At 36.9% G+C, this 128,710-nt stretch overlaps 7 protein-coding genes and 2 pseudogenes across 7 annotated transcripts; 4 read left to right on the top strand and 5 right to left on the bottom strand.

The window, feature by feature from the left end:
* Positions 1–7,620: 7,620 nt before the first annotated feature.
* On the top strand, positions 7,621–10,545 carry LOC110613265 (fatty acyl-CoA reductase 3). The gene is made up of 10 exons (XM_021754310.2): positions 7,621–7,780; positions 7,870–7,973; positions 8,203–8,408; positions 8,477–8,577; positions 8,687–8,879; positions 9,175–9,336; positions 9,476–9,557; positions 9,664–9,936; positions 10,041–10,168; positions 10,263–10,545. The coding sequence occupies exons 1-10, from the start codon at positions 7,690–7,692 to the stop codon at positions 10,414–10,416; spliced, it is 1,494 nt and encodes a 497-aa protein (XP_021610002.1). The 5' UTR covers positions 7,621–7,689; the 3' UTR covers positions 10,417–10,545.
* Positions 10,546–39,648: 29,103 nt separating this feature from the next.
* On the bottom strand, positions 39,649–41,486 carry LOC110613611 (annotated as a pseudogene).
* Positions 41,487–42,023: 537 nt separating this feature from the next.
* Positions 42,024–43,003, bottom strand: LOC110613612 (annotated as a pseudogene).
* Positions 43,004–47,559: 4,556 nt separating this feature from the next.
* Positions 47,560–49,481, bottom strand: LOC110613283 (cytochrome P450 94C1). Its single transcript, XM_021754334.2, has one exon. It carries the CDS (start codon positions 49,404–49,406, stop codon positions 47,880–47,882), a length of 1,527 nt encoding a protein of 508 aa, XP_021610026.1. The 5' UTR covers positions 49,407–49,481; the 3' UTR covers positions 47,560–47,879.
* Positions 49,482–59,004: 9,523 nt separating this feature from the next.
* Positions 59,005–62,095, top strand: LOC110613613 (subtilisin-like protease SBT4.15). Its single transcript, XM_021754836.1, has 11 exons — positions 59,005–59,097; positions 59,169–59,278; positions 59,361–59,458; positions 59,541–59,684; positions 59,762–59,867; positions 59,959–60,463; positions 60,533–60,624; positions 60,705–60,920; positions 61,028–61,133; positions 61,247–61,460; positions 61,533–62,095. The coding sequence occupies exons 1-11, from the start codon at positions 59,005–59,007 to the stop codon at positions 62,093–62,095; spliced, it is 2,247 nt and encodes a 748-aa protein (XP_021610528.1).
* Positions 62,096–62,933: 838 nt separating this feature from the next.
* LOC122723542 lies at positions 62,934–70,528 on the top strand. Its single transcript, XM_043956034.1, has 3 exons — positions 62,934–63,120; positions 70,218–70,348; positions 70,444–70,528. Exons 1-3 carry the CDS (start codon positions 62,995–62,997, stop codon positions 70,526–70,528), a joined length of 342 nt encoding a protein of 113 aa, XP_043811969.1. The 5' UTR covers positions 62,934–62,994.
* Positions 70,529–78,327: 7,799 nt separating this feature from the next.
* On the bottom strand, positions 78,328–80,825 carry LOC110608182. The gene is made up of 2 exons (XM_021747395.2): positions 79,947–80,825; positions 78,328–79,876 (listed from the first exon to the last, which is right to left on the bottom strand). The coding sequence occupies exons 1-2, from the start codon at positions 80,823–80,825 to the stop codon at positions 78,620–78,622; spliced, it is 2,136 nt and encodes a 711-aa protein (XP_021603087.2). The 3' UTR covers positions 78,328–78,619.
* A 7,092-nt stretch (positions 80,826–87,917) lies between these two features.
* Positions 87,918–89,784, top strand: LOC110613281 (UPF0481 protein At3g47200). The gene has a single exon (XM_021754333.2). The coding sequence runs from the start codon at positions 88,084–88,086 to the stop codon at positions 89,608–89,610; it is 1,527 nt and encodes a 508-aa protein (XP_021610025.1). The 5' UTR covers positions 87,918–88,083; the 3' UTR covers positions 89,611–89,784.
* Positions 89,785–91,525: 1,741 nt separating this feature from the next.
* On the bottom strand, positions 91,526–118,765 carry LOC110612855 (DNA polymerase epsilon catalytic subunit A). The gene is made up of 49 exons (XM_021753681.2): positions 118,487–118,765; positions 118,236–118,301; positions 118,082–118,141; positions 117,877–117,972; positions 117,436–117,596; positions 117,157–117,245; positions 116,827–117,044; positions 115,299–115,385; positions 115,077–115,211; positions 113,549–113,671; positions 112,691–112,774; positions 112,321–112,485; positions 112,050–112,226; positions 111,116–111,229; positions 110,939–111,043; positions 110,324–110,442; positions 110,074–110,215; positions 109,907–110,001; positions 109,560–109,665; positions 109,379–109,458; positions 109,096–109,272; positions 108,846–108,933; positions 108,622–108,702; positions 108,384–108,527; positions 104,068–104,163; positions 103,667–103,867; positions 102,262–102,316; positions 102,037–102,179; positions 101,496–101,947; positions 100,756–100,903; positions 100,483–100,680; positions 100,312–100,386; positions 99,429–99,619; positions 99,123–99,306; positions 98,965–99,029; positions 98,110–98,242; positions 97,879–97,980; positions 97,704–97,787; positions 97,460–97,534; positions 97,188–97,247; positions 96,806–97,068; positions 96,677–96,725; positions 96,242–96,402; positions 96,096–96,162; positions 94,666–94,806; positions 94,354–94,524; positions 94,041–94,253; positions 92,887–92,993; positions 91,526–92,440 (listed from the first exon to the last, which is right to left on the bottom strand). Exons 1-49 carry the CDS (start codon positions 118,646–118,648, stop codon positions 92,080–92,082), a joined length of 6,669 nt encoding a protein of 2,222 aa, XP_021609373.1. The 5' UTR covers positions 118,649–118,765; the 3' UTR covers positions 91,526–92,079.
* Positions 118,766–128,710: the final 9,945 nt, after the last annotated feature.

Raw genomic sequence — 128,710 nt, forward strand, 5'->3', positions numbered from 1 at the left:
AGATTTGGGTGCAGTAAAGTAGATTCTAGGGATAAGGATTTTCCAGGATAGGTCTGCTGGAATTATATATTTATCCTAAGAGTAATACATTGAAAAGGTATTGTCTAGGTTTAGAGTTGATGATACTATGTCCAGGAGCACGCTTTTAGCTAACCATCTCAAATTGTCAAAGGAGCAATCACTTAAGACAGTTATTGTAATACCCGGCTAGACTCCGGTATCGGAATTCCTACCGTCCGGTGGAATCTCGGATGTTGGAAACCTCTAGAAGGGTAAAATCATGTTTTTATAAAATATTTTCATGTATTTTTATGGTTTTAAGTAAGAAAGAAATTGAGTTTTGAATGAAAATGACCATAGAGGAAAATCCAGGTTCGGCCGCCAAACCTCATGTTCGACCGCCGAACATGGTGGAGTTTGGAGTCACCTTTGGCTTCCGAAGGTGGTCTGGCCAGCCACCTGTAAAAGGCCCCATGGCCGAAAATGGGCGAGTTTTCTTCCCTATTTTCGATCAACGGTGAGTCCATGCTCTCCCATGGTTGGTTTTGATGATTTTCCTCAAATCTTTCAAGTTTTAACGAGTTTTAACTTGGTTTTGAAGATTTTTGGAGCTAAGATCAAGATTTGAAGCTTGGAGACCCCGGAGCTTTCTTCCTCCATTTCTCCAAGTTTAGGTCGCCTCCCCTCTCGATCTTCAAGAGGTAAGAGTAGATCTTTAGCTCATTCCATGTTTTAAACAAGTTTTATGAGGTTTATGGGGTAGAAATGCATGTTTAGGTTAGTTGATTGTTGTTAGGGTTAATGTTGAGTTTATGGATAATGTATGTTGTATGAGTTGCTATATGTGTTGTTGTTGGGGTTTAGGAGAGTGTGAGACCCCTATATGCTTGTTTGCATGAGTATGCATGTTATAGAATAGCTAAATGCATGTTTGAAAGGTTAGGGAGGCAAAATGTGCATGAGGAGGCTGAGTTCTGCCACTTTGGAAGAACTCAGGTTCGGCAGCCGAAGGCCCTTTCGTCCGTCGAACCTGCCTGTGGAGGCAAGCTTTTGGCTGCCGAACCCTGCCCCCGAAAGTTGGACTTTCGGCTCTGGAGGGGAGTTTTGGCCGCTGAAGGTGCCGCCGAACATGCATGAGTTTCGTCTCTAGAAGGGACTTTCGGCCGCCGAAAGTGGCTGAGTTTCGGCTCTGAAGTGACTTTCGGCCGTCGAACCTGCCGTCGAAAGTGCCCTATTCAGCCTTCCTTTGCATGTTTTCTATGATTGTTTTAAGGTGTTTTAGGGGGTTTTTGGGGGGATGTTTAGAGTCATGTTAGTGTATGTTTGGTCTCTCATTTGAGTCCACCTGTGTAGGTTCGGACCCGAGGAACTGAGGACCCCAGCAGTAAGATAGCTGCTTCAGAGTCTTTTCAGAGCTAGCCTGAGGTGAGTAGAATGACTCTTTATATTGCAAAGTAAATAAATAAATTTTGAGCATGTTCATACATCACGAATGCTATGAGATATATTAGGTTGTTTGCATTAGAATTCACGAATATGTTGCATTGCATAATATGATGTTGATGTGGGTGAACATTGGATGATCCATTAGCCCTCGTATGGAATGATATGATATGATGATGATACGGTATGAAAGTCCAGGAAGACCCATTCTATGTCCCTGGCACTATGTAAGAGAAAGTCCAGGAAGACCCATTCTACGTCCCTGGCACATTGGAATGTTATGATATGTTATGTAAGGGAAAGACCATGACCCATTCTACGTTCTGGCACTATTGGATATGTAGAGGGCTATTGGTGACAAGTTCATCCTTAAGGTGATTTGTTTATGATGTGATGCATTTCATGAAGCATGAATTTTAATATAATGTTTTACTATTCTGCTCACTGGGCTCTAGTAGCTCACCCCATTCCCTTAACCCCCAAGTTTGCAGGTGCGGGCTAGACCAGGAAGTCACCAGGAATAGAAGTTTATATATGTAATAGTTAGTTGTGGACATGAAAATACTGTAATGTAAAGTATAGTTCAGTGATGTAATGTAATGATGTATATTGAGGTTTAATATTGTGCTTGACCCTAGTATGTATAGTTTATCCCCTTGATACATGATCTATGTAATGTTTTTAATGATATTTATGTAAACCAAGCTTAATGTATGATATGTTACCCCATTGGAGCATTTGATGAGGGCTCCATTGTGGGGTTGTATGATTATGAGTTTATGTATGCTCAGGTTAAGCTTGGTGAATGAAAGAAAAAGTTTAAAGTTTTTATGTATATGTTTGATCATATATGGGATTTAACAGGTATACAAGATATATGTTAGGCTTGCTACGGGTCCCGGCAACCTTAAGTCGATCTGGATCCTAGCGCCGGTAGCGGTCCGGTTTCCGGGTCGTTACAGTTATGGAGCATGATCACATGGTAAAAGTTTCTTATGCTTTTGCAGTTGAGAGTTTGATGTATCATGTAGTTTGCACTAGATTTGATATAGCATATATAGTGGGAGCTGTGAGCAGATATATGTCAGATTTAAGGAAAGAGCATTGAAAAGTTGTAAGTAGCTTCTGAGATACTTGAAAGGAACGGCTAGTACATCACTTTGTTATGAGAATGACAATATAGTATTAGAGGGTTTTGTTAATGCTAATCTTAGTGGAGATGTGGATACAAGCAAGAACACATCTGAGTATGTCTATACTATAGTTGGAACAACAGTGAGCTGAATGTCTAAACTTTAGAAGTCTATTTCTATATCAACTACAGAAGATGAATATGTTGCGATTGCTGAAACTGGTAAGGAAATGATATGATTGACTAATCACTTGGAAGAGTGGGGCAAGAAACAACTTGACAATGTTCTTTTCATTGATAGTCAGAGTACCATACAGTTGGTGAAAAACCTAGTGTATCACTTCAGAACAAAACACATTTAGTGTAGATACCATTTTATTTGTAGTCTAGTGGAAGAAGGTGAGATGTGCTTGAATTGAAGGTACTAAGAATCCAACATACATGTTAACTAAAGGTGTTGATGCTGGGAAGTTGAGGCTATGCAAAGTCTCAGTTGATCTTCTACAGTAGTATAAAAGATATTTGCAGCTAAGTGTTTTTGTTGGATACATTGGCATGAAAAATAAAGATGGTTCGATTAACTGGATTAGTCTCCAATCGAGAGAATTGTTAAGATATGAAGTCTAGTGATATATTATGAACTATATATCATATCTATTGTCGTGAACTATTTTATTGTTTTTGTATTTTTTCTGAATTTATAAATAAGTAATATTTTCTTAGTGTATTATGTTCGAAAAAATTCACAGACAAATAAAAAAACTCTAGCTACTGTAGATATAACCAAATTGATAAACCAAGTTAAATTTGTGTGTTAGATTTCTTTTTTTACTTATGTTTTGGATTTAGGATGGTTTAATTCTCAACATATAAAATTTAAATATTTTATACATTCGATTCTTAAAATTAGACTTAAATTTAAAGAAAAAAATTCAAATGATTTTTTATTTTAATTTTTCTTAAAATATTTTTTTAAAAATAAAAAATATTAATTTTTTAAATAAAAAATTGATAAAATAAATAAATTAAATTAAATTTTTACAGAATTCTTAATTCTAAACAAAGATATAAAAATTTCAAATTTAACAAAAAAGGAGAATTTATCTCAATACTAGATTTGTTCTCAATATAAAAGGTCTCAAATGTTTACAATGAAGTTTCTACCTCAAACATTTTATTAATTATTTAATTATTTGGTCAACAATTTAAACTTGAAACCAATAATAAATTAAAAAAAAAAAGTAGACAAACAAATCGTATGGCATACAAAAGAGAAGCTAATAGGTAGTTATTATATGGCAAATTTAATCATGGTTTTCCTCTTAAACAAGCAAACTTAGTAGGTTAACTATGAATAATTTTCATGCAAGGACAAACAAACAATTTTAAATCAAACATTCAATCATTCAAATTTCAAACCCATGTATGGATCTTGTAGCAGAAAGCTTTTTCTTTTATAAAATCCCAAGGATCTCTTCAATAATAATTTTAAAGGGCGAGTTTAATGTTTTAATTCAAATTTAAATACTAATAATTAAAAATTGCGTGGTTGAATTATACAAAATTATTTTTTATAAAATTTTACTAATTATTATTATTATCAAAATTACTAAAATATTTATCGGCTAATAAAATATTTAGGCTAAAATGCACTTAAAAGAAAATTATTATCAAGTCCTTGTATTTTATAAAAATCTACTTAATTTATCTTTATTTTAAAATTATTCAATTAAAATATTTTTGTATAAAATCAAATTATTTATTCACCCTGTCAAAGTAACTGTTAATCGATTTATTTTAGTGTTATCAAAGTGAGTAAATAGTAATAATATTTAAAATTATAAGATTAGATAATATATGTTGATTACCACCGAGTTTTATCTATTCTGAGTAAGGCCGAACTTAAGAAAATAATATTGGTCCAAAAACCCATGAAGACTTCCTCTCTGGTTGATCGGTCCAACGTATCAAGTCTTGGCCTAGACATGTGAAGCAGGCAGGGTCGGTCGCAAGCCCAATGCCAGTGAAAAATGATTCAGTCTAGTAATGTGACGTGAAGGAGAGCAGCTGCCCCAGTCACTTCGTAGCCGTAGCCGCATACGCGACGGAGGGAATTAAATGGCCGTTTGGCGTGGAGAGAGATCTGACAAGTTCATATATATGAACTTGAGTAACAAAGACAGATGAAACTATAGAAAAGAGGCTATTAGACGTCACTAGCAAACAAAAAAAAAGAAATAAAAGGAAAGGGATGTGTTCTTCTCCGTCTAAGTTTGAATTCATACTATAAACTCTATTTTCTAAATCTTATAACATCATACACAGTTAAAATTATATAAACTAAATAATATAAATATTCATGACAATAAATTTTTTTTATCGAAAACAATTAAAGAATTTGATTTTATAAAATATATTAATCTTTTAATTAAGTAATTTTAAAATAAGGTTGAGTTAGTAAATTTTTTTAATAATATAAGGACTTTATAGTAATTATCCTACAATAAAACTGGTGGACCTACTTTAATCTACTCATTTTTTTTTTCTTATATATAAAAAAAAGAAAGTTTGTATTCATAGGCCTGTTCAAATTAAGGATGGGATATAGTTGGATTCATATTGAATGATTTAGAATTGTTGTGGGCGACCATCCCACCCAAAAACAAAAGGGATAGTTCACCTAATTCTATTACTAAACAATAACCAAAGAATAATCTTTTACCCATAAATAATATAATAATCACAACATGCCCAAAACTTGTATGTTAAGAAAATTAACCCATGCATGTTCGCCCAATTACAACATCATGTTTATTCAGGAATTCTAAGATCAAATTCAATCCACATGCATATTAAAATCTAAGTAATTTATTTATCTAATAAAAACTCAATTCACATACGTATTTATCTACAAAAATCTAAGTAACGTATTTCTCTATTTGGGTATCCTACCTTCATTTCCAACTAATCAAACCAAAATCCTAATAATAGAGGATTGGATTTACCCTCTTCTTCCCCTAAATTATTAATAATTAATTATTATCTTAAATTAAAATGTCATAAAATTTAACAAATATTAATGTTTTCACCTGTTAAAACTTGGAATTCAAATATGCAGAGGAAGGTAGGTAACCAGTAAACTCCTAACATGGCACGTTCAGAAGTTCCGAAAGTCAAAATCCATTTTATTTTATTTTCATCCCTTTCTCTGTAAGAATTCAACAAGGAAAAACAAAGCCAACTGGATTTTTGAGATTCTAAAGTGTTATTTCATCCCTTTCAAAGCAGCACCAGTACATAATCTAATTTGACGCTCGATTTTCTCTCATTCCAATTAAGTCATGTTTGGAAAAGAATTGCTTTTGTCTTGTTGACTTCCACAATCGAACAACTGGATTTGCACAGGACAAATTGGGAGGGGCACGATGGTGGCTAGGGGTGATCATTCGGTCGGTTCGGTTTAAAATCAAATCGAATTGAATAAACTAAAAACTGAAATTTTAGTATTTATAAAAATCGAATCGAATCGATTTTAGTCAGAAACCGAATCGAACCGAACCGGTCTGATTCGGTTCGATTCGGTTCGGTTTGATCGATTTCATTTTTAATAATTTTTTAATTTTTTTACACTTTATTTTTAATATTTTAAAATTTAATTAAAATATTTTAATTTTAATATGATTTAAATTCTCTATATTATTGAAAAAACATATTATTATCACTAATCGGTTCGGTTCGGTTTTTTTGATTTTTTTTCTGATCAAAATCGAACCAAACTGAAATAACCGAAATTTCTGAAATTAAAAATCGAATCGAATCGAAATGTATAAAAAATCGAACCAAAATTTTAAATCAATTCGATTCGATCGATTTTTTCAGTTTAAATCGATTACTGCTCACCTAATGGTGGCTGCACAGCCAAGAATTAGATTTTTAATTAAATCGGTTTGATTTATTATTAATATAATATAAATAAAAAAATAAAATTAATTCAAAACAAATAAATTTAAAAAATAGTAGTGATAAAAATAGCTTATATAATAATAATTTTGAAATTTTGAAATAAGTAGTTAATGAATTTTAATTTAATTATTTTTGTGGTATTTAATTATTTATAAATTCATTTAAAATAAACTCAACCCAACTATTAAGTATTAAGAAATTAATAGAAAGGTCATAATTAGAGAGAGGCGTTGAAATCACATTATTTTCAGATTATGAGATGGTAAATTAGGTTAGACCCTGATCAACAACATGTTACCAAATATATTTCCTGATATTTAATATTATTTCTTTATTTAATATATTATTAAAATTTTAAATTCAAAATCTTAACAAAAAGAATTTTAATATTATTCAAATAAAGATAGTTTCAAATAAATAAAAAGCTGACATATTGCAGTGTCTAGTTATACGTAGGCCAGATGGAATTTTAATATATTTCATGAAAATAATTTTTTTAAAAATTAGCATATATAGGATCTGTTTAATATTTTTATAGATCAGCTGTTCAGAAAAATATTTACTTAAAATAGAAAATATTTAAAAAATAATTTAAAATTATTTTTAATATAAAATTAAATGCATGTCCCTTATTATACCATAACATTCAAACCTTTGACAAGGAATAGCCTATCAACATTGTACGAAGGACACATGAAGAATATAATTCTTTTAGAAAAAAATTTTCTAAAAATAAATATATACTCAGCAGATTTTTTTCATAATATTTATAAATTCAATTTATAAATTAAAAAAAAAAAAGCCAGAGGACCAATATTTTATTTAATGTTTATAAGTACTGAACTTATAAATTAGTTTAATAAAATAAATTATTATATCACATTTATTTAATTTTAAAATTTGACTATATATTATTTTTAATAATTTTAATTAAATACGTAATTATACTTAAAATTTTAAATCTTTATAAGGTTTAAAATAGGTTTAGTAAAAGAATTAATAAGCAACTACCAACAGAAAAAAGATGATTAATTATTGCTACTATCGTGTGCGTCACTTCATATATAATTTTCCCATCATAGCTGTTCCACCTTTCAATTAACACAAACACACCTCTCTCTCTTTCTCTCTCTCTCTCTCTCTCTCTGTGGATGTGTTCAAAAATGGAGTTCGGAAGTGTATTGCAATTTCTTGAAAACAAGAATATTTTGGTCACTGGTGCAACTGGGTTTTTAGCAAAGAGTACGTATCTCATCTCCCTCTTTCTTTCTGAATATTTAAGGTTTTATTATTAACGTTGTCTTTTTTTGCTTTTTTGTCTGTGGATGCAGTTTTTGTGGAGAAGATATTAAGAGAGCAACCAAATGTGAAGAAGTTGTATCTTCTTCTAAGAGCTGCAGATGCTAAGTCTGCCTCTCAAAGATTACACAATGAGGTAATATTCAAGAAGAAAGAATGTATAGTCTCAAGATTTTTGCATTGAAAATTAAAAAAAAAAAAAGAAAATATCTTCCACATCCTCTATTTTTTTTCTTCTTTTTTCCCTTTCAACAGACAAAATTTAGGCTGAAATTACGTTCAAAAAACATGTAATTGGTTTTTCTTTTTATTATAATTTATATTTTTAATAAGTTTTTATTCATACTTTTTTTTTTTTTTTACAGGTTATAGGAAAGGACTTGTTTAGACTAGTAAAAGAAAAGTGGGGAGCAAATATGAATTCTTTCATCTCTGAAAAAATAGTTCTTGTCCCTGGAGATATATCTTATGGTGATGAGCTTGGAGTAAAAGATTCCCATTTGAAGGAGGAGATGTGGAGAGAATTGGATGTAATTGTTAATTTAGCAGCTACAACCAACTTTGATGAAAGGTAATTAATTAATTAATTTTAATTAAGTGATTTTCTTCTAATTAATTAATAATTTGATATGCATGCAGATATGATCTTGCCCTTGGTGTCAACACATTGGGAGCTAAGCATGTCTTATGCTTTGCCAAAAAATGTATTAAACTCAAAGTTCTTGTCCACGTATCAACTGGTCAGTAAATACCATCTTTTTTTTTAAAAAATATATATAATTAACAAAAATTAATTAATTAATTTGATATATATAAAAAAATAAATTAATAATGCATATTTTACTTCAGCATATGTTTCTGGGGAGAAGGCAGGATTGATACTAGAGACACCTTATAAAATGGGTAAGACACTTAATGGCGTCTCTGGATTAGACATTGATGAAGAAAAGAAACTTATCGATGAAAAATTAAATGAACTGCAAGCTCAAGGAGCCACTGATGAAGCTATCAAAGAGGCCATGAAAGATATGGGCATTCAAAGGTTCCATTTCTTAACATTGTTTTTGTTCTCTCTTTAAACCCTTCATTAAAAATAATAAAGAGAATTTCCTATTTAATTTCTCTCTTTTTATATATATATATATATATATATATATATATATTTAAATAGAATTAATTACAAGGTGATAAAATTTGGCAGAGGTAGGTGAACAGACATATAAACACATTTGACAGTGACCTTACTGGTTTAATTGATTGAGATATATTTATAATTAATATTGCATAAATATTCCTTAAATAATTAATACTTATTTGATTGAAAATGAATGTGTTAGGGCAAAGGTCTATGGATGGCCCAACACATATGTATTTACGAAAGCAATGGGAGAGATGGTTGTAGGACACTTGAAGGGTAACTTGTCTGTAGTTATCTTACGTCCCACCATTGTAACCAGTACTTATAAAGAGCCTTTCCCTGGTTGGGTTGAAGGAGTTAGGTATGTTTCAGTAATTTTGCTTATAATTATTATGATGAGAAAAATATATATTCTATTTGATTCTTGAGAAAATTTATGAACAGTAATATGAATCATGATGCTGATGAAGATGATGGTGGGTTTTTGTTTTTGGTTGCAGAACAATTGATGGTTTGGCAGTTGGTTATGGAAAAGGAAGATTGACTTGCTTTCTTGGTGACATTAATGGAATTGTTGATGTGGTGAGTTTTTAAATTAAATTTGTGATTTAAGACAGTTTTAAAATAAAAATTAAGCTGTTGAGTTTTAAAAATAATTTACTCGTTTTTTGTAACTCAATCTGTGCAGATACCAGCTGATATGGTGGTGAATGCAATAATAGTATCAATGGTGGCTCATGTAAATGAATTATCAGATGAATCAATAATCTACCAAGTGGGTTCCTCAGTAAGACATCCTGTTAGGTATACTAATCTTCAAGATTATGGTTTAACTTACTTTACCAACAAACCTTGGATTGGTAAGGATGGCAAACCTGTCAAGGTCGGAAGAGTTAAGGTCTTAGATAGCATGAATAGCTTCCGCCGATACATGGCGTTGCGCTATTTACTACTGCTAAAGGTTCGTTTCAAATTCAAGACCTCATATTTTTATTAAGAAATCATATATGATCTTGAAAAATAATCGTTTTTCTTAATAATAATTCGAACAATAATATTTTGCAGGGACTAGAATTGGCAAATGTAGCATTTTGCCATTATTTTGATGGCATGTATAGTGATCTCAATAGGAAGATCAAATTTGTGATGAGATTGGTGGAGCTTTACAAGCCATACTTGTTCTTCCAGGGAGTGTAAGTTTATTACTTCACTATGTCTTGATCAATAATTAATTAATTAATTAGATAATTTTATTATTATTATTATTATTATTTTTTTTTTTTACAGATTTGATGACATGAACACAGAAAAATTGCGAATGGCAGCTAGAGAGAACAATATAGAGACAGATATGTTCTACTTCGATCCAAAATCCATTGAGTGGGATGATTATTTTATTAATATTCACATCCCTGGTGTGGTAAAATATGTTTTTAAATGATTATTTTACTTGAAAAAATTAGAATTTACATATAATTAAAGTTGTTTGTTATGCAAGATATTAAATTGTATTTGCATTCATTTCAAAAATGTGTATTTAATTTTTTAGAAAAATTAGAATATATGATCATTTCGTTGCTTTCTGCAAGACTAATATGTGTATATAGTGTATCGTATTTTTATCATAGACTGTGATAAAATTTACAATGAAATTTATTTTTTTTGAAAGTAAATCTACTGATAGTATTAATAAAATTTCATCAAATAAATAGAGATATCATTCCATACACAGAGATGATTATACTTAATAGATTTTTTAGTCAAAATATAAGTAGTTAGAGTAGTATTACGACGAATCCATCTAACAAATATTAGTTTTAGAGTCTAACAAAGATTTACAATCATTCAAAATCAAACTCTTGCATAAGATAATTTGGCAAATATGCTCCAAGTCCATGTCTAAATCCCAGATAATTTGGCAAAAAGCTCCTCATTCTTTCTTATCTCTCGAACATAAATCATTAAAATCTTCCGAAAAAAGTCACAGAAAAGAGTTTCTACGATATAAAGTTCGAATAAGTTTCCAAAACTGACGTCGTCGTTGCGATTCCGAAAACTCATAATAACTAGTAAACCTTTATTGAATATCACCTTCCGAAACAATAGAATCAATAAAATTTGAAAAAAAAAACCAACTACAGAAATAGACATATAACTCTTCCACATTAACGAAAAATCTCATCCCAATCCTTATCTATTGACTGAGAAGCAACCATCAAAATATAAAAAGTTACGAAAAATTCTATATGAGAACTAAGCGTTTTTGTTTTCATAAAAAATAAAATGTATTAGATTGTATGTGAGAAATATCACCACTATACATAAATAATAAGTGACGATCAGAATATTTCTGAAACTCTCAATAAGGATAACAATATTTTATTCTTTATCGATAGTCAATTGACGCAGATTGTCTTTCATGGAAAAGGGGAAATAAGAAGATAAGTTTAAAAAAGAGAAAAATGTGAGATTATCGAGTCACAAAAGAACCACATAGGAAAATTTGCATCGAAAGTAATTTTTAATAATAATTTAAAAGTAATTGCGAAGTAAGAGACTGCACATTTACAATGAAATTTATAACAATTAATAATTAAAATAAAAATTTATAATTTAATTATCGAGTATTATCATTATTTATAAATATTTTTTATATTTTTAAAAATTTATTAAAATATCATTAATCTTTACTTTCATTAATGGTTTAGCCTTTTTATCTAATTTTTTTATTTTTACCATTAAAAAATCACAAAATAACTAAATTATTCTTGTTAATTAATTCTATCTTCTTCCTCAAGTCGCCAAACCTTTCTTGCAATTTTAACAAGACTGTAGCAACCCCACCCCACATCCAAAAGGAATGTTAGCCGTCCAACCATTCTCTCTACCAAACTGATGCTCACCGAACTCTTTCTCTCTAACAATGTATGTCAATAGCCTCAACATATCAAATTACATCTTTTTTTCCGATTCGCACATCAACACCACCACCACATCATATTGCGATATCTCTTTCATTTTCTCTAAATTGTGCATCAACAACTCCACCACACCAGATTGCGACAGTTCCTTCATTTTTCTTTAAATTTATACGTTTAGTTCTGTATTTAATTTGTTTTTAAATTGAATGTTGTATGTATAGATTAGACCTCGATATGAGGCTTTGTCTCGGTCGACAGAAATCTGCTCAATGTCGATATTGCGGATGGATATACATTGGCATATTCATGGGTTGCTATCGATTGAGATAGTGGGCAAGCTTGGAGATTTGAACTCATGAACAACTATTGCTCTCTTCTTTCCTTTTAGTAGTGGGTAGGGCTGTTTGTCGGTTCTTGTTGCAATCAATCTCTCCTTTGCTTCAAATCAATTTAAACTCTTACTTCCGTATACAGCTCTTAATAAGCAAGTAACTTGAATTATAGGTTTGGTTTTGGTGATTGAATTTTAAACAAGTTTCTTATATTTAAATTTTTTTATTGATTATAGTTGTTTGATTCTATATATTATTTTTTTTTATTTGAGATTTTATTGATATTTTTGAATTTGAAAACTGATATTACTTTTGGATTTATAAATTTAATTAAATTGTTATTGAAGTTAAAGTTAAGAAATAATATTAGTTTAAGTTGGCAAGTGCGGATCCACCATACAAAAGAAAGTTTTGAGTTTTAATTTAGAATTCTCTTATCATCAGAAGAAAGAAGGGGTAGTTTAGTTTAAGATTTTAAAAATTTCCTCACCGTTTATCACAGATTTAACGGAAAAAAAGTTGAAATTAGATAAAAAAAAATTATTTTGTTAACGAAAAAAATAATGACATCTTAATAAATTTTTAAAAATGAAAAAATTGATTTGTAAATAATGGTAATATTTATATACTAAATAATAAATATTTTTAATTAAAATTATAATATTAAATAATTTTTTCAGCACCGAATAACTATTTTATGATTCTGAATTCGTCCTCACACTGATGCACTAAAGGATTTATAAGAACATTAATGAATGATTCCACATGGATACATGGAATATATATATATATATATATATAATTACAAATCAAAAGTATTTTCTAATTAAAATAAATCAACTAATAAGTTTCTTTTTTTTTAAAAAATTATTTTTAATTTTTTTAGGCACATAAAAAAGAAAAGATTTATTAAGAAACAACTGTTAAATCAAATCTATTTCCACTTCGCATTGCATGAATAAACCTTATAACAAAACTTATCTTATTAAGAAGAGATTTACAGTCAAGAGCGATTAAACCAAAGCTTAATAAATCTTGAAAATGCAGGCCATTAAGAGCTTGAATCACTTGTAAACTATCAGACTCCATCTCCACATTCTGCCATTGTTTTCCTTTAACCCAGCTAAGCACCTCCCTTATGCCTACCATCTGTCTCTCTTGGGTTCAAAACACCTTGCATAAATTCAACTTTACAACCCAGAAAAGCTTTTGATTAATGATCACGAGCAATAAAACCAATACTTGTACCTGAGTTGGCTATTAAAGAAATATCTAAAAATTAATTTAAAAAATATAAGGGTTTTTTATATATAACTACAATATTAAAAGTTCAATTCACATAAAATATGAAACTTATTTCTAAATATTATAATTATTTAGAGATCAATTTATAAAACTAAAACCATTTATTTCAAAATATACTTAGGAATTAAATTATAAAATATAAGAATTTAGGATTAATTTTAAGATTTTATCTCTAAATAATTATAAAATATAAGGATCAATTTGAAAAATTATACGGACTTTATTGTAAATTTAATAAAACTTTAAGGGCTATATTGATTTAGATTAAAAATATATATTAAAAGGTATTTTAATCATTTTCATTCAAGTGAACAGTAGGTTAACTGATAAGTTGATGCTAAATACTAATTTGTAACTTTTTTAAATGTCAAAAATTAAATCATAAGATTTTAAATATATAGAAATTAAAATAGATATCTCATTAAATTATAAGATTTTAAATATATAGAAATTAAAATAGATATCTCATTAAATCATAGGAATTAAACTGTAATTTAATCATGTTATTATTACTTTTTTATCAACAAAATGCTTTGCAAACCACTTACAAGAAGGAAAAACACAAGAACATGAAAATATAAGCTAAAAAACTCTTTACTACGCACTTATTTGGCAATAACATTTGAGATAGAATTTAGTATTTTGATGAATGTTAAGAAATTTGTAACGACCCGAAAATCGGACCACTACCGGCGCTAGGATCCAGATCGGCTTAAGGCCGCCGGGACCCGTAGCAAGTCTGACATAACCTGTAAACCTGTTTAATCCCATACATGATCAACAATATACATAAAAATTAAAACTTTTCTTTCATACATTTTCTCATACACCAAACTCAACCTGTACATGCACTAAACATAAACATAACCATAACCTTGACCCCTCTGTGAGATCTCATCAATGCCCCCAATGGGTGGCATAACATGTGTTGAGTTGGTTTACATCTGCATCATAAAAGATCTAGGATCATGCATTAAAAGGGATACCTTACACATAGGTCAAGCACAACCTATAATCCTCAATATCATTACATTACATAACTATTCATAACTTTACATTATCTTACAATTTATCATGTCCACTTTCTATCTATTACAAACATATGACTTTACTCTTCTTGACTTCTCTGTCTAGCCTGTACCTGCAATCCTAGGGGATGAGGGAAAAGGGGTGAGCTACTAGAGCCCAGTGAGCAGAATAATGAAAAACAACATTTAAATTCTCATGCCATCATGTAATGCAACACATCACAACAAATCACATCTCGGATGGTATTGTCACCAATAGTCCTCTACATTCCAAAGTGCCGGGACGTAGAATGGGTCAACCGGTCTTTCTCTTAACATAACATAACATAGCATTCCAATGTGCCAGGGACGTAGAATGGGTATAACCTGGACTTTCTCTTACATCGTGCCAGGGACGTAGAATGGGTACAACCTGGACTTCCATACTGTATCATGCCGTAACATCATCATATCATATGAGGACTAAAGGATCATCCAATAACCGATCCACATCAACATCATAAATGCAATGCAACATATTCGTGAATTCTAATGCAAACAACCTAATTCATCACATGGCATTCATGATGCATGAACATGCTAAAAACTTTATAATTTATTTGCTTTAAATCGTAAAGGTTTATTCTACTCACCTCTGGCTGAAGCTCTACTGACTCAGAAGCAGCTGAACTCACTGCTGGGGTCCTCGGTTCCTCGGGTCCGAATCTACACAGGTGGACTCAAATGAGGGACCAAAACAACTAGAACATAACTCTAAAAATATCCCCCAAAAACCCCCTAAAACACCTCAAAACAATCATGCAAAAACATGCAAAGGAGGGCTGAACAGGGCACTTTCGGCGGCAGGTTCGGCAGCCGAAAGTCCCTCCAGAGCCGAAAGTCCCTCCAGAGCCGAAAGTCAGATAGGTTCGGCGGCACCTTCGGCGGCCGAAACTCTCAAACAGAGACGAAAGTCTACTTTCGGGGGCAGGCTTCGGCAGCCGAAAGGCTTGCCTCCCCAGCCATGTTCGGCGGCCGAAAGTCCTTCGGCTGCCGAACCTGGTTTCTGCCAAAGGGCAGAAACTTGGCTCCTCTATGCATATTTGCCTCCAAAACTTCCAATCATGCATAAACCTATTCTATAACACACATACTCAAGCATACAAGCTCCTAGGGGCTTCAAACCATATAAAACCCCATCTACAACACATCAAACAACACAAACCCAACATACATTGCCCATAAACCAACAAAACCCCAAAAACTCATAAAACCCTACACATACATTTCTACTCCAAGAATTAACTTAAAACTTGTTAAAAACATATAGTGAGCTCAAGATTGGCCCTTAACTCTTGAAGATCGAGAGAAAAAAGACCCTAGCTCGAAGATGGGAGAGATTTGAGTTCTTGAACCTCAAAGCTCCAAAACTTGCTTTAAACTCGAAAATCTTCAAAACAAGGTGAAAATTCATAAGAAAAACATGAAATCTCGAAGGGAGAAGCTCAAAACAGAGGAGGGGCGGTGGAGAACTCACCTTGGCCGAAAACGGGAAGAAAAGCTTGTCTGTTTCGGCCATGGGGTCCTTTTATAGGGTTGTCCTTACCACCTTTCGGCGGCCTAACGTGCCCCCACAGCGTATGCAAGTTCGGCGGCCGAATATGAGGTTCGGCGGCTGAACCTTGGCTTATTCAAACAAGGCTTTCGGAGGCCAAAAGTGCTCCCAAAACCTTCCCATGTTCGGCGGCCGAACATGACTTTCGGCGGCCGAACCTGGCAAAGTCTCCAAAGCCCTCCACACTCAAAACTTGGATTTATTTCTCTTAAAAACCATAAAACATTTTATGAAAACATGGTTTTACCCCTTCTAAAGGTTTCCGACATCCGAGATTCCACCGGACGGTAAGAATCCCGATACCGGAGTTTAGCCGGGTATTACAAAATTAATGAGTGAATTATAAAAAGTTATATATTTTAACTTTTAACTGAGCTCTAGTAAAATAATTAATATCTACTAAAATAGTTAGTATTGTCAAATATGGCTAATAAAAGGGGTTTTTTTTTATCTTTTGAAGGAAAAAAAATATTATTTTTTAAATTCTAATTCGAAAAAAATTATTTTTCAAATTAGGGTGAATTTACTTTTTACCGCGCTTTTGAAGCATAGTATCTTTCTTTTTTAATATATATATGCACTTTAAAATTTTTTTTTTTTAAATAAATGGATATAAAATGAAAAACAACAATTACTTTTTGTAAGTGACATATTTTGAGCATATTACATTCATAAAATAATAAATATTGAGATAAATTTACGATGCATAATATCATAGGTTAATTATTCTTCATCGGATACATAATTTAGATGATTCCTTATATTATTTATCTCAATTTCTGTAAATTCACGATTTAGCACTGCTGCTTGTTCTTTTATAAGTTTATACAAGTAAAACTTGTAACGATGAATCAACAATCGATTGTTTTCTTTTTGAATTCTACATTTCTTCATATGTTCCCGTATTATTCATTGTCATGTTAAGAGAATGATATTTCATAATAGAAGCGCTTAAAAACTGCAAATCGATAACAAGTTTGTTTGATTCGTCAACTCTAAAAGTTCACTCTCTTTTCAAACCAGCATAATACTCTCTACGATCTCTATGCTTCTCATTCTTGCAGTCATCATTAAAGTTGAAAGCAACCACACTTGACCCTCTTTATTAAATGATGAATTTCCAGCTATACTTATATGAAAACACAAAGATAATGAATCCTTCATACTGTAACAATATATAACATGAATACCATTGCATGCGATTATTTTTCCAAACTTGCAAGTGAATTGTTCTGCAAAGTTGCATGTGACCTGTTTTGTACCATTACAATTATGACATCTACCTCGACTTTGCATGTGAACTACTATGCAAACAGTGGATGTGACCCATAACTGCAAAAATTATATGTGAACTATGCTGACATTGCATTTTGAAGCATATGCTAACATTGGATGTGACTCATATTTATAAAAGTTGCATGTGAACTCTTTTCCTAACATTGCACATGGCCACTACTATAAACTTGCATGTGATACATAATTTTTATTTTTATTATATGATGATATTAATTACAAATTTATGACTTATTTATTCAATTTTTTTGCAGCTATGTCAAATAGACAAAGTTATCATAATTACATTAGTCAAGGACCTCATGATTAGTCATTACTAATCCAACAACAGTCTCATAGATCGCAGTCTATTTGAGATGAGAAAATACCCAATGAGCTACTATATTGTAGACGATATGTGAGTGTATTAAAGCAAGGCTTCTACTCTCATATCGAAGCATATCTGGGACTCAGTAGATTTTACGGCGCTGTCAAATTAGGCTTCTTTTCGCTGGATCACCATTTAATAACAACATTGGTTGAGAGATAATATCTAGAGATACACACATTTATGATGCCAATATGAGAGTTTATAATTACTCTCCAAGATGTAAGTGTTATTTAAGAGCTATCTTTAGATGGAGATGCTATTGTCAGTAACTTTATAATAAATTGGATGTTGCATTGTCAAGAGCTTTTAAGTCTCAAACCTCCTGCTAACATAATACATGCTAGCTCTTTACTATTAAGTTAGTTAGTAGAAAATTTTAATGAGCTCCCAGAAAGTACTGATAAAGAAGTGGTTCAGAGACATGCTTGTGTTTATATTTTAAGAATTATTAGAGGTTCTCTTTTCACTGATAGATATCATTGTAGGGTTAACATAATATTTTTGCCTCTTATTGCCAATTTACATTGAGTCGATATGTATAGTTGGGGTGCAGCATGTTTTACTTAATTATATAGGAAACTTTATTGGGCCACAGATCCAAGAGTATCTCAATTAAGTGGAGCCCTCCACATTCCCCAAATATGGGTATGGACACAATTTATTTCAATTGCACTATTTACAAATATACGAGATTCGCATAATTGTGCCTCACTTGGAAGTCGATTAGTATTTTACTGTTCATATCACATTATTTTATCTTAATAATATGATGCATTTACGTTAAATTATTAAATATTAGTTTATAGGTAGAGTAATACATAACATATCACTCAAGTTGTGACACATATGTTAACAGAGATATATTATAAATTTGATAGAATGGGCGATCCAAAAATATAATATAAATATTGAGTGTGCATTGATTGATCTTTTCTTTTATGTTATTTTAATATTTTTTTTCAAATAGTATGGGAGTTATATTTTGATGAAGTCCTTACATCATTACCATTGTATTGTATACAATGGCATGACATTTGGTGAGCAGTGGTGCCCCTTATATGTTTCCATATAGTAGTATGACATTAACCAGATAGAGTCTTACACCAATTCGGCATGCAACAATTAAAACCAAATCCACTATGCCGGCCAGCCAATCTTCATAACCCATCATTACTATCATTTGATAGTAATTGGATTACAATTCATACGCGTTGGATTACCATATAGGAAGATAGATAACAGAGATTAGTTGAAGCAGTACTATTAGATGGGCAACTTTATTATCATTTAGAATAATTTGAATAGTATAGGAAAATATCTCGTCGATAGATTCACATCATGGTGCAGCTATTGGCACAATGGAAATATTTAATTATTTAATATATTTTCATATGTTTTATGTTTATTTAAAATATTAGTGTAATACCCGGCTAGACTCCGGTATTGGAATTCCTACCGTCCGGTGGAATCTCGGATGTCGGAAGTGTAATACCCGGCTCGAGTCCGGCATCGGAATTCCTGTAGTCCGGTGGAATTTCGGGTGTCAGAACCCTCGAGAAGGGTAATGCATATGTTTTCCAAGGTATTTTCACTTGTTTTCATGTTTTGAAGTGTTAAAAGCATGAAGTTTTGAAAGAAAAGCAACAAGAGAGAAATGCGAAGGTTCGGCCGCCGAAGGTCACTTTCGGCCGCCGAACATTGCATGGTTGCGGCTTCACGTTCGGCTGCCGAAGGTGGTCTGGCCAGCCACCTATAAAAGGGCCAAAGGTCGGTGGAAGGAGGTTATTTCTCCTCCACTTGCAGCCAGAGGTGAGTTTCAGCCTCTCCCACGTTGACTTTCATGTTTTCCATGATTTTCATCAAATCTTTCAAGAGTTTTAAGAGTTTTGGTGACTTATGAAGGTTTTGAGCAAAAGAACCAAGTTTTGAAGCTTGGAGCTTTGGAAGAGCTTTTCTTCATATCTCCACGTTAGGATCCTTCATCCTCACGTTGTGTAAGAGGTAAGTGAAGATCCTGAGCTTCTTTGATGATTTTGAAAGGTTTTATGAAGTTTGTATGGGTAGTATGCATGTTTAGGTTTAGGTGAGGTTTTTGGTGATTTGTGGTGTTCAAACATGTTTAAGTGTTATGTGCTATGTTTGTTTGGGGTTTTAGGGTAGTTTTAGACCCCTTTGTGCATATATATGTGTATATGCTAGTTGGGAGTAGTTGATATGCATGTTTGTAGGTTTTTGGGCAAAGTTTGCATGAAACAGAGCAGGGTTCTGCCCTTCGGGCAAAACCAGGTTCGGCCGCCGAAGGAAGGTTCGGCCGCCGAACCCCTTGTGGAGGCAGTTCGGCTGCCAAAGGTTGCCCCCGAAAGCTAGGCTTTCGGTTTAGACAGAGACTTTCGGCCGCCGAAAGAGGAAGTTCGGCCGCCGAAAGTGTGTGAGTTTCGTCTCTGGACGAGACCTTCGGCCGCCGAAGGTGCCGCCGAATATGCATGAGTTTCGTCTCTGGAGTGGGGTTTCGGCCGCCGAACCTGCCGCCGAAAGTGCCCTGTCCAGCTTTCTTTATGTGATTGTTTTAGGATTGGTTAGAGGGGTTTTGGGGAGTTTCTTAGAGATGTTCTTAAGTGCGTTTAGTCCCTCATTTGAGTCCACCTGTGTAGGTACGGACCAGAGGAATCAGGGAGGTCAGCAGTGAGTCCAGTGTCAGAACCTGCAGAGTCAGTTCAGAGCTAACCAGAGGTGAGTGGAATTTAACTTAATGTTTTAATATGACAACTGAATATTTTATCATGCTTCATGCATCATGAATATGCTATAGGGTGAGTGCATTAGTGTACACAAAGATGATGCATTGCATTTATCCTTGTACTTGGCATGGCTCCTTGTACATTGCTTATGTGAGACGGCACGGACTTCGTAAGGATTCATTAGCCCTCAGAGGAAAGACCTGGAGCAGCCCTACGGGGACCAGGCACACAAAGACCTGGAACAGCCCTACGGGGACCAGGCACATGGTACTCCGGTACCCCAGATGAGATAGAGGGAGTTTTGATCCGTCCGGCCGAGGTGATGTGATTATGTGTTGCATTCCATGAGAGCATGTTTTATCACCTGTTATTTTATTACTATTCTACTCACTGGGCTATCGTAGCTCATCCCTCTCCCCTAACTCCAGTTGTGCAGGTTCCGAGGTCAGAGAGAACTCAGCAGGGTACAGGAAGAGTACAGAGTCTTGTAATAGCTAGTGTGGACATGTAAATGTATAGAGATAGTGATCTGTACAGTGTATAGCATAGTGCTTGACTTATAAGAGTTGTAATCCCTTTGTGGAATCACATGATCAGTTTATGTATGTTTCTTTATTGTTGTATGTTTATGAGCAAAACCAGGCTTAACATTATGAGTTTGATCCGCCTAGAGCCATGAGGAGCTCTAGTAGGGATGAGTAGAGAACAGAAAGAGTGCATGCACAGGTTAAGCCTTGGAATGAAGAAAAGTTTTATGTTTGTGCAGAAAATGTATGATCATGTATGGGATTTCACAGGTATACAGACAGGATAGCAGGCTTACTACGGGTCCCGGCGACCTTAAGTCGATCTGGATCCTAGTGCCGGTGGCAGTTCGGTATCCGGGCTGTTACAGATTGGTATCAGAGCCCTAGGTTCACATGGTCGGACCTATAGAGAGAGTTGGGCTCATAGAGAGGTTTAGCAGGTCAAGCACCATAGGAAACACATGTCCACGAGGATAGGATGTTCTGCTGATGTGCAATGCCTTGAGTTATGCATGTGCATGTTTTTGATGTGTTGCTGATGTGTTAGGTGATTTGTTGTTTTCCAGAGAGTGAAGATGCGAGGAACTCGTCGATCCGCGAGATTGACTGGAGTCCCACCTGTAAGTGAGGGTACAGCTGCTCGTCCACCTGCCTTGCCAAGGGCAAGATCTCACAGGTCAAGCAGGGAAGGAACGTCACGAGACCCGAGAAGGTCTTCTGACGAGAGCAGGAGAGGAGTAAGCAGAGGGGGAAGGTCAGTAGAAGAAAGAGGTGGGATGGAAGAGGATCAGAGTAGAGATGTAAGCATGGGTGTAGGAAGGTCAGAAGAAGGTATGGGGGAGTCCCAGGGAGGCGTTCAGGCCTCGGGGTTTGGCTATCCACCCTGTCCTCAGGGCCCAGAGTATCCGATGGGAGGCACGTCGGATTACTCCAGTTTTGCCCCATATCCACCCTACATGCCATATATGCCCTATCCTTCCTTCTATCCACCATATCACATGTATCCACCCCCACCTGTTCATCCAAGTTCAGTACAACCTGAAGTGAGGGAACCAGTTCCACCACCACCTCCTGAACCAGTAGCCCCTGTTGTGGAAGCACAGCAACCCAGTTCTTCAGGGGGAAGTAAGGTGAAGATGACCGAGTACTTAAAGTTGGATGCTCCTAAATTCAATCCAGGAGATGATCCCTTTGAGTATCTCAGTGCAGTCAGAATGATAACAAGTGAGTTGGGAGCAGATGACGGTAGAGCCATTGAGATGGCAGGGTTCACGTTAAAGTGCAAGAAAGCTAGAGAATGGTTCAAGAACTATGTGGACCCGAAACTTGAGAATATGACATGGGAAGAGTTCGCCAACGACTTTGCTGGATGGGCGTTTCCTGACAGTTCCAGGGAACTAAAGGTTGTGGAGTTTGAGCAGTTGCGACAGACGGAGGAGATGAGTGTTGATGCATATACAGATAAGTTCCTGGAATTGTTGCCATATGTCGGTCAGGCATATGATACAGATCAGAAAAAGGCAAAGAGATATGCCATAAGGCTTCATCCCAGGTATTTCTCTTTGATTCTTCATGCGGAGAAGGAAAGTTTTCACTCTATTGTGGATGCTGCTAGAAAGATGGAGGCCAGTGCCATAAGTCAAGGTGTAGTCAAGGCACAGTCTTCTGGTGTTAAACCAGGTTCCTCCTCACAGAGTACAGCAAGTGCAAGTAAGAAGAGATGGGAGAAATTTAGAGGGAAGAGAGGCAAGTTTTGGACCAGGCTTAAGTCGGGTCTGGGAATGAGTAGTGGCTCCAGTTCTGGTGCAGATTTTCCAGTGTGCAAGAGGTGTGGCAAACAACATAGAGGAGCTTGTCAGTTGGGATCCACAGCCTGCTATAGATGTGGGCAGGAGGGACATTATGCACGAGAATGTCCTCAGGCGACTTTAGTTGCACCATCCCAGCAGATGAGTACGGGCAGTGTAGTACAGCCAGTAGCTTCAGCCATACCACCAAGCAGTGGCAGAGGAAGAGGAAGAGGGGCAGCCTCTTCATCAGGGATGGGTTCCCGAGGTGCAGGTCCGTCAGCCCCAGCACGGATTTTCACCCTGACTCAGCAGGAGGCAGACACGTCGAACATGGTGGTGTCAGGTAATCTCATCATTGGGTGTTTAGAGGTGTATGCTTTAATGGACCCCGGTGCTTCTCACTCTTTCATTTCTTCTAGAGCTGCAGAGAGGTTGGGTCTGATGGTGTCTGAGTTAGAGTGTCCTCTATGGGTCAGTGGACCCAAATGTGATCCATCTTTGGCAGAGTCAGTCTGTCGGTTCAGTCCAGTGTGCATAGAGGGTAGATACCTTCCAGCTGACCTGGTAGTTCTAGAGTTGACAGATTTTGATGTCATTCTAGGGATGGACTGGTTATCTACGTATGATGCTACCCTGAACTGTAGAGACAAGGTAGTCAGTGTCAGAGACCAGGATGGGTCAGAGTGTGTCTTCAGAGGAGACAGGAGAGGGACACCTAGGGGTTTGATATCAGCCCTCCAGGCTCGTAGGATGTTAAGGAAGGGGTGTCAGGGGTTCCTAGCTTATGTGAGAGAGCTAGACAGTCAGGTTAGGGAACCATCCTCAGTACCAGTTGTTAGAGACTTCCCAGATTTGTTTCCTGAAGAGCTTCCAGGACTACCACCGGATAGGGAAATAGAGTTCGAGATTGAGTTGATGCCCAATGCCATACCGATCTCTATTCCTCCCTACAGGATGGCACCAGCAGAGTTGCGAGAGTTGAAAGACCAGTTACAGGATTTGGTAGCTAAGGGTTTCATCCGCCCGAGTACCTCACCCTGGGGTGCTCCAGTATTATTTGTCAGAAAGAAGGATGGACCTCTTAGACTTTGTGTCGACTACAGACAGTTGAACAAAGTCACTATCAAAAACAAGTATCCGTTACCCAGGATCGATGATCTATTCGACCAGCTGGCAGGAGCAGGTTGTTTTTCTAAAATAGATCTGAGATCCGGATACCATCAGTTGAAGATCAGGGAAGGAGATGTATCCAAGACTGCTTTCAGAACCAGATATGGGCATTATGAGTTCCTTGTAATGCCGTTCGGGTTGACTAACGCCCCTGCAGCATTCATGGATCTCATGAACCGGGTTTTCAGGGAGTACTTGGATCGTTTTGTGATCGTCTTTATTGATGATATCTTGGTGTACTCCAGGAATGCAGAGGACCATGCCCAGCATCTGTGGATAGTGCTACAAACCTTGAGAGAGCATGGCTTGTATGCCAAGTTCTCCAAGTGCGAGTTCTGGCTAAGGAGCATTTCCTTTTTGGGACATGTTGTATCAGAGGAAGGTATAGCAGTAGATCCCAAAAAGGTAGAGGCAGTAGCCAATTGGCCTACACCCACTACAGTAACAGAAATCAAGAGTTTTCTGGGTTTGGCAGGCTACTATCGGAGGTTTGTTCAGGACTTCTCGAAGATAGCTGCTCCTATGACCAGACTGACCAGAAAGAATCAGAAGTTCATATGGTCAGAGGAATGTGAGGAGAGTTTTGCAGAGTTGAAGAGACGGTTAACTTCAGCACCGGTGTTAGCTCTGCCGATTAGTGATGAAGATTTCACAGTGTTCTGTGATGCATCCCGAGTGGGATTAGGTTGTGTGTTGATGCAGAATGACAGAGTGATAGCTTATGCTTCTAGACAGCTAAAGAAGCACGAGCTGAACTATCCGACACACGATCTTGAGATGGCAGCTGTTATCTTTGCACTTAAGATGTGGAGGCATTACCTCTATGGGGTAAAGTGTGAGATCTATACGGATCATAAGAGCCTGCAGCACATCTTAAGTCAGAGAGAGTTAAACTTGAGGCAGAGACGGTGGGTAGAATTGCTCAGTGATTACGATTGTAAGATCCAGTATCATCCGGGCAAGGCTAATGTTGTAGCTGATGCCTTAAGCCGAAAGTCACTTGGCAGTCTATCCCACATTGCAGTAGAGAGAAGACCGGTGGTGAAGGATTTCTACAAGCTTGTGGAAGAAGGGTTACAGTTGCAGTTATCTGGTACAGGTGCTTTGCTCGCACAAATGAGAGTGACACCAGTGTTTCTAGAGCAAGTGGCTCTGAAACAGCACGAAGACCCCGAATTAGTGAAGATTGCCAGGACTGTTCAGTCGGGCAACAGTGCAGAGTTCAGATTTGATGATGAGGGGATTCTTCGGCACGGTAAGAGGTTATGTGTACCAGATGATAGCAGTTTGAAGGCAGACATTATGAGAGAAGCTCATAATGCGCGGTATAGCATTCACCCGGGAGCCACCAAGATGTATCAAGATCTGAGAAGGGTGTATTGGTGGCCAGCAATGAAGAGAGAAGTGGCACAGTTCGTGTCAGCCTGCGAGACATGTCAAAGGGTGAAGCTAGAGCACCAGAAGCCGGCTGGAATGCTGAACCCACTGCCGATTCCAGAATGGAAATGGGAGAACATAGCTATGGATTTTGTAGTGGGGTTACCGGCGACGTCTAACAGACTATACTCCATATGGGTGATTGTGGATAGACTCACTAAATCTGCTCACTTCATTCCAGTCAGGAGTAACTACTCTGTGGACAAGTTGGCGCAGGTATATGTAGACGAGATAGTAAGGTTGCATGGAATTCCAGTGTCGATAGTATCAGATCGAGGACCTCAGTTCACCTCCAGGTTTTGGCGGAGTCTGCAAAATGAAATGGGCACAAGATTGGATTTCAGTACTGCTTTCCATCCACAGACAGACGGTCAGTCAGAGAGGACCATCCAGACCATTGAAGATATGCTGAGAATGTGTGTGTTAGACTTTGGCGGTTCTTGGAGGCAGCATCTACCTCTGGTGGAGTTTGCCTACAACAACAGCCATCATGCTAGCATAGGAATGGCTCCTTATGAAGCTCTGTATGGGAGGAAGTGCCGAACACCTGTTTGCTGGGAAGAGGTAGGAGAGAAAACTCTGGCAGGGCCAGAGTTAGTTGAGATAACCAGCAAGTTAGTACCTATCATCAGAGAGAGGATCAGAACAGCTGTAAGCAGACAGAAAAGCTATGCAGACATCCGGAGGACGCAGATAGAGTTCCAGGAGGGGGATATGGTATTGCTTAAGGTGTCTCCGATGAAGGGAGTGGTTCGGTTTGGAAAGAAGGGTAAACTGGCCCCACGGTACATTGGTCCCTTTGAGATCTTGCAGAAGATCGGGCCTGTGTCGTATAAGCTAGATTTACCAGCTTCTATGGAACGAATTCACCCGGTATTCCATGTTTCTATGTTGAGAAGGTTTGTGTCAGATCCAGAGAAGGTTCTTAGTGAACCGGAGGTGGAAATCTTAAGTGATCTCACCTATGTAGAACAGCCCGTGCGGATCCTTGACACCCAGATCAGGAAGCTGAGAAACAAGGAGATACCAATGGTGAAAGTTCTGTGGATCCACCACAATCTAGAAGAGTGCACTTGGGAGACTCGGGAGTCCATGCTCCAGCAATACCCATATCTGTTTTAAGGTTCGTTTTTCCCCTTTTCTATGTGTTTATGTTGTGTTAGGGACATTCGGGGACGAATGTTCTTAAGGGGGGGAGAATGTAATACCCGGCTCGAGTCCGGCATCGGAATTCTTGTAGTCCGGTGGAATTTCGGGTGTCGGAACCCTCGAGAAGGGTAATGCATATGTTTTCCAAGGTATTTTCACTTGTTTTCATGTTTTGAAGTGTTAAAAGCATGAAGTTTTGAAAGAAAAGCAACAAGAGAGAAATGCGAAGGTTCGGCCGCCGAAGGTCACTTTCGGCCGCCGAAGGTCACTTTCGGCCGCCGAACATTGCATGGTTGCGGCTTCACGTTCGGCTGCCGAAGGTGGTCTGGCCAGCCACCTATAAAAGGGCCAAAGGTCGGTGGAAGGAGGTTATTTCTCCTCCACTTGCAGCCAGAGGTGAGTTTCAGCCTCTCCCACGTTGACTTTCATGTTTTCCATGATTTTCATCAAATCTTTCAAGAGTTTTAAGAGTTTTGGTGACTTATGAAGGTTTTGAGCAAAAGAACCAAGTTTTGAAGCTTGGAGCTTTGGAAGAGCTTTTCTTCATATCTCCACGTTAGGATCCTTCATCCTCACGTTGTGTAAAAGGTAAGTGAAGATCCTGAGCTTCTTTGATGATTTTGAAAGGTTTTATGAAGTTTGTATGGGTAGTATGCATGTTTAGGTTTAGGTGAGGTTTTTGGTGATTTGTGGTGTTCAAACATGTTTAAGTGTTATGTGCTATGTTTGTTTGGGGTTTTAGGGTAGTTTTAGACCCCTTTGTGCATATATATGTGTATATGCTAGTTGGGAGTAGTTGATATGCATGTTTGTAGGTTTTTGGGCAAAGTTTGCATGAAACAGAGCAGGGTTCTGCCCTTCGGGCAAAACCAGGTTCGGCCGCCGAAGGAAGGTTCGGCCGCCGAAGGAAGGTTCGGCCGCCGAACCCCTTGTGGAGGCAGTTCGGCTGCCAAAGGTTGCCCCCGAAAGCTAGGCTTTCGGTTTAGACAGAGACTTTCGGCCGCCGAAAGAGGAAGTTCGGCCGCCGAAAGTGTGTGAGTTTCGTCTCTGGACGAGACCTTCGGCCGCCGAAGGTGCCGCCGAACATGCATGAGTTTCGTCTCTGGAGTGGGGTTTCGGCCGCCGAACCTGCCGCCGAAAGTGCCCTGTCCAGCTTTCTTTATGTGATTGTTTTAGGATTGGTTAGAGGGGTTTTGGGGAGTTTCTTAGAGATGTTCTTAAGTGCGTTTAGTCCCTCATTTGAGTCCACCTGTGTAGGTACGGACCAGAGGAATCAGGGAGGTCAGCAGTGAGTCCAGTGTCAGAACCTGCAGAGTCAGTTCAGAGCTAACCAGAGGTGAGTGGAATTTAACTTAATGTTTTAATATGACAACTGAATATTTTATCATGCTTCATGCATCATGAATATGCTATAGGGTGAGTGCATTAGTGTACACAAAGATGATGCATTGCATTTATCCTTGTACTTGGCATGGCTCCTTGTACATTGCTTATGTGAGACGGCACGGACTTCGTGAGGATTCATTAGCCCTCAGAGGAAAGACCTGGAACAGCCCTACGGGGACCAGGCACACAAAGACCTGGAACAGCCCTACGGGGACCAGGCACATGGTACTCCGGTACCCCAGATGAGATAGAGGGAGTTTTGATCCGTCCGGCCGAGGTGATGTGATTATGTGTTGCATTCCATGAGAGCATGTTTTATCACCTGTTATTTTATTACTATTCTACTCACTGGGCTATCGTAGCTCATCCCTCTCCCCTAACTCCAATTGTGCAGGTTCCGAGGTCAGAGAGAACTCAGCAGGGTACAGGAAGAGTACAGAGTCTTGTAATAGCTAGTGTGGACATGTAAATGTATAGAGATAGTGATCTGTACAGTGTATAGCATAGTGCTTGACTTATAAGAGTTGTAATCCCTTTGTGGAATCACATGATCAGTTTATGTATGTTTCTTTATTGTTGTATGTTTATGAGCAAAACCAGGCTTAACATTATGAGTTTGATCCGCCTAGAGCCATGAGGAGCTCTAGTAGGGATGAGTAGAGAACAGAAAGAGTGCATGCACAGGTTAAGCCTTGGAATGAAGAAAAGTTTTATGTTTGTGCAGAAAATGTATGATCATGTATGGGATTTCACAGGTATACAGACAGGATAGCAGGCTTACTACGGGTCCCGGCGACCTTAAGTCGATCTGGATCCTAGTGCCGGTGGCAGTTCGGTATCCGGGCTGTTACAGGAAGTCTCTAGTAGGGTAAAACCATGTTTTTATAAAATGTTTTAATGTGTTTTATGTTTTAAGCATGAAAGAAAATGAGTTTTTGCATGAAAATAGCTTTGGAGGAAAGCTTAGGTTCGGCCGCCGAACATGGCATGCATGCGGAGGCACATTCGGCCCCCGAACGTGGTCTGGCCAGCCACTATAAAAGGGTCCCTTAGCCGAAAACGGGCGAGCTTTTTCCCCATTTTCGGCCAAGGTGAGTCTCCGCCGCCCCTCACCCATCTTTGACGTCTTTCCTCTAGATCTTTCAAGTTTTTCACTTATTTTAACTTTGTTTTGAATATTTGAGCTTTTGAGCAAAGTTTTGGAGCTTTGAGGTTCAAGAACTCAAATCTCTCCCAACCCCAAGTTTGGTCGCCTCTACTCTCGATCTTCAAGAGGTAAGAGTCGATCTCTAGCTTATATTATGTTTCAAGTAAGTTTTATGAAGTTCATGGGGGTAGAATGCATGTTTAGGTTATGGTTATGTTTATGGGTATAAATGTATGTTCTTGAGCAATGTGGATGCTTGATGTGTTGTAGATGGGGTTTATGATGGTTTGAGGCCCCCAGGAACATGTATGCTTGTGTTTGTGTGTTGTAGAATAGGTTTGATGCATGTTGGAAAGGTTTGGAGGCGAAATGTGCATAGGGAGCCAAGTTTCTGCCCTTCGGCAGAAACCAGGTTCGGCAGCCGAAGGACTTTCGGCCGCCGAACATGGCTGGGGAGGCAGCCTTTCGGCTGCCGAAGCTTGCCCCCGAAAGGAGACTTTCGTCTCTGTCTGGCAGTTTCGGCCGCCGAAGGTGCCGCCGAACCTGCCTGACTTTCGGCTCTGGAGGGACTTTCGGCCGCCAAACCTGCCGCCGAAAGTGCCCTGTCCAGGCCTCATTGGCATGATTTTGTATGGTTGTTTCATGATGTTTTAGGGGGTTTTTGGGGAGTAGTTTATAGTTATGTTCAGGTATGTTTGGTCCCTCATTTGAGTCCACCTGTGTAGGTTCGGACCCGAGGAACCGAGGACCCCAGCAGTGAGTTCAGCTGCTTCGGTGTTGTCAGAGTCAGCCAGAGGTGAGTGGAACTAAACTTAATCCTTTAAATTGAGAAATTAAATGTTTTATCATGTTTCATGCATCATGATTATGCAATAGGATGATTGCATTAGATTTCACGAATATGCCGCATTGCATCGATTGTTGTTGATGTGGGTGAATGTTGGATGACCCAATTAGTCCATGACAGGAAGACCAGGACCCCATTCTACGGCCTGGCACAGAGTAAGGAAAGACCAGGACCCCATTCTACGGCCTGACACGGTTATGGGACTCGAAGACCAGGAGCCCAGATGAGGCCCTGGGGCAATGGTAAGTAATGTATGTATGACAGGAAGACCAGGACCCCATGCTACGGCCTGGCACAGAGTTAGCTTGGACTAATTGGTGACAAGTTCACCCAACCCTTATGTGAATTGTCTGTGTTATGATGCATTTCATTGAAGCATAGTGTTAATATGTTTTATGGTTCTACTCACTGGGCTTTTAGCTCATCCCTCTCCCTTTTCCCCCAGGCTTGCAGGTACAGTATAGAGCAGGAGTCCGGATAGAGTAAAGAAGTCATGCTTATGTAATAGCTAGCAATGGACATGATCAAATTGTAATGTAATGTCTTAATCAGTATAGTTATGTAATGAGATGATGTATATGGATGTTAGTGGTGTGATTGACCATAGATAGTTGTTATCCCTTTTCAATTACATGATCGTAGAGATTTTTATGATGTTTATGTAAACCAACTCAGCATATGTTATGTCACCCATTGGGGGCACTGATGAGATCCCACAGAGGGATCAATGTTATGTTAATGTTTATGCACAGGTTGAGTTTGGTTGATGTTCATGGAAAGAAAAGTTTTAATTTTTATGTATGTTGTTGATCATGTATGGGATTAAGCAGGTTTTCAGGATGCATGTCAGGCTTGCTACGGGTCCCGGCGGCCTTAAGTCGACCCGGATCCTAGCCGGTAGCGGTCCGATTTTCGGGTCGTTACAGAATGGTATCAGAGCCCTAGGTTCATATGGTCGGACCTAGAGTGTCGGGCTCATAGGTGTTATAGAAGGTCAAGCACAATAGGAAAGATCATGTCCACTAGGATAGGATGTGGAGTCCTGTCTTACATAATGATGTGAAATGCCATGATTATATGCATGTGCATTAATGATATGTGATGTATGTGATGCGGGTTCATGTGTGCCCACATGAACCATATGATGCTAATGTTTATGTGATGTGCACTGTTTTTCAGAAAACAGGATGAGAGGAACTTGTCGATCTGCACGATTGACTGGAGTACCACCTGAAGATGAGGGCACGAGCGCCCGTCCTCCAGCATTGCCGAGGGCAATGTCTAGTAGGTCTAGCAGAGAAAGAGTAGCAAGAGACCCTAGAAGGTCTTTGGATCTGGGTAGAAGCAGATCAGTCAGAGGAACAGTTCAGGGAGGAGCGTCAGAGGACATGGGGGATGATATGGATGTAGAGCAGAGGAGGGATGGCAGTCTGGGAGTAAGCATGTCGGAGGAAGGTATGGGAGAATCCCAAGGAGGCACTCAGGCCTCGGGATTTGTTCAGCCACCTTACTACCCACCCTTCTCAACAAAACCCCGGGTATTCGATGGGAGGCACATCGGATTACCCTAGCTTCACTCCTTATCCCACACAGATGCCATACCCACCATACTACCCACCATACTCACAATACCCAATGTATCCACCCCCACCTTACTATCCAAATCCAGCAAACCCTACCTCAGAAAATGTTGCACCACCTCCACCACCTACAGAACCAGTAGCCCCAGTTACTCAACCTTCTAGACCTAGCTCAGCCAGTGGGAGCAAGGTCAGGATGACCGATTACATGAAACTGGGTGCCCCTCAGTATGAAAAAGGGGATGACCCATTTGTGTATCTTGAAAGGGTTAAAGTGATCACAGAGGAGATTGGGGCTGATGACAGCAGAGCCATTCAGATGGCCGGGTTCACGCTTAAGTGCAAGAAGGCACGAGAGTGGTTCAAGAATTATGTGAACCCGAGAGTGGACAGCATGTCCTGGGAAGAGTTTGCAAATGAGTTTACAGGTTGGGCTTTTCCCGATAGTTCAAGAGAATTGAAGATGATAGAGTTTGAACAGTTGAGGCAGACAGAGGATATGAGCGTAGAGGAGTACACCGACAGATTCTTGGAGCTGTTGCCTTTTGCTGGGCAGAGTTTGGACACAGATTCGAAAAGGTCAAGGAGGTATGTCATGAAACTTCATTCCAGGTATTCCTCCTTGATTCAGTCTGTGGACAGGGAGAGCTTCCATGCCATAGTAGATATGGCCAGAAAAATGGAGGCCAGTGCCATCGTTCAGGGGACAGTTTAGCAGACAGTGGCACAGCCTTCTGGTTCTAAAACTCCGGGTGGGGGAAGGTTAGATCCCTCTACCTTGAGTGCAGCAGCTTCAGGTAGTAAGAGATGGGGTAAACCCAAGGGTAAGAAGAATAAGTTCTGGAGTAAAGTCAAGTCCAGTCTGGGATTTGGGAGTGGCTCAAGCTCTGGTGCGGATAATGCAGTTTGTGCGAAGTGTGGTAGGCCACACAGGGGAGTATGTCGGTTTGGGCCGAACGCCTGTTTCAGATGTGGTCAGGAGGGGCATATGGCTCGAGAATGTCCAAGAGCAGTCCCGATGGCTCAGTCCCAGCAGACAGCTTCAGGCAGTGTAGCGCAGCCAGCGGCTCCAGCCATGACTCAGGCTAGTGGCAGAGGCAGAGGGAGAGGGGCAGCCTCTTCTTCAGCGGGTTTCAGAGGTGAAGGTCCATCAGCTCCAGCACGGATCTTCACAATGACACAGCAGGAGGCAGATGCATCTAACACCGTAGTGGCAGGTAACTTAATCATTGGTTGTTCAGATGTGTATGCCTTGATGGACCCTGGTGCATCTCATTCTTTTATTGCTCCGAGAGCCGTGGGGAGGTTAGGTCTGATGACTTCTGGGTTAGAGTGTCCTCTCTGGGTCAGTGGACCCAAGTGTGATCCATCAGTGGCAGAGTCAGTCTGCTAGTGTAGTCCTGTGTTTGTTGAGGGGAGATGCTTGTCCGCCGACCTAGTGGTTCTAGATTTGACAGATTTTGACGTCATTCTAGGGATGGACTGGTTATCTACCCATGGTGCTACCTTGGACTGCAGGGACAAGGTAGTCAGGTTCAGAGGTCAGGATGGGTCTGAGGTTGTCTTCAGAGGAGACAGGAGGGGTACACCTAGAGGTCTGATATCAGCTCTTCAGGCTCGTAGGTTGCTCAGGAGGGGATGTCAGGGGTATTTGGCTCATGTGAGAGAGCTTAGCAGTCAGGTTAGAGAGCCCGCCTTGGTGCCAGTGGTTAGAGAGTTCTTAGATGTGTTCCCAGACGAGCTGCCAGGTTTACCACCTGCTAGGGAGATAGAGTTCGAGATAGAACTGATGCCTGGAACCCGATCGATCTCTATCCCTCCCTACAGGATGGCGCCAGCAGAATTGAAAGAGTTGAAGGAGCAGTTGCAGGAGCTGGTAGACAAGGGCTTCATCCGACCGAGTACCTCACCCTGGGGTGCTCCAGTTTTGTTTGTGAGAAAGAAGGATGGATCCCTTAGGCTTTGTATCGACTACAGGCAGTTGAACAAAGTCACTACCAAGAACAAGTACCCATTGCCAAGGATCGACGATCTATTCGACCAGCTAGCAAGAGCGGGTTGTTTCTCCAAAATAGATCTGAGGTCTGAGTATCATTAGTTGAGGATCAGGGAAGAGGACGTGCCAAAGACAGCTTTCAGGACCAGATATGGGCATTTTGAGTTCCTTGTGATGCCGTTCGGGCTAACCAACGCCCCTGCAGCATTCATGGATCTCATGAATAGAGTGTTTAGCCAGTACCTGGATCACTTTGTTATTGTCTTCATAGATGATATCTTAGTGTATTCCAGGAATGCAGAGGAGCATGCCCATCATCTGAGGTTGGTTCTACAGACCTTGAGGGAACATGGCTTGTATGCCAAGTTCTCAAAGTGTGAGTTCTGGCTGAGGAGCATTTCGTTCTTGGGGCATGTAGTGTCAGAGAATGGGATAGAGATGGACCCCAAGAAGATAGAAACTGTGGCTAACTGGCCTAGACCCACTTCAGTGACGGAGATCAGGAGTTTCTTGGGTTTGGCAGGTTACTACAGGAGGTTCGTTCAGGACTTCTCGAAAATAGCAGCTCCTCTGACCAGGCTAACCAGGAAGAACCAGAAGTTTCTGTGGACTGACCAGTGCGAAGAGAGTTTTGAAGAGCTTAAGAAGAGGTTGACTTCAGCACCAGTTTTAGCTCTGCCATCTAGTGATGAGGACTTTACAGTTTTTTGTGATGCGTCCCGTGTGGGACTGGGTTGTGTACTGATGCAAAATGAGAGGGTGATTGCTTATGCTTCGGGGCAGCTAAAGAAGCATGAGTTGAATTACCCCACACATGACCTTGAGATGGCAGCAGTAATCTTTGCACTCAAGATGTGGAGGCACTACCTCTATGGGGTAAAATGTGAGATCTTTACAGATCATAAAAGCCTACAGTATATCCTGAGTCAAAGAGATTTGAACTTGAGACAAAGGAGATGGGTAGAGCTGCTGAGTGACTATGATTGCAAGATTCAGTATCATCCGGGTAAGGCGAATGTCGTGGCAGACGCCCTAAGCCGGAAGTCACTAGGTAGTCTATCCCACATCACGGCAGAGAGGAGACCAGTGGTGAAGGAGTTTTACAAGCTCATTGAGGAAGGTCTACAGTTGGAGTTGTGTCGTACATGTGCTTTAGTTGCTCAGATGAAAGTGACACATGTGTTTCTGGAGCAAGTGGCTCAGAAACAGCATGAGGACCCAGAGTTAGTGAAGATTGCCAGGACTGTTCAGTCAGGCAAAGACAGCGAGTTCAGATTCGACAACAAGGGGATCCTCCGCTATGGGAGTCGTTTATGTGTACCAGATGACATAGGGCTAAAAGGAGACATTATGAGAGAGGCTCATAATGCAAGATACAGCATTCACCCCGGAGCCACCAAAATGTATCAGGATCTGAAGAAAGTTTATTGGTGGCTAGCTATGAAGAGAGAAGTGGCATAGTTTGTGTCAGCCTGCGAAGTTTGTCAGAGGGTGAAGCTGGAACATCAGAAGTCGGCTGGAATGCTTAACCCGCTACCTATTCCAGAGTGGAAATGGGAGAATATAGCTATGGACTTCGTAGTGGGGTTACCGGCGACGTCCAACAGATTGGACTCCATATGGGTGATTGTGGACAGACTCACCAAATCTGCTCACTTCATCCCTGTCAGGAGTGGCTACTCTGTGGACAAGTTGGCGCAGGTGTATGTTGATGAGATCGTCAGACTGCATGGGGTTCCTGTTTCTATAGTGTCAGATAGAGGACCCCAGTTTACCTCCAGGTTTTGGCGGAGTCTGCAGGATGCCATGGGTACCAGGTTGGATTTCAGTACTGCCTTCCATCCACAGACAGACGGACAGTCAGAGAGGACCATCCAGACCATAGAAGATATGCTGAGAATGTGTGTGCTAGACTTTGGCGATTCTTGGAGGCAGCATCTACCTTTGGTGGAGTTTGCCTACAACAACAGCCATCATGCTAGCATCGGGATGGCTCCATATGAAGCTTTATATGGAAGGAAGTGCAGGTCACCTGTTTGCTGGGAAGAAGTTGGAGAAAAGGCCTTGGCAGGGCCTGAGTTAGTAGAGATCACCAGCAGGGTGGTACCCTTAATCAGAGAAAGAATCAAGACTGCTGCAAGCAGACAGAAGAGTTATGCAGACATCCGCAGAAGGCAAGTAGAGTTTCAGGAGGGGGATCTGGTATTGCTTAAGGTGTCTCCAATGAAGGGAGTGGTTCGGTTCGGGAAGAAGGGTAAGCTGGCTCCGCGGTACATCGGACCCTTTGAAGTCTTGCAAAAGATTGGGAATGTATCGTACAAGCTAGATTTGCCTGCTTCTATGGCAAGAATCCATCCGGTTTTCCATGTTTCAATGTTGAGGAAATTTGTGTCAGATCCGGGCAAGGTTCTTAGTGAGCCTGATGTGGAGATCCAAGAGGATCTCACCTATGTTGAGCAGCCGGTACGGATCCTAGACACCCAGATCAGAAAGCTAAGAAACAAGGAAATCCCGATGGTGAAGGTCCTGTGGAACCACCACAATATGGAAGAATGCACTTGGGAGACACGGGAGTCTATGCTCCGGCAATATCCTCATCTCTTTTAAGGTTAGTCTCTATGTGTTTTATGTTGTATGCCTTGCATGTGCTAGTTGAGGAACATTCGGGGACGAATGTTCTTAAGGGGGGGAGAATGTAATACCCGGCTAGACTCCGGTATCGGAATTCCTACCGTCCGGTGGAATCTCGGATGTCGGAAGTCTCTAGTAGGGTAAAACCATGTTTTTATAAAATGTTTTAATGTGTTTTATGTTTTAAGCATGAAAGAAAATGAGTTTTTGCATGAAAATAGCTTTGGAGGAAAGCTCAGGTTCGGCCGCCGAACCTAAATTTCGGCCGCCGAACATGCATGCGTTGCGGGTGTGCTTTAGGCCCCCGAAAGCATAAGTGAGGGAAGTCCAGGTTCGGCCGCTAAACCTCAAGTTCGGCCGCCGAACCTCAAGTTCGGCCGCCGAACCTCAAGTTTGGCCGCCGAACATGGCATGCATGCGGAGGCACATTCGGCCCCCGAACGTGGTCTGGCCAGCCACTATAAAAGGGTCCCTTAGCCGAAAACGGGCGAGCTTTTTCCCCATTTTCGGCCAAGGTGAGTCTCTGCCGCCCCTCACCCATCTTTGACGTCTTTCCTCTAGATCTTTCAAGTTTTTCACTTGTTTTAACTTTGTTTTGAAGATTTGAGCTTTTGAGCAAAGTTTTGGAGCTTTGAGGTTCAAGAACTCAAATCTCTCCCAACCCCAAGTTTGGTCGCCTCTACTCTCGATCTTCAAGAGGTAAGAGTCGATCTCTAGCTTATATTATGTTTCAAGTAAGTTTTATGAAGTTCATGGGGGTAGAATGCATGTTTAGGTTATGGTTATGTTTATGGGTATAAATGTATGTTCTTGAGCAATGTGGATGCTTGATGTGTTGTAGATGGGGTTTATGATGGTTTGAGGCCCCTAGGAACATGTATGCTTGTGTTTGTGTGTTGTAGAATAGGTTTGATGCATGTTGGAAAGGTTTGGAGGCGAAATGTGCATAGGGAGCCAAGTTTCTGCCCTTCGGCAAAAACCAGGTTCGGCAGCCGAAGGACTTTCGGCCGCCGAACATGGCTGGGGAGGCAGCCTTTCGGCTGCCGAAGCTTGCCCCTGAAAGGAGACTTTCGTCTCTGTCTGGCAGTTTCGGCCGCCGAAGGTGCCGCCGAACATGCATGAGTTTTGTCTCTGTCTGGGAGTTTCGGCCGCCGAAGGTGCCGCCGAACCTGCCTGACTTTCGGCTCTGGAGGGACTTTCGGCCGCCGAACTTGCCGCCGAAAGTGCCCTGTCCAGGCCTCATTGGCATGATTTTGTATGGTTGTTTCATGATGTTTTAGGGGGTTTTTGGGGAGTAGTTTATAGTTATGTTCAGGTATGTTTGGTCCCTCATTTGAGTCCACCTGTGTAGGTTCGGACCCGAGGAACCGAGGACCCCAGCAGTGAGTTCAGCTGCTTCGGTGTTGTCAGAGTCAGCCAGAGGTGAGTGGAACTAAACTTAATCCTTTAAATTGAGAAATTAAATGTTTTATCATGTTTCATGCATCATGATTATGCAATAGGATGATTGCATTAGATTTCACGAATATGCCGCATTGCATCGATTGTTGTTGATGTGGGTGAATGTTGGATGACCCAATTAGTCCATGACAGGAAGACCAGGACCCCATTCTACGGCCTGGCACGGTTATGGGACTCGAAGACCAGGAGCCCAGATGAGGCCCTGGGGCAATGGTAAGTAATGTATGTATGACAGGAAGACCAGGACCCCATGCTACGGCCTGACACAGAGTTAGCTTGGACTAATTGGTGACAAGTTCACCCAACCCTTATGTGAATTGTCTGTGTTATGATGCATTTCATTGAAGTATAGTGTTAATATGTTTTATGGTTCTACTCACTGGGCTTTTAGCTCATTCCTCTCCCTTTTCCCCCAGGCTTGCAGGTACAGTATAGAGCAGAAGTCCGGATAGAGTAAAGAAGTCATGCTTATGTAATAGCTAGCAATGGACATGATCAAATTGTAATGTAATGTCTTAATCAGTATAGTTATGTAATGAGATGATGTATATGGATGTTAGTGGTGTGCTTGACCATAGATAGTTGTTATCCCTTTTCAATTACATGATCGTAGAGATTTTTATGATGTTTATGTAAACCAACTCAGCATATGTTATGTCACCCATTGGGGGCACTGATGAGATCCCACAGAGGGATCAATGTTATGTTAATGTTTATGCACAGGTTGAGTTTGGTTGATGTTCATGGAAAGAAAAGTTTTAATTTTTATGTATGTTGTTGATCATGTATGGGATTAAGCAGGTTTTCAGGGTGCATGTCAGGCTTGCTACGGGTCCCGGCGGCCTTAAGTCGACCCGGATCCTAGCGCCGGTAGCGGTCCGATTTTCGGGTCGTTACAATTAGTGTTTTAATAATATTATGCAAACAAGAGGACAGTGATGCTAGTGATCCAAGTATGAATTTAGGTTAAAGTGTTTTTTGGTAAGCTTAGTCTCACTTTGATTGATCCCTTTTCTTGTATCTTCGTTTCTTCTTGTCTTTTTCGAGCGTGTCTCCACTGTCCTACACCCTAACCTGATTGCTACTTTGACACAAATAGCCAGTTTGTGGATACGAGGTTCTGATTCCTTTCAGGTGGCTATTTAATTCCTTTTGGCCCTTTTGGAATAAGATCCCTATTATTTTAGACTTTACTCACATAAGGATGTTGATATCAATTGAGCCTAACTGTCCCAAACTCTTTTGAACCTTGCTAGTCCATGAAACTAGATCCTGATTGGTCTCGGTTTCCTTTAAGCGGTATGTTATGAGCCTTTGTTATGTTTGCACTAGGCCTCTTCAATATGGGCCACTGTGTGCCCATCGGTTTGGGGCCCTTTGTTATTAGAAAGTATCAAGAATATTCATATGATAAATCGATAATTTCTTAGTCCGAGCACAGATGTTATTAAACGACAGATAACAACTATGTTTTATGCTATGAAGGGAGAGAAACGAATCATAGAGATACCTCCTACACAGCCTACTCCTCGAGCACAACCTATATCAGATGATCCTGACGAATTTGTTGACCTACCGAGGAGACCTAGGCAACTCACACCAAAAATTCAATGCTGATACACATACTACTCTCCCGGTAAATATCACAGTTCCGGCACCTGTTTCATTTCATACTCATCGACCATTTGGTGAGGTTAGACAATCATCAGCATGACTAAGTGCTCTACAAGACAGTGGATCAAAATACACTTCTTGGATGCCTGGTAGTTTTATGTTATTACCTCAAATTACCTCAACGCAGTGGTCCTTTTAGCAACCTGCTATTCAAGATTATCCATATCATATGCAAACCCTCGGACGTGCTATTTTTAATACTTTTGCCCGACATGCCAATTCTATTAATGTTTTTTGTGTTAGATATTCTGTGATATTCATTTATCTAGTCTAGGAGCACAATAATTTTCAAACATTTTATACGGTACACGTCGGGATGACTGACCCTGCTTCTAGCTCCATTAACGCCACCGGAATTTACCCAAACAAGTACCAGCAGTAGCCTAGCAAACGGTAAGAATTCGGACCCCTGCACGGCTGTTTTAATTCCCAATTGGGTTGGTATCATTCCTGTCAATTTGTTGTTCTCTAGTGACAATGCAGATAGCTTTGGCATCAAGGCCAAAAACGTGGGTAGAAATCCTTGAAGCTGGTTGTTGCTTAAATCGATGGCTATCAGTTCACTCTGACTGGTGGTCGAAGTAGCAATAGGTGTTGGTGATTCTATGGCTGTGAAGTAATTGAAAGAGAGTGAGCCGTTAAAGAGATGGGTGGTTAAAGAGAAGGGAAGGGGCGGAGCCGCTGAGTTTATTGTGACTCAGATCCACTACTTGTAAATAATCCTAAGTTTTTGAAGCTTTGTGGGATGTTTCCTTCCAAGCTATTGTTTCTCATGGAGATTTGAACCAAAGATGATGAAAATTGAGCTGGGACTTTACCGGATATGGCATTGTCACTAGCATTTAAAAAGCAGAGGCTTTTCAGAGAAGCCAACTCGGGAAACTCACCATTTAGCTTGTTCGATTGAATTTAGCCTTCTTAAGCTAATTAGACCATTGAAACTTGCAGGTATTATGTCTTCAAGAATGTTATCGAGACATAGCTCCTCGAGGTTAGAGAGTGAGCCAAGCGACACAGGTATATGGTCGAAACATCAGTTTCTTTAAAGGCTAAGTCGACTCACACGAGTGAGATTGGAGAATGACTCGAGAATTTGGCCATGAAATTATTACTTGACAGGTCCGTAGTCTGCAATAAGGGAGGTTTCATGAAATGTTAACAAGGGAGTCAGAGTAACTAGCCTGATTAAGACTAATTTCGGTGACTCTACTAGTGTCTCTACTAGTGTCGGAGATAACAAGGTCGCACTTGACCCACAGGTGAACTACTCAGGGTGTCATTGAGAATAAAATTAAATATTTTTTTTTTTCATTTTTGTAACAAAAAAAAGATGAAGAACTATTTTATTAAAGAGAAAAAAGTTAAGATATTTTAATAAATTTTTAAATATATAAGAATTAATTTATTAATAATTATATTATTTAAAAATTAAATAATAATTTTTTTACAAATTAAATTTTAATAATAATAGATATTATCTAATAATTTAATTTAATTTAATTTAATTTTTTACTAATAAATAACAAATTAATAATTTAATAATAAAAAAGCTCACTTTTTCATTTAATAATTTTTTAACCGTACAAATTCGATTGTATTGAAAAGTCTAAGGAGCAATAAAATATAGCCTAATAAGGGAGACCAACTCAATAAATGCCCTTACGAAATGGAAAAAAAAAAAAAAAAGAAAAAAATTCTAGAGGCCACCAAAACCCACAACTCTAAAGAACTCTAGAAGCCTAAATACAGTCTAAAAAAATCGGGAACACTCTTTGCACTGAAGCCTAAAATATGTTAAATATGATAATTTAAGTTTTATAGATTATTATTTTAATTTGATTGGTCAAATAATATTTATTAAGATTTTACATTGAAAAAATTCATAATTTTATGATTTTTATTTAAATTTTAAGTTACGTTAGTTTGTATAAATACTGATGTGATTAATAAAATCCTAAAATTTCAGTCTCAATTATATTTATTGTTTCTCCTCATTTAAAAGCTAACAATTTATATAGGTTTGCACTAAGATTTAGAGTCTCCACTTCTTCATCTCCTATTTAAAAAAATCAAAAAAAAAAAAATTTGAATTCATGTTTAATTTGAAAATAAAAATTGACAACTGCTCCATCCATGTGCGTCTATAAATAGACATGAAATCGTGGCCCTGCAATGGGCACATGATCGCAATCTCTCTAGTATCTATCTCCCTAATTTTGGTATTGCAAACTTGCAATGGAACTTGGAAGTATCCTTCAGTTTCTTGAGAACAAAACCATTCTTCTCACTGGTGTAACTGGGTTTCTTGCTAAGAGTATTCTCTCTCTATCTACTGCAAATTGAGCATTTATTTTTCGACTTATAGTATATACAGTAATTTTGTTGTTCTATATATATAAATTCAGCTTTTGTAGAGAAGATATTGAGGGTTCAACCAAATGTAAAGAAGCTTTATCTTCTATTAAGAGCTGCAGATGCTACTTCTGCTAGCTACCGCTTCCACAATGAGGTAATTTATATAAGGTCTTCCAAATGTTTGATCTTATATCTATTAGACTCCTTAGTTCCTTCTTATAAGATTTGTGAATTCAAAACTATATATATATATATATATATATATATATATGATCGAAATGAAGTGATTTTAATGGATGATAATCTATCTTAATTAATTACCTTTTGATGCCCACATCTTTCATGGCATGTTTAATTTCTGTTTCTGGAGCTCCCTCAGCTGTGAGTTCGTCTAAATTTGTATCTATCAGTTTCTTCTCATATTCAATATCTAGTCCAGAAACACCATTGAGTGTCTCTCCCAAGCGATGGGGTTTTTCTGGTATGATTCCTGACCTTTCTCCACAGACATAAGCTGAAAACACATTTGCCCATTGTGGATTCATAAGTAGTCAATATTATAGCATTAGAAATGCCAAACAAAAAGCAATTTGAGACTAACCAGTAGATATTTGGACAAATAACTCACTTTTAGGCAAGTTTTGGCAAAGCACATAGCATTCTTAGCTCCAATGGTGTTGGTGCCAAATGCGATATCCTATCTGCACCACAAGAGGATGAGGAGGAGGAATTAGAAGAAATGATTGAGTTTGTTGTTGGTTACCTTTCATAAAAGTTGGTAGTGGCTGCAGAATTAAGTACAATATCCAATTCATTCATCATATCTTCTCTCAAGGAAGAGTCTTTAATTCCCAAGTCCTCATAACAGACATCACCACAAACAACAGTAATCTTTTTGGCTATAATAGCATCAAAATTTGCACCCAGTGTTTCCTTTGCAACTCTAAACAAGTCCTTATAAGAAGGAACTAAGGAGTCTAATAGGTATAAGATCAAACATTTGGAAGACCTTATATAAATTACCTCATTGTGGAAGCGGTAGCTAGCAGAAGTAGCATCTGCAGCTCTTAATAGAAGATAAAGCTTCTTCACATATGGTTGAACCCTCAATATCTTCTCCACAAAAGCTGAATTTATATATATAGAACAACAAAATTACTGTATATACTATAAGTCGAAAAATAAATGCTCAATTTGCAGTAGGGAGTGAGAGAGTACTCTTAGCAAGAAACCCAGTTACGCCAGTGACAAGAATTGTCTTGTTTTCAAGAAACTGAAGGATACTTCCAAGTTCCATTGCAAATCTGCAATACAAATAATTCCTTATATGCAGGAGTTTTATTTATAAATATAAAATTGACATGTTTGAAACTTAAAGTGTTGAACATGTTAACTTCACGGTTATAACTTCACAGAATAAAATTTCTATATATTCTGAATTTGAAAATATTTTTAAGACAAATATAATTTTTATTTTTTTTTTTCATGATTTAAAAAAAACATCTGTAACGTTGTTTGTTGTTTTTTTTTTTTTTCAATATTGTAATTCTCATAACGAAGTGATGATCCAGTTGGTGATGCTATGCAATGAAAAATTAATGCATTACCGTGAAGAACTTGGAAGTTGTATCAAAAAGTGGTTCCATAATCTCTCACAGTGAGCATAGTCGAATGAAAATAATTTTAATAAATTATATTAAATATTTATATATAGATTTATATATTTATTATATAAATTTTAATTGATTATATAAATAGGATATAAATATTTAATTTAATCCTTTTATCTTCTCACTAATAATAATTTAATTTTTACATTTTTAAATATTTAATCGCTTCATTTTTTTTTTCTTAGAATTAGTGGTTCTTTCATATAATCTAATCATTAGTAAGCATTCAAATCCATCGTCCAAAGAAAAAGAAATTTTTTAAATGACTAAATTACCTTTCTTTATAATCTCTATTCCTTTCTCTCCATTCTCTATCCCTCCCCAATATTTCAATAGTAGTGAAATCCAAAAAAAATAAAAAAATTCACATTACCCATTACCTATACAAAATAAATACAAAAATTTTGAAGAAATTTTCAACCAACAATTCAAACAATAGAAATTAATTTTCAAACATCTATTGATACAAAATCTCATTTCAAGATATTACTCCGTTCGTGTCCATTTTTTTTTTATTATCTCAAAATTATTATTCATTTTTTTTATGAACTATAATAACATATAAATTAATTATTATAATTCTATTTAATTTTATTTTATTTTATTTTCAATAAATCTCCAAAACATCTCTTATTATTCAATAAAATTTAATATATTTAAAATGGATATAATTAAAAAATTAATAAAAAAATCAAATAACTTTTATATCATTTTTTATTTGATTTAGAATGATTAATCCAACTTTTAAATCCATTTAAATTTATTTTTTAAATGATCCAAAATGGTAAATTCAACTTATTTAATAATTTTTAGTCAAGATGTTATAAATTCTTATACTTTCATTTTTTATGACGGATGTAGGATTAGACAACTCATTAATAAATATATTACCAACAAAATAATATACTAATAATCTAGAAAAATTTTATAGTAAGGAGAATAATTAGCTAAGTTAGCAAAAGTACAAAACTAATTTGCAAGTCATTGAAAAATAATATAGAAATAATTAAGGCTAGCATCAGCAAAAGTAGTAGAAAATTTGAAAGTATTTCTTTTTTTTTATTATTATTATTGGATTTGTAACTAAGGCTCATTTAATTTCAGGAAAAGTTTTTTCATATTTTCTGACATTTAAAATAGTTAATGACAAATTTTCTTTTAGTGAAATAGAAGATTAAACTATCTTTTAAAGGAAAATTATTTTTTTAACAAAAAAAAATTATTTTCTTAATTTTAAAACATTTATTTGTACACATGGCCTAATTTGATCTGGTATTAAAAGTGTATCACTAACATGATAATTTTAAAAATTAAGTTCCATTCCCTCAATCTCACAATAAATAAAAAATTATTAACATCACTATACTTTCTATATATACATTTATTAACATCTTTTTTTTTAATATTGAAATCAAACCATTGAAAATAAGTTAGTTTTTAGTAACCTTTTTATAAATAATTATTTTCCATGAAAATTATTATTATTTTTCGGAAGGCGATGGCGATGGCCATGGCTATAAATAATCCAAAAGCAAAGCGGCATCGAGTAATCAAAAGTGATCCAATCCAATAAAGGACCTAAGTGAAATAGGGGATGGTGGGTTCAATGAAAAGGAACCATGACTATGCCTAACAGGCTACCGAGCCCTGCTTGCAAAGTTTTTTTTTGATGACTTACGCTGTGTTGAAAGAACATCTGCAGGATTCGATCGATTGTGTAAAGAAGTAGCAATGGAATTAGGGAAAGTATGTAATTTAGACTAACAAAAGATCATGCCATCTTTGGACCTCCACCCACTCGTTCATGCAAGCCGAGGAGTAGGAAAAATTGATAAAGTTCTTCAAAGCTCCTTCCCTTTATTTTAGATTGTAATTTATCTCATGGATTGGTCAAAATCCTAGCAGAATGCCTTACTGAAAGTAGACAAAGGTGTCTTCTATACATGCATGCATGACACTACAAATACAAAAAACAATTAGATCTTACTCAAACTCTCTAAATATTCTTACTCAAAGTTTTCTAACTTAGAAAAGGTAAAAAAAAATATCTATATCCATATACGAGTGGTGAGAGTGACCCATGACTAATAAGAGAAAAGGAAAACTGAGTCTCTGGCTAGGGAGAGGACTAGAGATGTCAATTGAAGAAACCTAACGCTACGCATAAAGATAGAAAAAAAAAAAAAAAAAAAAAAAGACATAAACCTAAGACAAAGGCGTTGGGTGTTTTTGTCCATACAAAGTGATATAATTAAAAATAATAATTCTAAGACATATAATAATTCTTATTTATGTTTAATAGAAATAAGGATAAAATTAAAAATATAATTAATAATCCTTAATTATTTGAAGTGACAAATAACTTCACATAAAATAATTAAAAAAAAAAAAAAAACAAGAAGGAAAGTAAAAGAAAAGGGAATGCTTTGCTTAAAGAGATGCCTAATTCTAAATTTAGTGTTTAACGAATTGGGATAATCTCTTATTTATAATGCAAATTTTACAAATCAAATCATATGTATAAGTGGGAAAGGAAATAAATAATAATAACCTGATGATAAGTTCATTCGAGAAATAATAATAGCCTGATGATAAGTGTATTCGAGTAAATTTGAGAGATCTCAGATTGAATTCTCACTCTCCATTTAAAAAAATAATAATAATAATAAATTTTTTATATTATAAAGATATTATAAAGATTAAATAACTATTTTTTGAAGAAATAAACATCATGTGATCATAGGCGGATGAACTAAACTAGGAGAAAGAAAAAAAAAATGCATTTAGTGATGATGGCCCACGTAGGATCCGATTAAGGAATTGTTCCTTAAACAGAACGTAACGTATAACATCCTAAATTAATTAAATAGTTATCATTATTAATTAAATGCAAAGAATAATTCATAATATTGGTATGATAATTTGATAAGTTTGAGCTCAAAGATGACACGTGTTGTATAAAGAAATTTAACAGTAATTTAAAATTACTATAAAAAAATATAATTTTTTATTATATATATAATAATATATTTAGAAGATTTATAATTTAATTCTTAAATATTATTATTATTAACAAGTCAGTCTCTATATTTTCAGAAACTTATTAAAACATTCTTATTTTTTATTTTTATCAACAAAATAGTAATTTCGTCTAAGTTAAAAATATAATAAATGACCAAATTACTCCCTTCTTTTCTCTTCCTCCTTCTTCTTCATCGATTCTTCCTCCTCTTCTTTGGTTCTTCTTTTTTTTATTTTTCTTTGATTCTACTTTGATTTTTCTTTTTATTCTTCTTTTTTAAGGAGGAGGGGTGATTTTTCTTCTTTTTTTTCATCATCATCATCTTGTTCATCTTCTTTTTCTCCTTCCTCATCATTTTCTTTTTTCTTTTTTGAGAAAAATGAGGAGAAAAAAGGATTATTTCGTTGACAGAAAAAAATAATAAGGACATTTTAATAGATGTGAGAAAAGATAGAAACTATTTCGTTAATAGAAAGAAATGATAAAGATGTTTTAATATATGTGAGAAAATATATGGATTATTTCATTAACAAAAAGAAAACGATAAGAACGTTTTAATAGATATGAAAAAAAATAAGAACGTTTTAATAAATTTTTGAAAATATAAGAAAGAACTATTTCGTTTACGGAAAGAAACGATGATGAAAGACTAAGAAAAAAAATGATAAAGATGTTTTAATAAATATGAGAAAAGACGGAAAGAAATGATAAGATGTTTCAATAAATATAAATAAAGATAAGAACTTTTTAATATATTTTAAAAAATTGTAAAAACTGACTTATTAATAATAATAATATTGAATGACTAAATAAAAAATTTTATTTGAGATCAAAATTTAAAATTTTATCACTTACTTTTTTAATTGAAAGAAAAAATAAAAATATTTCAATAAATTTTTGACAAAAAAAATAAAAATATTTTAATAAATTTTAATATTAATATTTCAATAAATTTTTTAAAAAAATATATATTTTAATAAATTTTAATATAAAGACCGACTTGTAAACGATCACAATACCTAAATCTCTTAATATATTTTAATAAATGATTTATCTTATAAAACTTTCACTTGATTCTTCAAACCGAAGAGAGTTTAATGCACTTCATTTAATTCTATATAAATGCGATAAAACAATTTAACAATTAAATGTACCCATTAATTAATATCAACTAAGCCAAACTGATCAAATTAATTAACTCCTTTTAATTAGGATCAACGTTCAACCAACCTCTGAACTGCATTCTATGCAATTGCAGCTTTCTTCCAATTTCCAAACCCTGTCACTCTCTCTCTGGCCTTGTGCCTCCATGGCTTCACGAGAGAATGAGATCATAAATTCGCCAACTTTCTTACAATTCAAACCACACAATAAATTCAAATAGCCTTTCAAGACAAAATTGCTGCTAATTAATAAACAGAAACCCTTGCTGCTTAATTTCTTTTAATAATAATTTGTACAGAAAAAGCTGCATGCATGCCTTAACAATGGCGGTGGGTTGTGGACGAAACTCGTTCTTTGATCGCAACTGGTAAGCCACCTTTCACAGTCGCAGTAAAACCCGGGGAAAATCTTGGTGCTTGATCCGGATCCAGGACCCGAACACTAAAGGATCTAATCACTGCAAGAGCTACGCTTTTCATCTCCACTAATGCCATTTCCTTCCCCAAACAAACCCTAAATCCAGCTTGAAAAACTGGGTATTTGTAAGGATTTTCTGCCACAAAAACCCCATTTTTTATCCACCTTTCTGGTTTGAATCCGATACAGTCCGGACCCCAAACCCGATCCATCCGACCCATTGCATATTGATGATATGTTACTCTAGTGCCTTTGCTTACAAATGTACCATCAGGCATTATATCATCTTCTTGAGCAAACTTAGAATCAAATTGCACAGGTGGGTAGAGTCTTAAGCTCTCGTGTATTGCTGCATTTAGATAATGCATGTCTCGCAATTGTTCATAGCTGGTGAGTTGCTGGTGACTCGGCCCCATGACTCGCTGTGACTCATCTCGAATTGCTGATTCAACTTCTGGGTGTTGAGATAAAAGCCACAAGAAACTTGTTAACCCTGAAGCAACCGTGTCACGACCTGCCAAAAGAAAGCTAATGACAATATCTCGAAGATACTTATCATCGTTGATTGAACACATGAATCTTGATAAAAGGTCTTTGTTATCGCTGAAGCCTTCTCTTCTCCGGTGATTGATCAACGATTGGGCGAGTTCATCCACCATCTTTATAGCCTCTGAGAGTTTCTTCTCGGAGCCTAAATTTAGCAACCTTTTCATCTTCCAAACAATTGGTGATGGTGCTAATGCTCTCTCTGCAGATAACTTTGAGGCAGTATCAAAAGCAAGAGCAAAATCTGAAATCGGCAAAGATAACTTAAGACATCCAGGGTCTAACCCGAAAGAAAATTTGCAAATATAATCGAAAGAAAAACTTCTGAACACATCTTGCAAATCTAAAGCCTCTTCTTTCTCAGCCATTGATGACAAAAGAGGAAACAATCTTTCTCGGATCTCACTCATAATGAGCTCAAAAGCATACATCCTTATGGACACACTACCAAGCTCTAAACTCGCCATTTTCCTTTGGAACCTCCAAGAATCGCCATCAACATTGAAAATACCTCTACCCAGAAGATCACCCAAGAGACCAGAGAAAGGTTTCCCCTTTGGGTAGTTGTCAAAATTTGTTTTGAGAATGTATTCAACGTTTTCTGGATTGGAAGTGATGATATTGCCAAGAACATGAAGATGAATCGTACCAGTGGGTGATTTTTTAAGAAGATGAGTGTACCAATCACAGAGATTAGGAAAATCTTTACTCCAAGAACCGGTGAGATAGCTCTTGCATGCCTCACAGTTGCACCAAGGCTTTCGCCTCAACACATAGATGATCAAAGAGAAGAAGGAAAACAATAAAGTAAAGCCAAAGAAAAGCAGAGAAAAAACACTGGGAACGGAACTCAACCATGGGGAAGAAGCATTCAACTCCATTGATGATGAAGAGAATTGAAAAGGTTGAAGAAAAATCAAAGAGAAAGGAAAGGAAAATTAAGGCGGTGAGTATCGATACGGAAGCTGCATTATATACAAATGGAGATATTAATAATGTGTTTTTTTTAATTAATTAATTAATTTATTTTAATATTATAATTACGGGAAGTAGTAAATAGCTGTTGACACCGAGCGGAGAGATTAAAGTGCATGAATTACACGTGCCGAAATTTCAGTAAATGTCTCCATCATGTCTTATTGCAACAGCCACTCAAACACGTGCTCTTTCTCGTCTCTCTCTCCTCGCCTACTTGGCCCGACAAGCTGTGTCAGTCGTGTCTGTTTTCATACTCCGCCACTTTATAGTCTTGATGTCGGCTTCCAGACGGCGTAGCCATTTATGTTCCATTTTATTTTTAGGGTGGAGCCATTAAAAAAGTGACTAAAGAAAACTACTATAAATATTTATTTATTTAAAGAGTAGTTGAATACTTTTTATTTTATTAATTGAAAAATATTTATTATATTAATTATTATTTTTTATAATTAGTTATTATAAAATTTTTTATTATACTTATTAATTATTAATCAAAAATATTTATTATAAAATTTTAAATGAAAATAAGATATTAAATTACCTTTTATATTTCTAGAAATAACATATTTTGTCATCACCCGTTCAAAATTTATTAGCTTCATTAAATTCATTAATTAAGAGAACAAAATTCTCCTGTTTTTTGAAATTTTAAATGTATTTTGTATCTTGTATTTAAACTCAAAGCCACTTAAGGTTAATGCTTACCCACCCTTCACCCACTTTTGTCGTATTGTGGCATGGCCGTTACATTTAAAATTATAAAATTAAATATTATTTTCCTACTTTCATTTTATTTTATATTTAATTATAAATACTATTATATATTTACAGACTTAATTTACTGATAAATTTACTTGAACAAATATAAAAATTTAAGATTTTACTATTTCAATTTTTATTTTAAAAAAAATTGTAACACTATTATGGCATGAATTCACTGGTCTGAAAAAAATAATAATAATTAACTGCACACATTGTTATTAGAATTTAAATAATTTGAATAGAATTATTAACTAATTAATAACATATGCAAAGTGATAGATTTGGTGATCTATCTTAATAACTAATTAGTTAATTATTCGGTTTGAAATTGATAGCATAATAGAAGTTTGATCACTTTTTCAAAATAAATTTAGTTAATTATTAATTATTAATTATTTTTATTTTATCAATTTAGTTGATAAGATTTTGAGATCTAAATAAAAATAGAGTTAAAGAGTGTCTAAACTTAATTTTGAGTAGGGCTGTAATCAAATCGAGTCGAGCCGATTAAAAAATAAATTTATAAGCTCGAATTTGATTTTGAATTCGACTTGAGTTTTATTTATAAATTCGAGCTCGATTCATAAAATAAATATTAAATTCGAGTTCGGTTCGAACTCGGTTTGAACTCAATTTGTAATAAGCTCGTTTATCACATTAACGAGTCAATTCAAATTCCATTTAAAAAGCTCGAATTTAAGTTTAAATTTGAGTTTGATTATATTATAAATAAATTCAATATAATTTAAATTTATTTAAATTATAAATGTAACATTCTCTGAATCCACAACAGTAGATATTGTCCGCTTCGGGTTCGAGGGCCTTTGCCCAGCCTTCCCCTTACGGTTTTGTTTCTGAGGGTTCACGCAAGTGTCCTTCCCTCAAAACGCGTCTACTGTGGTCGCTTGGGGCTTGCCTTTATAAGGCGTCCCCCCTCCTTACCTCTTTCCGATGTGGCAAGCCCCAAGAGACCACAGTAGACGCGTTTTGAGGGGAAGGACGCTTGCGTGAACCCTCAGAAACAAAACCGTAAGGGGAAGGCTGGGCAAAGGCCCTCGAACCCGAAGCGGATAATATCTACTATTGTGGGCCCAGAAGATATTACAATAAATAAATTTAAATTAAAAATAAAATTTAAATTATAAGATTATAAAGAGATTTTTAAATTAAATTTTTTAATTTAATTGAAATCTTTCGAACCTAAAATTGATAAAAAAAATATATATAGAAGGATTGTCCTTTTAATTTGTAGAAAAGTCAAATTCTCCGTATCCCTTCAACTTTCGATTCGATGTGGGATTGGTGTTGACAAAATCATGAGCTTGTTCGTGAGTATGCTCATGAGCTTATTCGCGAGTCTGCTCATGAGCTTGTTCGTGAGCTTATTCACAAGTTTGAAAACGAGCTGAGCTCGCGAGTCTAAACGAGTCTAAACGAGCCAAATACTGCTAAATTCAAGTTCAGCTTATTTATTAAACGAGGCTAAAAAGTGAGTTCGAGTTTTTATCGAGCCGAACCTCGAATAACTCACGAACAGTTTGGTTCATTTACATCCCTGAATTTGATAGTGATGTATTTTTCCTTTATTTTTTTTATTTTTCAGTGATGTATAACCATTACCCTGAATGTCATATGTTTCTATCATATAGATCCGTACATACGAGTGTATTTTCTTATTCATCTTGGTCATAAGGCCATTTAATTTCCCTTCGATGTACATGTTGATAGAGTCGTGGCGTAGTTGTGCTTACTCTCATACTTCCTATCACATCAAACGAGTTAAACTCTCTTTTGACAGGTCTAAATGTTCGGTTAATTCGATCTGCTTTGCCTGCGAATTGGAAGATGCGTGATGGGTCGGCCTGCCTAAAAAATTTTAATGAGTTTTTGGTTTATTTATTTTTTTCAGAACAACCTCAATAGATCAACCTCAATCTAAATAACTGAAATCTAAATAACTGAAATCTAATGGTAATCAATTTATACCCACATTTGCATTTAATTTAAAGTTTGATGGCTAATAAGTGGTTGGAAAATCTTAATCATGTTTAAGATTTTTATTAAAAAAATATTCAAGTTTAAATTGTTTTAAATCATAAAAAGACCCATTTCAAAAAAAAAATCATAAAAAGAAAATATTCATGGGAATTTGTCGGGCGAAAAAAAAACGCTAATTATGCAATTTATTTGATGAAATTATGGCAAATTAGGATTGCAGCGTAGTATGGGGTTGCGGCTTGTCGGCAGCATGTTTTTCTTTTTTTTTTTTCTTTTTTCCTTTCCCTCTTTTTATTATAAATGACAAAGAATATTCACAATTTTTTTAATGAAAATAAATATAATAACATTTTTAAAATTTTATTAAATATAATTTTATCTTAATAAAAATTTTGAATAATTTATAATTTAATAATAATAAGTTGGGCAAAGAAATCTTTTTATTTTATTACTTGTAAATTGAATGCTTATGTTTAACTAAATAGTTTTTTTTGTTCACATGGTTTTGAAATATAATTAAAATAATAAATTTTATTTAATTTCTTTCTATTATATACTCTAATCACTATTTCAATAAAAAAAAAGGAAATTAGTAAAATTATATATACATAAGTTGGAAAAAAGAACTCAAAAGGAAATACTTGCTGCCCTTGTGTGAATCTTGCTTTACTTCTTTTTAAGCTTTATTAGTTCTCCATTTTATAACCAAAAAAATAATAAAAATTTTAAAAAAAGAATGTTTTTCCACGTTTAAAATAAGGAAGGAAAATTAGTATATAGTTTGAAAATTAAAATATGAGAAAATAATTTTGTTAGGCCATTTTAACTAAGAATTATTAAATGATGAAGTACAGTGACCAACCATAAATGATTGTGGTCCTTATTATCCCACGTCTAACATTCCTTCATTAGTCAATCAATTTGCAAACCATGATTGATGTGATGTACACAATTCCATACTCTTTTCTTTTCATTCAATTTCAAATGGGTATATATATTTACATTTTAATTCTATCAAATTGAATTTCCCTTAACCAAAAAATTAAATAAAAATATTTCAATTTGATAAAATTAAAAAATATTATTCACTTCTTATAGTTTTTTAAGATTAATTATTTAATTTTTATATTTTTTAAAATATATTAAATACTTTATATTTTTTAATTCGTTAATTTTTTTTAAAATAAAAATTTAAAATTAAGAGAATAAAATATAAAATTTCTCATATTTATTATCGAATTAAATTTATAAATACATTTTAAATAGTTAATTATTAATTCATTTTCATTAATTATGAGACTAATAGTCGTTGCAAAAAAATATACGAATTAAATATTTTTTTGAAATTATGCATACTAATTAAATAAATAAAAATATTTTAATTATTTCATGAATACTATCCATTTAAATAAAATAAAAAATAAAATGTTATTAGTATTTATTTTCAAAATAAATAGTTCAAATAATTAGTTTTAATAAAACACGGACTAAAAATAATTCTTTTTTGAAAATGAATGATAAGACATGACTGTTTTAATCGTCACTTTAATGAGAAAAGGAACGATGAAACGTGGTCCGTACGACACCGTTTTACGCATGTAATAAACGTGGTCGTTTTACGCATGTAAATATCTTCCTTTCATCCGTACGGTTTCAGACTCAATGTGCCAAGGTGCTGGACTTGTTTAGTACTTATTTCCGTTTAAAATATCTTATTTTCTTAAAAATATGTATTCTTAAAAACATATTTTCAGTGTTTTCAAGTGTATGATATAAATATATTTAATTTTACGAAAAATAAAATATTTTTTTTTATTTTTTAACATTTAAAACACTTATTAATTAATAAAAAATATTTTTTTTCACAAAAAAAAATTAAGTCATCTTTTACGTTTTAAAAATTTTATTAACATATTTATATATAATTTTATTAATATATTTCATTTTTAAATTAAAATTAAATAAATTAACAAGAATTCTAATTCATGTTTTCAGAATAATAAGTTTATTCTAAGTCAAACTAAAATTTTAAAAAAATAATTTAAAAGGTGATTAAAAGAAATAAATTTATAACTTCTATTGCATTTAGTGAGTGTTTATCTTGGATTACAAGTCATTCAAACTAATCTACAAGCTTAAAAAATAAGATAATCTATTTATGTATAACACTTTGATCCTTATAAATAGTAAATTTATAAACTGTTTTGATAAAATAAGTTATTATATTACACTTTGATCCCGAAGTGATTACTCTCTAAATTTGTGTATCATTTTCAACGTTGGACAATTTCAATTGATTTTATCAAGTTGACGGGTTTTATTTCAAATTTAAGATTTTATTGGCTACAAGGTTTTTAATTTTTCGAAAGATAATAATATGCCGATAATTGTTGAAATTTTAGCTCTCCGTCACTATTTGCTCTTTGCGATGAAATTTTCGCCTTTTAATGGCTGCATTCTTATGGACTGTTTGCAAGTAATTCAATCTTTTCCATTTCCACATTTAGACATTTTTGAACTGGGTTTAATTTTGAATGATTATAAATCTTTATTAGACTCTAAAACTAATATTTCTGTTAGATTGGTTCATCATCATGCTATTTTATCTGCTTATACTTTGACTAGAGAATCTATTAGATATGGTCATTTCTCTGTTTAGAATAATATCTCTCTTTATTTGATGAGATTTTATTAATACAACTAATAGTTTTGCTTTAAAAAAAATGGTAATAGTATTTATAAATTATGTATTATCAAACACTTTAATTATTTATTTTCTACTTATAACTATTTTAATTAAATTTATTGTTGTTTGAAATTTTAAATTATAAAATTTAAATAACTTATAAATAATTAAGCAACACTTATAAATTAAGTAAAATACCCTCTTAATTAGAGAAATATAACTTAATTTTTTGGTATTTTTATTTGCATACCATGCGGACAGCTGACAAGTTTATGCTCTAATGGGTTATAACGTCAAATCTCAATTCAGACGAGTAAGAAACCATATGATGATTTTTTTTTTTGTCTGAAGTTAAAGCTTGCATTAGATCTCAGGTGGTCGAATACATATGACAGATCTAAAAAATATCAAATAACTATGTCCCATATAAGTGACTCATATTATAATTAACATATTTAGGCCAAAACTCAAATTTAAAGAAATAAATGTTAGCCTAATTTGAGTATAGAAAAAAAAGAGAGTACCGCTGCAATCAATCAACCTGACGTCTAGAATCTCCATTGGTCAAGGTTGACGTACAAAAGAGAATTGAGTCTGTAGAAAGAAGGATACAAAGATCTAAATACAAGAAGCACAATAATTCAAGGTAGATGGAGGGGCACAGAATCATGGAGATGCAACTTAGAGACTTTACAACACCAGCAAAGGAGACACTGAGGTAGTTCTTCGACGTTCCAATCGCGCCTTCCGAATTCTTGAGTCCTATGATCCCACCATTAGCCGACTTTTGCTGAAAATGACAGGAAGAATGGATCTTTTATTGCAAAGAATTTAGAAGTATAACAAGAAGCAAAATACAAACTAACAAAGAATAGAAAAAAAGCAGTGCTTGGAATCGCAAAGCACCAAAGAAAGAAAGATTTATTTATCGATTTTGATAGGTTCAGAAAGAGTCCCCTCAACAAGTATCTAACTCCACATGCAAACCGCTCATAGATGTCTCCTACCCAAAACAAGTTCAAGGAACACGAATCAACAAATCAGAAAGAGCCCCCACTATTCATACACCGGATTTGAAGCCAAACAAAACAAAAAGTATATATAATCCTCACCGAAAGAGAGAGAAAAAGATCCACATCGAGAGAGATGTCTTCCTCCGTCCGGAAAGGGCAGGATGGCGGCTAAAAAAATAGCTAAACCTTAGAAGGCAGAGGGAAAAATAGAGTGAGTTTCTCTTTCTCTACAAAATAGAGAGAGAGAGAGAGGGGAGGAAACCATATAATGATAACATGTGAAATTTTGAGAAACTTAATTACTAGTTGAATCTTATCAATTCATTTTCTGATTTATGTGGTAATGAGCTTTAATATTTTGTTTTGTTTAAATCAAAGAGTTTTGAAAAATAAAATTAAAAATATTTTAAAAGTAACTCACCACCTTGATTTTGGCGTATCAAAGAATTGATAAAAATAAACAACACCATTTATCAATAATTACTTTTTTTTAAAACAATTAGGTAAATTATCAATTTAATCCTATCATTTATAAATTTTTAATATTATACCCTAAATTTTAAAAATAATCCATTAAACTCTATATTCTAAATATTTTGATAACTATACTCTGTTGTCTATATAGCCATTAATGAACTAACGAAAAAAATCACGTCGCATGTCATATGTGTATGCCAATAATATAATATAATTGCAAAAAAAAGATTTTATACTTTTTAAATCATTGTAATTTTATTTTGCACTTTGAAAATAACCAATTAAACCATGTATTTGAGCATTTAATCAATTCTATTCCACTTTTAAGAAAATTTTTGTCATCAATGAAACTATGCTATATTTTTTAAAGAGTAAAATTAGAAAATTATTTTAGGATTTAACTAATATGACATGGTTATTTAGTTAAAGTTATGTACTTTTTGAATTTTTATCATGCTAAATACTATAAAGTTACCAGTAAAATAATGGGCAAAACTATTAAGGGTTAAAAAGTAATTGATAATTTTATAGAGTGAATTAAAATAACAAAATTTAAAAATAATATAATTTTGATATTAATTCAATCTAAAATGATTCTTTAAAATTTTACTTTTTAAAATAATTTTTAATTTATTTTCAGCCAATATTTAATATTTTATAGAAGTGATTTTAGAGAATAAGAGTTAAAAAATAAATTTAGGAGTTTAATGAGACTCATGTGGTATAATTATATGATATTTCTACTAATGACATAAATTTTTTTAAAAAATTAGAGTAGAATTAATTAAATATTTAAAGTACAGAATTAAATCAATAATTTTTTTTTCTCTAATAGACTTCGGCTATATTCAATAATAATTTTTTTTTATTCAGTAAAATACATTACAAAAAGTTATTTTTCACTACCAAAACACATATTAGAAAGTATTACTGAATAGGATCTTCAATTTACCAATAATTTGATTATTTTAATTTCCTAAGGGAAAAATGATTGAAGTTAGAGAAAAAAAATGATTGAAATCATCATGAAAAATTGATTTCAAGTCTTTCAAAATAATAAAAATATATAAATTACTATTATGGAAATATTATATGCAAAATAAAATTACTTTAATTTGTAACTAAATAAAAATTTAATGATTCCATTTAACAATGGGTTTGAAAGTTTCCCTCTATAATCCCTTTGTGCGTCGATACTCTCGCATTTTCCTTTTCCTTAAACCTAACTTCTTCTTTCTCCTTCTCCATGAACGATCTGCATCAATTGATTATCGATGAAAAATAAGATGTTGTTGTTCCTATTAAGAGATCCAGAGATATTCCGATCGTCAGTTATGATTTATGTATAGTAGGGATGTTTCCCATACAATTCAATCAATTTTCAGAATATGCAAACCTCTTTGACAGATTTATAACGGCAATCTTCGGACAGTTATTGTATTGAAGGATTTGGTTCCTAGTTACAAGCCGAACATTTTATTTTTGATGGAAATAAAAACTCTTAGTTCTCATATGAAATTTTTTCATAATTTTTTACATTTTGATGGCTCCTTCTCAGTCAATAGACAAGAATTAGGAGCAGACCTTTTGTTAACATGAAAGAGTTATAAATCTGTTTCTGTGATTGGCTTTTTTTCAAATTTTATTGATTTGGTTGTTTCGGAAGATAATATTCAATGGAGATTTACTAGTTATTATGGGTTTCCGGAATCGCAACGACAATATCAGTCATGAAACCTTATTCGAGCTTTATCTTGTAGAAGCTCTCTTCCGTGACTTTGTTCGGGAGACTTTAATGATTTATGCTCGAGAGATGAGAAAGAAGGAGGAGTATTTTTGCCAAATTATTTTATGTAGGAGTTTAGATAGGCACTTGAGAAGCATTTTTGCCAAATTATCTTATATAGGGATTTAATTTTAAATAATTGTAAATTTTTGTTAGACTCTAAAATGATATTTCTGTTAGATGGGTTCGTCATAATGCTATTCTAACGGTTCATACTTAGACATAATCGTCTTTATTTGATAGAATTTTATTAATACAATTACTGGTTTTACTTAAAAAAAATAATGGGGTTTGAATTTTGAAAATAACAAATTTAATAAATCTCAAAATTTGACAAGTAAAATAAATTGAAAAATAATTTTTAAAATGCAGTAAATTGTTGAGAAATTAGAAAAAATTGAATTCTTAGGACAGTGTTGATTATATTTGAAAAATTAAAATACAAGTAAAATAATTTATTATTTACCTATAAGGGCAATTATGTGTTTACTATAATGTCTACTGCATTTGTCAAAATAAATAATATTATTTTCGTAAATCCACATTTTTCTCCAATAGAATCTTCTTGATTTGATTCTTCTTGATTTGTTGCAGAATGTATCTCCACTGATATCTCATATCAAGTTTTCATATATCTTTTGAACAAATTAATCTGTTTCCCTATCAAAAAACAAACTGAGAATTCAAAACTTTTAGGTAAAAAAATCAAAGACACACCTATATATATGTAACTATCTTTTTTCTTTGAGACAATCATTGAGAAAGATTCAATCAAGAAAATGAAGAAACAAGCAATTCTCTTTAATTTCTTCCTTCTAGTTGCATTACTTCATGGGTCATCATTTGTTCATGGCTCTGACAAAGAAAGAAAGGTTTGAAAATTTCATCATTCTTTTTAATTTAATCAATTCCTTTGTTCATCTCACTTGGATTTTCACTGCAGGCCTACATTGTGTACATGGGAGATTTAAAAAAATCACAGAAAACTGCTGATGGATATCATATCACTGCAGCTGATCGCCATCACAAAATGCTTTCATCTGTAATTGGAGAGTAAGTGTAACAACAATCAAGCAGTTGCTTTTCAGGATTTTGGATTTTGCATTCATTCTTGATCTTGAATCTTCTCTTTCAGTGAGGATTTAGCTAGAAAGTCTATAATACATAGCTATGTAAAGTCTTTTGATGCTTTTGCCGCTTACCTCTTGCCAGTGGAAGCTGAGAGACTGAAAGGTGAGTATATATGAAGGAGCAAATTAATCACATTTTCTTACAAGAATAGTCTCTAATAAAATTGTTTGTGTTTGTTTTACAGAACATGAAAATGTGGTCTCAGTGTTTCAGAATACTTATCGAAATCTTCATACCACAAGATCATGGGATTTTCTAGGAATGCCTCTGTCTTTGAGGAGAAATATCCAAAGAGAAAGTGATACTATTGTGGGTATGATAGATACAGGTAATAACTAATTTGAATCTTTCAGATTTCCTTTTTCTAGTACTGTTGTACTTATGTCTGATGATGTTTGTCTCCAGGGATTTATATCGATGCTCCAAGCTTTAATGACAAAGGCTATGGACCACCTCCATCAAGATGGAAAGGTGCATGCCAAATTGGAGGCAACTTCACTGGCTGCAACAAGTAAATCTTTCAAATACTTGCTAAGCTAACAATATTTATTTTTGGGTGTTGAAAATTCTGATTGATAAACGATGAGGCTTCAATCCTGCAGCAAGGTAATTGGAGCAAGGGCGTATAACAAAGGGGAAGAAGACACCGTTGACCTGACTCCAGCAGACATGGTCGGACATGGCACGCACACTGCCTCCACCGTAGCCGGTGTCCCAGTAAAAGGTGCAAGCCTATACGGCCTGGGCCAAGGCGTAGCGCGTGGTGGAGTTCCATCAGCTCGACTTGCAATTTATAAAGCCTGCTCCACCGAGAGCTGCAGTGACATGAACTTGTTGGCTGCATTTGAGGATGCTATTGATGATGGGGTTGATATCATATCAATTTCCATTGGAGGCGGAACGATGAATTACTTCACTGATCCCATTGCAATTGGATCATATTCTGCAATGAGGAAGGGAATCCTGACAAGTTGTTCAGCAGGAAACTCAGGTCCATACTTGGGCACAGTTGAAAATTCAGCTCCCTGGGTTCTTACTGTTGGTGCTGGTAGCTTGGATAGGCAGTTCAGAACTCCTGTTATTACCGGAAATGGCATGGAAATTTCTGTAAGTTTTGCAAGTTCTGAAAACTTCAAATTTCAGCTTGTAATCGACTAATGCATTGAACAAAAACAGGGAATTTCTGTAAACACATTCACTCCTGAAGCAAGATCATATCCTCTTACAGACTCATTAAAAGCAACAAATGCCACAGGAGATGAAGCAGGGTAATACTATATATTATATTCTATTCTTGCTATAAATATAATGAGTTGGGTCTTCTGAATGATTAAGACATGGATTTCAGGTTATGTTTTACTTCAACATTAAACGAAGACAAAGTTAAGGGAAAGATTGTGCTGTGTTACGGAGGAGTTCCTGATGATGTAAAGGAATTAGGAGGCACTGGAACAATCTTGGTGGATGATGTTATGACAGACACAGGATTCACCTATGGCAGTCCTGTCACAGTGCTTGATAGCAACCAAGCAAATAAGATTGAGAAATATATCAACTCAACCAAGTAAACTAAATTATTGCAATGTCTTTTAACTATCAATATTTGTTTATACGGGAAATACTTGCCTGACCTAGTTGCAGTGTTTAATGAACTTATTGATTAAATTGCAGGAATCCTACTGCTCTTATATTAAAGTCAACAAGTGTCCAAATTGATGCTCCTTCTGTTGCTACTTTCTCATCTAGAGGACCAGGCCTCAGTACAACACTTCTGAAGGTAGGAATCGATTAGGACTAGGTTTAAGCAGTATTCGGTTCAAACATTCTACATAGTGTTAAACAAAGTTTAAGATGGCTTATGTTGTTTTTGTCTTTTTTCTTGTAATACAGCCAGATGTTATTGCACCTGGAATTGACATCCTAGCTGCTTACACTAAACTGAAATCTGTAACTGGTTCAGACGAAGATAATCGGTTTGTAGTATACAATATTTTTTCTGGAACATCAATGTCTTGTCCTCATGCAAGTGCTGCGGCTGCTTATATCAAAACATTCCACCCTACTTGGTCTCCGGCCGCCATCAGATCCGCCCTCATGACCACTGGTTAGTGAACTAAAATTACCCATCTCATGTTCTGGTTCATTTTCTAATGGTTCCTTCTACAAATGGTTTCAGCAAGTGAAGTTAAAATCAAGAACAGAAGAAAAGAATGGGCATATGGGTCAGGGCAAATCGACCCAACAAAGGCACTGGAACCTGGTTTGGTCTATGATATGTCAGAAAGAGACTACATAAGATTCTTGTGCAGTGAAGGATATTCTGGTCTAGCTCTAACAATAGTCACAGGAGACCACGTTAAGTGTTCAAGTATTCCTTACTCTAAAGGGCAAAGCCATGATGCAGTGAACTATCCATCCATGCATATATTTGTTAAGGATTCTAATGCTACAATTTCAGCCATTTTTCATAGAATAGTTACCAACGTAGGACCTGCAAATTCTACGTACAAGGCAGCGGTGAAGGCTCCAGAAGGTTATAAGATCACTGTGAAACCTGATACGCTGGTGTTTAACAGAGTGCATGAGAAGAAAACATTTAGATTGAAGGTTGAAGGGCCGCCACCTTTTGATAAGGATGATAATCTGGTTATTTTGTCAGCTTCATTGGAATGGAGTGACTCAAAACACAAGGTTAGGAGCCCCATTGTTATTTCTTCACAGAGAACCGACATGGAGTGATCTTTTCATTTTTTTTTTTTTTTTTTTTTTTTTGTTTTGGTCGGTAAAACGTAGTTCATTAGATTGGATGGTTTAATAAAACTAAGAACTTTGTAATTTTGCTTCTAGGTTTTTGTCTCTTGTTATTGAAATTGGAAGCACTTTGTGCAGTATTCTTTTTAAAGGTGGGTGCAAAAGTGGGATTTAATTTTGAATTAAATTAATTAAAATATAAAAAAAAGAAAGACATTAAGTTAATTAAAATCAATCGAAGTCTATTTTTTATTTATGATTAAATATTTTTTAAGTGTAAATATAAAAATTTTGATAGTAAATATATTTAAATAAATTTGAAATATTATAAATTTTATTTTTTCAATCCTCATTTTAAAAAAATTATTTTATATGTGATAAAATTAGATATTTTCTTTAAAAATTTAAAAATATAATAATTAAAAATAAAATCTGAAATTTACTAAAATACATGTACAATCAAATTAAATATATGAATACATGCATTATTAGTATTTATAATTTTTTAAAACTAATCATTGTATATTTTAAAATAAAATTGAATGCAATTGTTTATGAAAAAATAAATTTATATAATACTTTTCACATTTATCTATTTATAACAATATTTAAGAATTAAATAAGAAATTTTATTTAAAATTAAATTAAATTTAAAAAAAAATCTCATTTTTTATTTACTTTTAAAGAAAATTTTTTTTTATTAATAAAAAAATAAAATATTTTAATAAATTTTTAAAAATACATAACCAATTTATTAATAATAGCAATATTGATATGCATGGAAATCTTCTCATATTTACTTACTCCTACAGATTCTAATGGCATGAGCTACAGTTTTCCATATCCTTTGACTTCTCTGTTAAATTTCCTCGCGGAAAATTTTTCCTATGGATAAAGTAAAACTCCGAAGGCAGGACTGCGCAGCTTGGGAGATACTCGTGTTTCAGTTCATTACTATGGTTTCTGTGGATGTTTCAGACAACGAAATGGCGTTGCTCGGTCGCAAACTACTTGTAATCTATGCTCTCACTCATAGAGATTAACTTTACTTCTCTTTCAATTTACATGCATACGCATACTCATAATCCATTTGATTCGTGTTCTCTTTGTAGATCATTGCTTGGGTTTAAAGAAACTAACTTTACAGTTTATATTATGCTACGTGCTGGGTTTCTGATAAAACTCACAAAAACTATACAGGAAGAGTGAAATTGCGTGTAGGCTCTACATTTATTGCTGTTTGGTTCGAAAAAAAAAATTGTAGATTGCTCATGTGGGAAAACCCTTTTGAGGATTTGTCATTATGGAAATTTAATTTTTCATAATGATCACAAAAGAGTGGCTGATTTAAGAGGAGATATAGATGTGTTCTTTCTTTAGTTACAATATGATATTTGCGTGCGAATGTTTTATTTCTTTTCTGAGTTTAGCTCTCATTGGTTACGCAATGGCTTATGTGATGAATATTGGATCACGCCCACAAATACTAAGGTTTGTTTTTAGTGGAAAAGTAAGTTTCAAATTGATCACCGTTGATGACTATGTATGAAGTGTGATTGGAATTCAGTGGCTTCTGAAAGTGAACCATTTTGGTATTGAGTCATTGTTGAGCAGCTCTTTGATTATCACTGTCAAATGCATACAATTCAGCAAATGGCAGTTTTGATGTGTCAAGATATCAGTTCTAGCAGTTTTTTTTGGCGCAATTACGGCTCAATTCTACTTTTTTCAGCTTTCTTAATGATCGAGTAAAGGTCAGTACATCAGTGGCTAATCACTTCATATGCTCACATCAATAAAGGGTAAACGCTTGTCAAGATATTTTATCTTAGTTTTTATTTAAAAAATTACAGACAAGAACAGTCATGAACAGTCATGGTTGTTGTCCTACTCCTACTTTAACATTAATTCACCTACTTAAATGAATTGTACTATTAACGTTTTTGGACACACATGAACATGACTGCATCCATGGTCCTAGATTCTGGCAAGATGCCGGTTATAGAGCTTATTTATGCTAAGTGGTTGGTAAACAAGTCCAGGACATGGTTTTGATAAAAAGGCCACATCTGCATATGCTTGGCCATATCTAGTTTTGTCTACCTATTTACCAAAATCTGGACCAGACGTTTCAATTTGTGGATATTTCATATCAAACAATCTTTCACAAGGGATTTATTGCCATTTCTATTCCATGTCTTCATGAATCAAAGGTAACTGGATACATTGTTCTGCACCCTGTTTGGGAACTTTTTAGGGGGGAAGGAAAATCAGAGGTGGAAAAAGAAAAATTCCATTGGTTATTTTTCTTGCACTTGTTTGGATAGGTGGAAAATAAAAAAGAGAGAAATGAAAATATATTTATCTTCCCTTGTTCAGAAAGACATAGAGTGGAAAGGAAAAGAAATTTATGCTTCCACAAGTTTACCATTATGTCCTTCATTTTTTTGCTCATTTTATTGTATATATAGAGGTCGTCTATATGGTCTAAATTAAATTATATTTCTTTCTTATTTTCTCTGCAAATTGGAGAGAAAATACCTAATGGAAATTGCAAAATAAATGTTATTTTCCTCTTTTTTCTTCTCCCTTCCCAAACTAAGGAAAGTGAAAATATCTCATTATTCCTCAAGCTATTTTCTTTCCCTCCTACTTTGCAGATATCTGAACAGTGTAGGTTTTTCTTAGATTCTTTCACCAGGATTGTTTTTAGTGCCATTCTTGGTCTTCCTGTATGAAGAAATTTTAGTATTGATCGATGTCCACCACACCAACATCCACAATAACTGATGCACTATCAAAGAGCATTTCAACAATTGAAAGTTCACAATTTATTATTTTTTTTATCCTTTAATTTTGGTAGAAACAATTGATTGCTTTTCTAACTCCTAAATTTTGATCTCTCTTTGTGATTGTTAATTCGTGAAACTTCAAAACTTTTTTTTTGCCTATCATCTTAACAATTAGAATTTATTGCTGTCCACATAACAATAAACTACAAACATTGAGGATATTAGGAGCCGTTTTTCCTTGAGCATTAGAGTTGTTTCTGCTCTAGACATCATCTTTTTATGTTACTAATATTTTCTTTAATATATATATATGGAAGAATTTTTTTATTGGTTTTATTATTAGAGCATCAATTTGTTCAGTAAATAATCATTTAGAGTGTAATTTGATGTCGATCATCAAATTTTAAGGCTAGCTTCATACTGATGTGATTAATGAAAAGGGTTTTGCAATTTTTCTTGATAAGACATGGCAATATGGGGTATACAATGAGACATAGCACATTTAATAGTTGTTTTTTGAGTCATATCACTTTTATTTGAATATCTAGTTGAACCAGATTATGTTGTTCGTAAAATCATTTATCTAAAGATAACTCTAATAATGGAGTTCATTTTTGGCATGTTTATAATGATATTATATCTAGTAAATGAAACCAGCCTTATATGGAAAATGGTTTTTTCTAATTATGAAATGGGGACCCACTTGACAGGTTAAATAGTTCTGGTTATTGCCACATTTCAGTCACCTGTGTTTACCATATGAATTTCAAAAAAGTTGAATTAAGGGACCTACAATATTCCTTCATTGTGCCATGCAAGCATGAAATGGGGCCTACATGATATGGTGTAGAACAAGTGGAAGTGCCTTTCCCTGCCAAAATTGTTCCTTTATTAATTCAATTTTAAAATGGGATATGTGACGGTCCACTGCTTCCAGCTGCCTGCTTGCGGATTTGCGGCGCAAATCCATCCCACATCGGAAAATTGAAAGAAAATTGATTTATATATAATAGCTAGCACAGAACTATTAAATAACTTGGGTTAATCATTTTGGGCCAAGTGGAAAGTGGGTTCAAAAGTTATTTGGGCCAGTTTGGGCCCGGCTGTTTCAATTGGTATCAGAGCCACCCTGGGTCAGAAAAATTGTGCGGAGCTAGTAGACCTGCGAGAAAAGGACTACCCGTGAGAGACGAGGTGGAGCCACCCGAGGTACTAGCGAACCACAATACCTAAGGGTCCGGTTCTGGTTAGCAATTGTAATGGATTCAGTTGCGATGAGGACGTCGCAAAATTTAGCGATCCTTTAGCGGGATCGAGTGTGACGGTCAGCTGCTTCCAGCTGCCTACTTGCGGATTTGCGCCGCAAATCCGTCCCACATCGGAAAATTGAAAGAAAATTGATTTATATATAATAGCTAGCACAGAACTATTAAATAACTTGGATTAACCATTTTGGACCAAGTGGAAAGTGGGTCCAAAAGTTATTTGGGCCAGTTTGGGCCCGGCTGTTTCAGGATAAATCTAATCTTATTTCTATCATTTGTTTCTCAGGAGAATGTAAATTTTCACAATTTCTCTTTGGTCTAGATTTTGCAATTAAAATATTTTGACATAATTGCAATGCCTTCAGATGCAACTTTGCTGACATTGGGTGTTGTTGTGCTAACTTTCGTGTTTCAATTATGATGCGTTGTTCATAGCCTTCCACCAGGAAAGCTATTCCTTGATAAATAATATTTTCTTTGTCATTTCTTATCACAAAAGATGTTACTTGTCTGAGCAGAAGATATGATGTGTATTAAATTTCTGTAGGAAGATTTTTTTAGAACGGTGCTCTTGTTGTGTCAACAGTTACTTTAAGCAAATTTAACAATGTGTGTTGATCAAGTGTTTCCTTGTCATCCATTGGGAGGAATGGTATTCATATTTCTCTATTTTTGTTCCTAACTAGATCCATTTATATATGATATTAGAATTCATGATTAGGAAGAGGATAAGAATGCTTTGTCTGCAACGTGTCAGTGGCTGTGGCATAAATGTTAATTTGTAAAATGTAGGTGTTAAATCTGTAGGGTTCATGCTAAACTCGTGACGTGTTATCCATTTTGTCTTTACGTGTCTTACCAAAGTGTGTCTCATGCAAATTTATTCACTTCTCCTTGTACGTGTCTTAAAATTTTCTTTCAATTCCAGTTGCCTTTGGTTCTGTTACTGTTTTTATCAGAAAATGGCTTTGTCTATTGTTAAACCACTGCTTGACCAATATTTGAAGTCAATATTTGATGAGGTGACTGATTATACACTGGTTTTCTTTGTTCTTAAGGAGATTTAGTTTTCTATGCCTTCTTGTGCGCCACTTTGCTGTTAAGGATGCTATTGTTACGTGTTGAATGAGTTCAGGAGGTTTTGGTTGAAGTTGTTGTTGTGCTTTATTTTTATATGGTATTTGATATTGATATTGATTTTTAACTGCGTAGACACATCTAGCTTAAACATAATTTGCAATTATAATAGGGTTTGGTTTGAGCTTGGATTGTTAAAACTACGTTGTTTTAATGCTTGTGGTTGTTATTTTGTATTGAACATCTAAACTATGTCGTTTTGTCTGAACTGAGTTGTCTGTATGCACGTGCTGTGCATGTGGGTCTGTCTGGTATAAATAGGAAGCGATGCTTCCAGAACAGCTTGTAACGTCTATCCTGATTTTAAATAAAAGCTCTCGTTTTCTCTCTCTCTTTTCTGATTCTGCACATGGTATCTTCTGAGCTTGAGCCTTATTTAATAAGGCAAGAGATTCTGAGTTGTCATTCATTGCCCCCAGAATCTCCCTTTGAGACTCAAATTTTACAACCATTGAGTAGGTCTTGTTTACTGTTGGTAAAGGGTCCATCCCCAATACCTGATCTCTCACAGACCCAAAGGCCTCATTCAAGCCCATTAGGAATTGCATGAGCCTATTCCTGTTTGTTATTTCAGCTATGTCCCTAGAGGCACCACAGGTGCATGTTGGAAGAGGTTCGACTGACCCAAGCTCATCTTATGGATCTGAGGCACATTTCATGGACTTTGCAGGTAAGTCTACTGTCTATAACACTTGCAATGCACAAATGCAAACTGACTCTAATTGGATCCTAGACACTGGAGCCACAAATTATATGTGTTTAAACAGCAATCTGTTCACCACTTTACATCCACTACACAAGCACATCTGTGTGTGCTTTCCAAATGGGAAAACAACTCAGGTTACTCAATCTGGAAAGCTAAATCTCTTTGGCAAATTGATCTTAGATGATGTTCTTTACATTCCACACTTTCAATATAACTTGATTTTTGTTGGTCAATTAATGAATAGCCATGGCTACTGTATAGTAATGTGGAAGGATTATTGCCTTATACAGGACCCACTGAATAAGAAGGTGGTGGCCATAGGCAAGAAACAAAGAGGCCTCTTCAGGCTGAACCAAATGAGTTTTTCTCATTCTGATGTAAGGAATTGTTTGTTTGAAATCATGAACTCTAATGCTGATCTTCACAGCTTTGTAAATAGCACTTTCTCCCAAATGGATTTGAATAAAGAACATTTCATGCAATTTGAACAGACACATAAGCATGTAGTGACCATGAATGACATGCATGATAGACTAGGGCATGCATCAGTAGGTAAGCTCAAACATGTTAAAGGCATAAACATCAGTAATGAGGCTATGAGATGCTGTCCTGTTTGCCTCTTAGCTAAACAAGCCAGATTACCTTTTCCCAGAAGCCACACCTTAGCCTCAAAACCTTTTGAATTGATTCACATTGACATATGGGGGCCATATAAGACCAGCTCTATCACTGGAGCTAAGTTCTTCCTCACCATTGTCGATGACTATAGTAGGGCTGTATGGACCTTTATGATGCACTTAAAAGGTCAGGCTTTTAGCTTGACTAGATACTTTATATACATGGTAGAAAATCAGTTTAATACTACCATCAAAGTTATTAGAAGTGACAATGGAAGGGAGTTTCTAAGCCATAATTATAGCTCTCTGCTTATGAGCAAGGGAATTTAAGCACCAAAGATCTTGCCCCTACACTCTACAACAGAATGGAGTTGTAGAAAGGAAACACAGACACATACTTGACACTGCTAGAGCTTTGAAAATACAATCACAAGTCCCTATTCAATTTTGGTCAGAATGCATTTTAACTGCAACCTAACTAATTAACAGAATGCCTATGGAGCATTTTGGTTGGTCCACGCCTTATGAGAGGCTCTATGGGACCTCACCTGACTATTATCACTTGAGAAAGTTTGGTTGCTTATGTTTTGCTACTTTTGTGGGAACTCAGAAGGACAAATTTCAAGAAAGAGTCATTAAAGCTGTGATGATAGGCTATGCCAGCACACACAAAGCCTATAAGCTCTATAACATCAGTGATAAAACCTTCTTTATTAGTAGGGATGTTATCTTCCATGAAAATATCTTTCCCTTCCAACATAGCAATCTGATTGAAAACTATGTGATTTCTATTCCTGTGATTGAGAATGATTGCCCTGTTGTTGAATCCTGTCCATCTGGTCACACCAGTGATGACCTATAGAAATGTCCTTCAATTAGAAGGACACAAAGGCATAAACAAGCCCCTATCTGGATGCAAGACTATGTTAATTCCCAGCAAATATCCTTTCTGACCTTCCATCCCTTACATCAATCTTACATTTGCAATGTCAACAAGGTTTCTGAACCTTGTACTTACACTCAAGCATCTAAGGATGCACATTGGGTTGAAGCCATGAAGCAAGAGCTTCAGGCCCTGAAAAATAACAACACTTGGGTGCTCACTAATTTACCTAGGGGTAAGAAAGCAATAGGCTGTAAATGGGTATATAAAGTGAAATTTAAGCCCAACGGGGATTTATATTACCTCACCATGTCACTACTGAAGAACAGTTGGCTGACTTATTCACCAAGGCCTTACCAGCCTCCCGCCATGGCACATTAACCCGCAAGTTGAATCTTTTGCATCTCCCAGCTTCAACTTGAGGAGGGGGTGTTAAAACTACGTCGTTTTAATGCTTGTGGTTGTTATTTTGTATTGAACATCTAAACTGTGTCGTTTTGTCTGAACTGAGTTGTCTGTATGCACGTGCTGTGCATGTGGGTCTGTCTGGTATAAATAGGAAGCGATGCTTCCAGAACAGCTTGTAACGTCATTTTTATCCTGATTTTAAATAAAAGCTCTCGTTTTCTCTCTCTCTTTTCTGCTTCTGCACATGGATGACATGCAGAGCTCTTAAGTTCAGTGTTACATTTTAATGTCATTTCTTTCAGGAGATTGTGAATGATCAGTTTTATCATATTCAAACTTCAAAAACTGTGGAAGAACCTGATAGTGCTGTGCATTTGATCAATAGATACTGCTTGGATGTGGAAGCAATCTTATCGGAGCTTGCACACAACACGTACCATCTTACTCGAAACTCAAATTTACTCAGTTATGGCAATTAAGTTTATTATATACTTTGAATTATTTGATTACTCTTTTTTATTTTTGCAGGGATCTTCCATCTTACTTGGCGGTGGATCTGATGGCGAAGAATGTGCTGTTACAATATATATTTTATCAGCCATGTGTTTTCTAGAATAAACTTGAAGAACTAGTGGCTTGTTTAGGACAGAAGACTGAGTATTAGAAGAAACACCACCATCCGACTGCACATAAGAAGTGAAACTAGAGGAAAACTCACTATCTGATGTGAGTTTATAGATGAGTTACTCATCTTCCTTCCCCTATTCTGTAGAGATGGGCTGCGAAGAAAAATTGTGTTTTCTCCAAAAAGATCATATCAATTGAGACTAAATATCTATTACGATTAGAAAAATAACATTGATGTCATTCTAAAGGCAAGAATATCCCAAAAAGACATTTCAAGGCTTTGGGATTCAGTTTGGTAATATAAGGTCTTATATCATGAATGCAGTAAGTATTACCAATCACCCATTTTTCCAATAGAAACAATGGCTTGTTAGGAAAGAACAGTTCTGCATAAAGTAAATTCAATTCATTTTAGAATAACATCCACAAAAGTGAGAAAATATCTTAATCTAAATTGATAACCGCTGGATTTCTTAACCCCGAACCAGGGCCTCGACCATAGCCAAAAGCCCATCAAGCAGAGGCCCACATACACATGTGAGACAAGCCTGACCCGTATGCCTTCAAAGGCCGGGCTCACCCATCTCCTTCATTCAGGCCGGCCCAACCCGCGCCAAGCAAGCCCTCTCCTCTTGGGCTCAGCATCTGGTCCGACTCTCAGCCCAGCCCAATGTCAGACCCAACTCAGACAGCCTGGCAGATCCATACGGATGTACGCATGGGGAGAATCAGAGGCCGTTACGCATGGAGCAGGCGGCTGATACCCTCGTACACCCAAATCCGCATGCCAGAGACGCGTGTCCCAATCACAGAGAGGCCTTTACACGTCACCATGAGCCAAGCAGAAAAGATAAAAGGGGAGCACCGTCCCCAGGCAAAGGAGGAGGTTGGAAGAGGAGTCTGAGAAAGTTGTATCAACCATTGTCTTGTAATACAAAACCCTTGTAAAACCCTATTCCATTGGATCTCAGATCATCAATTGGCGCCGTCTGTGGGAAACGAAGGAGATCTTTTCATCACCGGCGTTTCCACTTTCAAAACCCACTGAGATCCACGATGGCAAACCACCAAGAAGGTAATCTTAACCTTCCTAATGACATGAGCTCTGCTCAAGAAGGGCAGCAGTTCTCTTTTTCTGGCCCAACAACGATGAATAACCAAACACTTGTTCCCCCTAATCCCTCGCCAAGCTTGGCAGGGAATGCTCCCCCTATGACCCTGTCCAACCAGGACATTCAAACCATGGCTCTCCAGTTACAAACCACTGCTCACTGGTTGGGGCAGATAATGCAACAGAGGGGTCTTAGCACCCCAGTGAATGCACTCCCAGTAGTGGAGGAACCCAGAACCAATGAGCCCCGACCCATCTCCGACCATCTTCGAACTAACAGTCATGATACCGGGGAAGACGAAGAACCACAGGCCCGAACCTATGCGAGGAGAGTCAAAGAAATGATAGACAACGAGGAGGTGGATAACTGTGTTGCTGAAACAACCGCCGAGACCGGAACGGAAGCGGAGGAGGAAGAGGAATGCAGTTCGGAAGACGAGAAGATGAACAAAAAGTTAGAAAAGTTGAAAGAACAGCTCTTAGCCGAGCTAGGTAAGAAAGATCAAAGCCTAACCTCCTTACCTACTTCTTCTCCTTTCTCCAAGATGGTACAGCAAGAGACTGTCCCCAAGAAGTTCATGATGCCATCAACAGCAGCCTATGACGGAGCTGGCAACCCGAGGGAGCACGTCATGAACTATAAGACGTTCATGGAGTTGCAGACTTTATCAGATGCCTTAATGTGTAAGGTATTCCCTACAACACTCTCGGGACCAGCACGAGCATGGTTCAATAGTCTGGAGGCCGGAAGCATCAAAAGTTTTGGAGACCTCGCTACTCGCTTCATTAGCCGGTTTATAGCTAGGGTACCAGCAGATAGAAAGACGAGCTACCTGGAAACCGTGAGGCAGAAGGCAGGGGAATCACTTAGAGAATACGTTGCCCGTTTCAACACGGAGGCCCTACAGATTCCCGAGCTAGACGAAGGGAGGGCAGTAGAGGCCATGCAGAAGGGGACAATCTCTGCCGAGTTCTTCGGCTCTTTAAGCAGGAAACCTCCGACCTCACTGGCCGAGTTAATGAAGAGAGCGGAGAAATACATAAGGCAGGATGATGCCTTAGTGACGAGCAGATTTGCCAAAGGGACGGCAGCAAAAGACAAAGCCCCGGAGGAGAAAAGGCCGGAGAGACATGAGAAGAAGCATGGGAAGAGGCATGAGCCGTATAAGCAGGCCTGGGAGAGAAGGGACCAAAGGCCTCCTCCCCATCCGCGGGTTCCTGAGCCAAGAACGCTCCCGCCTTGGGTCCCTGAAAAGCCGACCCCTCTCAACGCCTCCAGAGCCGAAGTGCTCATGGCAGTTCAGGATAAGGAATTCCTCCAGTGGCCAAAGCCCATGAGGTCGGAGGCGGATCAAAGAAACCCTGACAAGTATTGCCAGTATCACCGGACGCATGGTCATGATACAAATAACTGTTTTCAGTTGATTGCGGAAATTGAGAGGCTGATAAAAAGGGGGCATCTCAAAAACTTTGTGAAAAAACCGGAAGGGCAGAGGCCTCAGGCCGGACCGGCAACCCAGATGCCGAGGAGAACAGGAGCCGGGCCAGTGAATGATGGATCCAGCGGGACCATCAATATGATTGTTGGAGGAACAGGAGGGCGGATGAACCGTCGAGGAAAGAAAAGAAACCGAGAAGGGGAGACCAGCAGCGGCGAAGTCATGCAGATCATGGAGCATTCTCCCACGACCATCACTTTCTCTCCAGAGGATGCACAGGGTATTCAGATGCCCCATGATGATGCGTTAGTCATTGAGGCTGTCATCAATAACTTTCGGGTGAAGAAAGTCCTGATAGATGATGGGAGTAAAGTTAACCTGTTGCCATATCGGGTTTTCCAGCAGATGGGAATTCCCGAAGAACAGCTGGTCCGAGACCGATCCCCAATCAAAGGGATTGGAGGAGCGCCGGTGCTCGTTGAGGGCAAGGTGAAACTGGCTGTCACCTTAGGAGAAGCACCTAGAACTCGCACTCACTACGAGATATTTGTGGTGGTTAAACTCCCATTGTGCTACAACGTGATTCTGGGGAGGCCGGCGTTGTTCGATTTCGAGGCTGTCACTAGCATCCGGTATCTGGCACTCAAATTCCCAACAGAGAAAGGAGTGGGAATAGTTAAGGGCTGCCAAGAAGAAGCAAGGGCTGTATACTTGGCCACAGTGGCAGAGCCGAGCTCAACTGAAGAAGAACTTGACTCGGAAGTCCTGGAGGTCAGGGATGAGAACAAGGAAGCTCGGACAGAGCCAGTTGGAGAACTGGAGACTTTCTCCTTGTCAGAAGCAGAAGCGAGCAAAATCTTCAGCCTCAACGCCAACCTCACCCAAGGACAGAAAAATGAAGTAATGGCTTTAATCCGGAGTCACGCACCGACCTTCGCATGGAAGCCCTCAGACATGCCAGGAATTGACCCTAAGGTAATGACGCACCGGCTGAATGTCCTCCCTGAAGCTAAACTAGTGAAGCAAAAGAAGAGAGTAGTGGGAAGGGAAAAACAACAGGCTACCCGGGAGGAAGTACAAAAACTAGAGGAAGCAGGTTTTGTTAGGGAGGTAATGTATCCGCAATGGCTGGCAAATCCTGTGTTGGTCAAAAAAGCCAATGGCAAATACAGGATGTGCATAGATTTTACCGACCTAAATAAGGCCTGTCCTAAAGATTGTTATCCCCTTCCCGATATTAATAAAATGGTCGACTCAACGGCCGGCTTTGATTACATGTCTTCTTTGGATGCTATGTCTGGTTATCATCAAATCCCGATGGAAAGCTCGGATGAGGAAAAAACCTCATTTATAACCGAAGATGGGACTTACTGCTACAGAGCTATGCCCTTCGGGTTGAGAAACGCCGGGGCAACTTATCAAAGATTGATGAATAAGATCTTTAAAAACCAGATTGGCAGAAACGTGGAGGTGTATGTGGATGACATGGTGGTCAAGAGTTCAACTTTCCAGCAACACGTTGCCGATTTAAGGGAGGTATTTGGGGTACTGGATCAATATAGAATGAAGTTGAATCCAGTGAAATGCGCTTTCTTTATCAGGGGAGGAAAGTTCCTGGGGTATATGGTGAGTGGAAAGGGCATTGAGCCTAATCCGGAGAAGGTGGAAGCTATACTAAGTATGTCGGAGCCGACCTGTGTAAGGGACGTACAAAGATTAACCGGGAGAGTAGTGGCGCTCAACCGATTCATGTCGAGGTCGGCAGAGAAGTGCTTGCCATTCTTCAAGAAGTTAAGAAAGGTGCCGAACTTTGAATGGACAGAAGACTGCCAAAGAGCCTTCACAGAGTTGAAGAAATATCTTAGCTCGCCCCACGTGCTCAGTAGTCCCTTAAAAGGAGAAGAACTCCTGATATACTTGGCGGCCTCAGAGCAAGCGATCAGCGCGGTTTTGGTAAGAGTGGAAGAGGGGGAACAGAAACCTGTTTTTTATGTCAGCAAGGTGCTCAGAGATGCTGAAATCAGATACTCGAATGTCGAAAAGATAGCCTACGCCCTGTTGCTAGCAGTCCGGAAATTTAAAGTTTACCTGGAGGGTCATCAAGGAGTTGTAATGACAGATCAACCCTTAAAGAAGATACTACACAGACCGGAAACTTCAGGACGGATGTTGGCATGGTCCGTGGAAATCAGCCCTTATTGTCTGGAGTATCGACCTCGGACAACGATAAAATCTCAAGCGCTGGCTTACTTTATAGCGGAGTGCACATTTAACAAGGAGAAAGGAGAATCAGCCTCAAGCATGCCGAAGAAAGGGGAAGAGAGAGAACTTTCTCAAGAGTTTAGCTGGAAGTTATATGTGGATGGAGCATCAGGCGCTGAGGGCAGCGGCGCTGGGATAATGCTTAAGGGGCCGGAGGACTTCAAAGTGTGTTATGCCTTGCGACTAGAATTCAAAGCTTCTAATAACGTGGCTGAGTACGAAGCCCTGGTGAATGGGATGTTAGTAGCTTCAGAGATAGGGGTAACCAATCTCGAGGTAAATAGCGATTCTCAGCTAGTGATCAATCAAGTGATGGGAGTGTATCAGGCCAGGGACCCCATCATGCAAAGCTACCTTGATAAAGTAAAAGCTTTAGAAGCCGAGTTCACAAGTCGAGGAATCAACATCAAGTTTCAAAGAATACCTCGAGAAGAAAACGAGGAGGCAGACCTGCTGAGTCGGTTGTCCAAAGTAGAGCTAGAGCAGCTCCCCGATGACGTGTACATACAGCACGTTCATACCCCTGCTTTCGAAAAGGCTAGCACGGTACTGCAGGTAGAACTGAGCTCGAACTGGATGACCCCATATCTAAGGTACCTGGAGAAGGGCGAGCTCCCCGAGGATAAAGACGAAGCCAGAAAAACAGTAGCTCGAGCCGCCAACTATCAGGTAATAAGGGGAACCCTGTATAGAAAAGGGAAATCCAGCCCGTGGCTCCGATGTGTGAGTCCGGAAGAAGCCACAAAGGTAATGGAAGAGATTCACAAAGGTCTGTGTGGAGCCCACGAGGGAGCAGGGACATTAGCCAGCAAGATATTCAGGCAGGGATACTACTGGCCCACGGTCAAAAAAGAAGCAGAAGAGTTTGTCCGGAGATGTGACGTGTGCCAAAGATTTGCTAACGCCATTAGGACCCCTGCCACTCCTCAGGCAAGCATATCCAGCCCATGGCCTTTCTCACAATGGGGAATCGACATCCTGGGACCCTTCCCCAAGACTACGGGGCAGAGAAAATTTGTAGTGGTGGCTGTGGAATACTTCTCCAAATGGCCAGAGGCAGAAGCAATCGCCACCATCACTGCTCGCAAAATGATAGATTTCGTGTGGGGGCATATCATCTGCAGATTTGGCATACCCAGAGTGCTTATCTCAGACAACGGTAGACAATTTGACTGCAGCACTTTCAAAGCCTTCACGACGAACATAGGAATATGGCATAAGTTTTCCTCCGTAGCTCATCCCCAGACCAATGGTCAGACAGAAGTTACCAACAGAGCTATCCTCCAAGGATTAAAGAAACGGCTAGATGGAGCAAAGGAGAATTGGGCAGAAGAACTCAATAGCATCCTATGGGCACTTCGAACCACTCCCAGAGCACCCACCAAGGAAACTCCGTTTGCACTTGCCTACGGCACAGAGGCTGTAGTCCCAGTCGAATTGCAGGTGCCCACTCATCGGGTCCAATTCGTCAGTAAAGACACTAATGGGGACAAATTGAGAAGCAACCTGGATGCTCTGGAAGAAGTTAGAGAAGAAGCTCAAGTCCGGACTGCTGCTTATCAACAACGAGCAGCGAGATATTATAATCAAAAGGTCAGAGAAAGAAGCTTGAAGGTAGGCGACCTGACCTTAAGAAACCTAGAAGCTACGGGGAAAAGAGCAGCTGCAGGGAAATTAGCACCGACCTGGGAGGGACCTTTCAGAGTGACGAAAGTGGTCAAACCAGGGGTATACCGAATAGAAGATATGCAAGGAAATCCTGAACCTCACGCTTGGAATATCCAGCATCTAAAGAGGTATTTTCCCTGAAATATTTTGTAAAGAAAAAACGTTGTATTCTTTAAATAGTACATTTGTTTACAACGTGTGACTGTCCTTGTGAATAATATTCCAAAAGAAGACCGGGATCCCCAAGATCTCCCGGGTAACCAAACAAAGACCGGGATCCCCAAGATCTCCCGGATAAAATAACAAAGACCGGGATCCCCAAGATCTCCCGGATCAAGATCTCCCGGATAAAATAAAGAAGACCGGGATCCCCAAGATCTCCCGGGTAACCAAACAAAGACCGGGATCCCCAAGATCTCCCGGATAAAATAACAAAGACCGGGATCCCCAAGATCTCCCGGATAAAATAAAGAAGACCGGGATCCCCAAGATCTCCCGGGTAACCAAACAAAGACCGGGATCCCCAAGATCTCCCGGATAAAATAACAAAGACCGGGATCCCCAAGATCTCCCGGATAAAATAAAGAAGACCGGGATCCCCAAGATCTCCCGGGTAACCAAACAAAGACCGGGATCCCCAAGATCTCCCGGATAAAATAACAAAGACCGGGATCCCCTAGATCTCCCGGATAAAATAAAGAAGACCGGGATCCCCAAGATCTCCCGGGTAACCAAACAAAGACCGGGATCCCCAAGATCTCCCGGATAAAATAACAAAGACCGGGATCCCCTAGATCTCCCGGATAAAATAAAGAAGACCGGGATCCCCAAGATCTCCCGGGTAACCAAACAAAGACCGGGATCCCCAAGATCTCCCGGATAAAATAACAAAGACCGGGATCCCCAAGATCTCCCGGATAAAATAAAGAAGACCGGGATCCCCAAGATCTCCCGGGTAACCAAACAAAGACCAGGATCCCCTAGAACTCCCGGAAAAAAGCGAGAGGCCGCCGGTGGGGCCCCAAGATCACCCCGGAGCAAAAAACAGACAGGATCTCGTAAGATCTCCTGCAAACAAAAATGGTCGGTGAAGGACTTAAGAGCCTCCCAAAAAAAAAAAAAAAAAAAAAAAAAAAAAAACTCAGGTTCCGACCTCGAGGAAAAGCTCGGGGCACCTCAGCAAGTAAACGACGACCTCAAAATAGAGGCCAAGTAGAAATAAGGAACCAAGAGTTACCAGTAAAAAACATGTTCCGACCTCATAAAGAGGCAGGGGACACGACGGCAAAAGGGTGTCGAACTCAAAATGCATGCTAATGATTAAAGGTTTAGCCGAGGCAGAAGGACGGGCTTCCAGCTCGGATAAACATATATCCTTAAAACCCAAAGGCATGAAGGCCAACGAAAAAACCAATATTCTCTTCATATCGAGACTAAACTCGTCTAAGGCATAAATAAAGAAGAAAAAAGCTACATCCAAAGCCCAAGTCAGTTTACCAATGAACTTGATCACACTGTTAGCTAAAAGCTAAAAGTCAATACAGCACTTATAAAAATACATTACAAGGCATATGAAAAATTAACAAAACATTACAATTCACCTCTCAGGCGAAGTAGGAGGATAGATACTCCTTAAAGGACTTACATCAGTTAAAACTCCCTCGCCCACATTATCCCTATTTGCAGTGACATCTGCAGGAAGCTCAGTATCCCTTGGATCAGAGCTCTCAACATTAGCAGCAGGAGCAATCTCTGACCCAAGGTTGGGGTTCTCCTCCTCAGCAACAGGGTCATCATCCTCCGACCCAAGGACTTCCACGTCCTCTTCTTCCAGCTCGGCTTCATCCGAGGAAGACACAGTTGACCGGCCACCAACACGGCAATCTCCCCGGGGCATAGGGAAATCATCCTCTCCATACATTACCGGCTCGCCATCTGAATCTACCTCCCGCTTGCGAAGCTCTGACAACGGGATATCAGGAGCCTGCCTAGCTTCTCTTAAACCACGATTATAGCCGGATGAGTAAAAATGAAGGGCTTTATTAACAATAGCCCTCTTCATTTCAGCAGAAGCTAAATATTTATCAAGATGCGCTTCACAGGCCTCAGCTACAAACTCCTTAAACTCAGAAGAGTCCTTGTAGCTCTGAACAGCCAACTCACCGGCCTGAATGATCTTCTCCTTCAGCTCATCAGACTCCTGATACTCCGCTATGCATTGCTCACGTACCAGCTGAGCTTTGCATTCCAAAGCCCTGACTTCCTGGTTAAGTTGATCATGACGAAGTTTGAATTCTTCAGCCGAAGAAGCCAGATCTCTGATACGGTCAGAACTTGCACTCAACTCCTGCTCGAGGACCTGCACCCGAGCTAGGGCTGCCTCTTTCTGAGTTTTCTCCTCCTTCATATGAGCTTGAAGTCCATCAAAATCTGCCTTTAAGGCATCATACAGGCGCTGGACCTCCGCTTTTTGGCCCAAAGCCTCATTCCTCTCCTGAAGGGCATTCGCCATAGAGGACAATTGCTCCGAAACTCCTTTGCAGCGAGCCTCCAAGGCAGTTGCCCTCTCATCCGACTCTTGGAGAACTTTGCAAGTCCGAGACAGCTCATTTTCTAAAGACAAGGTATGCTTCGCTGTACCAGCTATTTCCTCCTCAGCCTTTTTAAGGGCCTCCAATGCAGAGTTCAACTCCGCCTGGAGGGTCTGGATTTGTTCTCGAGCAGCAGCCAGATTCCCTCTTGCATCATTAGTTGCAGATATGTTCTCCTCCTGACGCGCCTCCTCAATCCGGCGGACTACAGACTCCCGGAAGGAACGATCACGGATATCCACCTCCGTGACAAGACCCGTCATCTAGCACAGGAGAACAACAGTCAAGAAAACAAAACAGAACAAACTGAAAAGACAGGAAAAAATGACTTACCATCAGTAACATCTCCCTGATTGTGTTCCCGAGCTCTTCGCGAGACCGAGATCGGAAAGACACCTGTTCCTCAGTAGAACTGGCTAAGAGACCAGTCAGGGCGAGAAGACGGGGATCCGAAGCTTGTGTAACCCCGCCGAACATCTGCACTCTGAGAAGGTCAGCAACAGCACTGGCTGGAGACTCAGAGGTAATGTCCGACGCTTTCAAAGCGTTGCCAGAGGAAGGTAACGGAAGCTCGGCAGCAGCATTTTTTCCTTTCCCAATGGAAAGAAGAGCCGGGGCAGACCCTGTAGTAGCCCTGGATTTCTTCCTAGCTGGAGATGGGACAGACGTTCTATGAGAAGCTGGGCGCTTTTCCCCGGTCTTTGCTGAAATGCCCTCAGAACCCCCAGGTTCAGTCCTCACAGGGGCAGGGGCATCTTGGGTAAGATCCTCTGGAGTTCGGTCCTCTATAAGGACAATCTCCAACCCCGTCCCGGAGGCCTCCTTGTCTTTACCCCCAGATACCTTCTCAGGAGAGTGGGCAGTACCCTGCTCCACCTGCTCGACAGCAGAAGTCTGCTCCGTAATAACCAAGGAAGCCTCTCTCACGGCCTCTGAGGAGGCTGGAGCAGACCTAGACCCTTCAGCAGACTCCAAAGTTGAGCTCGGTCCGCCACGGCCAGATGGCCTGGATGACTTGGAGCTGCGAGAGCTCGGCTTTGCAACTTGAGAGGGCACTCTGGCTGGAGATCGGCTAACCTTCTTGGAGGAAGTCGCTTGAACCACTTCCATAGCAGCTTCCGATACCGAACGACCAGCTGAAAAGGCGTCATAGATTGCATGAATATTGTCCCGAGATAGGACAAAGTTCTTGGGAAACTTGATCTCGTCCATTTTTACTTCCGAAGCTGCAAAAATGCGAAATCATGAAAGTTAGCATACATCCCAATATTACAAGCAAAGTAGAAACCACATAACTGGACAAAGCGCTATACCCATAGACCGGACGTCCCTACGGTTGGACACGTACGAACACTTCTCGACATCATACTTCCTATCAACGGAAGTCAGTCGAAGCAACCCTACTTGTTCAACAATACTCAAGTTGGGCAGGTCGTTGGAGCCCGGATAAATCTCTCCCCAACGTAGGTCTACCTCCCACGACCGGTCAGTCCCTAATTTTAGCTCGGCTACGAGGAAATTCTCTACCCACCCCTTTATGGAATCCTTGTAGCCCGTAAGAAGAGATAATCCCCTACGAGGGGAAAAATAGTAGAAGTTCTGGACCGCCTTTACAAGGCGGAAAAAGGTCACGAACAGACAGGCCGTAGGTGCAAAACCCCAACCCAGGCAGACAGACTCGAAACAAGACATGAACAAAATGGAGTTTGGGGATAACATTCGAGGAGTTACCCCAAAATAATCAAAAACCTCAACAAAGAAAGGAGTAAAAGGCAAGGGTAGGCCAAACTCTTTCTGCTTCAAGAAAAATACTATGCTACGGTACTCTTGAGGATCCACCAAACCCGGAGGAGGAGGATAAGGCAGGACTATCCTCTCATTTGGGTAAGGTGCTCGAATCAGATACAGAGGAGTATCCAGAAACCTCCGAGAAAGGTATTTAGTTATGTTGGCAGGCGTAATGTGGGACTCAAGGTTAACAACATCAGGGAGTTCCGAAATCGCCATAAAAGAACAAGGAAGCGTACCTGAGAATGAAATAAGGTAAAAACGCAGAAGGAATGGCAGAAAGACAGAGAGCAGAAAGGAGTTGTTTTCCTCAGCAGCCAGAAGGAATTCGAAATGACAGCCAAATAATGAAACAGCACTTTAATCTGTATAGTTTTGTCTTGGAGTGGCGCGATCATTGATTACCCTCGAAATTTACCCTCCCGACGGTTGGCTAACCGGTGGGAAGGTAAAGGGGGCAAAAAGAGGGGCAAAAGGATGACCGCTGGGCTTCTCTGCACACAACAGGGGCCAAGCCCATCATAATGGCCCAGCGCTCAAGGGCCCACGCGCCGCATAAGAAGCCCAACTCGTCAGTCAAAGTAACTTAGCCCACAAAGATTTACCTCTTTATCAATAAAGGGGATAAAAGGGGCAAGTTGTGAAGAGACCCAACAGTACAAGCAAACAGGAGCACAATCCAGGTCAGACTTGCTTATTATTAGTTCTGACGCGATTGTTATAAATACTGAGAAACCGGGGCGTTAAGGACACCTCGGAGTCATACAGAGCTAAAGGCTCAGAGTTCAACTTAAAAGCAGAGTTCACAGCTCGGTATTCTAGCTCGAAAAAAGAAAAATCGAAAGCAGAAGCTCACGACCAAGTATTTTGGCTCGGAAAAATAGGGCTCGTAGACCGGATAATACAGCTCGGAGGAGCTAACCGACCTCCCAGTCAGTTATATCTTAAGGTCGAGCTCGTAGGTCGGACAGCATATCTCGGGGAGCAAGTCGACCTCCCAATAAGTTGGGTCGGTCCGGAGGACGGTTTGTCGACTAAAAGCGGGAGTTCCTAAGTATTATTTTAGCTCGGAAGAAATAAAGTTCAGTTAGTTAGAACTACAAAGAAGACAGTACCAGTACTTCATCCAAAACAAAGAAAGAAACAAGCTCAAGTATGAACGAAACATAGGAATTTCATTAAAAGAAAAGTACATTACAGAATGGAAGACTATCCTTTAAGAATTTACATATCCGAACCTACATTACAGAATGGAAGACTATTCTTAATGGATTTACATGTCCGGGTACTTCGTCATCTACGATTACATCATCTTAACCGATCTCAGCACTCAAGTCTTCAGTCCGGAGGATACTCCAGCTCGATATGTGAGTTCGGCAGAAAAGCCAGGATCTGTCTCGACACTATAGGGAAACTCCTGACGTTGATTCACGGAAAACATTTCATCCATAGGTCGGCATTCGGTTGCCCAAATGCGATGCAGAAGGCGCGGTGGACCTTGGTTCCGCATAATACTGGTACTTCCCACCAAGGCCACGCAGGATATAGGTATTGAACATTTTTCACTGTTCCATCATAGATAGACATTCTGAAGGACAATGGAACAAGTGGATGTTGCAAACCTACACCCGAATGTGAGGCTTGATACAACCATGCACATTCAGGGAAATCAGCGAAACATTCTGAAGAGCAATGGAACAAGTTAGAACCCTCAACGTCTTGAAACATATATGGAGCCAGCACCCTCTCAGGAGCCCGAACAAAAAGAGGAGGAGGCCGGCCAGACGACCTGGGTGAAACCGTTTCAGCAACTTGCCGAACAGCCTCACCCAGCGACTGTCCTAGCAGCAGAACCTCCAAAGCCTCGTTCAGACCCCCTGAAGGTAACCTTAAATCTTTAAAATTTTTGAGCTGACCCATTTTTTATCTCAGGCACTGCAAAAAGTTCAAAAACAGGTACAAGTCAGAACAAATCCTTATCAGAGAAAACAAAATAACACGAAGACTCAGGATTACCTCCAGCCACTTAAAGAAAGCGTCAGATGGATCCTCAACAGATGAAACAGGATGATCTCGCCGAAAGAAGGGAGCAGACAGAAAATTGCAACGAGGGCAACCCTTATACCAACAAAGAGTTTGAAAACGAAGAAAAACTGGCGTTGATATATACTCGAAGTCTGAGGCCTAAGCACAAAATAGAGTTATACTAGACTCTAAGCTAGCCAGGCCAGACGTTCCTCGGAAAGGAAAGAAAGGACAAGCCCAGATAATGATGACAGAAAAGCAGAAACCACGAAGAACAGAAAGAGTAGAGAAAAGCCAGAAATGGAAAAGGCAGAGGAGACGCAAAGACTGCGCAACGCCAGAAAGATGAAAGGATTTTATGGAGGCATCTGAACACGAACAGACACGGTATTAATGGTTCTTGATATTCACCCCCTCGACAGTCGGAGCAATAACTGCCGAGAAGGTGAAGGGGCAATTGATAACCGCTGGATTTCTTAACCCCGAACCAGGGCCTCGACCATAGCCAAAAGCCCATCAAGCAGAGGCCCACATACACATGTGAGACAAGCCTGACCCGTATGCCTTCAAAGGCCGGGCTCACCCATCTCCTTCATTCAGGCCGGCCCAACCCGCGCCAAGCAAGCCCTCTCCTCTTGGGCTCAGCATCTGGTCCGACTCTCAGCCCAGCCCAGTGTCAGACCCAACTCAGACAGCCTGGCAGATCCATACGGATGTACGCATGGGGAGAATCAGAGGCCGTTACGCATGGAGCAGGCGGCTGATACCCTCGTACACCCAAATCCGCATGCCAGAGACGCGTGTCCCAATCACAGAGAGGCCTTTACACGTCACCATGAGCCAAGCAGAAAAGATAAAAGGGGAGCACCGTCCCCAGGCAAAGGAGGAGGTTGGAAGAGGAGTCTGAGAAAGTTGTATCAATCATTGTCTTGTAATACAAAACCCTTGTAAAACCCTATTCCATTGGATCTCAGATCATCATAAATGTTTTGTAATTTCTTACGATGTCGCTTTGTATAGTCAAGTTCTTTGCAATAATAGACGACAATATCACTCGAATCACTGTTCTTTGCAGTATTTCCACCCTTATCATTCTTCTTCTCAGCATCACTCCCTTCTCCTTTGGCAACTTGTACATTAAGTTGTTATGTGGATTAGATGTTCTTTTGTTCTTAACAATCTGCTGAAGACTTACTGGAGAAAGTTGAGTTCAAAATTGGAAAAAAAAAAAAAAAAACTTAGATTTGGCAGTCTCAAATTCTAAAGAAAGACTAGCCAAGAAGTTTGTAATTGCCATTTGTTTTCTCTAAGTTTGATGTTTTTTAATGTCCGTGCTAAATGGCAAAAGTATATTCAGCTCCTCGTATGTTTTCTTGAACTCCATAAGGTGAGTTATGAGTGACTTACCCCTTTTTCAGCTCGGTAAAAAGATTGACATACATTGTAGATTCTTGAGACATTCCTTTTGCAAAATACAAAAATTTCAGATAATCTATTAAATCTTTAACAAATTCGCAGTGATTAATTAAGCTAACTACCTCACTATCGATTATCGATTAAATTTGTAATTTGCAAAAGAAAACATGCATCAGCTCTAAGTTAAGCTTGTTTGGTTTCATCAGCGGAGGGATCTTGAGTTAAGCAATCATCCTTATCAATACATCATAAAAGAACCCTGATTTTCCTACTCTACTCTAAATAATTAGCCCCTTTCAATTTATGCTCAGTAATTTTTGTGGGCATTGGAATAATTTCAATGACATAGTATTTACTATCAATGGCCATGTTAATATCCTAATCAGCACTAGCAGTTTAGACAAGCTAATACAACCACCTCATGAGAAACGCTTCACCCAAGAATTTAGAACTTAATCAAACCACAAAAAGATATTATAGATGAAAACAGAACTTGCACAGTACTAGAAATAGATCCTGCATAGTACCAAACATCAAGAGAGGAACCCATTGCAACAAGATCTGGTGACAAGGGCGATGCCGAAGGCTGGTCGGAAACACTGGGGCGACCTTCAGAACCAAGACTGGAGTCTCACAAGATGTGCCATGCACCCCTCACTCTCCGACATGTGAAAGTGAGCCCAAAAGAAGAAGTGGTGTGTGAGCCTTGCTTGTTGACCGTCTAATCACCAGTCTTCGGGGAATGGGCGGGAACACTGCTACACATCTCCCTAGGACAGCAATGAGACAACAAGCACTGGAGCTGGTGATCTAAGAGGATTAGTATCCTTAGGCCTCAGATACAAAGAACTAAAATGAGCCTAAAGGCTTTACGTGACAGGTGGAGAGAAAAGATTTCTATGTATTTCATTCTCTAAATAATTGGGTGTACATACATATTACAGAAACTTAAATATGGAAAAGGATATGAATCCCAACAAATTAGTCTCCTTCAATTAAGTTATCTATACATGGAATTCTATAAGAATTCATCGGGTCAGTATCAGGTTAAAATCTATTAGTAATTATAACGGGCACGGTGACGGATGTTAGAAAACACAGCACAAGAAAAAAGCAGTGAGTCGAAAGTCATAAATGAAGTTCAGCTCAGCTGTCATAAATGAAGTTCAGCTCAGCTTTACTACGAGGCAGTAGCAGAAAAAGAGTTTAGTTTATGGATTAGGATTCCAGACTTCTGCATATTTCCATACATCATCACATTATTCCGTCTCATATTTATCTGCACTCCAAGTGGATTTTTCTTGCACTGAAGAAATGAACAGAATAATAAATAAAATTAATCAATTAGAGACAGAATAGTCGACTTAACTCGATGGAGGCGGAGCTGAAAGAGTTTATGTATAGGATAATAGCACAACAAGATGTCGGGACATTCACTCTTGCACCTCCAGCTCCACATCAGCAGCGTGATGATGTCCCTATCATTGTTGATCATCATAAAAACAGTGATGAGGATAGATGATGAACTCGCTAATTTAGTTTAGTTTGTACATTTGATAGTTTTACTTTAACTTAGATATGTTGTATAAATTTAACATATGTATTATAATTATGAAATATTTTAAGTTTTAAGGATTTTTTAGTTTATATGTTGATTGATTTGGTTCTTATATATATAGATGATGGATATATATGAATAATGTAGAGGGATGATAAATATATATGAATAATGTACAGAGATGATGAATATACATGAATAATGTATAAAAATGATAATGAATATATATGAATAATGTATAAAGATTGATTTTTAAAAAAAAAGTACTAATGAATTATCAATAGATTTTCCGTTGATATTCTTAACAAAAGAATTCAGTTTTAACAAAAAATAAATTTATTTTTTATCACTAACGGATTACTAACGAAACAATCCGTTAATAAAGAATATATTCATTCATTAACTAACATGTAGTCCATTAGTAACTATAATGAACCTTTCCGTTGCTGATATGCTAATGGATTTTTAAACCATTGATACAAAAATTAGTAATGAGAATTTCTACAACGGATTTAATAAAACAATTCACTAATGGACTTTCACTATTGTTTCCGAAAGGGAAATTTCTTGTAGCGAAGGTAATCACAGCTATATTTCCTTCTTTTTTCCTTTTGTGTAAATCACCATAGGATTTAAACTGGTATCTCTTGCGGATATCTAACAGGTTTTGAAGGCTTTTCTTCTTTTAATATTTCCTTCCATATGTTGTTTTACTAGAAGGATACTATTATCCTCGTAATTCTAATTATTCCCACCATTTCTTCAATTAATAAACTTCCCTTTCATCAGAAACGCTTTAAATCTTTATTACCATGATCTCTGCCATGTGCTATTATATACAATGCATAAAGGAGCACCCAAAGTGTGTGTGTGTGAGAGAGAGAGGAGTTTTGAATCAAAATCATCGTATATGGAAGTGCACAAGTGCAACTCACTCTGTTTCTCATGTTTTATAGAAGTGTGCTGCTTGGCAATTTTGTCTCAACAGTTTGTATTATACTAATATTTTTTCCCTGTTTTTTGGGGTTCTTGATTTGTAGATGGAGCGGAAGATTATCAGGCTTGAGAGCAAAATGCTACAGAATTAAGTAGTTATCAGCTGCCATGTTCCTTGAGACGTGTGCAAGAAAATTTGCTAATAACTTGGTGCCGTTTGTTGAGGAAGCAGAGATCTTTCGCAGTATATACTTGTGGACATGCTGCTTCATGCAGTTGTTGTGCTTATGCAGTAAAAACATATTGGGACTGATGTTTGTCTGTTAATTTCTGCATTTGTATCTTAACTCACTAAACAGCAAATATGTTGTATGGAGATGATATATGCTTATATAGTTCATTGTTATGGTATGTTGCTTGTCTGTTTTTTTTTTTTTTTAATTTTAAATTTAAAAATCATTATTTTATTTATTTATTTATCGCTTTTTTATTAGTTTATTTTTACTTATATAACACTGTTCATTGTATAATAATGACAAGTCAACCACAAAGACCAACAGGACAGGCTAGTCAAGTCAATCAACTGCTACCGCTACTGCTGCTACTACTCTCCAACTGGAAAACTTCCTGGCCATTTGGTCTTTGAGATAGAACTTTCTTAGCAACTTCCACCGACAGTGACAATGCTTTGCAACTGGTTTACAGATATAAGCTTCATAACTCTATCGCTTGAACCACACAGAGATAATGGAGCACGAAGTTATTACCATTCATGAGGAGGAAGAGAATATAAGCAACTTGAATAGAAAGGGAAAGTCTTTAGCAAATGATGCAAGTTGCAGCCAAATTCAAGAATTGGGGAAAGTTTCTGAAGTTCCTTCAAGTTCAACATCGTCAAGCCCAAGTCAAGATGAGTACCAAGTTCCAGAACCTACTGAGATCAAAAGCCAAGAGGAATCTGAACAAGATGAAGCTGCAGTGAGAAACTCGTTGACTCTCATCGAGCGTCGTCTTAAGGAAAGGCCTCGAGCAGCAATAACACACGGAAAAGGCAGGAATTTATCTGTGTGCATCTTCAGGTTTCCTCCTAGTCTTCGAGATATCAATCCAAATGCCTCCCAGCCTGAGCTTGTAGCTATAGGCCCTTACCACAGGGGCAAGGATCATTTACTTGAGTTTGAATGCCATAAGTGGTTCTTCCTTGACAAGTTCCTTTTCAGATCTAGTGCTTCTGGAAATGGTTTGAGCCACTATTTAAGTAGATTGAAAAAAGAAGAAGGGAATGCTAGAGATTGCTACTTGGACATTATTGAAATGGCAAGTCATGACTTCGTTGAAATGATGCTGCTCGACGGTTGCTTCATCCTTGAACTTCTAATCCATCTTAACCTTGGTGGAGACATTGCGGATGACAATGATCCCATCTTCACAAGGCCCTGGTTGATCCCAATTCTCATTAGAGACCTCCTTAAGCTTGAGAACCAGCTACCCTTTTTTGTTCTTGACTTATTGTATCAATTGTCTGGAATTGGGAGTGTTTTGGACGGTAAGTTGGATCCTTTGGCAATACTTGCCTTAAGAACCTTTGATCTAGCCCTTCCAAGACCTCTGGAAAATCTTAAGAACCCATTCTGTCTCTACAAAGGAGAGCATTTGCTTCACTTGGTTTATTCAAGTTTTGTTTCCTCTAATTTGCTAACTCACTGCAATGCGTTGGAGGAATATTGCCCATCAGATCAGTCAATACAATGTGTCACACAGTTGAGGCAATCAGGAGTGAAGTTCAAGTCGAGAAAAAGAGAAAGCTTCTTGGATATAAATTACCAAAATCAAGTGCTAGAAATTCCGTACGTTACCATAAATGACTTCACAAGCACCCTCCTCATAAACTGTGTAGCCTTGGAGCAGTGCCAGGAAAAGAGACCCAAGTACTTTACTGATTACATCTCTTTCATGAGTTGTCTCATAAGCCAACCAAGAGATGTAGCATTCCTGTTCTCAGATGGAATCATCACAAGGTTTTCCAAAGATGACAGATATGTGGTTGATCTTTTCGCTAATCTTGGGAAGAATACTGACTTCAACATTCGAGATTCTTACCTTTCCAAGCAATTCAGAGAAGTTGAATCCTATTACAGCAGCAATTGGGCATACATGAGACGCACTTACTTTAGTAGTCCATGGTCATTTATCTCATTGTCTTCTGCCATCCTCCTTTTAGTTCTTACGATGATTCAGAGCATAATGTCTGTCTTAAGTTACAAGTGCCATTGAGATAAATCACGGTGTTAAATTTGCAATTAATGTAGCTAGAGATTATGTTAGGTTCTTTAGAAATGGATTGAATTATGGGTCTGTTGCTGAAATTTTCTGAAGATGAAATTTTCTTTTTGCAATCTATAATTGCAATGGAACATGCTCTTTTGGGAAAATATGAAAATCTTGAGTTGAAATTTTTCCAACAATTTTTTTTATTGACTTGTTGCACTTAAATACAAGAGTAAGACATAATCATCTTTTATAAACAGGAAACCACTAAATAACATGGAGGATCACCTCCTACCACTAAGGAAAAGTAAAAATTAACTTACACTATCCACATCATAGATTAACCACTAAGAACATGACTCTTGAAAATAGAACAATTAACAACTTAAGAAAATGACAATTGAAACCTAACATTATTCCCCTCTTTCACTATGCGCTTATTCTCAAGTGTAAATTCAAAAAATTTCTAGAAACTGTTCAGCCAATAGCTAGTTTATTGCGATATCTCCCGAGTTATCATCTGCTAGATCCAACCACAATAGTTTCTTACATTGGTATCCTCAAGCAAAGAGTTCATCACAATCAAAACAAAATCATTTCCATCGTCTTTCTTCTATCTTATCGCGGTTTAAGTGTTTAATTATTCAAGTACCTTTTTCTTCCGTTGTTTGTTGAGATGAATGATTAATTAAAAGACTTACAACACATATGGACCAATTTCTCCTTTCACAGAGCATTGATATACTCATGGTTGTGACTAGCTTTGTTGGTCGATGAAATTCCACCTCCACGATAATATATTCTAGCAATCCACTAAAATGAAGTATTTTTTGACCCTAGGTGAGACTTCTAGCTCATAGACAAGAACTTTAAATTGAGTTTATATTCAGCAACGGTTCCTGTCTACTTTAATTTTGCTGGCTTCTCCAATTTGTTATTATGGATTGGTGGCCCAAAACGAAAATTACATTGATGCTTGAACTCTTCTCAAATCAAATTAGAGAAATCTTGCATTAATTGCAAGAACCACAATTGAATTGTATCTTCCAAGAAGTCAGGCTAACCTTTTCTTCTAGAGAGGTATATTGGTGTCAAAAGAAATGCTCACACCTACTCGGTTATCCTAATAGATTTTTTTGACAATTGAAATGAGAGAAATCTAATCTAGTGAATTTTAGAATAATGGTAACATTCCCTTGCCTGTGAATACACGAGAATGGCTGCTTCCCTCCGTCATAGGTGCTAGATTAGAGTTGGTAACGTCACAAGCAAAAGATTTCAACTTAGCACTTAATTCTTCTTAGCAAGCTTTGTTGGCAACTTTCTCTTATAAGGATAAGGCAAAAATTGAATCGAAGTTATTGAATTGAGTCGCCCAACATCCAATTCTAATATCAAAATGTTAGAGTCCTTAAAAATAGATCATATTATGAGTCTGTTATTGAAATTTTCTAGAGATAGAAATTTTCTTTTTACGATCTATAATTGTGCAATGGATCAGTCTCCTTAGAGAGAATCTGAAAATTTGTTGAATTAAAGTAATTAAAAACTTTAGAAATTTTTATTATGATTTTTTTATTGAGTTGTTCAATTAGATACAAGGGGGAAACATAATCATTTTCTAAAAATAGAAAATCACTAAGCAACATGTAAGATCACGCTCCCACCACTAAGGAAAAGCAAAAAAATAACCTAGACTGTCATAGCATGAGTCAACCACTAACAACATGACTCTTGAAATAGGACAACAATTGAAATCTGGGTCTGCTAACAGATTTTTTTTTTTGTTTTTTGGGAGAGTGAGTATTTAGACACGATGGAAGTGATTGATGGTGTTGTTTACGGTACACGTACCTCATGGCGAACCATGATCATGCAAGGAATACATTAGGCAGTTTTCATAACTATTGCAATAAAGAAATGAAAAATTAAAGATTATATATCTATATATATATATATATATATCAACAACTAATTTTATGAATACTAATAATTTGTGATGACACATTCATAACTAAAAAGTCCACTCACTCTTTCCTTCCACTGCAACAAAAAATCTGGGGAAGGTAAGGTGAGGGAAGAACATTACATGAAATCAGGATCGTCGATAATTATCCCTTGGCTGCTTAAATATGCATCATCGCTCCTAGTAATCTGCACAACTGATGACAGCTCCCAGTCTATTTGCATCAACTCCATCAGAATTTAGCAACTGAATTTTGAGGGTTTACCTTGTTTATGATTTTTGAGGCTTTACCACCTGGTTAATACGATTACCTTTTCCATCTCATCTACATACGTTACCCCAGCCGTTCTCCGATGCCTGTTTGTTGCATTTAACTCATCTAAATTGATTTACAAATGAGCTTCATTTCATATCTTTGTGTACTGGCAACTCCAGTTGCCATCGGTGGCCAGACAAGCAGCGTGAAATTTTCGTTGAATGCTATGAAATTGAAACACCAAGGTCCACAGCTAATGAATTTCTAAAATCCATGAAGTACACTCTTGAAGGAGTTTAAACTTCTGGTGAATGGCTACGTTTAAGAATATCTGCATTTTGCTGCGGAATTCAGACAAATCCTCCTTGCATCTATATGATCCAGCACAGGCACACTGTTCTGCTAAATGTGCAGCTTTGACCTGATTGCATCTAATGCACACCAGATCCTGTAAATGATAGAGACGTTCCCTCTGTCGTACAATTTGAAGAAGAGAATTCTCCATCACCTCTCGGTCATAAGGCTGGCCACACTGTTGGACAGCACAACGCCACTCCTGAGCCAGTAAAGCTGTGTCCCGACACAGGTCCAGATCTCTGCAGTCATTGCAGTAGCTGTCCAAAAATCATCAATGTCAAACTAATCTCTAGACAATAAAGGAAAGGTAGGATCAAAGATTACACCTTTTTAACATGTCAAAAAGGAATCAATTAGTAAGAAATGAAGTTAATTTCAGCTATTATTTTCACTATTGCAAACTTGCCTCGGTATTATCTTCACTCAAAAATGTGATAGGATGGATAGAAGAGTGCATTCTGTTAGTTTTTTTCAACTGATCTATACACGCATATCCTCAAGTGATTGATAGTAATTCAATTAATATCAGTAATGTCCATAAGTTTCACAGATGCAGAGTTCATGAATCGTGATTGATATTCCAATAAGCACGCTCTTTTTGACATTCATATGTTTCATTTTTGCAAAATAAAGTCCTATGTATCACTTATTGCATTTGTACAATGCTACAAAGTCAAGTGCATTAATTTACTTATTTTAGTACCTGCAGATTACATTTGGCAAAACAAAGGAAGGGCAGGGATTGTGAAACTCAGCTTCAGGAGCGAACTCCCGGACTCGCACATATTTTAACAGATTTTTTCTCATCACCTGCAAAACAGTAGAAATTATTATAATTATATCACTGCCTAGAGCCTTTCAATTCAGTTCTGTTCCAAATGGAACTTAAACGTTTAGTTTTATACCACTGGGAAAATTACTTGAAATATAATTGGAACCAGTTAGCAGACAAGCATCCTCTGGTTCAAAATGATTCAATCCATGTACATCCGAGTCAAGTTGTATGATTTTCTTATTCAGTTGAACGTAAAGAGTTGTATCCCCACTAAAATATTAAGAGAATACTAACAACAAATAATCAATGTGCATTCATCACTGAAATTATAGTGGCATAAGGCAGAACCATGAAGTGATTCAAGTCAATTAAAGTTGAAATCGCTAAATTCTAGGGAATCTAGAGTATATTATGCTGACATATTATTGGAACATAATCATAAGACAGTGGTCTTAAAGAACTCCATGTGAGTTGTAGCTATGGTTTACCCAAAACATAGTAGTAAAAATCAGGAGTTCAACTAGGATTCATGGCTTTCACAAGATTTTGCACAGAACGAAAACATCAAAATATTTGAAAACTTTGAGAAGTCAAATAGATGGAACAAATTAGTGATAATAATATCTGCATATTTAAGCAAAATCAGAGAAGGTTAAATTCATGATCTCAAACAGCAATGTTCCAGCAAAACAGCAGTGAAACAAAGTGGGAGGTTAAACTCATTTAGAAAATAAAACGAGAGTAACAGTTTACTAAACCTGAACACTACATCTCATCCGAGAGAATTCAAATAGAAAGGAAATTGTCAACGCAGAAAAATAAGCCTTTAGAAAGGGTTTGACTGAAGAAGGAAAAGGATTTAGGTGGGACTGTGGAGGAGAGAGATCCTGGATATAGAAAATAGGATAGAAAATGGCAGTTAAAGAACAAGAACATAGATTACACGTGAAGTAATTGGCAAAAGAACAAAAACACAACAAATTCACATTCAGTTTCTCACATGTAGAACTATGTCAGCGAAGAATTAGTGACTCTGATTTAATTTGGATAATTTGATACTATAAAAGTTAAACTAAAATTACCAGAACTTCATGCTGCACATTGTGGTCAAGGGCCAGAACAGCACACGCATGCTTAATAAATTCCAATGCAGGATCCCCTCTATTAATGTTATCCACAAGTTGTGGGAAACCAGAGGAAATTTGTTGGTCATTCTCAAACTTGTTTATCCCCTTCATATGAAGAACAGTATCCCGAACAATCCCAAGCAGTTTGTCAGTGAAGTACGTGCTGATCTGTATAAATCCAAATTCACAAGCATAATTCAGAACTTTAAGTGCAAGAAGCTTTCAACGAGGCATACAAATTTTGAGAATTAGTATTTCTCAATGATACCTGCCCTCTAAGATACTCCACCAAATGTGATTCAAATGTCTCAGCAGCTGCAATGGTGATTGATGGAGTACATGAGCTGACATTCTGCAAAGATGCTCTGTTTGCAGCTTGCTTTTGAGCATAATCCCAGGGAATAAACATAAATTCTGAGACAATTAAAACAAAATGATCCTGCAAAAGGCCCAGAAATTCAAATCTGAAATGACCCATATACCAACAACTGCATGACCAACTGACCAAACAAGCCTAATTTTATTACTTGGCTAATAATGCCGTTCCTTAAGAACATCTTTTAAAGCAAAGAAAATTTACTTGAATTTTCTTGGGCAAGTATTCAGCAATATTCCAACTTGATACAATATCCACTTGAGATGCTTCTCTTTGGGAATATTCCCCTTGTGATTCACTTTGCGAACTGTCATCAGCTCTGGCTGGAATTCCACCATAGTTATACTATAACATAGCAAACAAAATCACCACAAGTTAATTGGAAAATACACAATTTCCCAGAAATATCCAGTAAATGAAGGAAAAAATAGAATTATCTTAACAGTGTACGCCTCATTTTAAAAATGGCAAGCGTTTCAACCAATTTATTAGTTCAGCTTTCAGTTTCAGAGAAATCATGTATTAAGGATTTTGCAATGGAAGTAAACACCAAATGCAAGGCAGTATGACATTGAAAAGATAATATTATAACACATTACCAAATGAAAGAGCCATTTCAAAATTGCAAGTCACTGGATAATTGCAGAACACAAAGAAACTTCACTACCCAATGAGTTTAAATGCTTTTGGCATCAAAATTCGGAAGTTACGCCATATACTGTTGTGCATTTTTTTCCAAGACAAATGGAAATCAGTGCAAATGAAATCTCAAGCTCTCAAGAATGCATTCATAACACAGAATATTTACTTTTCATCATTTTATCACCCTCTTTGTAATAGAAATCAATTTTCTTCCCAAAAAAAAAATTAATCCTTCAATTATTACGTAGATATATTGCTTCAATTCGCATAAAGTGTTTATCCAATAAAGAGTTTTAAGTCATAATTTAGTCACAATATTAGACCAGAAGAAAGGCAGTCAGGTGCAGCCATGCAAGTAACACATAAGATGCAGAATTCGCCAAATTTTTTTACACATCTGGCAGGATTTCTGATGCAAAGCAGCCTGCGCAATGCTATTGAAGCTCATGGTCACCTTCAAAAGAAAGACCATGAAATAGAAGTTGTGGCTAGATAGTATTTAGAATTTTAGATCTAAAATTGAGAATTAGAGGAGAGTTCAAGCGCAATAATTCACTTGCAAACTCCATCATCTATGATACTAATTGAACCAAGGTATTGAATTCTACAGAATTGAAATCTGGAGATCTAGTGTACAATTTTTAGATATTCCAAACATGATAGCAATGGAATCAGAAATGATTTCAGAAAATTTTGTTAAATTCATTTGCTCCATATGCTGTAAATCGGAATTTTAGATTATGTCTTTGTTAACTGTTTGTTACTTATTATTGGCATTGATCTATTCTTTCGCAAGAGAGAGATGGGGTAAAAGATGCAAATCTTTCATTCTGGCTTGGTGATACAATAAAGAACCTACTCAAGAGAAACAATAGAGAAATAAAGAAATAAAGAAATAAAAGACAGTAGAATAACACCATATAGTGCGACCTTTTCTTTTCTTTTCTTTTCTTTTTTTTCAAAAAAGGAATTCCAGAATGAGGTGACCAAACCTGATCCATGAAAAGCAAGGAATACCAGAACTGTAGTGGCTCAAGCTCAATCCACTCAAACAGCTCTCTACAATCAGCAAAGACAAAGAATCATAAAATGAAAGAAGAAGATCAATTTATCTTGTAGCTCCTTGGACAAGACAAACCTAGATTGCAATGTTTTGAGCAAGCTATCACAGTAAGCTTTTGCTGCAGATAGACTGAGCTTTCCAGTATCTATGATAACTTTTGAAAAATTTGCAAATATAATTGTGGCACCTAACTTGCGAAATTCAGCCAACAACAAAGCAAACACCTTTTGCATGACCTGTACATACAAAAACTTGAAAATCATCAATCAAAAGAAGCCGAGAAGTAAAAGTACAAAATGACACAAAATATTCTCATATTTCACCAGGAACTATGGTTTTCTATGGTGGAGAATCTTGTACACAAATCCTTCTTATATGATTAATACATTTTACAGCAAGTTATCAACGAAAAGGAAGAAAAAGACACTCATAACAGAAAGACTTGCAGCTCAAATGTCTTCACAAAACAATCAATAATAACAAAGGATTCTTGTCTGCAATATTATTTACCTTGTGGAGTATGCGATGAAGAGCTGGGTCATGAAGCTTTGATTGAGGACTGCAAAATAAAGGTAAGCAGTGATTACTAGAGTTACAAACAAGATTGGATTCGCATTTAACGAGCTATGACACCACTACCTGCAAAGCCAACGATAAAGATGTTGCAACAATGCATCAGCAAAGACATTTCCAGATGAAACTGCATCTGCAAGGCATCTCTGGATCAGCTGTTTCAAGGCACGTAATGCAGGTGCGGACAATGTAGCCTCATCGAAGCCATATTGTTCATCATAAGTATGTGAACTAGAATTCATGTCCTGCTCAAATCCTAACAATGCACCTCCTTCCATTTCATTCACTTGGTTGCTTTTCAGCAGAGCATTTACAGCAAGGTGATGAATCTATATAAAAATAATTTAAGCATCATGAATAAAATCAGCTTAATTAAACCCCAAAACAGGAAGAAAAGAAAGAGATTCTTTTGCAGGAAGAGAGAGAAAGAGAGCATTTTCATTCAAACCTTTAACTCCACAGATACTTTTCTATAAGCTCCAGGGTATGTAAGAACAGGTTGATGGACCTATTTTGAAATAAGATAGTAAACTCCTTCAAAATGAAAGGCATGAGCACTAGATGCTACAAAGAAAAATAAGACAGCCATAGATGCATATGAATGGATTATACTTTCTTTGCTACAGCTAGAAAAAAAAAAAAATGAAAGTAAAAAAGATGTCAAGCCATCAACAAATGAGGATGCCTTCCCACATTTATATGCATCTGCCAGAAACTAACCTCATCTACAAAACATGTAGATTCATCATTAATCCCTCCCAGATCAGGAACACCATCATCAGATATCCAAAGTAACTGCAAGAGACAGCATTTGAAGTTGGAAAGGCAAATTAATTTAAACACACAAAAGATGAGATCTTTGAGAAGAAATGACCACAGTTGCCAGTCTTCAACTCTGATCACCAACTAAACAAGTAAATGAAAATATTTACAAATGAATTGAAGTTAATTATAGTTCCATTACCTGTTGCTGATCATGTAGTGCTCTCGAGAAGAAGACATCTGCTGTAAATATAAGCCAGTCAAGTTCAAAATTTCCCAAAGGTACCTGTCGCAGGAGAATTGGAGAACATCATATCTCTAAAATAAATACAAATGGACTGGGACTGTTTCTGTAGACAAATAACCGATCAAATTACATGGGCATATCTTGAGAGAGAAATTCTTTCATTCAACCACTGAGATGATGCAGCAGAACGTTGCATTCCAATTTTTGCAGCTGCTTGTTGCCACCCAAGAACCTACATGATATGGAGCATAAGAATCATGCATTGGGATGAATAAATTTTCCCAACCTCTATTAGAATTTGACCATATGCATGGGCAAACATATGCATGTAAAGCAGTGAATGATTTCGGAAATGTGTTACCTGATACTGACTATCACGAATATTGGATGGTATGCTCACACAAGGGAAATTATCAAGGGCTGGTATGCCTGACTTCATCAAATGAATATTTGGGCATTCAATGACAGCAAGCATAGGTCCATGGTGTTTTTCTCTGTCGATAAAGGACTGAGACAAATTATTATTGCTCATGGAAACAAATGCAACAGCAATATAACCAGACGAGAGTGAAATGAATGGCTTCATTTGAATAGAAAAGGATAGCTGTTGTAAGTTGGAAAGTAAAAATTAGCAAACAGAAAATCACTGCTTATGCATATTATTATACCACACGAGCATAGATATATGATAAATGTTACATAATTAACCTAGAAATTTTTAGTGAGAATTAATTTTTCATTATGTTGAACAACTTCATTTATAAAATAAAAAAAGAAAAAAAAAATCAGTAAACACAGAAGATTTGGTATGCTCCAATACTAACCAGCATAAAGCACCAGCAAACACATAAAAAAAAAAGACTGAAAAAATGTTGTCCAATCAAGCTGGATGAAAATTAAAGACACTCCTCTAGAAGGTCCAAAAGCATGAGCCCACAGAGAAGCCAATGTAGCATAGAAGCCATCCCAATATTCCATAAATCACAAAAAACTAGTGCATGACTCCAAAAACCTTAGGGTTATGGAAATATCCTCTCCAAAGACTATGTTGAACATTACTACAGAAAATCTCAAACTATCTTCCAGAATGCTGCCACAATTATCATGAATAAAGACATTCGTGACAGTTCTCCTTTTCGGATTTATGCATTTGTTTCAATATTAAACTCATCTACCAAGTGTTGTTGCAACAAAGAGAATCAACATGGAGTAAAACCTGAGTTCACTTATTCTTCCCTGTAAAGTCCTCTCAGCATCCTTGACATGTCCAACATATTCTACCTGTAATTTTCACATAATAATTAAGAAAAAGAGCCAGTCAGAGCAATTGCGGTAGAAAGGTAATGAAACTTGTGTCAGGTGAGAAAATAATACCTTGAAAACAACACCGTTCCTGGGAGGAGGTGGTTCAATGGACAATGCATGGGAGGCTTCCCGAAATTGTCTTTCAAGAAAAGATGGAGATAAATCCTTGTTTTGATAAGGATTGACCACCACAACAGATAAAGACCTCAACAATGGCAGGTACATAACAAATATCGCACGTCCTTCAGAGATGCTGTAAAGTCAACAATATCAGAAGGTAGAAAATGTCTTTTAACAATTCTTTAACTTCTTACAGAAAAGTAAACCAATATAACAGAAAATACCTAATTACGCTTGTTTGGTATTAAGGATTACCTATGATATAGGTAAAAGAAGGAGATTGATTGCTCCAAGTAAGTACATTCTGTTGTTGTCTTTGTGTGCAGTTCACTCAGACTCCAGCCATCCTGGGCACTCCGTTTGGTAGCTTTTTTATCCACTTTACAGACACAACCAATCTGGAGTATGGCACTAAACTCTAATGGAACCTTTGATTCATAGATGCCCTAATAAAAATTGAATTAAGGAAAACCAAAATCAATTCTTTAAAAAAGAAAGCTCATACTGATACATGTAATCATACAAGTTTACCTAGAGAAAAAGTTCAAATTTCGATATAAATCTTGTATCATGAACTTCATAAACTTCTCCCTTTTTTTTTTTTACTTTTTTCATTTTCCATTTTTTTTACTTCCTACAAAATTCTGTATGTTTCAGAAAAAGATCAAAAGCTGTGGCAAATGATTGAGCATCCATTAAATAATTAGTACAAGAGAAAAAATGATCACCAGAAAATAAATAGTAAAATAAACATTTGGAGGTAGAACTGCAATTGGCAAGCATGTGTAAAATCAAATATCGCAAATCAGAGAATTCTGCGTGTATGTGCCATCAAAATGATGTCTATAAATACAAAGAACTATCTTCTGAGGACAATCCAGTCATTTGTGAAAGTAAAAATATCAAGAGAATTGAAATATTTGGTAACACCACTAATGTTCTAATGAGAACAGAGTGAACAATCAACAGAATAAGCACAGCCCCTGTTTCATGTTTTAGGTTCACCACTTAAACACTCACCAGGACTAATTATTTGACTGACAAATCAAAAAGTTGCCTCATCTGGAGGAATGTGGCACACAAATGACAAGCAATAAGATGAGACCTATTAAAACTTGTGAATTATAAATATGCTGACCTCAACTTCTGGATCTGAAAGAAGAGCTGCAAGTTTTTTGCTTTCTTTTCTGAATTTATCTTCATCTACAGAAACCTATCAAGAAATCATAAAAAAAGAAAGAGAAAAATGATGGAAAAATGTTAAAAGTAGATGGATCTTTAATCAGATGAAGTGTAACACTGGAGATACCTCAACTAAGTTATAGCTAGGCCTTCCATGAGGAAGAGTCTTGCTCACACGCCTTCCAGGAAATCTTTCCGTCATAGGTGCTTTAGAGTTGAGGTAAAATACTCTGGGAACTGTTATAGGAATCTTAACCATGATTCCTTCAACAACAACCCATGCAAAAAATTGTCCGCAATGTGAACTTGGAAGCAGCTGAATTATCTGAACCATAAGACAAGATTAAGCAATAAAGCACAAATTGAAGCCAAATATCTTCAATAAGAGAACATTGTATACCTGCCAGTGGCATCGTGTTAGTGAAATTTCATGTGTTGCGAAATATGAACCAACACCTGTTCTATGCTGAGCTTTTTTATTATTTATCAGGCTACCTAGAGGCTCAGAAGCACCATTAGCACGATTTGAGTTCCTCAAACTGCCCAACCTACATTTTACCGTAGCACATTATTAATACCATTTACAAAAATGTGTGCATGCACACACATGCACGATAAAACCTCACAACAATAGAGAACAAGAAAAAGAAACATGGTGGTTGAACATTTACACAAAAACTGACAATATAGCGGCTAGAAAATCTTTCTTTGGAAGATGTGTGCTTTGATGAGGAAAAAGGTGACCTTCATGCAAAGAAATAAGTGAAGGATTTTCTTATTTGCAGAGCCAACAACATTTGAACAAACCTTTTTAGGTCAGTTGAGACCTTTTATTCCAAAAGGACTGGATGCTTAAAAGGACATAGGATTGTATGTTTTGCAATTTGCACCAAATAACTAAAGCAAGAAATCATACTCATTCATAATACTATTTCCTGCCTCTTAATTATCAAAAGCCTATGCTATGGGCATCTACGAACATGGCTGCTTAAGTTAGTTCCCTCCGTCTCCAATTTAAGAAAGAAAATGATGTGTGAACAAGAATTACGGTTCTATTAGCCTCCTATATCATTTTAATTTAATGGAAGAAAACAAGCCTTAAAAGTGGGCTTTTCACATGGATAACAATGAAAGACACACCTTTGCCTCTTCCTCCTGTCTAGAACATCTTTCCACTTTCTTTTCTTTAATTCAAGCCACCCTTGATAATCTACATTTCTGTCAATACTTTCAGTGGAGGATGCATTTTGTTGCAACAATTCTATGCTTTCTCTATTATTAATTTGCTGTTGTGAGGAATCCATTCTCCCAGTTGCATTTTGCAAACATTTTCCATTATTCATTTCATAAAGACGAACGATTGGTCTAGGCCCATTTTTAGAACTGCTTTTATTTTGGAAGTCTTCCAAATCCTCAACATTCTCCTTATTCATAATATGATCAGCAGAATCACTAGTCCTCCTTGATGACTCATCCCCATTGGATAAGCTGAAGATATCAACCAATTTTCTTTGACGATATTTATCCTCCTTTTCACGAACCTTCTTATGCAACCAATCAGGATGAAGAACCCTAGGGACAGGGTTTGCAACCTGCCAAAAGTTCAAGTCATTTCCAGAAGGCTAATTGGCTAAAAGAAGACAGGATCAGTTAATTGATAAAAATGAACAAGCAATAGAACCTTCTGCATTGCAGCAGGAATTGTAATAATCTTCTGAATAGCTGAACTTAGTCGTTGCTTGTAATACGACCAATCAATGATGGATCTAATGCCGACATCCAATGAAGTCTTGCACCACTTCCGTAAATAGAACTTCATTATTTCTGCAAGATGAGAATTTTTTCATAGAATATAAAAGCAAAAATAAGATAAGAAGATCCAAGGAAAACCTGGAATAGAATTTACCAGCATCAGTTTCAAATATTGCAACAGGAACAGCACGTTCACTCACAGGCGTCCCCTGCTCCCATCATAATTCCAATTATCCTTAGCAAAATCACCATGGTTTATAAAAGAAAGGGGTAGAATTTCAGAAATAGATGGACACCAGAAAGGGGAATGAGCCATATATATCACTGATTGTGTGCTTGGAGCATTACAAGTGAACTCAATTAAAATGAAGTACAATTATTAGCTTATTGCACTCCATAGTCCATACACTTGAAAATTGATATCACTTCCATTGACTTGCGACATTCAAATGTTTATACCATAAAATATCATTAAGGTATCTCTTTCAACACACCACCCTCTCATTCTTCTCTATGCTTGGGTGTAAGTGGAAAAGAGAACCTGACGTTGGATCTTGTTAAATTTGGGTCAGGCCTAACTCACCCCAAAAGCTAGCTCAAGGGGGAGGAGTGCCTATGGCCCATATAAGGGGCACATTACCCCTTTCCACAACCGATGTGGGATTCAACACACCCCCTCACCCCCAGAATTTTTACTGGTGCGTGGCACATTTATAGGGCACCCAACATCGGATGGGGAGGCTCTGATACCATGTTAAATTTGGGCCAGGCTTAACTCACCCCAAAAGCTAGCTCAAGGGGGAGGAGTGCCTATGGCCCATATAAGGGGCACATTACCTCTTTCCACAACCGATGTGGGATTCAACAGATCTTATTATTTTGTTAACATCAAACTTCAGAATTCAAATCATCAATTTTCTTCTGAGTTGTTTGATGTGATTATAAACTAGTTTCTCATTCCTTATTCTATCATGCTTCTTTTACAAATAAGAAAATAAAAAGAATTCTGATCACAAGTAACAATATCTCAAATGAGAGGGAGAGGAAGAAAAAAAAAAGGCAGCAAACATAAGTAACAAGCCTATTGACATGTTATAGGTGTCTGCAGTTATACTAACTGATGTGGCATGTAGACATCTCAAAAGATTAATGGTGAGAAACATGGTTGCCACACATATATAGCCATGCAATATAACCAAACTAGAGTATAAAGGTTTTCGAACCAAAATATACATATCTGGCTCAATAAATAACAAACTCTAGAGGATGTGCAAATGAATTACCACTTGAAAACCACATGCATACAATGAATAACTCTAATATACAAAGAATAAATCTTAGTAATGGGAGTTAAATCCTAGAAATTCCTGTACACTTCTGTTTTTCTGTGCATATGCTCAGATCCATATTGAAACATTTCTCCAACTGTAACCTTCATTTCAGACTAACAATGACTGCAAGATGGAGCTTGGAGAATGTAAGGTTCTTGGACATAAATGCACACACATTAATAATCAACCATTCTTTTGTTCGCCAGTAAGATAAAACAAAGAACTTACCCTCGGTTCACATGCAACGATATATTGACAACGCAACCCTTTATCTTTAACCATTGTATCACCAAGAAAATCTGCAAGACGCCTTGCAGTGGTCACTGCACATGACTTTTGTTGACCATAGTCTACCAGAGACTTGCTCATTGTGCTTGATTCAGATATATAATCAAGCAACTCACTGTCAGCAATATCCTTTCCTTGATTCTGAGAATAAAAGGAGAAAATAAAACTATAAACATTCCCGTAGTTCACCCATAAACTTCATTAAATTACAAATACCCTTGGTTCGTGTGTTAGAGATAGACATAAGATAGATAGGAAAAGGATGTCCTCAGGAAAGCTTTACAGTGTTACTTCAAGAAGGGAGTTTGATTGTGAAAATAATTAAATTGTTTTTTACATACATCAAGAAGATCAAGCCAGCGGTTAGCTACAGCAGCGACAGCTGAATAACATTCCTCTAAGGTTGATCCATGCAGGAACTTGTCAAAAAGCTCAGCCTGGGAACAATCATACATATATAAATATAATTACAATGGCAGACATCAAGACATCAGCATCATGCCAAGCTACATTTGGGAACAATTCCCACCAGGGAACAACAAAAAATATTATAAGCATATATATGAATTTTATCCATTAACATCTCTCAGAAAACAAAATGTTCTTTTTTCTGAGAGAACAAGGCCAAAAAAAAAAAAAAAGCATAGGCACATGTAAAGGAAGAAAAAATTTCACAAGAATATAAATTTATTTAAAAAAAATACTAGGAAGAAAAATCTAAAACTGAAACGTCATGTCTAATAAACAGATTTATTTGCCGGAACATCCTTTAGTCATTTAATTAAAAAAAAAAATCAACCTGACAAGTATTGAATTCCACGTCGGTTGTGGAAAGAATAATGTGCCCCTTATATAGGCTATAGGCACTCCTCCCCTTGAACTAGCTTTTGAAGTGAGTTAGGCCTGATCCAAATTTAACATAGCATCAAAGCCTCCCATCCGATGTTGGGCCTCCTATAAATATGTCATGCACCAGTAAAATTCTGGACATGAGGGGTGTATTGAATCCCACATCAGTTGTGGAAAGGGGGTAATGTGCCCATTATATGGGCCATAGACACTCCTCTCCTTTAGCTAGCTTTTGAGTGAGTTAGGTCTGACCCAAATTTAACATGGTATCAAAGCCTCGAATCCAATGTTGGGCCTCCCATAAATATGCCACGCACCAGTAAAAATTCTGGGCGTGAGGGGATGTGTTGAATCCCACATCGGTTGTGAAAAGGGGTAATATGCCCCTTATATGGGCCATAGACACTCCTCCCCTTGAGCTAGCTTTTGAGAGCTAGCTTTTGAGGTGAGTTAGGCCTGATCCAAATTTAACAACAAGTATTAAGCACATATCATTTTTCTTTGGCAACACTAGAGAGTAGTAGTAGAGACTTTTAACCAACAAATTATAATTGGGGCATAAGATAAAAAATCACAAATCTCATGTACTTAATTTCACTAACATTTGATTCTCTTGTAGCTCAACTAAAATTTCTATTGATGACATGATCACAAATTTGGACCACCTACCCCTTTTATTGAATAAAGGAAATAATTTGAAGAAGGATGGAAAAAAAGGAAGAGGCTTCCTCTCATAAGAAACAATAAGAAAATGGCCAAATTACAACTATAATCTAAGAATTTCATGTTTTAAATTCATGAAAATTTTACCCAAAATTTGAAATCAAATTGGGCGACAAAGCATGTCTTATTAACCATTGAATCCCACATCGATTTAGAATAGCGGTAATGTTCTCTTTATAGGCGTAAGCGTCTTAGGCACTATTCCCCCTCAAGCTAGCTTTTAGTTTTTTGGATTGTGTTAGGCCAAACCCAAATTTAACAACCCACATATCAATCATCTTTTTTTAAAAAAAAATCATTCTATCACCCATCCCCCTCTCTTCCCCCCTTCTTTGTTCACATATCCCTCGGCCCCTTAGCAAAATAGACACAAATCTCTCTCCCCTCCTATTTCATCCACCAAGTTTACCCAAGATTTTTCCAAGAAACAAACAAGCAAAATAGAAGTTCTGCCATTCACATTCTCAAGCTAGAATGGAATTGCCAAAACTCCAAAGGCTAGTGAATTCCTTGACAAAATGGTGTTTTGCACTTCCCAAAATCTATGTCATCCACTAGTTGCTTCCATCAATTTAACTAGAACTCCCCCTCGAAAATACAATTTTTATTTTCATGATTGCTGTTTGATAGTCAATCCCACAAGATAACCATTTTTAATTCCTTTTCACACTATACTCCATTTGGTTGCTAGCAAAACTTGCGAAGGAGGATCACAATTTTGTTGGAGGCAAAAAAGGAAGACGTGATTAAGTGGTTTATAAAGGACCGGAGATTTTCTTTGAAGAAGTTGTTCCAAAACTTACCAAAGCCATTGTATCCTCAATCAGCTTATTCATGATTTCACAATGGCCAATTTTAATATAGGCTTACAAGTCTCATTTAATGTTTTTGAGTAATTTGATTCATCAAAAATAAGAAACATCAAATTGTAGGAGCTTAAATGATTATAATTTCACCTTTTAGTTTTCTGCCTAAACTTATTTCAAATTGTGTCAAGTATTTGGAGTGTCCAAATTGACTAAAGAATCAGTGAAGAGGAATAGAGAGATAGATAGGAAGGGACAGAGAGAGAAAGGTGGGTTGGGAGGAAGGTAGAAGGAAGATATTCTTTTTTATTTTAGGTGATGTGGTATGCGGGTCCTATCATTTATTAATAAAAATTTCCACTTGGTTTATTAGATCAACCTATGCAGAATCTACTGAATGCTTACTAGTTGTCCCTCAAAAGTTGCTATCCTACCTTTTGCTTCTAGACTACATGAATGAAAGTAGGCAATTTGATTATTTTCTTGTGCTAGAGGCATCATCAATTTGATACAAGAGTAGACATTTAACACAACAAATTTTTAATCCAAGCAAAATAGGCTTCAGTAGACATTTACCACCAACAATCACCTGAGACTTTGCTTGGTAGAGTTTCACTTATTATAGAAACCAGATGCTTACTCGTGCCTTGCTATGAATATTTTTATTTGAAAAATTATTAGTAAAATGAATAATATATATAGTATATAAATTTAAAAAATATTAAGAATGTAAAAAAATTTAAATATTAAGAACGTATCTCATAGATATTTGTTAAAACTCTTGTTCATTATCTCAAAATAATTTTTATTATAACTTTTAAGATTTATGAAGGAGATATATAGTGTTTTGATATCTATTAACGTAGAATTTTTTTTAATTGTAATTTTACTTGATATTTTATTCATATTTGCATATTTGTGAATATGGCCTTTTATATATCACTATAATATTTGTTAATTATTTTTCATTTTAGTTGTTATTAGCCTATTTCTATCTTCTTATTATAATTCAACTTTATGTCGTGGCCTTATTTAATAACTCACTTTTATAGTATTTATATACAGACGTTATGTTAAGAATTAGGAAGTCGAACAGTCATATTAATGAGTGATTAGTGATAAAAATGACCAACAAATTTTATTTAATCTATACATATTCGTTATCAACAATTGATGATAAAACATAACTAGAGATAGAAATAAGATGCACTAAAATTTAGGAATCACTTAGTTATATGATTATAATTTTACTTATTTATATTAATTAGTTTCGAATTTTAAAATTTTTTTTTGGCAAACACACATATATATTGTTTAAATTTTATATTAAGCATTAATAAACTAAAAAGTCATATATTAATTAGTGGTATAAATAAGACTCATTAATTTTATCTAATATATATAGATTAGGTATTATTATTAAGGATAAAAATATATGTTTTCCAATTTTCATATATATAGATGTGGGGAAGTTATATTTAAATTTCTTATCTTCTTAAAAAAATAAAGTAACATATTAATTGATGGTAATAATAAGATAATAAATTTTATTTAGTATATACATATTAATTATCACTAATAATAATATACATATATTATAATTATTAGAGAAAATAACTATTTAGTCCCTCAGATTTAATAAAACTCACTAATTACTCCATTGATTTAAAAAACTCATTAAAACGTTCCTGAGGTATTAAAAAATTTACTAATCAGTCTTTTGTTAATTTTAGACATTAAGTGTTCTACTATTTAGTCACTATAGTATAAACAAAATTCATTAGTTGATTCTTTAATTTTATAAAAACTAAACTAATTAATCCCTCATTTTATACTTTTTCGGCACTTAATGGGTAAAATAAACGAAAATACCTAGATCGTTTTAATGTGTTTTTAAAATCAAAGGACTAACTAGTGAATTTCACTAAATAGTAATTCTCCCTTATTATTATTATAAAAAATAAGAAGTCACATTCTTTAAAAAAAAATAAACATTACCTAATAATTTGTGGTAATATTAAAATAATGGTAAAATAGACAAATGAAAAAAGAATAATAGTCACTCTTATGTGGAACTTATTTTAGAAATAACTTTATTATATTTATATAGATATAGATGAGTTAAAGAGTTGCAACCACTGCATTAAACCTGATGCAATCTGTTGAAACATTCAGCCTAGAAACAGATACAATCAGAAGGCACAAAATAACAACAGAGAGAGGATATTACAAGGGTCAAAACAGAAATATGATTGAGATACTAAAGGGGTAACTCATACCTGGAAAACTTTGATCAACTTCAGCTCACCTCTACGCTTGATTTCAAAACCTTTAAGCTCGGCCAAGGTTCCATCATCATTGAAGACAGCATAACGTTTCTTAATTAAGATTCCTTCTTCCTTAGAAGCTGGGAGAATCATTGCCTACATGATATTTAAAAAAAATAATAATAATAGAATGCTGAGAAAGCAAAAAAAGGTACAATCCAATAATTATGTGCTATTCCTTCCATGTTACCTTGTATGGGCCATCAACTTCAAATTCAATTGAGCATTCACTATGAGTTGCATATGTTTTATTTACAGGATCAACGAGTGTCTGTTTGAAAACAAGTTAGTACCTTAAACAATCAATATAGTTCCAAGCAAAAGGAAAAGAGACAAGAAGTTCTTTGTTGCGACATAACAACTCGACGCACATAATGAATAGAGACATCAAAAGTATAGACAAAGAAGAATGACCTGGTATTGCTCATTTGTATTGTTCCTTGCAACATCAACGTTAAGCATAACACAGGGATATGAGATTGTTAATTTTTTCTTTAGGTCCCTGAAATATATATTTCCCATATGAAATTAAGTATATACTTTTTCTCCTGAGAGTAATGGATGCTATCTGAAAAATGAAATAACTGGCATACAAACAATGAAGACTTAGCCACCACCATTAATTACTATACAGACTAGTAAACCATGAAGAGCAGTATCTTACTTTGTTTTAAAGGTAAAGTTCTCTGGAAAAGATCCAGGGAGCACACACCATATACCATCTGTGTCCAATTCAAGTGGTTTTCCAATTTTTTCAACGAGCAAGCGAGCATTCTGAATTATTTTTGCTCCTGTATATGTAACTACACCAGCCATTTCCATTGAGTACCATCTTGCACCCCTAGAATAGAAGCACCATTTTCAAAAGTCAAGGATGCACGTAAACAGCCAAGTACAATAAGTTCATGTTTTTGGGAATCGGAAAAGATAGAAATTCATCCGCTTACTTTCGCATGACATATCCATAAAAGGAATTAAGTATACATTTGTGTGCAAGTTGCAATGAATCATAAAGCACAACCATGTCCTGCAAGCATGAGGAAAGGTACTTTGTATCAGAAACAAGTTCAAAAATCATGAAAGCTTCTCTATTTAAAAAATAATCAATAAAATGAGTAACATTCAAACCTGTGCTTCCTGGATCTTAATGGAATTTCCACTAGCCTTGGCTTCTGACAACTTCCCCTTCCAAACCTTATTCAGTCCTTTATATTCATACCTTCTATCTCGAAAGCTTGATCCAGATTGAAGATAGGATTTAATATAAATGACAAAAGAATATAATCAATAAAGTTCCACTCTAATTGATCTCTCCATATTACATTCATGTCCTAAAAACTAAGGTTTTTGTTTCGGAAGAGGGAAGAAGAACATGAATAATCATGAAGTGCTTGCAGGCTTGCAGCACATGAATAGCTATTTAGCTGAAAGTTTAGCATGATAAAATTATAATGCAACAAAATAAAAATGCATACCTGCGAACAGTGTCAACATAAAATGGATTTTCACGCATGCAGATCCCTGCTTCTCGAAGTTCAGTGACAGGTTTATCAAGTACACGTTTATATGCCTAGGGAAGCTTCCAACACTTAGTAACAGAGGCTTTGCTCAGGCAAATTGTTCACTAAAGGTAGAAGTTTACCTTCTGACAGTATTTCTTTAGACGCTCTTTGAGCTTTGATTGTTGGTCTACCTTAGAGAGGTCAAGAAAAGACTTGGACAACTGACCATCAGTACCATCAACAAATTCAGACTCAATTTGCTTCTTCAAATGATAATAGTCACTGAATCGATAAAAGTCATGTGCATGCAAATTATGCAAGTATCAGTCTATCACTCATAGAACCAGTGAAAATAGAAAAGGATGATGGGTAAAAGAAAACAAAATGAACCTTTTCTTTGCCATAAATATCTCTCCTCGCCAAACCCATTCAAGCTTTCGTAGACAAGTTTTGTCTGGACGGTTGAAGTCACATGCAGTACAAATCTCTTCTGTAACTATAGAGGGAGGCTGAAATTGGAAAAGAAACCTCGTTACGTGTTGATTGCAATTATTATCTTTTTGAAAGGAATACTGAAGGAAAAAAAGAATAAAAGTATGAGGCTGCTGGCAGACAACACAATATATTGTTGACAGTTATGACAACATACTGCAAGTATTCTGCAGCAGCCCAACTCCAACCACAAACAGAGCATAATCATGTGAGCTCTGCACTTATTTTTCTTTGGCCAAAACTCCAAATTTCACTTCCAGAACCTCTTCAAGCTCTCAGGGAACAGTAAGCTTCCCACAAATACCAAAAAGAAAAACTAAAGAATACAACTGGTTCCAGTGAACTGGAAGCAGGGAATATAGACTTGGTGTTTCATTACCTTAGCAAGAACTCTCATAATTTGTGCCTATATCCAGATTCTAACTGACATTATATTAATTAAATTGAAACATAAAACAAAATTAAACTAATATTATAAGCAACTACTATCCATACAGCAATTGACAGTCATACCTGAAGCCTGTTTGTCAAAATAATGTTTGGGTACATTGCTGCCACATCTAAATGATAAATGAGGGGGCATTCCTCGCGTATGGGTTCATCTCTCAACCTCACTAGCTGCATAAGAAATAAGATGTTAAGAACCACTTATTCCTCTAGTATTAGCACCAATAAGGGAAGCATGAGCACCTTTTCCATGATAGCATTCTTTATTTCATCATAATTGGAGACTGAATCCAAGTCCATCTTTCCCTCTACTCTTATAGCATATTGAAGATCTCGATCAAGGTTTCCAATCAATTGCTAGAAAGCAAAGTGTTCCAACATTAGTCAAATGGAAGCTATTACATTAAGGTGAAGTCATTGCATTAAGAATGTTAACATAAAGTATAAAAGTAATTATTATTAAGAAATCTTATTAAATGTGTTCTACCGAATAACAGACTAATAACCTAAGAAAGGGAGAGAAAGAATGAATAATGCACTCCATTGCAACTAATAGTTGAATTTAGACGAAAAATGAAAATACTTCCAATGAATAGCATGTCAAATCAAGACAAAAACTTGCTTTGAACAGTGACAACATGCAAGAAACTAAGTCGCCTTTGATTTTGCAATGCCAATCCAATACAGAAGGCCAATAAAGCAATTTGTAAGGACTAGCCATCTGTGAAGTCCTGATTACCAAAGAAATATGTTGTCTTCACAGTTCACAACTAGAATCATGTCCATAGTTCATGAGCAAAAAGTTTTGGTCAAGAAGCCAAATTACACTTGACCCTTCATCACCAGTTGTTTTATCTTTGCATTAGACAGGCAAGTCCAGCATTCTAGGAGGGAGTTCTTTCCCATGTTGTAAGGATACCAAATATTTTCTTTGCAAACATGGTGTTCAAGGCTATGATAAACTGAGTGATACTACCAAGAGTGCCATTTGGAAAATTTGCAAATGTCATTCAATGGTAAATGCTGAAGAGTGTTAAATGTGCACAAAAATATGAGCTACCAAATAGATCAAAGCCTGAAATAATGAATCAAATTCAACCAAAACATGGAAGTATTGGTTACAAGTTATCCATGCAATTCACATTGTCACACCAGGTACTCGAAGGAAAACACTTACATCATATGCTGATGGATCAAGTTTAAAACTAGTAGGTAGATCAGATCTGAAAACACCACTTTCAAGGCACTCCACATGGCCACCAATGTATGTCTCGCTCTCAAGAAGGTGATTCTTATAGAACTTCTCAGGGTCCGATTGGTGTTTGTTAGGGCAGATAACATTTGCCTTGTACGACTGTCAAGAAAATCCAAAGTAAAAAAAAAAAAGTTGCAGGGAAAAACGAAACAAGAAATAGCTAAATTTCTGCAAAATATGTGCACTAGCTCACCTGCACCATGAGAAGCATTTCACAAAGTGTTCCACTGCCTTTGCGTAAAACCTCGTCAGGTGACATAGGAATTATAGTTGCAAGAGAAAAAATGAATGGATGAACATATGTCATATACAAAAAATAAGTTGCAACAGCATCAGAAACTGAATAGGAGGCCATCATCTGTCATAATATTTGCAGAAACAAAACAGTATCAGAAATATTCTGGTATAGAGAATGCAATGAAACAAATTCAATATTTAGTTTTTCAAGATGTCTAAACTATAATCAACACCAAAAACACAAATGGAGTAAAAAGTGGCATTGCTTAATGCTTCATTATTGAACCAAAAACAGCTATAATAGTAGAAAAAAATTTATTGAGCACCTGGGGATTTTCTTTAGCAAAGCGAACCATGTCTTCTGGATTCACCTCCAGTGGATCATAACCCAATTTTGCCTTTGTGACAGCCTGAATATCAAGAAGGAAATAGATCAGTTTATGTGATTACAAAGACAAAACTGAGCTTAATAGCAACTCTATAATTCATAAATCTCACATAAACAATAGAAAATATAAGTTCTGGATCCATTGCCTAAAGGGCAAAGGTATTATTTTATGTTTATATAAAGTTGGATTGCAAACTTCACATGATTTAACATTTTTGTTCTTTTAGTTTTTCATCCAACAAAACTATACAATATGAAGATGTTATGCTTCTAATGCCATCAGCAATCATCCTATCTGAAAGACTTCATTCACTCAAAGGATGCATGACAAGTTTCTACACCATTAACATACACAAACCACTATGACCTTTTCTGGTACTTCTATTGATGGTAAAAGGGAAACGTGGAAAACGTAAATGCTACCTAAAATTTTGAAGCAACAAATTTCAACAAATTGAGTGATAAAAAATTTAGAAAATTCCAAATTCAAATAATGCTAGCTTGTCTATAGGGTATTACCTATACAATGAAAAATGCTTTCAAAAGAAAATCAAAAGTATCACCATTGACTGGCATATACTAACAACCATCTTCACATTTGGAATCATTAGTACAACAATAGTGTAAAAGTTTTGTTGTTTGTTCATTATAGAGTAATAACAGAAAAGAAAATCGAAAAGTCTAACAACCTCATGGTAACCAGAAAGCAAAAAGAAATTGAATTTTTAACATATAGTTTGTCTATCAAACATAAACTAAATGCCAAAAAGTATGAACCCCAGGGGGACATTTGCACCTTAAGACCTTGGCTCCCTTGAGGCAAATAACTATCACGTTTGACCCAAGCAAAACAATCCAAATGGCAAGCAAATTTAGCACGACATTCCCCTTGATTCTTGTCACATGAAAAGCCAACCTCCTGAAAACTCAAGGAAAAGAAAAGGCAATATTTCAAATAGCTGAAATGCTTGAATGCAATGAATTGATGGTATTATCCCTTGCACAGTAAAATGAAAATTAATCAGTCTCACACTCAGATAAAAAAGTTTACAAGGTAAAAGATGACAAGAAATCTATCTAATAATGCTTTCAAGGATATAACAGATTCAAGTTTGCCATAGCAATAAGGCATGTCATTGAAAAGCAAAATTTTCCTTGAAAAATAATACTGAATTACCCTACGCAAAACAGAAAACCAAAAGCAATTTCAATTGTATGAACCATCAGTGTTGTAAAAGGTGCCGAAAAGCATTAGTAGAGGTGAGGGGGTGACCGAGGCGCACTTCACAGAGGCAAAGCGCCTCTAACCACTGAGGCACTAAGCGAAAGGCCCCAGAAGCATTATCTCACTGAAATAGTGGGTTTTGTTTTGGCTTTAAATGCTTTCAAACAGAAAACAAATGCCTTAGCCTCTCCCAATCTGCTTCAAACAGCATCCAGCAGCCCCGAAGACTATTTTTTTCCTTTCTCTTGCTCTCCTAACAGCAACAGCAGGTATATCTCTTTTCTCCATCTTTCTCTCTCTCATCCTCTCCTTCAGTCCTTCCTTACTATTTCCCATCATCTCCTTGCTAGACCTGGAGCAGTAGAAGATTCCTTTTTTTTTATTTTTCTCTCCTCTTCTCTTCTCTTCCTTTATCCTTCCGTTCTCTTATTCCCTTCCCAAAATGACACTATAAGAGCATGTTTTTATTTAATTACCATATATATGTATATTTTTTGTGAATGTGTGTGTGTACATGTATATTCAGACTATGGCGCCTCACTTCAAAATTGGCCCTCACCTAGCCTCTCACCTAAAGCCATAGGATACTCTATCATCATAGTGTCATCACTCGCCAAACTTTTTATGATCCCAGCCATTGATGAAGGGGAAGTAAATCATGTTCAATAATAGAAATAATTTTTTAAAAAGAAAAAATGACAGTATTATGTTTTCTCCTCCTTAAGCCCTTATCCCACCTACTCCCGCTTACCAAAAATTAAAATTAAAAAAGAAAAGAGGCTCTGCAGAACCACTGGTAGTTGAATGTCCAAAAACTTGTAGCAATATGCATGTTATGTGATATTTCAAGTTATAGAGTCTCAGTATAGCATATCATATTTATATAGCAAGAGATCTATGAAAAATTTAAATGACTATCCTAGAGGGAAACAAGTGGAAAAGGAAAAGAAAAAACAAATAACAACACAGATAATTGATACTTCTTACAGTGATAAAGGAAACAGCATTTGACTGAAGTCGTTCATTTTAATGATACAAAAAGCCATAAGTACAAAGTTTGTTAGTGAATGCAAGTATACAATAGGAAAAGGCTGCATACATCACTCATCTTCAACCCATGATAAGCTGCTCTGCTTTCCAGAAATGGCCAGTCAAAATAATCACCATTGTATGTAACATAAATACCAGGTTTCACCTCTTGCATGTGCACAAACCACCGTCGAAGAAGTTCTACCTGCAGGTAGCACAAATCATTACCGACAGAAACATATGCACCAGCATCCTAAATTATCTCATGTGAAGCTTGATATATCTTCAATACCTCGCTTTGCACATTGGTCACTTTGAAGCACCCTTCAAATTCTGGTTTTGGGGTATACTCTAAATCCTCTATATCTTCCCCTACACACTGAACTTAGTGCAACAGTTTGATCAACACAGAAATATATAGATGGAGATGGCAGAAGATAAAAGAGACAAATCTGGATAAATAGATAGACAGACATTTAAAGCTTCTGACGTAAAAGAGAGAGAGAGAGTTTTTTTTTGCCTATTGGAAAACAAGCATTTGAATTCTCCACAAACCTGATACACAAATCAATCTATCCCATGTTTAAACATCATATTCCACCATTTTCTCCCTCCATATTGCCTCATGAAAATCCATAAGGAAAATGTCAATTTTATTACAAAAAGCAATAGTGAAATTCATATTATGAAAATCTTCTAAATCTTATTTATATCCAGTTATCCAGTTTTTTTATAATTCAAGCACTTTTATAAGCTTAATACACACCAAGTTCTTCCCCATGGTGAACAGCTCAAAAGCACATCATTGTGCTACACAGAATATATCTAGTTAAACAAAAGCCATTTATTCAGTGGTGTCATTGACCTCTATAAGCAATCTAGCCTTGACCCCTGAAACCCTGATGATTTCCACTGGTAAGCATACTTTTTAGATTTATTGTTTTATTCCTGGAAGTTAAAAAATATTCCGTTTCACCTAACAACAATAACTACGCCTTAATCCCAAATTAGTTGGGGTTGGCTATATGAAACCCTTTTTGCTATTCTACTTTGTTCGACACCAAATCTACATCAACATCCAGAACTTGTAAATCCTTTCACCTATCACCAACCAAGCTTCCCCGAGCCAAATAAGTTCGACCATGCTGTTTTTCCTTTTTATTCATTAAAACGAAAAATAGAATATCACAATGTTATCTTAAAATACTTCTTCTTCTTGTTGAACTTCCAAGCTTTGACAATAAAACCATGCAAATATGGTTATATAAGTGATTGTAAAACCTCATAATGGTTGTCCAAGGAAGTGAAAGATCATCCCAATACCTCTCACCCCTCTCATAACAAAACCCTCCTTTGAATGAGAGCACACAATTAAATCCTAAACAGAAACACAGTATAGCAGCATCCTGAACCAAGCTTCCTCAGTTAGGACTCAAGAGTCACCAAAAATCAGTGCATCCTGGTTGTGGGTAGGATTTCCAGATATAAACCAGATACACCCTTCAAAACTGAATTAACAAATAAACTATTTTCTATCTTCAAAAATGGTTTTGGAAAGACTGTAAATCAAATTCAAGAGACTTCAGACTTTCCCATAATCATTACTATCACGAGAGATACCACCTAAAGGTTTAAGTCCAATGACGCAATTTAATAAATGAAAATTCGTCAAATTCAACTTATGCAAAAACACATTAGTTAACTCTGTCAATTTATTGGGTAGCCCATGATCAGATACACTTGTCAAAGATTTATTATGTGAAACCATAAACTTAACAAGCAAATGCATAGCTAAAACAAAGCAAACTTATCTTATATACCTCTCTGTTAATAATCAAGTACCCTTGTCCATCAACCATGTATGATATCATCATTATTAAATCATAATCAGCATCTGGAAACTTCAAAGGAAGCTTGGTAGTTTCAATATCAAATGCACAAACGCGAACTTCAGCACGTTGCAAAAGATCAGTCCTCTTTTCAAGTGTAACGCCTCTATTGGATACAGTGACATCGTACCATTGCCCACATCGGATGTCTGAGTAGCATGGAATTGTCAAGTAATAACTATAAAGTTCATTTAACTTCACATGCTTTATATGGTAAAAATAGTTTTCATTTCCGAACAAACAGGAATGCAAGGAAATCACCATTGTCAATTGCAAAACGGACATGGTATGGAACATCATACTCCCGGAGATCAACTATACAATCTAGAAGATCTTGAGGCCTTTGTTCTCTGCTAATCAGGTATCAAATTAATGTGAGTATCATCCGTATACTAAACTTAAAATGCAAATACTTAAGTTTACTGTTGAATAATAACTGCATTGTAAGAAGCTTCCCCTGAAAAAGAGGTCCGCTTAGAACTTCAAGCCAAATGTTGTATCATGCATATGGAAATGTGAAGGAAGACTAGCAATCCTTACCTTTTTCCTGTTAATAGGGCCTCATATGCTTCAGCAGTGTCAAACTTTTCCTGGTTTCTTGCAACAACATGCAATAGATCTTTCTTCACATCCATTAGTTGTTGGACAGTTGAAAAAGATATTTTTAAATATAGTTTGCGCAAACCAGACAAATGGTTTTTCTGTCAATGAGCATGTAAAGCCATCAGAATAAGTCAACTTGATGAAATGGTGCATAAAAGTTAAATCAAAGGTAAATAACAATAGAATGGAAAAGAACAAAATATTAAAGCTGAAAAAAAAATTATTCAAGCAATTTAAACTAAAATCATCCTCAAACCCATGATTTGAAATTATAGCATAAAATCTCTATTGACCATACATGTGCATACAACTCCATTTCCTAGATCAGATGACTGATAGATGCATAAAGCCAGCGATAAAGAACGTAAAATGACTCACAAGATCTAGGTCTTCCTTCTCCACAATCTCAATATCAGCAATTTGACTTTCGTAGCGTCGCCTCAAATAGGCCTCAACATCCATTTCCATTTTATCCTATAATATGCAACATAAACAGAAGCAGCTACCAAGTAAAAATTAACATGCAAAACCAACGGAAAACACACTGCAAACACAGAAGCAGGAAAGGAGAATATCTGAAGACCTTGGTGGCGGCATAGAAATAAGGACGAAATTTGAACTTCGACTTGAAAGTCGAGCCATCCTGTAATTAAATTTGAAAACAGCATTTTTTTTAAGCAATTTCATAAATAAAAATAACATGATGAAACATAAAAATAAATTTCAATCAACCTAACCTGAGAGACAAAGTAGAGATCAACACAACTGTGAACTTTGCGTGTTTCTTGATCCTCCCAAGATGACTGCAAATTCAAACTTCAAAATTTTAAAAAGAAATAGTAGCAGCAGCAGCAGTAGTAGTAGTAATTTCCTTCCTCAATAGCCCAAACAGATTGTTAGACACCGCAAACCAGGGAGGGGAAAAAAAAAAGGATGGAGGTCAACATTATGCTGCTGAAATATAGAAGATTAATCCAATTCTACTTACAGAAGCAAAGGTGAGAAGCCAACCGAGGCGTTTGTCTCCCTCGGTAAAGAGATCGAATCCGAACTTCAAATCAAGCTCCTCTTCGGAGTTGCGTATCAGCTTCTGCTTCTTCGAGCTCCGGCCGAAATCCCGGAGATCGCGCCTCCGGGCATCGCCGTTCATATTGTAATTTCGGTAGATAATGAGGGAAGAGACAGAAATTAAGATTAAGGGTGTGATAGGAGGAAGTTTTACTCGTGAAGTTGTGATCTGATTTTGCTTGAAATGCCGCGCGGCTAAGGTAGTGGAACAGGGATAGAGTAATTTTCCCGCGCAAACGGTTTGCCCTTTTATTTTTTTGTAATGACACCAATGTCCACTTAATTTCTCGAATTTACATTACAACCATTTAATTTGTTTTAAAATTAAATTCATGTAGAAATAACATGAAATTAACTTTGTTTAAAATGAATTTTTGTTGAAAATATTTATAAATATAAAATAATTTTTTAACGTTTGGAATTTTATTTATTTATTATATAATTCATCTTTGCAATTGATTTTTACAACAAATTATTACCTTTTTATTTTATAGCATTTGGTGGCATTGACCTTTATGTTTTCTTTCCAATGTATCAAGAATCAAAATAAGTGAAAAAATCAAGCTTATTAAACTGAATATTGGTAGATATATAAATATTATCATAAAATAATTTAACTAAATAAAATTAATTTTGTATATTTTTACAAAATATATTGTTTACGTTTTCATTTTTTCTATATAACAGAAAAATTAAATTACTTCTAAGAAAAAGTAACTTTTTATATTTTCTGGAATTATAAACAAATTTATTAACATCAAATTTTCTAAATATAAAATTTTATTAGACCACTAATTCCTTTGAAAAATATTTTTTACACAATTAAATTATTTTCCAACCAACAAATATAATCATCAATCGGTAAAATACAAAGTAAATTTATTTATTAACGGTTAGAGTTGATTTTTAATTTTTATTCGATAAGAAGGACATCATCTGTCGTATAAATGTAGCCTCACTTTTGTTTTACATCCATTAAAATTGTATTTATTTTTTAAATGATAATTTATGTATCAATATCCTTATACATTCCTATTTAATATGCTTTAAAAAATGTAAATTTTTTATTTTTTTAAAATAATTTAATAATAAGGTAATATAAATGGAGGGTAAAAAACACAATATAAAATTTATTATTTTAGTTGTATTTGATAAGGACGATACATGTAGTTTACTTATATTATGAAAGCACCTTATAGTTTAGTCATTGCAGCATAGTATAACTCTCCCATACAATTATATATATACTAGTCTTATTTAATATATTTTTTATATTCATCATAATATTTATGAAAAATTATAGTATTAATCCCTGAAAACTCTATGATCTTGACATTCCCATTTAAATGGTCGATGTCTTCATCGACTAAGTTTATCGTGATTGTTCAATCTTCGAGTCAGACACTTTTAGGCTTGCTTGCAATGTGATTTGTTCAATAAAAGTCTCTTATATTTTTTCGTACAAAAAGATATTTAATGAAATATTAAGTTCAAGGGTTTGTTATCCTAATTCTAATTCTGCTTGATTAAATTATTGGACAGTCTCAATTTTTGGTGCGAACTCATTCAGCTATTGGTGTCTATGATGTATGTAAGCTGCTAACTCTTAATGATGATAAAATGACGAAAGCTCTTTCTTCGATTGGTAAATGTTCTGCTCTTGATTCTTTAATCTCCTGCAAATGTTACTAGAATTTGTTACTTCACTCCTCTACACGAACTTACTGCATTAACTCATTGATCGCTACTTCTTTCTCCTTAATCTATCTCGCTATTACTTGTCTTTAAATGTTAACCCTGATCTTTGACTCAAATGCACTACCCAATCATACAGTAAATCTATCAACCTGCATAAACTCATGCCACACATAACATCGTAATTAACCTGTAATAGTCTCATAAGAAAGTTTAGTAGTAATCAAGTTAAATTCAAATACTAGTTAATAAAGCAAGTCATACATAATACGATACAATATGACTCAACATGTGAGCCAACAACACTTGACTACTAAGACTTATATTGCCTTTACCCATCTCCTGGATACAATACAACCCTATCCCACTTGTAGCGAAGCTCGACGAATCCTCCTTTGAAAGCGGTGTCCCCACTTTCAAATGAACTCACTAAGCACTCTCTTCCTCTTTTGAACGTCTTATGGTTTTCCCCTTCATAAGCTCTGACATTCTGAATACTCTATTTTTTTTTCTCTACCTAAGAATGTAGTTTACCCAAATGCCTATAAAAAAGACACACATTACACATCAGATATCCAAGGTGACTGACATATGGCATTTTAATATTAAACCCTATGACCAACATAAATATACTCAAAATAACTATTAAAATTGACTATACATAAAGCAATTAATAATATCATTATAACTCAATACTAAGAAATTACTAGAAGATATTTCATTTATTATACCGCTTTCATTGTAACTCACAACATTGACTTGTTTCAAGCAATATGTACTTCTCAACCTATCTCGGTCCTTCTCCACGTTGACCCATTTGTGAGAACTTTTATTTGATCATGAGCTCTCTTTCCTACTCAACCACATGGGTAAGACTAAATTTGTCTTTCAATAATACACATTATTCTCCAATTTCTTATTAAGAAAGTTATACACTATATTTTCACAATATCTGTTAGCACAAACCTGTCAAGTCCATCTCCATGATGAATTTGACTCAACAATACACAAAATATCTTGAAATTAATAAATAAATAAAGATAAAGAAATACATCAGGAAGCACAATAAATATTATGCCCATTTGATGCGAGAGGGTTCCCTCTCATTAAATACCCTTATTTCGTTCTGAATTATCACTAAAGATCTCAATCTCTTATCATTTCCTTTTTAGCATCAAACTCTTATTGACCGCTTCAATGGTCCTCACTTTTGTTAGTTTTCCTCATCTTTCTTCCTCCTTTCATTGTAGGATGAGTGAGTTATTTACTTTTGCAATGTTGTTGCTCCCAGAGGCATTTGATACAGCTCTCGCGCCAATGTTACACTAAACTCCTCTTGGTTGCACTGTCCAAATATTTACTTACCTCAAAGACAATGAACATATGCTCAATAATCATAGTTGATTGACACTATCATACATTGTTTGATACTCCTGTAATTGTTATTCTCTTTTTATCCCTTCTGAGGTTTTTTTTTTCTGAATTATTATTTTACTTGGCTATATGTCTTTATAAGTGGATTTAAGCATGAACAATAACACCATTCTCTTCTTAGTATCTGCCCTCTGGACTATTCATGCTACTACTCCTTGTAGCCTTCATAAGCATGTACACCTTCGCATTGAGCTCTTATAGTTTACCTTTGAATGTGTCCATAGTCTCCTTGACACTATCATTGATAGCATCAGTGGTATCCTTAGTACCATCTATGATATATTCAATGACCCCCACCAAAAATATATGAGCATCAGTAACAGATTTGAGGCTTTCCATCGTGCCTTCCATTTAAGAGGCCACTACCTCTCATTCCATCATTTTAAACTCAAGATCACCCCACTGAATGTCATTGGCATAAAAGGGTTTTTGGGTGGTCTCAATATCTATTAACTCATCCTCACCTCTAGACAAATTGGCTATCATGGCCAACAAACGTTCATTTTCCTTCTCTAGTACCTCAATGTGCTTATAAACAGAATCAATCTCCAATGTCATCCCTTCTTGGTGGCATATTCATTCAATAGGGCAACAAAGGCTTTCAACCCTTCTCTTAAGAGCATCAATGTGTGTGACAAACTTTGTCATACTTCCACACTATTCACCGATCGTTCTTACTTTGATACCAAATGTCACGGTTTTAGATTTTAGCATATGTTTAGAATTATGTGACACTTGATTTAAACTATTTTCAAGTCAAATTAGCCTGAAGGATCACCTAATAATCTATAATAACAAGTAAGCATGTTAGTCGAGTTATACAAGCCAACAACGAAGCTAACAAGCAGAATATACTCATAAGTCTCAAAAGAGTTATCAGAGAAACAATTAGACGTGAGAATTCATAAACATGCTACTTATCGTATTCTAGGGGCAAAATAGTAATTATACATTATCATTGACATAATCATTACAATAATCCTCATGTTCCTTGTAGACAGGAGATAGTCTACAAGGAGTGAATGTACAACTCAGGAACTCCACAAGCTTACGGTACCCAACTGAGTCCAGCCCTTGCTGGTAGCCAATTGGGCACTCCTTCCCTAAAGAGTCTTAGAAACAAATAGGTTTATGGCAGGAGAAGACATCAACATGTCTCATATGACACACCTCCCAAAACAAATATATGAAAATGAATTACAATAAAAATTTTCGAACCTTAGCTTCCTACTAATTTATCCCAATATTACTTCATCAGAATTCCAATGTATTACAGTATTGGTCCCTAAAAACTTTATGACCTTAACACTCTGCGTACTGGTTATATCTCCATTCAGCTTTTCTTAATGCACGAGAGTTAGATCACCGTCTCCTTTTGGTGGCTTGTTTCAACAAACATGCTCTCTCCTTCATGGAGTTTATGATTTATATGGGTTATGGGTTCTCATATAATTTATTCTAATTTTAAGTGTTTATCTTAATTTATAAAAATAATCTTGTACCTAAGTGTTTATAAGTCGCCAGAGACTTATACGTATTTAAAATTTTAGCTAATTATATATCTAGTTAAAATATTTATAAGTGGTTGAAAATGTTTGATAATAAATGACTTATAAACGTATTTATTATTAAAATTATTAAAAGTAATATTAAATAAAATATGAAGTAAAATTTTAAAATGAAATGAGAGTAATATAGTAGTTCATATGGTCAAAATAACTTATAAGCACTAAAATGAAAATCTGGTCTCCTATCTTTTTATTTTTTAGCTTATAAAATGATCTTATAAATTTATTTTAGAGTTTATAACCTAACTGGAAAATCTTATAAATTAAGACAAACATTCTCTATACATTTATGTTTTTTAGCTTCATGAGGTTATGTATATCCTATGGTGATGGATCTATACATTACAAAAGCGGCAAAGTTATTAGAGCGGCAAAGTTATTGGTTCTTCTAGGTCCTCTATTCGAAATGATACTCAATGTTTTTTCTTATAATTTGTTAGGATAGGCGTTTCTCTCGTCATTTTTTTTTTCTTTTTGAGTCTTAGTCTCTCCTGATTTTCTTTAAGAGCCCGTCTCTTCCTTATTGTCTAACTGTCGGTCCTCCATGCCTCATCTAAGCAAGGAGAACCTCCATCTTGACTGCTAAGACTGGGTTTCCACCTTCCGATGGTTTTTCCTCTTTTATTATTTTACTTTGTTTTTTGTACTTTAGGGGGTTTATAGATCTAGTGTGTAACGACGCGGAAATCGATACCCCTCTGTAACGGCCCGAATCGCTACCGGCGCTAGGATCCAGATCGGCTTAAGTCCGCCGGGACCCGTAGCAAGCCAAACATACATCCTATCACCTGGTCAAATCTCCTACATGATCAAAACTTTAACATAAAAACTGTAACATAAAGACTGAAACATAAGATGTATAGACCGAGCTTGACCTGCATGCGACATAACTGGATACATAAAGAACCCCCTACTAGAGCCCTCATCAAAACTCTAGTTGGGTCAATATAACATACATCAAGCCGGAGTCACATCCAATGAACCAAAACTAACCTGTGCATGCATCAAAAACCATAAGCATAGGACCTCCACTAGGGTCCTCATCAAGCTCTAGCGGGGTAAACGACACATGCCACAAGTTTTAGTTCAAACACAACTCAACATCTGACATAACATACATCATGTATTAAAAAGGGACTAACCAAGTCTTAGGGCCAAGCACAGTACTAATCCATAACACAACTCTACTATACTTGCATTACATTACATTTCATTATCTTATAATCCATTATATCAATTCACATTACATGTCCACACAACTCTAATCTATTACAAAAGCACAACCTTAACTCTTGAGACTTCCCGATCTTCCTCAGACCTGCAACACTAGGGTTAGGGGAGAAGGGTGAGCTAAAAAGCCCAGTGAGTAGAAACAAAGAAAACAGTTCATTAATTACATGCATTCATGAAATGCGTCATAGTACAAACATTTCACATAACGGATTGGACATGACCACCAAAACTCCCTCTGACTATAACATAACATGGTGCCCGGCCCTTCGGGCTCCTCAAGACTTCATTATGCCCGGCCCTTTGGGCTCCTCAGGACTTCATTATGCTCGGCCCTTCGGGCTCCTCAGGACTTCATTATGCTGCCCTCAAGGGGCTCCTCAGGACTTCATTAACATAACATAGCTAGGGCTATTGGGGTCGCCTTGGTCCATCCACATCAACAGTAAATAATGCAATGCGTCATATTCGTGTAACTAGTGCAATCAACCTATTACATATGAACATGATGCATGAACATGCTTTAGGCATTTGAGTTCATAAAAATAAAAGATTAAGTTTAGTTCTACTCACCTCTAGCAGACGCTTCACTGACTCTGCAACTGCTAACATTGATGGCCACCTCGGTCCCTCGGGTCCAATCCTACACAGGTGGACTCGAATGAGGTGCCAAACACACTATAAACAACTCAAAAACAACTCCCCAAAAACCCCTCTAAACATCACTTAAACATGCATAGAAAACAACCTTGAAAGGGCTGGACAGGGCACTTTCGGCGGCACCTTCGGCGGCCGAATGTCCCTTCCAGAGACGAAAGTCATGCAGGTTCGGCGGCAGGTTCGGCAGCCGAAGCCTCACTCCAGATCCGAAAGTCAGGCATCTTCGGCGGCCGAACATCACCTTCGGCGGCCGAAAGTCTGCTCCAGATCCGAAACACAACTTTCGGGGGCAAGGTTAGGCGGCCAATCCATGCATCTATAGGCAGGTTCGGCGGCCGAAACCACCTTCGGCGGCCGAACCTGAGTTCATCCAGAACTCAGCCCTTAATGCACACAAGCCTCCAAACCTTCCAAACACCCCAAACAAGCATCCAAACTTTCCCAAAACATGCATTAACTATTCTACAACATGCAACCAAGCACATAGGGGTCTCAAACTATCCTAAACCCCAACAACAATACATTCATTATACATAAACACACATTTGCATAAAGGGTAACATAAACCCTCAACCTTATGCATATGTTCTAAAACAACCCAAATCCTCACATACTCTCTCCCCATCATGCATACTCACTCTCACATGCATAGATTAGTTTAAACCAACATATCATCACATAAACACTCATAAACATACATAAGCATACATTGGGTATAAAACCCACATAAACCTAAACATGCATATCTACCCATTAAAACTCCAATAAACTTACTTAAAACTTCATTAAAACACAAGGAAAGAAAGGATCTACACTTACCTCTTGAAGATCGAGGGGTGGTGCGATCCCTAACTCGGAGGTGGGAGGAAACTATTCCTTGGGCCTCTAAGCTCCCAAAACTTAGATCTAAGCTTGAAAACTCTTCAAAACAACCATGAAACTCATAAAGATACGAAGGAAATGAAGAAAAACATGAAAACGACCAAAGGAAGGCATAAACTCACCTGAGCTCGAGAATGGGGAGAAAACTCGCCCATTTTCGATCTGAGGGCTCTTTATAGGTGGCCTGGTCAACGACCTTCGGCAGCCTAACGTGCCCCCTAAACTCATGCATGTTCGGCGGCCGAACTTGAGGTTCGGCGGCCGAACCTTGGTTAGTTCAAACAAAGCTTTTGGAGGCCAAAAGCACTCCCGAAACCTTCCCATGCTTGGCGGCCGAACTTCACTTTCGGCGGCCGAACCTGGCAAATGCCTCATTGGTCTTTTCTTTTCAAAACTCAATTCTTTTTCATTTAAAACCGTGAGATCAGTAAAAACATTTTAGAAAACACATTTTTACCCCTCTAGAAGCCTCTGGCATCTTCAGAATTCCAGATTCCAACGAAAATTCCGCCGGAAGGTAGGGATTCCGATGCCTGAATCTAGCCGGGTATTACATAGTGCTTTAAGGCATTTTTTCTATAGATCTATATATACCTCTGAGTTTTTGTCTCTTAGATTTGATTCGCCCTTTGTAAGTTTTTTAGTCTTGTTTTGAGATTCAGGTACTTTTGGCCCTACTGTCGCTTCGTCCTCTCAGCTAGTTTTATAGAGTCGAGGTCTTTTTCTGAGCCCAGTCACCTACCTTACTAAGGTCTTGCGCAAGATTCAGGCACTTTGGCCTTACTGTCGCTTCGTCGTCTCAGCCGGTTTTATGGAGTCGGGGTCTTTTTCTGAGCCCGGTCACTTACCTCACTGAGGTCTTGCACAAGATTCAGGCACTTTGGCCTTACTGTCGCTTCATCATCTAAGCCAGTTTTGTGGTGCTGGGGGCTTTTTCCGAGCCTGGTCACCTACCTTACTGAGGTCTTGCACAAGATTCAGGCACTTTGGCCTTACTGTTGCTTCGTCGTCTCAGCCAGTTTTGTGGAGCCGGGGTCTTTTTCTGAGCTCGGTCACCTACCTCACTGAGGTCTTGGGCAAGATTCAGGTACTTTGGCCTTACTGTCGCTTCGTCATCTCAGCCGGTTTTGTGGTGCCGGGGTCTTTTTCTGAGCCCGGTCACCTACCTCACTGAGGTCTTGCGCAAGGTTCAGGCACTTTGGCCTTACTGTCGCTTCGTCATCTCAGCCAGTTTTGTGGTGCTGGGATCTTTTTTTGAGCCCGATCACCTACCTCACTAAGGTCTTGCGCAAGATTCAGGCACTTTGGCCTTACTGTCGCTTCGTCATCTCAGCCAGTTTTGTAGTGTCGGAGTCTTTTTCTGAGTCCGGTCACCTACCTCACTGAGGTCTTGCTTTTTCTCTTTTTCAATGCCTGTTCTGTTTTCTTTGAGGAAAAATAAAGCAAGTAACGGCGAAGATTATATTTTTTTATTCTAAATTGTGTGGTCTACTTTATTCACATTGTTCTGGATACAAGTGTTTATATTACATTGAATATATTTCAAGGGAAGTATCTTTTTAGATGTTGGATGTTCCATGAGTGAGGCTCTGGATTTCCTTGCATGTCTTCAATTCAATACACACCTGGCTTGACCACTTTGGCTATCCTGAAGGAGCCTTCCCAGGTAGGTGCTAGCTTTCCTACTGCCGTTCTCTTTCCTGTAGCCTCTAGCCTTCTCAGTGTTAGGTCTCCTACTTTCAGGTTCCTTTCTCTGACCTTTTGATTGTAGTAGTGAGCTGCTTTCTGTTGGTAAGCCGCGGTTCTGATCTGTGCTTCATCCCTGATTTCTTCTAAGGCATCCAGATTGCTCCTCAGCCTATCGCTGTTAGCGTCTTCATTGTTGAACTGAACTCGGTGAGTGGGAATCTGCAACTCGATGGGAACCACAGCTTCAGTTCCGAACGCCAGTGCAAAAGGTGTTTCTTTCGTTGGCGTCCAAGGGACGGTCCGGAGTGCCCACAGGATGCTGTGGAGCTCTTTTGCCCAATTTTTCTTTGCTCCATCCAGTCGCTTCTTCAGTCCCTGGAGGATAGCTCTGTTGGTAACCTCTGTTTGGCCGTTGGTTTGGGGATGGGCCACTGAGGAGAATTTGTGCCATATGCCCATATTTCTCGTGAACTCCTTAAAGGTCCTGCAGTCGAACTGCTTGCCATTGTCTGATATAAGCACCCTTGGTATCCCAAATCGGCAAATAATGTTGCCCCATACAAAGTCTATCATTTTTCTTGCCGTGATAGTGGGTATTGCCTCAGCTTCTGGCCATTTCGAAAAATACTCTACCGCCACTACCACGAATTTCTTCTGTCTGGTGGTCTTAAGGAAAGGACCCAAGATGTCAATGCGCCACTATGAGAATGGCTACGGACTAGATATGCTGGACTGGGGGGTGGCTGGAATGTTGATTGCATTGGCAAACCTCTGGCACACGTCGCATTTTCTGACAAATTCCTCCGTCTTCTTCTTAACTGTGGGCCAATAGTATCCTTACCTGAAAATTTTGTTCGCTAGGGTTCATGCATCTTCAGCAACTCAGCAACCAGAGGTTACCAACCAGAGGTTGCCTGAAAAGGATCTGGTTGTGGTCTTTGGCCCCTAACTCAGCCAGTAGTTGTTCCTTCATTCTTTGCAGCTTC

The sequence above is a fragment of the Manihot esculenta genome, chromosome 4 (genome assembly GCF_001659605.2).
Source record: "Manihot esculenta cultivar AM560-2 chromosome 4, M.esculenta_v8, whole genome shotgun sequence".
Lineage (NCBI taxonomy): Eukaryota > Viridiplantae > Streptophyta > Magnoliopsida > Malpighiales > Euphorbiaceae > Manihot > Manihot esculenta.

Bases quoted from the DNA above. Each gene is read 5' to 3' on its own strand.
- LOC110608182 (XM_021747395.2), bottom strand. From the start codon at position 80,825: ATGGACGAGATCAAGTTTCCCAAGAACTTTGTCCTATCTCGGGACAAT. The intron at 79,877-79,946 runs GTAAGTCATTTT...CTCCTGTGCTAG, and splicing joins TCAGGGAGATGTTACTGATG to ATGACGGGTCTTGTCACGGA.
- LOC110613265 (XM_021754310.2), top strand. From the start codon at position 7,690: ATGTGTTCAAAAATGGAGTTCGGAAGTGTATTGCAATTTCTTGAAAAC. The intron at 7,781-7,869 runs GTACGTATCTCA...CTGTGGATGCAG, and splicing joins AACTGGGTTTTTAGCAAAGA to TTTTTGTGGAGAAGATATTA. The intron at 10,169-10,262 runs GTAAGTTTATTA...TTTTTTTTACAG, and splicing joins TACTTGTTCTTCCAGGGAGT to ATTTGATGACATGAACACAG.
- LOC110612855 (XM_021753681.2), bottom strand. From the start codon at position 118,648: ATGAACGGCGATGCCCGGAGGCGCGATCTCCGGGATTTCGGCCGGAGC. The intron at 96,726-96,805 runs GTAGTGGTGTCA...TTTATTTTGCAG, and splicing joins CTTTATCGTTGGCTTTGCAG to TCCTCAATCAAAGCTTCATG. The intron at 94,525-94,665 runs GTAAATTTTCTT...GGCCTTTTGCAG, and splicing joins ACTTGCCCAAGAAAATTCAA to GATCATTTTGTTTTAATTGT.
- LOC110613281 (XM_021754333.2), top strand. From the start codon at position 88,084: ATGGAGCACGAAGTTATTACCATTCATGAGGAGGAAGAGAATATAAGC.
- LOC110613613 (XM_021754836.1), top strand. From the start codon at position 59,005: ATGAAGAAACAAGCAATTCTCTTTAATTTCTTCCTTCTAGTTGCATTA. The intron at 59,459-59,540 runs GTGAGTATATAT...TTTGTTTTACAG, and splicing joins GGAAGCTGAGAGACTGAAAG to AACATGAAAATGTGGTCTCA. The intron at 60,921-61,027 runs GTAAACTAAATT...ATTAAATTGCAG, and splicing joins AAATATATCAACTCAACCAA to GAATCCTACTGCTCTTATAT.
- LOC122723542 (XM_043956034.1), top strand. From the start codon at position 62,995: ATGGATAAAGTAAAACTCCGAAGGCAGGACTGCGCAGCTTGGGAGATA. The intron at 63,121-70,217 runs GTAATCTATGCT...CATTTCTTTCAG, and splicing joins TGCTCGGTCGCAAACTACTT to GAGATTGTGAATGATCAGTT. The intron at 70,349-70,443 runs GTACCATCTTAC...TTATTTTTGCAG, and splicing joins TCGGAGCTTGCACACAACAC to GGATCTTCCATCTTACTTGG.
- LOC110613283 (XM_021754334.2), bottom strand. From the start codon at position 49,406: ATGGAGTTGAATGCTTCTTCCCCATGGTTGAGTTCCGTTCCCAGTGTT.